This window comes from Stegostoma tigrinum, chromosome 22 (assembly GCF_030684315.1).
Source record: "Stegostoma tigrinum isolate sSteTig4 chromosome 22, sSteTig4.hap1, whole genome shotgun sequence".
Lineage (NCBI taxonomy): Eukaryota > Metazoa > Chordata > Chondrichthyes > Orectolobiformes > Stegostomatidae > Stegostoma > Stegostoma tigrinum.
In genome coordinates, this window is record NC_081375.1 from 51736582 (window position 1) to 51858477 (window position 121896).

The 121896-nt window shown below is 47.1% G+C and overlaps 2 protein-coding genes across 6 annotated transcripts in view; one reads left to right on the plus strand and one right to left on the minus strand.

Moving 5' to 3' along the window:
- Positions 1–23566, minus strand: part of tmem94 (transmembrane protein 94) — a 127900-nt gene extending 104334 nt beyond the window's left edge. For 4 of the 5 annotated variants that reach the window (XM_048554903.2, XM_059653825.1, XM_048554902.2 and 1 more), the window contains exon 1: positions 23389–23566. In XM_048554903.2, the coding sequence (XP_048410860.2) occupies positions 23389–23415 (27 nt within the window). In that variant the 5' untranslated portion in view covers positions 23416–23566. Of the gene's footprint in view, positions 1–6019; positions 7029–23388 lie in introns of all 5 variants that reach the window. The other variant, XM_048554901.2, reaches the window with a different exon arrangement.
- A 32171-nt stretch (positions 23567–55737) lies between these two features.
- LOC125463724 (transient receptor potential cation channel subfamily V member 6-like) lies at positions 55738–112858 on the plus strand. Its single transcript, XM_048555345.2, has 15 exons — positions 55738–56221; positions 61518–61615; positions 62338–62460; positions 66699–66839; positions 70661–70759; positions 72933–73099; positions 76608–76757; positions 76850–77062; positions 79164–79250; positions 83617–83693; positions 89254–89419; positions 93998–94064; positions 98178–98446; positions 109970–110076; positions 112091–112858. Exons 1-15 carry the CDS (start codon positions 56091–56093, stop codon positions 112320–112322), a joined length of 2127 nt encoding a protein of 708 aa, XP_048411302.1. The 5' UTR covers positions 55738–56090; the 3' UTR covers positions 112323–112858.
- Positions 112859–121896: the final 9038 nt, after the last annotated feature.

The window sequence follows — 121896 nt, forward strand, 5'->3', positions numbered from 1 at the left end:
AGTATACTCAGGAGCTGACAAGAGAGCAGGATATGCTATGCTTAGTATTTTGTAATAGTTTAGGATTAATGATCTCCTTGAAAAGGTGCCCCCTACTTAGCACCAACCATCATAGGATTGAATTTTACACTGTTTGAAGAGGGGTAGTCAGAGACTCTTAAAAATGTAAATATGGGCAATTATGAGGGCATAAAAACAGATCTGTTGTGAAGTGAATAGGCAAATTAGGTTAAAGCAATGCTTAATAGAGATGTAATGGCAAACATTTGAGGGGACATTTCAGAACACACAAAATACATACATTTCAACGAGTAAGAATGAACAAGACTCACCAGCGGCTAACGAGAAATGTTAAAGACAGTATCAAACTAAAATGTCTGAGCAGTTGCATGAAATTCTTAAGGGAGTTTGGAGAACAGGCAAAGGTCGTTGTACATATCGGTGCCAATGACATTGGGAGGAAAATGGATGAGGTCCTGAAGAGTGACTTTAGGGAGTTAGGCAGAAGGTTAAGATGCCAAACCTCAAGGTTAGCAATTTCTAGTCTATCTCTGGTGCCATGTGTTAGCTACAGTAGGAACAGGATCTGACAGTAGAATGCGGGGACAGAGATTCAGATTCTGGGATCATTGGGATCTCTTCTGGGGTAGAGGTGACCTGTACAAGAGGGACAGATTGCACCTAAATTGGAGGGGGCCAACACCTTAGCATGGAGATTTGCTAGAGCCACTTGGGAGGGTTTAAGCCAGTCTGGCAGAGAGATGGGGGGTGGGATTCAAAGCAGTGGGGAGATGAAAGAGACAGCTGTTGAGATAGTTTATGCATTGATTATCTAAAACTTTATTGATTTGGTGATGGCCCCATTGGAATAGAAGATCATAGAATCCCTACAGTGTGGAAACAGGCCCGTCGGCCCAACAGGTCCACACTGACCCTCACAGCATTCCACCCAGACCCACACCCCATAACCCACTTTTTGACTGTTCTGAAGACTTGCAACCCCCGAGTGCGCATCTCATCTATGCCCACCTATGCACATCCTGAACACTATGTCAATTTAGCACAGCCAATCCACCTAGCCTGCACATCTTTGGACTGTGGGAGGAAACCGGAGCACCCAGAGAAAACCTACACAGACACGGGGAGAATGTGCAAACTCCACACAGACAGTCGCCCGAGGGTGAAATCGAACCCGGGTCCCTGGCACTGTGAGGCAGCAGTGCTAACCAGTGAACCACCGAACCACCGTGCTGGGGGATGTAACTCCATTTTTCAAAAAGGGAGACAGAAAGCAGGAAACTACAAGTTGTTAGCTCAACATCTGTCACAGAAAAAAATCTTAGAAGCTTTTACAGAATTTAGTGGGGGAGTCATTTGGAAAATGCCAAGGTAATCCGGTAAAGTCAGCATGGTTTTGTGAACCAGATATCAGTTTGATTAATGTATCAGAGCTCTTTGAGGAGAACACAGACAATGTGGTTAAGAGATAACAGTGGATATATTGTACTTAGATCTCCAGAAGGCACTTGATAAAGTGCCACATCAATAGTTGGAGGAAAGTGAACACTTATGGTGTAAGACGAAGCGCAGTGGTATGTATACAAGATTGACTACCTAACAGGAAGCAGGCAGTAGGCACAAATTATTTTTCCCTCCAGTTGGCAAGACATAATAGGCATTGTGCCAGAGGGATCAATGCTAGGCCTTCAACTGCTTACGGTTTACACAGATTACTAGTAGTAGTATGGTTGTCAAATTTGCTGATAACACAAAGATAGGAAGGAAAACAACATAAAGGGGACATAAGGATGTTACAAAAAGTTATAGATGAGTAGGAATCAATTTGGCAAATAAGGTATGTGAGAACATGGGATACTGTCTATTTTTGCAAGGGGGTGCCAGCTCTCAGATGAAGAGATCTCGCATCCTCGTGAATAAATTGCAAAATGTTAGTGTGCAGGTACAGAAAATAATTAGGAAAACTAATGATGTTATCACTTATTACAATGGGAACTGAAAGCTAACGTAGGGAGGCTATGCTTCAGTTGATCACAGTACAAAGACCACATCTGATATACTATGGATATATTTGTCACCTTATTTAAGGAAGACTGTAAATGTATCACAGGCAATTTGGTTTTCTAAACCAATACCTGTAATGGCTGTTTTGTCTTGTCTCGAGAAAAGTTGCACAGGCTGGTCTTGATTCCACTGGAAAAGTAACAGGTGACTTGACTGGAACATACGAAACCTTGAAGGGTCTTGACAGGGTTGATGTAGAGAGGATGCTTCCTTTTGTGGGAGAATCTAGAACTAGGAGACCCTTTTTAAGAATCAGGGGTCATCCATTTAATGCAGAGGTAATGTGCACTCTCAGGGGTTGCAAGTCTTCAGAGCAGTCAAAAGGTGGAAAGCACTGTCCTGGAATGCTTTTGAGCCACCTATATTCTTGTTACGAAAGATTATCCGTTGTAGGCATGAATGTGGATTTGAGATGACAATCTGACCAGTCATGACCTTATTAAATGTCACAATAGATTCAGGGATCTGATTATCCTTTTCCTGTTACTAATTTGCACGTCTACATCATTAACTGACGGGAAGTGGGAATTTCGAACGTGACAACAGAGCGCCATTGGTATCAAAAATTCACAATCCATATTAATAACAAATGCATTGTACTCAGTCTGGTTACCCACGTTTACTGATAATTCAAAGTTATGTGGGAATGTAACTTTTGAGGAGCACGCAGCAAAGGAGCAAAGAGATTACTTAAGTGAGTGGGCAACAAGGTGGCAGATGAAGTAAAATTAGGATAAGCAAGAGATTATTCCTTTTCAATAGTTGGCAGGCAGAATATTTTTGAAAGACTTGAAACTTGCAAATGCTGATATTCAAGGCACTTGGGTATACTTGTACCAAGTACACAGAAAGGAAGCAATACAGCAAGTAATTAGGATAGCAAATGGCATATTCAGTTTATTGCAAGGAAACTGAAGCATAAGAACAATAGAGGTGTCCTGCAACCGTACAGAGCCTTGATGAGAACATATCCAGAATATCGTGCACAGTTTTGGTCTTCATTCTTAAAGTAGGATATAACTTGCACGAAGGGATACAGAGAAGGCTCGCTAGAATGGTCCCAAGCTAGGATGGACAGCTTATTATTGGAAGCTGACTAAATTGGGTATATACCTTCTAAAGTGTATAAGAACGAGCAGTGAGTTTATGAAATGTACAAAGATTCTTAGGGATGCAAAAGGCCGACATAAAGGTAATTTTACCTATCTGGTAAATCTAGAATATGGGGACACAATCTCCAGGGAAGGGATTGACCAGCCAGGTCTGAGACAGGAACAGATTTCTTCACTCAAAGGTTGTGAAACTTTGGGACTGTCTACTCCAATGGGCCTGCAGATGTGTCACTGCTGACTGAGAACACCTGCTGACACAGTCAAAACTCTCTCAATAAAATGTGCATGCACAGGAAGTGTGCCAGAACTGCAGCGATTCGTTTACTTATACTTAGTGTGGTTTTTAAACTGTTAAAAGGACAGCAATTTTTTTCACTGGTAGAACATTTCACAAAGTACACAATTCTATGCATGCAAAATGAGGATCTTTCACAGGATGTCAGAAGACACTGTCTAAAATGATATTTGTTTTAGATATCTTTTAAATATAGTCTATGTTATAATTTATCACTGGATCATTCATTTAATTTTAAAATGCATAGAAACCTCACATTCAGAACAAAGCACAACTAGTAACAGTGGATCATATGGCCTTGAGCCTGTTCTGCCATTTGATGTGATATGGATGATGGTTCGTCTCAATTCCACTTTTCAGCCTGCTCCCCATATCCCTAGATTCCAGAAGAGACCAAAAATCTGCAAGGCCAGCCTTAAATATGCTCATCATTTAGATGTAAATGAAAATTATAATTCAACTCATGTTTTTTGAAAATTTCTTTTTTTTTTAAAAAAGTAAGCACCATTCCTCAACTTTGCATATCATTTTCCGTACAATCCTGTGAGTGAGCGATTAAGAGGAATGCAATTGTGTAAAATATGAGTAAATTACTGCAAATGGTGGGATCTGTGCTGAAAAATGTCAGAGATCACAGTGGGTCAGGCAATCTATGGAGAGAAAGCAGGCTAATATTGAGTTTTTTGTTTTGAATAAATTATGAAGTCTTAGTCCCAAGTCTTTAGTCACCTTCTTATATCCTTTATCAATTCACAACTTTGAAGAACGAAGAATGTTAAACCCAATCCCCACACACCAGGTCTTGTCATCACCTCAGCTGTTGCCACACATCACCCATTGTTAGCTACTAGTAGTCCTCATTAGCAGCTATTCATTCCCCACGATGACCTTACCCAGTTATCAAAGTGTGGAGCTGGATGAACACAGCAGGCCAAGCAGCATTTTAGGAACACAAAAGCTGACGTTTCAGGCCTAGACCCTTTAGTGTTTTGCTTGACAAACTGTTTTTCTCTCTGAGCTCTATCTCCATCCATTTCTTACCCCTTCCCCCACCCATCTTCTGCTCAAATACCAACCTTTTCTTAGTACCATCAGTTCTAAATGATGGTCACTGGACCCAAAACGTTAATTCTGCCTTGTCTTCACAGATGCTCCTAGACCTGCTAGGTTTTTTCCAGGAATTTATTTTTGTTTCTGATTTCAAGTACCTGCAGTTCTTTCATGTTTATGTTAAAAAATCCTCTCACCACCCCATGGTTCAATTATGCTGGCACTACAATGTGTTTTGCTGCCATAAAAGGGAGCGAACGAAAATGGCGCATGATACAAAGGTCTAAGCAGAGCCCAGAAAGAGAACTGTATCAAGGATTCACTAAAAGTCACACAATTTAGGCACATTTAACACATGACACAGTCTAGATTTGTAAAAGTGCTTAAGATTGAACAGCTAATGGTGATAGCACAACTTCTTTCAAGTGCAAAATTAATAAATCTTGTGTATTTCACCTTTCACTAAAAGTAATGGATAGAACAGATTCCAAAAAAGCTGGTAAATACAGGTTCAAAATGTTTAAAATAATGCCACATCACACAACTGGGAAGATAGATGCTTTTTTCTGCTTGATATAAGGTCTTCTAAAACTGACAGGCTAGCATATTAACCAAGATACTTGAAAAAGCTCAAGAATAGAGACTTGTTCCTGGATTTTTTTCTTGCTCAGATGTCTAACATCTGCTTCATCTAAGCAAGCATGTTTTTCAAATCGTTAAAAACCAAATTTCTCAAACTAATCTTCGTACCCAGAAAAATTTTACTCGGACTGAAAAGCTTATACACATTAGCTTGTATTTTACAAAAGACGTGCAGGTATTTGGGCTACGAGTAAAGATTTAGTAATTGAGGCAACATTTGGGAGTTCTGAAGAGGATTTAAGTGTGAAGTCTCTTCTCAGATAATGTCAGGAATGTTGAGTTTCTCTAGCATTTTGGATTTGCATTTCAGATTTACAGAATCTTCAGAAGTTTGTTTTTATTAACATTTGGAACATGTTAAGTATAAGCAGGTTGCACGATCAAATGTCAGTCTGGTTACACTCAATTACACTCTCCCTTGCCTTCAAGGGCATGTGCCTTTATATAACACAATAATTAGTTATTCAAGGAAAGGATATTTCCCTACTTTGTTTCTTCTAAATATTTACTACAGTAACTTGATACAGAAAGGCTTGCAGGGGAATTGCATATGTCAGCATCTGTGTGCGCAGACAGCTTGTTACAGGACATGCTGCATTACTGATCATTACAGCTTTGCTTTCTAACAGATTAAACCCTGCCAGACTGATAGTTTGGCATAACTGATTCTTAGTCACGTATGCAGCAACTCATTTGAGATTAGAAGCTGCAGGGTGAATCAATTAAAATATCTCACTTCCGCAAATTCCTAGGGCTTTCTTTTAAATTTGAAAGCTGCAATGTGAATTAAAGGAAAATCCGCAGCCTCATTTACTAATGGATCAAAATTGGCTCTTACCCTGTTTAATGCCAATGCATGCTATACTCTCAATTTTTCCCATCTTCGTCCAATTCTTCCTAAAGTAAGGAGCAACAGGGGAGAGGCACAGAAGTTTAGGGAGCATCCAATTCCAGCGCTCATTCTTTTCGAACTAAAAAGCAACTCATTGAATCAGGATATCTAAACAAAAGTTGTTCAAATATTGCATATCTCTTTGCTATCAGTGTATCAGAGCCACAGCTCCAGCAGACTTGTGCATTTTTGCCCTCACTTTTAACGTTGTTGTTTCTATAGATATCCACTGATCATTTTATAACCACGCTTTTTGGCTGAGCTAAGTCCTGCAGCATTACAGATTGACATCTCTGGGTTTTCCTCAACTTTGCTGTCTTTCACCCCCCACCCCATAACATAACTGAAACCATGAGATAGGACCCAGAACTCAGACTTGAATCAAGGGAGATGCCAAACACTAACTAACACTGCTGCCTGAGCTGCAGTTTTTCATGCTCATTTTCACAGCTCAACTATTTCAAAACTTTAAGACTGGGATCATGTTTATAAGGCATGAAGTATTACATGCAAGGTCCAGAAATTTTTACCACTTTGCTGCAGACCTTTTTCTCAAGCGCAAAAATGACAGAATCCCCAAGGTGCAATCTTTAGAAAAAAAGCTTTCTACGGTCTCAATGAACATTTTTAGCTTGGATTGTGGGCGCAGTTGTTCATTAGTTTGATGAGCCGGCAGGTCTGTGGTTTCATTACCCTTCTAGGCAACATCATCAGTGTGATCTCTAATTGAAGTGTTGGTGTCCTGCTTCCTTCCAGATTTATAATGGTCCTCTGGTATGACGGTCTTGTCACTTCCAGTTCTGTTGTTTTAGCAGCAGTCTGTATGTAGGGTCTATTTGTGTGTTTGTAAGTAGATTCCCATGTTGAGCACCAGGCTTCCAGGAATTCCCTTGCATGTCTGGTGGTCGCTTGTCCAAGTATGGTCACTTTGTCCCAGCTGAACTGATAGCCCTCACTGTGAATATATCAAGACAAGTGAACATTGGTCATGAAAACAGTAGGAACTGATGCTGGAGAAGTTGAGATAACATGGTGGGAAGCTGGATGAACACAGCAGGCCAAGCAGCATCAGAGGAGCAGGAAAGCTTGATGTTTCAGGTCAGGACCCTTCTTCATTTTGTCAAGCTTTCCTGCTCCGCTCATCCAGCTCCACACTTTGTTATCTTGGAGTTAGTGTATCCTGGTTGCTGGCTTCCTCCCTGTTTGTCCAATATAATGTTTATTGTAATCGCTGCATGGTATTCTGCATATCACGATGGCCTTGTTTATTGTTGATAGGAGGTAAATAGTCTTTGATAATATTTGGTAGTGTTGTTGTAGGTTTGTGTGCAATCATGATCTTATGTAGTCTTAGGAGTCATTTCTGATATATTTTTGATCTAGGGCAGTGTTGTTAGTGTCTTCTGTTGTACCGTGACTGTGACTGTTGTTTGTTTTGTAGCTATCTGCAGACTGTAGGCTTTTGTGTGAGAACTGTCACAACTGACAACTGCAAACCACAATCAGGAGGTTGACCACTGTATGTTAAGGCTTCTCTTATAATGCAGCTTGGAGTTGAATTTTCTTTCCTCACTGTCCCAAAGTGTACTGCCAGTGTCCCTGTACTCCAAGGATTACAGCAGTGTGAGCAAACAGTCTACCACCACCTTCTCCAGGGCAACTGGGGAAAGGAAATAAAAGTTGGCTTAGCCAGTGACACCCACACCCTGTGAATGAATTTTAAAAAAGACAGTTGAGATGGCCTCTGTAGCACTGCAACATTCTCATGAAAAAGAATGCAGCAAAGCTCAATAATTCCCACAAAAAACACTCCCTAGCTCCTGTTTCAGAAGATCCATCCCACATTTAGGGCTCGTAGAATTACATGTTTTTATATTCAGTCCCTCTAATAACCTGTTGGGCAGGCAGTGAGGTTTGATGTCTGTGTCGCTTGTTATTTATTGCTACTTAGTTAAAGCTTCAAACAAAAACAAGTTACACCCAGATGCAATTGGATTCTGCAGGCTTTAAACTCACCACGTTATTCTAAAACAACATGCACTATATATTATTCCAATGTCTTCACTTTCTGATATCACATGACATCAGGTTATAGTCCAACAGATTTACTTGAAAACAAGCTTTTGGAGCCTCAGTCCTTCTTCAGGGGCTACTGAGAGAGGTCGTATCAGACAAAGAATTTATAAGTAAAAGATCAAAGGTTCACACCTTGATGAGGATGTACTAAACAACCTAAGATGCTTTTAATGCTTTAATCATTTAGAAAGTTTTAATTGATTAATATGCATGTATAAATCCCTGAATTCCTTTCAAGTCATAGTCCTGTGAGAACTAAAGGTTTGATCAGTGTTAAATAACCAATGACATTTTAGGTCATACAATTCATGTTAGGCATGAGACTGTTTAGAATCTGTTTGCGTTTTAGTTTGGAGTCAGACTGGTTTTATTTCTAAAGCAGGAGTTTATAAAATGTCATATTGACTGACTGTCTATAAATTGCTTGAAAGGAATTCAAGGATTCACAAAAACATTAATCAATTAAAACCGTCTAACTGATTAAATATTTAACAGCACCTTAGGTTTGTTTAGTTCATCCTCATCAATGATGTGAGCTTTGATTTTTTACTTATACATTGTGTTTGATACTACCTCTCTTGCTAGCACCTGGAGGACGACTGAGGCTCCGAAAGCTTGTGTTTTCAAATAACCCTGCTAGACTATAACCTGGCATCGTGTGATTTCTGACCTTGTCCATCCAGTCCAACATCGGCACCTCCACATCTTCACTTTCCAAGAACTAAATATAGAACCTGTTGTCGCAGCGTATCATTTCTATTTGTTGCAACTTGATACTTGTGCCCGAAGTCACTGTATTTCCACACAAGGTGGTGCAAAGTGATGTCCTTTTATTTCATTCCAGATTCAGCTGATAGCAGATTTTCCAATTTCTCGAATCTATATCACTGTATCTTTAGGATGCCTGCACCGTCAAAACTATTATTGAAGCCCTGGAGAAATCCCTAAATTGAGTATTGAACCAAAAAGCACTAAGCTGTTTTCCATAACAAGTATCAATTAAGCGTTTGCTCAACTGCTTTGTCCTCTCTCGATTCCTGGTACATCAGTAGTTGGAGATTATGATGGAAATATTAGAAGCAAAATGGGCTCCCTTTGTCCTGCGAGACTCAGCTTTTCTTTCTATGTTATAGTCTTTTGTGGAGTGGTTTACAAAATATGACAAAGAGTACAAAGATAAAAATCCAGATACTGTTTATAGCAATATTAGTCGCGAGAAAATGCCTCAAAATCCTCACTGCTATCACTTTTACTACATTGTCTTGCCATGCATAGTAAACACATCTCCAAATGCCACACCTAGGTCCACAGGCAAACCTGTCTTAAAATGCTACATGTTTAATAGCTGCAGCCCATTCCAATGGCAAAACTGCCTGACCAAATGATTAGCCCAAGGATCTCAGCATACTTCACAATTAGACTTCGAGATCTTAAAGGCATGGTATAACATTTCAGTCTTGACGGAACAGCTGACATCTGAACCTGCATGAGCTTAGTTAGGAGAGATCCATTTGTAACTTAAATCAAAAGTCAGCAAGCACACGGCAGTAATCTGATGACGGACTTACCATCTGCTTAAACTTCACATACAGTTTGTGTTTTGAATGCCAAAGCTTCTTATTGCCTGATAATCTACTTCCAGCTACTTAGTGCATAATACTCTTCAGGGTTATAATGCCTTAGCTTTGCAACATCCCTTCGCTGATTCAAATGAACACTGAATCAAGAAGAATTGGTGTTGTGGTAAAATCAGACAGGTGAGTCAGAGACTCAGGTTAATGCTTTGGGGATACTGGGTCTATCCCATCACGGCAGCTGGTGGAATATTCTACCAATAAAAATCAGGAATTGAAAGCCACCATTACTGAGACTAGCTGAGTTATAGTTTTTCTGACAGAACTTAATGGCCTCATTATTAAGATTAACAAGCCTTGTAGCTCATCACCTAACTTGCCTGTTCATCTCCCATTCAGTATAGGATTCCTGGCTTCTGATTTATTCTTGTGCCCACAATAATTATACAACTAACAAGTTCTGGCCAATGGTAAGCACCAGGATGTTGATAATGATGGGGGTGGGGGGGGTGCGTGGAATTCAGCGATGATAACACCAGTGAACGTCAAAGGGTGACGATTAGGTTGTTGTTCGTTGGATATGTTCAGTGCGTGGCATATGTGTGGTGTGAATGTTATTTGCTACTTGTCAATCCAAGCCTGGATATTGCTCAGGTCTTAAGTTAAAGTGTGGAGCTGGATGAACACAGCAGGCCAAGCAGCATCTTAGGAGCACAAAAGCTGACATTTCAGGCCTAAACCCTTCATCAGAAAAGCAGGAGGTGGAGAGAGTTCTGAAATAAATAGGGAGAGAGGGGGAGGCCAATCGAAGATGGATAGAGGAGAAGATAGGTTGAGAGGAGACAGACAAGGTAAAAGGGCAGGCTCAGAGCCAGTTAGAGGTGAGTGTAGGAGGGGAGGTAGGGAGCAGATAGGTCAGTCCGGAGGGGACGGACAGGTCAAGGGGGATCGATGAGGTTAGTAGGTAGGAACTGGGGGTGCGGCTTGAGGTGGGAAGAGGGGATAGGTGAGAGGAAGATCAGGTTAGGGAGGCGTGCATGAGCTGGGCTAGTTTTGGGATGCAGTAGTAGTGGGGGGGGAGATTTTGAAGCTTGTGAAATCCACATTGATACCATTGTGCTACAGGATTTCACAAGCTTCAAAATCTCTCCCCTCTACTACTGCATCCCAAAACCAACACAGCTCATCCCCGCCTTGCTAACCTGTTCTTCCTCTCACCTATCCCCTCCTCCCACCTCAAGCCGCACCCCCATTTCCTACCTACTAACACATCCTGCCCCCCCTTGACCTGTCCATCCTCCCCAGACTGACCTAACCCCCGCCTACCTCCCCACCTACACTCACCTCTACTGGCTCCATCCCCGCCTTTTTAACTTGTCTGTGTCCTCTCCATCTATCTTCTTTATCCATCTTCGACCCGCACCCCCCCCCCCCACCTATTTCAGAACCCTCTCCCCCTCCCCCATTTCTGAAGCAGCGTCTAGGCCCGAAACGTCAGCTTTTGTACACCTAAGATGCTGCTTGGCCTGCTGTGTTCATCCAGCTCCACACTTTGTTATCTCAGATTCTCCAGCATCTGCAGTTTCCATTATCTCTATTGCTCAGGTCTAATTGCATTTGGACATGGACTGTTTCAGTACCTGAGGAGCTGCAAGCTTGAACGTTACAAAATCAGTGACCATCTTTGCTTCTGAACTTGTGATGAAGTGAAGTCATTAATGAAGTAGCTAAAGATTGGTGGGCCTCGGGCACTATCGTAAGTGATAGGATAGGATACTCTTGAGTAGCCAGGAAGCCTGGGTTCAAGTTCCACCTGCTCGGGAAGTGTGTAATGACATCACTGGACAAGTTGATTGGGAAAATACCTACCCTGAGGAATTTGGGGACTCGTGGTGAAGTGAGTGTCCCAAATGAACCAGAACGTCTGGGTTGAAGTCTCACCTGTTCCAAAGGTGTATATTAACATGTCTGAACAGGTTGATCCAAAAATATTTATCTGAGGAACTCTACTACAGAACCACTAAACCCATCACTCTCTCCAGTGTCTTGACCAAGATTCAGTCTCCCAAAGATCACAGGGACAAAAAAAAATCTGGGCAATGCGATTGTTGCTTCTGGGAGCTTACTAAATGCAAATTAGCTGCTGTGCTTTCTACATCACAAAAGTCACTATCGAAATGTAGTATTCCATTTGCTATTAAAATGTTTTGGGATGGTTAAGAAAGGCAATTTATAAACAAATTTTTCCTTCATTTCCATGCTGCTTTGGTTCTCCGCTCCCCCAGTCAGATATTATAACTTAGCTGCTTCTTTAGGTGCAGCCTTCCACTCCCCTTTCGATTAAGTCAGTGTTACTCCACTATTTCAATTCTCAGCACCTCACACAAAGGCAAGGTTTTGATGGAAATACTGTAGATTACTATAGTAGTTTCACAATTTGATGTGTCAGAAACCATGAATTTTAATACTTAAAATCATTTTATCTAAAGTTCTACCAAGACAAGAATATTACCGCACGCAAAACATAAATTATGTCCCTGTATTTTCCAAGCATGGGTACCATTAAAGCTATAAAGGCGAACTGACATTTGAGTTCATTCAAAGGTTAATTCCCATGCTGGATTGAGATGAGATGCTAGTTGTTTGCAGAAAGGTTAAACATTATGCCACTAGCATTTTGTAGGAGATCAGTTTTACTTCTGTACAAACAGTCGCAATATCCCTTTTTATTTGCTGCAGTGACCAAAATAGTACACAGCATTTTAAATGTGGCTGCACCAATGATTGAAAAAGAGTTGTAGGTTAGCTCAGTTTTCAATTTAATGGTGATTTTTCAAAACATCCAAACACCTGATTTCCTTTACCATCAAGTATTTTTGAGATAGCTTCAATTTGTTTGATAGGATTCCCAGACTTCTTTCATTTTCATCAAGATACTGGGAGAATGTCACTAGATTTTTTTTTTAAAGAGTAGAGGAGATCTTTTGCATCCAGCTTCGTGACTGCTCCTGAGATGGTTGTTGTTGGGGGAATCAGGCTCCCAGCACCACGCAATAATGATTCAGCTGACAGAAACAGGGTCAGAAGTATTGCATGAGTGGAATAAAGCAAGATGAAATCCATAATGTGACCTTTTTGTGGTGCAGTGGTAATGTCCCTGCTCCTGGACCGAGAGACACAGGTTCAAGGCCCACCTGCTCCAGAGGTGTAAAATAAAATCTCTGAACAGGTTGATTAGAAAAACAGGCTAAATCTTAAAAAAAATGATGAGATCCCCACGATCTCCTGAATGTAGGTTTACTTATAGCCCTGACATTTACTTCCTACAAGTCCTATTGGGTGTGAAAAAGATACTGTACAGCATGAGGTAGTAACTGCACAAACAAAAATACAACTGCCAGAAAAACAGAAGGGCACAAATTTATAATTTCTCATTAATCACAGATTAATGTCTCATCCAAAAAGATTTTCATTTCATCCAACCTGTGCTAAACTTGATCAGACACTATGTGGACTTGGAACAAAAAATAGAGGATGAACAAAATGTTTAACCACTTCAGCACCTTCACCTGACCCAACGTCATCTAATAAGATCACCACAGGGATGTTACAAGTGAGAATCAACTGTCAGTTATTGCAACAGCCTTCCTGTTTCTAAAAATCTCAAATGGTGACAAGGGACCTTTTACATCCACTCAAATAAGGCAGGTGGGCCCTCAACTAATGCCTCTCTGAATAACACAGCTTTACTTCTAACCCTGGGCCCAGCTGGAATGCTGCGGGGCCACATGTTTTATAGTGTCTCTCTCGAAAATGAAACTTACCCTTCACCCTGACCAGAATGAGTTGTGCATTCTATTTTTCACACCAAAGGAAAACAAACAGAAAGGTAGTTTAACAGCATAGTGAGAGACCATTCAGCCCAATGGTATTATGCCAATGCAAATACTCCAAAAAAAAGCCTTTTGAATCCTCTTTCGCTTCACCCCATTATAGCACATACTTCAACTTTTCTCCCTCACGTAACTTAGACAGTTTCCCATGTTGCAGCCTCATGACTGGTGTTTATTTAACAGCAAAATGCCTGGGAAGTAGTACAAATGTAGTTTCTCAGGAGTGTATTTAGACAGTCTGTGACATCAAGCATCGAAGTTCAAGCTTCTCACAACCACTGTCCAAATTTAAAGAAGTCAGCCTTGTTGCAACCCTGGAGAATCCTTTAACATGCACAAAGTAGTTGGCAAATAACTGCTGTTTGATTTGAAAATCAGTCTTTTCGTTGCCGTCCTTTAGCTGATATGGGGAAGTAGGTTGAGTGAGCAATGTGTTGTGCAACATAACTACATGAGCTCAACTTGGCTATAACCACTACAAAGTTGAAATTGCAGTGAATGCAGCAATACTACAAACAGGCAGATCATGGCAACTGTGTACATAAAACATGCTCCTAGAAAAATAGTAGATGGTGGGAAATGGTGGGGTGGTCCAGGGTTGTGGGGAACAGCAAAAGTGATCAAGACATAACCTGAGTAAGGAGAGTATTTGTGAATTTATAATTTCACATTATTCTAGCTCATGCCATGCAGAACATCTTTTGCACACCAATAGGAATTATAGGGGAAAAAAAAGAGTTAGTACTACAAATAAACCTGCTTTCAGAAGATCCCAAAGATCCTATCTTGTTTTCCTCCACTCGTGCAATACATCTAGTCCTGATTTTGTCCCAGCTTAATCAATATGGACAGTGGTTCCATGCCAGGGAGCCTGGTTCCCGAACCACAAGTTGGAGACACCCCCCGCTTCAGGGGCATTGAGACACCTTGAAGCTGAAATTTTCTTGAATTCACCTTTCCTCAGAGAACAAGCACTTTGACTCCACATACACCTAGAGAAAGCTCACAGCTCAGTATCAGGAGCATACATCCAACACAATCCCTTTGTTGAAGTGTAGTGAACTATCCTCCTGGGGAACTAGCCAAGAATCAACACTTCAAAACTTACTTCTCAGTGATCCTGCTCACAACTTCGGTCCTCACTTCACTATAAGTTTCATCCCATTGCCCATCATGCCTCTTTTTATCCAGTTCTGTCCCAAGTATTTTCCAATTTCCAATCCAATTCTAGTCTCTGGTAGGTGTCCAGTCTGTTGTTCTTTCTCTCCATTATTCCCCTTACTCAAGTTCTGCCTTGATCGCTTTTTCTGTTCCCTACATCCCCAGACAGCCCAATTTTCCAACCAGGTCCAGGTTCTCTGCACCAATTCACCTCCTCCTCAAAACTTTCACCTCAATCCCCCTCCTCTGCCCCAACTTTTCTCCCATTCCCTCTCACTTCCTCCACATTTCCTCCCTCTCCTCAACATGCCCAGCTTACCGCCTCCCCTCTCATTCTAAGCCCCCATTCGTCCCTCACTTTCCCCCACCACCACACCCCTGACCACTTCTCCCTCATCACCAATCCTGCTCACCCCTTACCCCCACTCACCCCCGATGCCTCTAGGCCCACTCACTTCTCGCAAACCGCCTCCGACTCCTCCCCCAACTCACTTCTCGCAACCCTTCTCCGACTTCATGGCTTCCCCACTCGGCATGCACCCTCTAACATCTCAGCCACCCCTGCCTACTTCTTGGGCCCCCATTGACCACCTGCCTACGCCTTGACGCCCCACCCTTGACTTCCGGCATACACCATGCCCGCCCCCAAACCTTGATCTCCTGCCTATGCCCCGCCCCCAAACTTGACCACACACCTACGTCTCGGGTCCCCCGCCGCCCCGCAGCCACTTTTTGACTCACCTCCCCAGCAACTCCACGGCAAACACACTCCCACCTAAACCTGCTCCCCTCTCCCCACCACCACACCACTCCCCTCTTCCGCCCCCCCCGCCACACCGCTCCCCTCTTCCGCCCCCTCGCCACACCGCTCCCCTCTTCCGCCCACCCCCGCCACAGCGCTCCCCTCTTCCGCACCCCCCGCCACACCGCTCCCTTCTTCCGCCGCACCTCTCCCGCCCCCCGCCACACCGCTCCCCTCTCCCGCCCCCCGCCACACCGCTCCCATCTCCCGCCCCCCGCCACACCGCTCCCCTCTTCCGCCGCCCCGCTCCCGCCCCCCCGCCACACCGCGCCCCGCTCCCGCCCCCCGCCACACCGCGCCCCGCTCCCGCCCCCCGCCACACCGCGCACCTCTCCCGCCCCCCGCCACACCGCTCCCCTCGCCCGCCCCCCCGCCACACCGCTCCCCTCGCCCGCCCCCCCGCCACACCGCTCCCCTCGCCCGCCCCCCCGCCACACCGCCCCCCTCGCCCGCCCCCCCGCCACACCGCCCCCCTCGCCCGCCCCCCCCGCCACACCGCTCCCCTCTTCCGCCCCCCCGCCACACCGCTCCCCTCTTCCGCCCCCCCCGCCACACCGCTCCCCTCTTCCGCCCCCCCGCCACACCGCTCCCCTCTTACGCCCCCCCCGCCACACCGCTCCCCTCTTCCGCCCCCCCCGCCACACCGCTCCCCTCTTCCGCCCCCCCGCCACACCGCTCCCCTCTTCCGCCGCACCTCTCCCGCCCCCCGCCACACAGCGCACCTCTCCCGCCCCACCGCTCCCCTCGCCCGCCCCCCGCCACACAGCTCCCCTCGCCACACCGCTCCCCTCGCCCGCCCCCGCCACACAGCTCCCCTCGCCACACCGCTCCCCTCGCCCGCCCCCCGCCACACAGCTCCCCTCGCCACACCGCTCCCCTCGCCCGCCCCCCGCCACACAGCTCCCCTCGCCACACCGCTCCCCTCGCCCGCCCCCCGCCACACAGCTCCCCTCGCCCGCCCCCCGCCTCACCGCTCCCCTCGCCCGCCCCCCGCCTCACCGCTCCCCTCGCCCGCCCCCCCCGCCACACCGCTCCCCTCGCCCGCCCCCCCGCCACACCGCTCCCCTCGCCCGCCCCCCCGCCACACCGCTCCCCTCGCCCGCCCCCCCGCCACACCGCTCCCCTCGCCCGCCCCCCCGCCACACCGCTCCCCTCTTCCGCCGCACCTCTCCCGCCCCCCGCCACACAGCGCACCTCTCCCGCCCCACCGCTCCCCTCGCCCGCCCCCCGCCACACAGCTCCCCTCGCCACACCGCTCCCCTCGCCCGCCCCCCGCCACACAGCTCCCCTCGCCCGCCCCCCGCCTCACCGCTCCCCTCGCCCGCCCCCCCGCCACATCGCTCCCCTCGCCCGCCCCCCCGCCACACCGCTCCCCTCGCCCGCCCCCCCGCCACACCGCTCCCCTCGCCCGCCCCCCCCGCCACACCGCTCCCCTCGCCCGCCCCCCCCGCCACACCGCTCCCCTCGCCCGCCCCCCCCGCCACACCGCTCCCCTCGCCCGCCCCCCCGCCACACCGCTCCCCCGCCACACCGCTCCCCTCGCCCGCCCCCCCGCCACACCGCTCCCCTCGCCCGCCCCCCCGCCACACCGCTCCCCTCGCCCGCCCCCCCGCCACACCGCTCCCCTCGCCCGCCCCCCCCGCCACACCGCTCCCCTCGCCCGCCCCCCCGCCACACCGCTCCCCTCGCCCGCCCCCCCGCCACACCGCTCCCCTCTTCCGTCCCCCCGCCACACCGCTCCCCTCTTCCGCCCCCCCCGCCACACCGCTCCCCTCTGCCGCCCCCCCGCCACACCGCTCCCCTCTCCCGCCCCCCGCCACACCGCTCCCCTCTTCCGCCGCCCCACTCCAGCCCCCTGCCACACCGCTCCCCTCTTCCGCCGCCCCACTCCCGCCCCCCGCCACACCGCTCCCCTCTCCCGCCCCCCGCCACACCGCTCCCCTCTCCCGCCCCCCGCCACACCGCTCCCCTCTCCCGCCCCCCGCCACACCGCTCCCCTCTCCCGCCCCCCGCCACACCGCTCCCCTCTCCCGCCCCCCGCCACACCGCTCCCCTCTTCCGCCGCCCCACTCCCGCCCCCCGCCACACCGCTCCCCTCTGCCGCCGCCCCACTCCCGCCCCCCGCCACACCGCGCACCTCTCCCGCCCCCCGCCACACCGCGCATCTCTCCCGCCCCCCGCCACACCGCGCATCTCTCCCGCCCCCCGCCACACCGCGCATCTCTCCCGCCCCCCGCCACACCGCTCCCCTCGCCCGCCCCCCCCGCCACACCGCTCCCCTCGCCCGCCCCCCCCGCCACACCGCTCCCCTCGCCCGCCCCCCGCCACACCGCTCCCCTCGCCCGCCCCCCGCCACACCGCTCCCCTCTTCCGCCCCCCCGCCACACCGCTCCCCTCTTCCGTCCCCCCGCCACACCGCTCCCCTCTTCCGCCCCCCCCGCCACACCGCTCCCCTCTGCCGCCCCCCCGCCACACCGCTCCCCTCTCCCGCCCCCCGCCACACCGCTCCCCTCTTCCGCCGCCCCACTCCAGCCCCCCGCCACACCGCTCCCCTCTTCCGCCGCCCCACTCCCGCCCCCCGCCACACCGCTCCCCTCTTCCGCCGCCCCACTCCCGCCCCCCGCCACACCGCTCCCCTCTCCCGCCCCCCGCCACACCGCTCCCCTCTTCCGCCCCCCGCCACACCGCTCCCCTCTTCCGCCGCCCCACTCCCGCCCCCCGCCACACCGCTCCCCTCTTCCGCCGCCCCACTCCCGCCCCCCGCCACACCGCGCACCTCTCACGCCCCCCGCCACACCGCGCATCTCTCCCGCCCCCCGCCACACCGCGCATCTCTCCCGCCCCCCGCCACACCGCTCCCCTCGCCCGCCCCCCCCCGCCACACCGCTCCCCTCTTCCGCCCCCCCCGCCACACCGCTCCCCTCTTGCGCCCCCCCGCCACACCGCTCCCCTCTTCCGCCCCCCCGCCACACCGCTCCCCTCTTCCGCCCCCCCCGCCACACCGCTCCCCTCTTCCGCCCCCCCGCCACACCGCTCCCTTCTTCCGCCGCCCCTCTCCCGCCCCCCGCCACACCGCGCACCTCTCCCGCCCCCCGCCACACCGCGCACCTCTCCCGCCCCCCGCCACACCGCGCACCTCTCCCGCCCCACCGCTCCCCTCGCCCGCCCCCCGCCACACCGCTCCCCTCGCCCGCCCCCCCCGCCACACCGCTCCCCTCGTCCGCCCCCCCCGCCACACCGCTCCCCTCGCCCGCCTCCCCCGCCACACCGCTCCCCTCGCCCGCCCCCCCCGCCACACCGCTCCCCTCGCCCGCCCCCCCCGCCACACCGCTCCCCTCGCCCGCCCCCCCCGCCACACCGCTCCCCTCTTCCGCCGCCCCTCTCCCGCCCCCCGCCACACCGCTCCCCTCTCCCGCCCCCCGCCACACCGCTCCCCTCTCCCGCCCCCCGCCACACCGCTCCCCTCTCCCGCCCCCCGCCACACCGCTCCCCTCTCCCGCCCCCCGCCACACCGCTCCCCTCTTCCACCGCCCCACCTCTCCCGCCCCCCGCCACACCGCTCCCCTCGCCCGCCCCCCCCGCCACACCGCTCCCCTCTTACGCCCCCCGCCACACCGCTCCCCTCTTCCGCCGCCCCTCTCCCGCCCCCCGCCACACCGCGCACCTCTCCCGCCCCCCGCCACACCGCGCACCTCTCCCGCCCCACCGCTCCCCTCGCCCGCCCCCCGCCACACCGCTCCCCTCGCCCGTCCCCCGCCACACCGCTCCCCTCGCCCGCCCCCCGCCCCCCTCGCCCGCCCCCCGCCACACCGCTCCCCTCGCCCGCCCCCCGCCACACCGCTCCCCTCGCCCGCCCCCCGCCCCCCCGCTCCCCTCGCCCGCCCCCCCGCTCCCCTTTTCCGCCACACCGCTCCCCTCTTCCGCCCCCCCCGCCAAACCGCTCCCCTCTTCCGCCCCCCCCGCCACACCGCTCCCCTCTTCCGCCCCCCCGCCACACCGCTCCCCTCTTCCGCACCCCCCGCCACACCGCTCCCCTCTTCCGCCCCCCCGCCACACCGCTCCCCTCTTCCGCCCCCCCGCCACACCGCTCCCCTCTTCCGCCCCCCCGCCACACCGCTCCCCTCTTCCGCCCCCCCGCCTCTCCCGCCCCCCGCCACACTGCGCACCTCTCCCGCCCCCCGCCACACCGCTCCCCTCTCCCGCCCCCCGCCACACCGCTCCCCTCTTCCGCCGCCCCTCTCCCGCCCCCCGCCACACCGCGCACCTCTCCCGCCCCCCGCCACACCGCTCCCCTCGCCCGCCCCCCGCCACACCGCTCCCCTCGCCCGCCCCCCCCGCCACACCGCTCCCCTCTTCCGCCCCCCCCGCCACACCGCGCCCCTCTTCCGCCCCCCCCCCGCCACACCGCTCCCCTCTTCCGCCCCCCCCCGCCACACCGCTCCCCTCTTCCGCCCCCCCCCCGCCACACCGCTCCCCTCTTCCGCCCCCCCCGCCACACCGCTCCCCTCTTCCGCACCCCCCGCCACACCGCTCCCCTCTTCCGCCCCCCCCGCCACACCGCTCCCCTCGCCCGCCCCCCCCGCCACACCGCTCCCCTCTTCCGCCCCCCCGCCACACCGCTCCCCTCTTCCGCCCCCCCGCCACACCGCTCACCTCATCCGCCCCCCCCCCGCCACACCGCTCCCCTCTTCCGCCCCCCCGCCACACCGCTCCCCACTTCCGCCCCCCCGCCACACCGCTCCCCTCTTCCGCCCCCCCCGCCACACCGCTCCCCTCTTCCGCCCCCCCCGCCACACCGCTCCCCTCTTCCGCCCCCCCCGCCACACCGCTCCCCTCTTCCGCCCCCCCCGCCACACCGCTCCCCTCTTCCGCCCCCCCCGCCACACCGCTCCCCTCTTCCGCCCCCCGCCACACCGCTCCCCTCTTCCGCCCCCCCCCGCCACACCGCTCCCCTCTTCCGCCCCCCCCCGCCACACCGCTCCCCTCTTCCGCCCCCCCGCCACACCGCTCCCCTCTTCCGCCCCCCCCGCCACACCGCTCCCCGCCACACCGCTCCCCTCTTCCGCCCCCCCCGCCACACCGCTCCCCGCCACACCGCTCCCCTCTTCCGCCCCCCCCGCCACACCGCTCCCCTCTTCCGCCCCCCCCGCCACACCGCTCACCTCTTCCGCCCCCCCCGCCACACCGCTCCCCTCTTCCGCCCCCCCGCCACACCGCTCCCCTCGCCCGCCCCCCCGCCACACCGCTCCCCTCGCCCGCCCCCCCGCCACACCGCTCCCCTCTTCCGCCCCCCCGCCACACCGCTCCCCTCTTCCGCCCCCCCGCCACACCGCTCCCCTCTTCCGCCCCCCCGCCACACCGCTCCCCTCGCCCGCCCCCCGCCACACCGCTCCCCTCGCCCGCCCCCCGCCACACCGCTCCCCTCGCCCGCACCCCGCCACACCGCTCCCCTCGCCCGCACCCCGCCACACCGCTCCCCTCGCCCGCCCCCCGCTCCCCTCGCCCGCCCCCCTGCCATACCGCTCGCCTCGCGCGCCCCCCCCAACCACTCCGCTCCCCTCGCGCGCCCCCCCAAACCACACCGCTCCCCTCTTCCCCCCCACCCAACCACACCGCTCCTCTCTTCTCCCCCCCCACCACAGCGCTCCCCTCGCGCCCCCAGACCCCGCTACTCGCCCCCCCTCGCCTGCTCCCCTCACGCCCTCCACGCTCCTCCCCCCCTCGCCTGCTCCCCTCACGCCCTCCACCCCTCGCCTGCTCCCTTCACGCCCTCCACGCTCCTCCCCCCCTCGCCTGCTCCCTTCACGCCGTCCACGCTCCTCCCCCCCTCGCCTGCTCCCCTCATGCCCTCCACGCTCCTCCCCCCCCTCGCCTGCTCTCCTCACGCCCTCCACGCTCCTGCCCGCCTCGTCTGCTCCCCTCACGCCCTCCAGGCTCCTCCCCCCTCACGCCCTCCCCACCCGCCTTCTTCCCCCCCACGCCCGCCTACTCCTCCCCTCCCCCCCGCCAAATCCCCCCCACCAACTACCCCCCCCACCCGCCTACTAACCCCCCCACCCGCCTACCCACCCTCCCCCCCCCCCACCCACCTACCCACCCCCCCCCCCACCCACCTACGTACCGCCTCTTCCCCACGCCAACCTACTACTCTCCCTCCCCACCCCCACACCCACTTACTCCCCACACCCCCTCTCCCCCTACCCGCCTTCTCCCCCCCCCACCCCCCTCCCCCCCGACCCGCCTACTCCTCTCCCCCCCCCCACACACCCCCACTAGCCTATTCCTCTCCCCCCCCCACACACCCCCACTAGCCTATTCCTCTCCCCCCCCACCCCGCCTACTCCCCTCCCCCCCCACCCACCTCCTCCTCTCCCTCCCTACCCCTCCCCACCCCCCCCACTCCCCTCCCTCCCTACCCCTCCCCACCCCTCTCCCTCCCCACCCCTCTCCCTCCCCACCCCCCCACTCCTCTCCCTCCCCACCCCCCCACTCCTCTCCCTCCCCACCCCCCCACTCCTCTCCCTCCCCACCCCTCTCCCTCCCCACCCCCCCACTCCTCTCCCTCCCCACCCCCCCACTCCTCTCCCTCCCCACCCCCCCACTCCTCTCCCTCCCCACCCCTCTCCCTCCCCACCCCTCTCCCTCCCCACCCCTCTCCCTCCCCACTCCTCTCCCTCCCCACTCCTCTCCCTCCCCACTCCTCTCCCTCCCCACTCCCTCCCCACCCCCCCACCCCTCTCCCTCCTCTCCCTCGCCACCCCTCTCCCTCCCCACCCCCCCACCCCTCTCCCTCCTCTCCCTCGCCACCCCTCTCCCTCCCCACCCCCCACCCCTCTCCCTCCTCTCCCTCGCCACCCCTCTCCCTCCCCACCCCCCCACCCCTCTCCCTCCCCACCCCCCCACTCCCTCCCCACCCCCCCACCCCTCTCCCTCCCCACCCCCCCACTCCCTCCCCACCCCCCCACTCCTCTCCCTCCCCACCCCCCCACTCCCTCCCCACCCCCCCACTCCTCTCCCTCGCCACCCCTCTCCCTCCCCACCCCCCCACTCCTCTCCCTCGCCACCCCTCTCCCTCCCCACCCCCCCACTCCTCTCCCTCGCCACCCCTCTCCCTCCCCACCCCCCCACTCCTCTCCCTCGCCACCCCTCTCCCTCCCCACCCCCCCACTCCTCTCCCTCGCCACCCCTCTCCCTCCCCACCCCCCCACTCCTCTCCCTCGCCACCCCTCTCCCTCCCCACCCCCCCACTCCTCTCCCTCGCCACCCCTCTCCCTCCCCACCCCCCCACTCCTCTCCCTCCCCACCCCCCCACTCCTCTCCCTCCCCACTCCTCTCCCTCGCCACCCCTCTCCCTCCCCACCCCCCCACCCCTCTCCCTCCCCACCCCCCCACTCCTCTCCCTCCCCACCCCCCCACCCCTCTCCCTCCCCACCCCCCCACCCCTCTCCCTCCCCACCCCCCCACCCCTCTCCCTCCCCACCCCCCCACTCCTCTCCCTCCCCACCCCCCCACTCCTCTCCCTCCCCACCCCCCCACTCCTCTCCCTCCCTGCACCCACCCCCCACTCCTCTCCCTCCCTGCACCCACCCCACCCCTCTCCCTCCCTGCACCCCCCACCCCTCTCCCTCCCTGCACCCCCCATCCCTCTCCCTCCCTGCACCCACCCCCCACCCCTCTCCCTCCCTGCACCCACCCCCCACCCCTCTCCCTCCCTGCACCCACCCCCCACCCAAACCCCTTCCCTGTGCCCAGGGCCTGGTCGCACTGTACGTTACAAAGCAGCGACAACAGCCTTTGTTGCTTACTGACCTGGCCTTTGAGATCCTGCATCCTCATGGGAGTGTAGGAGGGGTGTGAGGAGAGGCAGCGGGGTGAGGTGGGGCTGCCGCGCCAGGGCCGGACTGTCCCCGGGTCCCAGGCCGTTCTGGGGGTAAAGGCAGCCACTCAGCCAGGAGCGGAGAAGCGCAACACGCACGCGCACTGACCGCCAGGCAGCACGCATGTGCAGTGGCATTTTTCCTCCCTGGGCGCGATGCTTGGACCGGGCCTGCGCATAACCGGACCCGGCCGGGTACCGGTACGCATGCGTATTACCAGTGTCTAGGAGGAAAATGGGCAAGTCGCTTTGGTTGTTCTACAGCAGAGTTCAGAATGGGAAGCTTGTGGCATTGATTACTGCAGCAAGCTGTAAAGGCCAAAACACTGAATGTTTTCAAGAAGGAGTTATAAATAGTTCTTAGGGTTAAAAGAATCCAATGGTGTGGTGATAAAATGGGAACAGCGTCCTGAGTTGAAAGGTAAACCATTCATCATATTGAATGGTGGACAAGGCTCAAAGGGCTGAATGGCCTGTTCCTACTCGCTATGTTTCTATGTACCAGTGCGTTATATCCTCTTGGCTACATGTGTAGGCAGTCCTAGAGCTTACCTTGGAGCAGCTGAGCACTAGTACAGAGAGCAGACTGGGGGCTTGAAGCAGAGCGAGGACTGGGGTCTGGCGCCAGCGGACACAGCACATGCGGAGGCCCTGTGCTGAGTGCAACAAAAAGTAAAAGAACCTGCGGATGCTGTTAATCAGGCACCTCTCCGTCTCCATTTCTGGTAACCGCCTCAACACTGATGTCTATTTCAAACCCACCGACTCCCACAGCTACCTGGACTATACCTCCTCTCACCCACCCTCCTGCAAGAATGTGATCTCCTCCTCCCAATTCATTCACCTCCGTCGCATCTTGTCCCAAGATGGGGTGTTCCACTCCCGGACATCAGAGATGTCCTCCTATTTTAAGGACCGCAATATGCCCCCTCCAGTGATCGAAAATGCCCTCAAATGCTTCTCTTGCATTTCCCGCACTTCTTCCCTCATGCCCCCAACAAAAATAAGACAGAATCCCTCTGATCCTCACGTACTACCCCACTAGCCGCCGCATCCAGTTATCATCCTCCACTACTTCCGCTACCTACAATATAACCCTATGACCAAAGATATATTTACACCTGCCCCTACACCTCTATCCAAGGCCCAAAACCAACTTTGCATATCCGACAAGGGTTCACCTGTATGTTCTTCAACCTGGTCTACGGTATACATTACTCCCGATGTGGCTTCTTCCACATCAGTGAGACCAAGCGCAGACTCGGTGACCGATTCACGGAGCATCTGTGCTCGGTACACAATAATCAACAACGCCTTCCGATCGCTAACCATTTTAACACCCCCTCCCACTCCCATCCTAGGCCTCCCCCAGTGCTATAATGACACCACCCAGAAACTGGAGGAGCAACATCTCATATTCCACCTCAGGAACTGACAACCTGAACGTGGATTTTACCAGTTTTAAAATCTCCCCACCACCCCCACCCCGGCCTCATCCCATATCCAGCGCTCCGTCTCATCCCCACCTCCTTGACCTAACACAACGTGTCCATCTTCTCTCCCACCTATCTGCCCCACACTTCCCACTGACCAAGCCCCACTACCGCCAACTGCATCCACCTATCAGCCTCCCAGCTACCTTCCCCCAGCCCCACCTCTCCTCCCTTTATTTATTTCCTAGCTCCCTTCCCACTCCCAATCATAGATTGATTGATTGATCCTACAGTGCGGAAACAGGCCATTTGGCCCAACAAGTCCACACCAACTCTTGGAACATCCCACCCAGTCCCATCCCTCTATAACCCACCTAATCTACACATCCCTGAACACTTGGGGCAATTTAGCATGGCCAATCCAACCAGCCTGCACAGCTTTGGACTGTGGGAGGAAACCAGAGCACCCGGAGGAAACCCACGCAGACACGGGGAGAATGTGCAAACACCACACAGACAGTCGCCCAGAAGGTGGAATCAAACGCGGGTCCCTGGTACTGTGAGGCTGCAGCGCTAACCACTGAACCACAAGGCCACCCAAATGATCGACTTTCCTGCTCCTCAGATGCTGTCTAGCCTGCTGTGTTCCTCCAGCTCCACATTATGTTGACTTTGACTCCAGCATCTGCAGTTCTTGTTATCACAGGAGAAGCCCTTTAGCCCATTAAGTCTGTTGCCAAAGCTACACTAAATCTAGGCCTTTAAAAGATGCCAATTGACACCAGTCTTTTAGTGCATATTGCTTGGTGGCGAGTTGTTCTGGGATAGATGGACGATATGATGGAGATGGAATTTGGCCAGATGGATACAATAGCTGTGAGGGAGTGGTTATTGAGACTAGTACGGTGAGAAATCTCTCTAGGCCATGCAGTGAAAAATTCTCCAAAAAACTCAACACAGCTCACACTCAGATAACAAAGTGTGGAGCTGGATGAACACAGCAGGCCAAGCAGCATTTTAGGAGCAGAAAACCTGATGATTCGGGCCTGGACCCTTCATCATGTTTTTCTGATTGATGATCTAGGCCTGAAACGTCAGTTTTTCTGCTCATAAGATGCTGTTTGGCCTGTTGTGTTCATCCAGCTCTATACTTTGTTATCTTGGATTCTCCAGCATCTGCAGTTCCCATTTTCTCTGAGACAACTCACACTCAGCCAGATTGAGCCTTATGTTTCAGTGAATGACAACCGCATTAACTACTTTTATGTTTTAAAAACGGTGTCAGATTTCATTTGGGAGACTGACTGATTAACTTGGGCCTTCAGTTGGAATCATAACAGGTGGTTTCAAGTTTTGTGACCTTACCTGACCACACTTGACCTCCAAGGCCACTAGATATCCTAATGGTCAGTTTTCTCCAACATAACACCCCAGTCCAGGTCGTCCATTTGGCTATTAGGGTCATAAAGATGTACAGCATGGAAACAGACCCTTTGGTCCAACTTGTCCATGCCAATCAGATTTCTTAAATAAATCTAGTCCCACTTGCATGCATTTGCCCATATCCCTCTCCACCCTTTCCATTCATGTCCCCATTCAGATGCCTTTTAAATGTTGTAATTGTACCAGCTTCCACCACACCCTCTGGCAACTCATTCTATAACAGTCAGCTGTACAGATTCACTGCTGGGTCAAACAGCAGTGCAGGTTTATTTCTCCATTTCATTCACTTCACATGTGATAACTGTCTTTGTCCTCCTTTCTAAAGCACTGTTGTTTTGATCTTTTCTCGCCACCCCCAGCACCTGCCACAGTTCCAAAACAATGCAACAGCTTATAACACAGTGATTACTGCTCCTAGGATTCGAGGAAATCAGTTCCAACACTGAAAATATCTCAAAAAAGGAGCAGATCTTACAACCACAATTTTTCCCGTCCTCAATCTTGGATTACCGAGAATCCTTCCTTTTCCCACAAGAGAGGTCATTGCATTTGCAAGGCTGTTCAATGTAGAGAGTCATCCATGAGACACTTAATAAGGAGATATAACAAAATCTAAAACTCAATCTGTGTAGCAACACAAATATATAATGGTGAGACATAAAAGCTAAATGGGTCAACTTTGATAAACTGTCTTCTCTTGTCCTTGACATTTTTCTTGACCTTGAATTTCTAATGTTCTTGCCAAGCATCTTGGTTTAAATCAGCTGTCAGGTTGCCACTCATCTCTGTGTCATTTACTCTAGCAAGAAGTTCTATTTACAGCAGAACAGTTGTTTGTGGGGATAGGAGTGATCTTCCCAAGGGAAGAATATGTCTGCTCATTTCTTCACACTGTACTGTCCTACACTGTCATCCTCACTTTCTTCCAAAAGTACCCCATTTTCAATTGTAATTATGTATGGAGCAATCCAACTAGAGGAAAAGGATACACGGTATTTTCCCATTGACTTCCTTGTGTGCTTACTGGATACACAAGCCCTCTTCATGGAGGATGGTCTACATGTCAATAGTTGTTATCCCTCAATGCTCTCAGCCTTCTGCCATCACCACTGGAAATTCCCTGGTTACACCAATTGCCATGCTTCGTGACACCAAACCTTGGATCTATCCCGAAACCTTTGGGAAACTTACAAGAGTGGAACATGTTCCTTGTATCAAATGCCCTTGCTAAGTAATTGAGCTGAAACTTTAGGTCCTTTTACCACATTTTGTACTTCTACCCAATGGCATGCTGAGCGCACAACCTGAAACTACACAGAGGGCTTGTTAGCAGCACCTTTTCCTATAAACATCACATTGCAGATAACACTGCTGGCGTCACTTATGGGAGTTGGATGAGTTTTATCTCTCCACTCAGCAAATGCATCCATCTGGTGGCAGGACAAAATTAACAACTGCAAGAAAAAATACACCAAAAATACACCAGTCAAGTCTAGCAGATGGCAATGCAACAATCATGTCCAAAATGTGGTCAGTAAAGTGAGCTGAAGTAGGAGAAACAGAAACAATGGACAGGAAAAGTTTGTTGAGGATATTCAAGGGTACAACCATAAGCTCTGTATTATGAGCTTTAGTGTAAAAGAACAGCTGTCTGAAGAACATGCTCAGTGTTTTTCTATTATATACTGAAACTCTATAGGGCTCAATGTGTAGTTCAAATCCCTTCATTGGAAAAACTTAAGGCAGAAATCTCAGATATTTGCTCTTTGTTGGTTGAAGAAGAGAAGGCAACAAGAGTGGCATCATATTTCAGTCAATCTCACATTGCCTGACTTCCAATTCCTTATGTCATGAGATACATTGTTTTGTGGGGACAAGAATAATGTTCCATAAACTGAGAGACTTGGTTATCATTGAATATTCTGTGTAGGCAACATTGTGCATGCACACAATCTTCCCACAAAGATCTATGGTCAACTAATTTACTTCAATAATATTGTTTAAGGGATAAATTCCCCAGGATGGTAGGGCACAGTTGTAGCAACTAAGCATTCCTTAAATAATTCTGTGCTCAAATCTCTACCCTGGGACTTCAACCCACAATCTTCTGCCACAGATTCTTAAAATAAAAGCTGTATTTATCCTGAAGTCAAGCACACAATGTCTAGACAAAAGAAGAACCCACATATCATCTGGGGTGGCACAGTGGCTCAGTGGTTAGCACTACTACCTCATAGCATTAGGGACCAGGCTTCAATTCCACCCTCAGGCAACTATCTGCACAGCGTTTGCACATTCTCCATGTGTCTGTGCGGATTTCCATCAGTTTCCTCCCACAGTTCAAAGATGTGCAGGTTAGGTGGATTGGCCATGCTAAAAAAATTGCCCATTGTGTCTGGGATATGTAAATTAGATGGATTAGCCATGGTAAATGTAGGATTACAGGGAAAGGGTAGGGGGATGGGCCCGGATGGGATGCTCTTCAGAGGGATGCTCTTCAGTGAGGCCTGTTCCACACTGTAGGGCTTCTATGATTTGCCAACATTGTTTCTGAATAGCATATAGATTGTTACTGTTGGCTTATCCTCATGCAAACTGAATCTTTTCTTCATAGTTCCTAATCACTGATTGGATGCCTATAGTGTTGCTATATGATTCGATATGGATTTTGTTTTAGTCCATGAGTCAATGCTTCATTTTGTTTTTCAGTCATCTTAAACAGTGCATTTGATCCTCAGGTCCATTCCTCCTCTTTGATTGACCTTCCTGTTTACTCCGTATTTCTGTGTCACATCCTGGCCAAAAAGCTAAGCTGAGTATATGTCACCAGGGATCTAAAAAAGTATGCCTGAAGATAAACACGGTGAGGAAGATGAAAGCTCAGGAACTGCCCTGTTTGATCTATACCAATGGGAAAGCTGAACAGGAATGGATGACCAGGATCCGTTGTTGAAAAGGAATAACAGTGGGTGAAAGGAGCTTATTAAACTGCTCAAGAAATGTAAATTTACATGCTTTGTTATTATCTTCATTGTATGAGACGATGAAAGGAGCCACACAAGCAATGCATAAAATTTAGCAATTCCTGAGTGCTCATCGAATCCCTACAGTGTGGAAGCAGGCTTTTCAGCCCATTGAGTACACACCAACTCTCTGAAGCACCCCCCCCCCAATCATAATCCTGCATTTCCCATGACCAATCCACCCAACCTTAGATTGTGGGAAGAAACTCACTCAAACCCGAGAAGAACATGCAAACGCCACACAGACAGTCACCCGAGGATGGAATTGAATCCGGGTCCCTGGTGCTGTGAGGCAGCAGTGCTAACCGCTGAGTCACTGTGCTGCTGAAATGATGTGTGGCCAAATTTCATCCAAACTCCATCTGCAAGTTCACTAATGACAACACCATTGTAGGCCAGATGTCAAACAATAACGAGACAGAATGTAAGGAACAGATAGAGTGCTCAGTGGCATTGAGTAAAGATAACAATTAAAGGGCACATTCCTGTATGCCTCAATGGAGCTGAGGTGGAAATGTTTGGGAGCGTCAAGTTCCTAGGAGTGACGATAACCAACAATCTGTCCTGAACGTCCCATGTAGATGCGACGGTTAGGAAAACACAACAACGGCTCTTCTTCCTCAGGAGGCTAAGGAAATTCAGCATGGCCGTAAGGACTCTCACCAACTTTTACAGATGCACCATAGAAAGCATTCTATCTGGATGCATCACAGCCTGGTACGGCAACTGCTCTGCCAAGAACTGTAGGAAACTACAGAAAGTTGTCAACACAACCCAGACCATCACCCAAGACAACCTTTCCATTTATTGACTCTATCTAAACATCTTGCTGCCACAGAAAGGCAACCAACATCATCAAAGACCCCTCCCACCCCAGTTATAATCTCTTACAATCTCTTGTGAGAAGTCAGGCAGAAGAACAAAAGTTTAAGCACACCTACTAATAGGTTCAAGAAAGGCTTCTTCCCCACTTCTATCAGATTTCTGAATGGATGCCTCAAATTTCAAATGTAATGTTGATCTTGCTTTTTAAACACTTTCTCCACAACCGTAACTTGTATTCCTCGCTCTGTCCAACCACCCTATGACTTTTGTTTAGAAGTGCTCTTTGATGGTTTAAATATTTCCACAGCGTCTTTTATATCCACATATAGAAGAGCAAATAGACTTAATCTCCCATCTGAAGGGACGAACAGCAATGAAACACAAAAGCCACCAAAGGCATAATTTGAAATTTCAATTGTCCATAAGTCCTCTCCAAGCTGATCTGGCTACCATCTTTTCAGTGCAATGCAGCTTCAGAGAGCCTTCCTGAAAACATAACGATCATGCCTATTTTTGTGAAGACCTTTACTGGGCATCTCTCTTTAATGTTCAGCTTGAACAGCATGTTGTCTGAACAAGTCCCACACAGAAGAACTTACTTATAAACTTCATGGCACCACCATGCCAGTAAATAGTAAAAAATGAAAGGGTCTTGCTGTGCCCTAATTGCATTTGAGCACCAACAAAAGAATCGGTTATATGTTTAGTGTCAAATGGCTTTAATAATCTGCAAACAAATTCTTAGTCACAAGCCTCCCAGCATGGAGTGAACATCTGAGTCGTTTTTACAACAGTTAATCAAACAGCAGAGTTTAATCATAGTGTGTGCATTTACTGCAATGACATGCAAAGAAAGAGGTGTATTTAGATGGCTGTTTTCACAACCCCATGGTATCTCAATTCAGTTTGCAGCCAAAAGAGTACTTTTAAAATGTTGTAATTGTTCTAATGAAGGAAACATGGTGGCCAATTTGTGCACAGTAAGCTCCCACAAACTGCCATGATAATGAGCATTAGCCGATAACTGGTTTTAATTACTGGTTGATATCAAGCGCTATCAAGCTCAGCAATAATCTGCTTGCTGACACCCAGTCTGGTTTCTGTCAGGGCCACTTAGTGTCTGACCTCATTTACAGCCTTGGATCAAACATCGACAAAACAGCTGAATTCCAGAGCTGAGGTGAGAGAAACTGCCCTTAACATCAAGGCTGCATTCAACTATGTGTGGCATCAAGGAGTTCTACCATAGTACAGTGTGAGGTCAGTCATCTCAGCTCCAGGGCATCTCTGCAGGAGTTCCTCAGGGTAGTGCCCTAGGCCCAACCATCTTCAGCTGCTTCATCAATGACCTTCCCTCCGTCATAAGGTCTGAAGTGGGGACATTCACCAATGATTGTAAAATATTCAGAACTATTTGCGACTGCTCAGATACTGAAACAGTCCATGTTTAACTGTAGCAAGTCCAGGGCATATTCCTGACTTGGCTAAAAAGCACAAGTAGCATTTGCACCACATAGATGTCAGGCAATCACTATCTCAAATCAGAGACAATCTAACCATCACCCTCTTGACATTCAAGGGTGTTATCATCACTGAATCCCCCACTATCAACATCCTAGGTGTTAGCACTGATCAGAAACTGCTCATACAAATATAGTGGCAAATGAGCAGGTTGGAGGGCAGGAATACTGCGGCGAGTAACTCACCTCCTGACCCCCCCCAAAGCCTGTCCACCATCTACAAGGCAGAAGTCAGGAGTGTGATGGAATACTCCCCACTTGCCTGGATGAGTGCAGCTCCAACAACACTCAAGAAGCTTCACACCATCCAGGACAAAACAGAAAACTTGATTGGCACCACATCCACAAGCATCCACTCCCTCCACCACTGACCCTCAGCAGCAGCAGTGAGTGCTATCCACAAAATGCACTGCAGAAATTCACCAAAGATCCTCAGACACCACCTTCTAAGCCCACAACCATTTCCATCTAGAAGGACAAGGGCAACAGATATATGCACCTGCAAGTTCCCCTCCAAGCCACGGACCATCCTGACTTAGAAACATGTCATTGTTTCTTCAAAGTTGCAAAAGTAAAATCCGGGAATTTACCCCCTAATGGTATTGTGGCTGTACCTATAGCACATAGGCTGCAGCAGTTCAAGAAAACAGCTCACCACCACCTTCTCAAGGGCAAGCAGGGAAAGGAAAGAAATGCTGCCCTTAATGTAATTAGTAGTCTGCTTTAAATTGTTCCGAAGACTATAAACTTCAGCCCCTCCCCCAACACCCAGCCTTATTTAACAGCTACAAAGAAATGACCTATTGCACAATGTAACCTTTCTATAATGTCATTTAATGTCAAGCTGCCTAAATATGTTCTGATCCCGGCACTCTGATGCCTTCATTGGTTAACGTTGCAACTGTCAGTAATCCCTGTGACTTCCCGATGTGTAACTCTGGGTTTTGACAGAGTGTGACTGGAATTCATTGTGAATCAGCATTCACAGGTCCTGAATAGCTCCTGAGTTCGGCAGCCAGTAACCTAACAATCTAAAACAAAATCCTTTCTGGCTCAGTCAACAAGTTCAATAGTTGAATGCAACTTTGTTGAATGTCTTTTCATTTTACTTTATTTTCATTTTACTTTACGAATTTAACGGTTTTTGACAACTAAGTAAACAGAACTGTTTATTTAGTTGTCGTGCATCACACCATACCATCTTAATAGTGTTATACATTCATGATAGAGCATGCAGAAATATTGAAAAAAAAATGAGATGACAATTATCCTAGTTGTTTAATCAGTTGGAAGTTTTGCACTTGATGTATCTGGTATTTGGTTTTGTGAGTCCTACGAAAAGCTTTGAGTTTTCCCAAGAATGTCAAATGACCCTTCAGTGTCACTGGGTCAAAATCCTGGAACTCTCCTGGAACAGTGGGTGTACCTAAAGCACAGGGACTGCAGCAGTTTCAGAAGGCAGCTTACCACGGCCTTCTCAGGTATGGACAATAAATGCTGACTAAGCTGGCAAAGCCCCCATCCCATGAATGTATTAAAAAAAATTAGCATTAATGGCAACTTTATATACCATTGGCTCCCAGAGCTGTTATTAACAAAGATTGATTTTGGAACAGGTTTTAAAAGCTATTGCTTCAGATAATGTAGTCCACAACAGAACTGAGGAATTATCAAGTGATTTGAGAGCAAATTTATTCTGGATTACCTAGTTTTGGAGATTTGGCAAATATTTACATCTTCTGATTCTGCAATTGTTATCTTTATGTAATGCTTGACTGAAAAGTTTTACACAATGGATATTGTGACCTGCCATCCATCCTTCAGCCTTGTCCACACATTTAACAGAATAAAAGCTGCCAGGTTTTTAGTTGTTTTATGAAGAACAGACTGGAGATCTCATTCCTTTTAAAGCAATGGAAGGGCCATGCCCTGGACTTTCAAACAAAAACAGAATACCATGGATGCTGGAAATCCAAAACAAAATAGAGAATGCTTGAGAAACTCAGTAGGTCTGGCAGCATCTGTGGAGAGAGAAACAGAGCTCAAGAATGGCTCCCCTTCAGAAATGAAGAATTGAATGTTATTAATCCTGCTGAGTTTCTCTTACATTCTTTATGCTTGTCATATTCTGACTAAATGGTAAGGCTTAATCATTAACATCAACATGGGTCAGTACAGTGGCTCAGTGTTTACCTCACAGTACCAGGGACCTGGGTTTGATCCTACCTTCAGGCAACTCTCTGTGTTGAATTTGCATGTTCTCCCTGTGTCTGTGTGTGTTTCCTCCTGAAGTCCAAGGATGGATTGGCCATGCTAAATTGCCTCTCCTGTCCAGAAATGTACAGGCTAGGTGGGCTAGCCACAGGAAATATTGCGGGGGGCAGAGGGTGGTGGCAGGGGCAGGATTCTCCATGAAGGGTTGGTGTGGGCCTGATGGACCAACTGGCCTGCTTTATATGGTGGACGACTAATGTGTGCTTCCCAACTGTTCATTCCTGAGAGAAAGAAGGGAGCAGTTACACCTCTGTGTTTTCAGTCCAATTTCTTTCTCACATTTGGTCTTTTAGATCACTTGGCAGGTATCTCTCCTCATCTCTGTGTTTGGCAAACTCTGATGCAACTCGCCGTGTTCTCAGGGGCCGAAAAGAAAATCCGACAGACGCAGTCTAAATATCAGCTGTGGCTCGCGGAGTCGGAAGGGCCTAGATTTGAGCCCTGCAGAAGAGACTTTGGCACAAAGTCTAGGCCAGGTCTTCCCAAAGTGCGGTCATTGACTGAAATGTTAAGGGGGAGAAATGTTGAGTCAGCAACGTCTGCTTCGAAGCTCTGGCCAAAGTTCTCAATGAGAGGGGCATGACCATTTTTAAGCCTCAAAGTGGGCTCACTGAGTGCAATGCTTTGGATGCACCAGTCGAGGCTGAGCTTCCCAGTGAAGTACCAAAGGAATGTGGTATTGTTAGAGGTGCTGTCTTTCTGATGAAGGGTAAACTGGGGTTCAGGTGGATGCAAATGATCCTATCACTTTATAGAAGAAGAACAAGGAGTTCATCCACATGTCCTACTCAACAGGTACCATTCAGACAACAACTAACAAAAACACATTAACTAGCCATGATATCCTTGCTTTCCATAAGCTATTATAGGTTGTGAGGGACGTAGGGTTGATGTGAGATTGCAGAAAGACACTAGATTATTACACCAGCCATGTATCCTTTTGCAATTCTTTAGCGATATCTTTGAGACAAGTGATTTGTTTGAGTAGCAGGAACTACGCCAGCAAAAGGATGGAGGAAATACCGCAAAGGTACAAGCAGTGACTGCATTACCTATGTTTGGAGGTTGAGGGTGGGCATCAGGGTGATGGAGGCGGAGGATGGGGATTAGGAGGAGATGGAGGCGGAGGCTGGGCATCGGGGTGAAGATGGAGGTGGAGGTTAGGGATGAGGGGCAGACGGAGATGGGAGGTTGGGATGAGGGGGAGATGGAGGTGGAGGCTGGGCATTGGGGTGATGAAGGTGGAGGCTGGGCATCAGGGTGATGGAGGTGGAGTGTGGGACAAGGGGGAGATGGAAGTGGAGGTAAGTGATGGGGTGGAGATGGAGGTGGAATGTGGGACGAGGGGAAGGTGGAGGTGGAGGCTGGGGTTTGGGGGAAATGGAGGTGCAATTTGAGGATGTGGGGAGGTGAGGGTGGAGGTTGGGGTTAAGGTGGAGATGGAGTTGGAGGTTGGGGACGCGGGAAGAGATGGAGGTGGAGGCAGGGGATGAGGGGAAGTGTGAGTGCAGCTTGGGAATGAGGGGGAATTGGAGTTTGGAGATGGAGGGAACATGGAGATGGAGGCTGCGGATGAAGGTGAGATGGGGGTAGATGATGAGGGGGAGATGGAGGTAGAGGTTGGTGAAGAAGTGATGATGGAGGTGGCATTTGCGGATAATGTGAGACTGAGGTGGAGTTTGAGGATGTGGGGATGTAGGGGTGGAGGCTGGGGATGAGGGGGAGATGGCAGTACAGCTGGCGATTAGGAAGAGATGGAGGTTGGTTTATGGAGGAGTTGGGGGTTTGGGTTGAAGGGGAAGTGGAGGAGAATGTTGCCGATAGGGTGAGATGGAGATCGGGGATGGGGAAGATGGAAGTTGGGGATGAGGGGCAGATGGAGGTTGAGGTTGGAGATGTGTGGAAGATGGAGGTGGGAGGTTGTGAATGAAGGGGTGATTGAGTTGGATATTGAGGGGGAGACGGAGGTGGGAGAAAGATCATGTGATAGAAATGGAGGTTGAGGTTGGGGATGAGGGGGAAGTGGAGGTGGAGGTTAGGGATGTGGGAGAGATGCAGGTTGGGGATGACGGGGGAGGTGGATGTGGAGGTTAGGAGGTTGGGGATGAGGGGGAAGTACAGGTGGAGGTTAGGGATGAGGGAGAGATACAGGTTGGGGATGTGCGGGAAGTGGAGGTGGAGGTTAGGGATGAGGGAGAGATACAGGTTGGGGATGTGCGGGAGGTGGAGGTGGAGGTTAGGGATGAGGGAGAGATACAGGTTGGGGATGAAGGAGAGGTGGAGGTGGAGGTTAGGGATGAGGGAGAGATGGAGGTTGAGCATGAGGTGAAGGTGGAGATGGGTGTTGAAGCCACAGGTGAAATATGGGAGGAAGATTCCTGTACTGGACCTGAAACGTTAACCCTGTTTTTCCAACCGGAGATATTACCAGACCTGCTGAGGGTCCCCATCATTGTCTTGTTTTATTTGGGATTTTCAGCCTCCACAATGTTTTGCATTTATTATTGTCAAATAATATTCTGGGGGGTTCATCAGATTAAAGATCTTTACACTATGAGGGTTTGAAGTTTAACAATTATTAGCGTTTGTACATTGTGGATGTTACAAGCTTCTCTCACCTAATTAATGCACATGCCACACTGCGGCTCCTATTTGATGGCTTACAACCAGACCGCAACTTTCCCCCCGCAGTGGTCGAGAACACCCTTGACTGCGTCTCCTGCATTTCCCGCAACACATCCCTCATACCCACCCCCGCCACAACCGCCCCAAGGGGATCCCCCTTGTTCTCACATACCACCCCACCAACCTCCGGATACAACGCATCATCCTCCGACACTTCCGCCATCTACAATCCATCCCCACCCTTGTCTGCCTTCCGGAGAGACCACTCTCTCCGCGACTCCCTTGTCCGCTCCACACTCCCCTCCAACCCCACCACACCCGGCACCTTCCCCTGCAACCGAAGGAAATGCTACACTTGCCCCCACACCTCCTCCCTCACCCCCATCCCAGGCCCCAAGATGACCTTCCATATTAAGCAGATGTTCACCTGCACATCTACCAATGTGGTATACTGTATCTATTGTACCCGGTGTGGCTTCCTCTACATTGGGGAAACCAAGCGGAGGCTTAGGGACCGCTTTGCAGAACACCTCCGCTCGGTTCGCAATAAACAACTGCACCTCCCAGTCGCGAACCATTTTAACTCCCCCTCCCATTCCTAAGACAACATATCCATCATGGGCCTCCTGCAGTGCCACAATGATGCCACTCGAAGGTTGCAGGAACAGCAACTCATATTCCGCTTGGGAACCCTGCAGCCCAATGGTATCAATGTGGACTTCACAAGCTTCAAAATCTCCCCTTCCCCACTGCATCCCAAAACCAGCCCAGCCTGTCTCCGCCTCCCTAACCTGTTCTTCCTCTCACCTATCCCTTCCTCCTACCCCAAGCCGCACCTCCATTTCCTACCTACTAACCTCATCCCACCTCCTTGACCTGTCCGTCTTCCCTGGACTGACCTATCCCCTCCCTACCTCCCCACCTATACTCTCCTCTCCACCTATCTTCTTTTCTCCATCTTCGGTCCGCCTCCCCCTCTCTCCCTATTTATTCCAGAACCCTCACCCCATCCACCTCTCCGATGAAGGGTCTAGGTCCGAAACGTCAGCTTTTGTGCTCCTGAGATGCTGCTTGGTCTGCTGTGTCCATCCAGCCCCATACTTTGTTACTTGCTGCTCCCTGCTCTTCATGGCTGCAGCCAAACAGATTCCATACCTTGATTTGAGAATTATTTTCTGAATAACAGTTTTTAAAAATTACAGCATCACTTTAATCCACAAAGTGCAACAGAGGGAGTAAGGATTCCCCTGACAAACGTTTCCCAGCAATGAGATCGCCGAGGAGAAAACTTATGGATTGTAGACCCAATGCAAGGCTTAAGACTCATGCCAGAGGCTGCTGCATTAACTATATTTCAGATAAGAACTTAAACAGCATCATTTTCTCACGCTGGTGAAAATAAAAAAAAAATTTGGTGTCATGGTTCACGGGTTAAACTGCCACCAGTTGTCTATCTCTAGTGAGGTGCAGCCCCATAGTTCAGCAGGATTCTGGTGCCTTTACCTTACATCTTCCGCTACTCAACAACCTGTTGTCAACCATAAATATTATCTGCCGGAGTTTCCACTGGGTTATGTAAGGTGACGTCAGGAACACTTCATCCACAAGATTGGTTAAAGAGCTGGGTTTAAGGGGCGAGTCAAAGGATGTAAGTGGGCTAAAGAGGTTGGGAAATTTAGGGAGGCAGTTTCAGAACTTAAGAGGCTCAGGAGCTGAGGGTATGACCACCATTGATGAAAGGATTAAAACCATGGATGAGCGAGAGGCCAGAATTGGAAGAATGCAGAGTTTGTGGAAGAGTTCTGGTCAATCAGCTTTATAGTTAGTTACAACAGAACGCGCATAGCCTTCATATTTCAAAGGCGTTAAGGGTGAAAGTTAGCAACACAACCATCAGGGAGCAGTTCATTTTGGTCCCTAGAGTTCTCAGCAAATTGTTAGGCACCCAGTTTTGGGATTTTTGTGATTTCCCATTTTCTGCATAGTTTTAATTCTTGGAAAATTTATTTTGTCAAAATACTGCAATTCCTCAAGGATGTTAAAGAGGTATCCTTCCAGACTAAGAATTCTGGTGAATATTTCGTATATCATCTGAATGAAAATGGGTTGGGGCCAGGACTGGGGGAGGTGTGAAATCACCTCTGTCCTTGGGGCAGGTAACAATATTCTGTAATCACTCACTGTGAGGTATGTGTCTACAAAATAACTACACTGAGCTACAAGATCACACGATGAAAAAAGAGATAAATGGGTAGCTTGCTGCAACTTCATTCACCTCATTCTGTAAACAATCACAGGACATGGAAATCACAAGAACTAACAAACAATGGCTGTGTGTTTGACAGCAAAGTCAAAGCACATATTGCAATGCTTCAGAAATAGTAGGAACTGCAGTTGCTGGAGAATCTGAGCTGCAGAGCTGGATGAAGACAGCAGGCCAAACAGCATCAGAGGAGCAGGAAAGCTGAGGTTTCGGGTCTAGACCCTCCGTCAGAAAACAAAATGCTTCAGCTGGTTTGACATATTTGGCAAAGATTTTAATGTCTCCACATAATGAGCCAAATTCCTAATGGATACTGGCAAGACTTGGCGATGGTGAGTTGGCAGCCCATTTTCCACTCTGCCCAATTCTCTTTACCTATGGGCATTGAACAGGGTGGCACTAGCTGTTGCTCACCTTAATTACTAGAGATTCAGATTCTCCTGAAAGTAGCTGTGAAATATGAAAGTAGTATAGCTCCCTTAGAGACAAATAACTTTTAAAGAGAGGCAGAAATTTACCAGCATCCAATCAGAAGAATCCCACAGCAAAATTACACACCACAAGTAAGAACTTTACTCTAACAAATAAATTAAATTGCCATGGGCTAAACATTTCTTTATTGGTCAGTGTGTTGTGTATAGGAGTTGGGAGATCATGTTGCAGCTGTATAGGACATTGGCTTGGCCTCTTTTGGAATACTGTATGCAACTCTAGTCTCCCAGCTGTAGGAAGAATGTTGTGAAACTTGAAAGGGGTCTGAAAAGATTTGCGAGGATGTTGCCAGGGTTGGAGCTATTAGGGAGAGGCTGAATAGGCTTGGGCTATTTTCCTTGGAATGTCAGAGGCTGAGGGGTCACCAAATATTAGTTCATAAAATCATGAGAGGCTTGGATAGGTTGAATAGTCAAGGTCCTTTCCCCCAGGGTAGGGGAGTCCAAAACCAGAGAGCATAGGTTTAACGTGACAGGGGAAAGATTTAAAACGGACCCCTAAGAAGCAAATTTATCACACAGAAGCTGGTGCGTCTGCACAGTGTGTGGTATGTACGTGGATTGAGCTGTCAGAGGAAGTGCTGGGGGTGGGTACAACTACAACATTTAAAATACATTCGGGCAGGTACATGGATAGGAAAGGATTAGAGGGATATGGGCCAAACTCAGGAAAATGGGGCTTGTCAGTTCAGGAAACCTGGTTGGCATGGACGAGATGGGCTGAAGGGCCTGTTTCCGTGCTGTATGACTCTATGACTCTATAATCTGGGGTATGGCAACTAAGTCACATAGGACTGTCTCTGGGCAGAGTAAAATATGACTTCGCCATATCCCGATCCTCGGACATTCTGTTATACTATAAGTTAAGGGTAACATGGCTGTCTGACAGAGTCTCACATTCATTACAGAAAGCATTAACTTACCCTCATAACTGAGAGAATGGCAGCTCTTACCAGGAAACATGGTCCCCGAGAAGCCAAACGAGCAGTAAATACCTCCCACAAGGCATCTAGAAATAGATAGTATCAGTCTGGTGTGTGTCCTCAGGAACAGGTGCTGCCTGGGTAATAAACTCAGGAGACTTCCAGTGCCCACACTAAGGCAAGTGAACGCTAACCCAAGCAGGGAAAGAGAAAAGCAAGAACTTTCATTTATATAGCACCTCTCACAACTTCAGGACGTTCCTAGTCCTTTGTGATCAAAGAGATACTTCTGAAGTCCAGTCAGTCATGTAGTGTAGCAAATATGGCAGCCAACTGAGGCACAGCAAGATTTGTTTTGATGTTGGATCAGAACATTAATCAGGACAACAGCGAGGGCTTCCATGTACTTTTTCTGGAGTCTTCTACAACCACCTGGTAGACAAAGCCTTGATTTGACATCTCAACTGAAAGTTAGCACCTCCAATCGTGCAGCATTCCCTCAGTAATTCACTGAAATGTCTGCCTCGATGAGGTGCACAAACTTCTAGAGCAGATTGGAACCCACAACACCCTCACTTAAAGGCACCAGGTTCATCAAGTCGGGGCCTATTGCAAAGATCAATCCCTGTTGTAAGGTCTGAGGTGCACCATGAGACTACTTCAGGACAGTCTAACATGGTAGATGTCAGCCACCTATATCCTGGCTTGATTTTCTCACTGGAAAGTCTATCAAGAGACAGGATTGTACCCAACTTCAGGGATCCATGCTAATGCAGGATAATCAATTCAAACCTTGTCCCAAATCTTCCAATTCTGGTTGATTTCCCTATTTCTGACTCAAATCAGACTAAAAGTCACCCGCTTACCTTCCTGCAATTTTCCAGGCCTAGTCTCCAGTGAAGGATCTATCCCAAATCCAGCTGCATAGGGGTAGCATCAGAGAGCCATGCCAAATTATTGTGGCATTATCTGTCACCATCTGGTAAGTTACAAATTCAAAGGTTGGAAAGCCCCTTTGAGAAGCTGTAGAGAGAAGGGAAGGTCATGAGGTAGATGGGTGAGAGTGTAAGGTGGCAAGCAGGTGGGTGAGCGAAGGGGCACAGTTGCAACTTGACTGGACTAATAATCTAGAGACTCAGACCAATTCTCTGGGCTATTTAGTTCAAATCTCACATTGGCAGCTGGTCTAATTTCAATTCACTTCTTAACATTTAGAATTGTAAGTCATCCTTTCAGTAATGATGACCATGAAACTCACCAAAGAAATTCACCAAAGATCCTCAGATAGCACCTTCCAAACCCACAACAACTTCCAACCAGAAGGACAGGAGAAGCACCTGCAAATTCCCCTCCAAGATGCTACTATCCCAATTTGGAAACATATCACCGTTCCTTTAGCGTCACCGGGTCAAAATACTGAACTAAGGCTATTGTGGGTCAACCATGGACTGCAGCAGTTCGAGAAATCAACTCACCCCCACCTTCTCAAGGGCAACTATGTTTGGGGAATAAATGCTGGCCCAGCCAGCGACACCCACGTCCCATAAACAAATTTAAATAAACTCCCAATGATTGCATCTGGTTCAGCAAAGTCTTTTAGGGAAGATGTTCTGCTGGTCTGACCCAGTCTGCTCTGCATGTTTATACCAGACCCACAGCAATGTGGCTGACTCTTAACTCCCACTGAAAGAGTGGAATAAGTTTGAGGGTAATTAGGGATGGGCAATAACATTGACCTTGGTAGTGAGATCCTCACCTCTTTAAAGAGGAAAAAGGGTATCCTGAATTATTGACAAGGCATATAAGGGAGGCAACTTTTTTTACACAGAGAGTAGTTTATGTATGGAATGAACTTCCAGAGGAAATGGTGGATGCAGATACAGTCACAATGTATAACAGACATTGGATACATTCATGAATAGGAAATGTCTTGGAGGGATATGGGCCCAGTGCAGGCAGGTGGGACTAGCTCAGTTTGGGAACATGGTTGGACTAAAGGATCTGTTTCCGTGCTGTGCGACTCTATAACTTACATCCCTCGCTGCCAATGTTCTCTATGAGCCACGTGACTGTACAGCAGCTGCAAATTCCCACTCAGCCTCCACCACCCTCCTCTGTATGAGTTACATGCTGGCTTAAATATCTCGTGGACAGACGTCAGAAGTGCACACGAAAATTAAAGTGTACTTTGCTTGTAAACCTTTCCGTGCAAACTCCAGCGCACCATTCTCTCCATTGCTGTGCCTCTCTAACTTGATGTGTTTAAGCCTCTCCTTATTCCACTGCTGGTAAATGTACCTCTGGCTCCCTCTGCCCCAGGCTCTAGAATTCCCTTCCAGATCTCTTTATACTTCCACCTCACTCTTTTCCTTAAAACCAATTAAACCGCACTTCGTTGTCAAAAGTCACTCCATTTTTTAGAGTGTCTATTCCACTGGGTACTTTAGGATGCTATTCTCTACATTTAATGATGTTTTAGATTTTTGTCATTGAAATCGGGAATGAGCTGCCTGAAACAGTGAGAAATGCAAATTTCATAGTCATGCCCAGAAAAATAAGCAGTATAGATATTAGAAAAGGAAATGTTTGGGGTGCTATGGGGAGAGTTGGGCCATGACGCTATTTCTTTGCTCTTTCAAATAGCCAATACAACACAATGGGCTGAACAGCCCACTCCTTTGCTCTGTAATTCCATGAATAATGTGAATGGGGGAATTTGTATACTATGGTGCCAAACAAATGGGCCTAGTCACAGTGGCTAGTACCCAAACTATTTTCAGATCCATTTACCACTTGTATTGATCCATTGAACTGGACTTTGATGGGTTCACCATTCAGACAGGGCACTGATGCCCAATAACTCCACATTGCGGCTGATTGCCAACATTCAAGTGTCAGGGGAGTTGGCGGAGGATGTACGGGGTTGGACAATGGTGAGGAGGTGGGAGCTGGCTGTTTAAGAAATATTATCCGTAGCTTTTTGCTGCTTCTGAACAAACCAAAACTAAAATAGAACACTGCAATGTTACAATCAAGGTCTTGATTCAGCATCTTCTCACCTTAGACAGTAACCTGGAGGTAATATCACTGGCCTAGTAACCCTCAACTGGGATATGGGTTAAAGTTTCACTGTGGCAGATAATAAAACTTGGATTTATTGAAAATTAGGTATTATAAATGAAGCTAATCTAATAGTGATGATGTAACTGCTGTTAATTGTTGTTAAATAACCCATCTAGTTCACCAATACTGTTTGGGAAGGAAATCTACCATCCTTACCTGATGTCTAGACCCACAGCAATGTGGTTGATTCTTAACTGATTTGATTTGATTTATTATTGTCACATGTACCGGAGTACAGTGAAAAGTTTTGTTTTGCATGCAGCACAGGCAGATAACACCATACAAAGATCATAGAGTAATTGAAAGAGTCAGGAATATGATAAATGCAAAGAAGGTACAAAACGAGCAAGATTAACATTCGGTTTGAAATTTGAGAGATCTATTCAGAATTCTAATAACAGTGGGGAAGAAGCTGTTCTTGAACCTGTTGGTGTGGGTGTTTAAGCTTCTGTATCTTCTGCCTGATGGTAGAGGTTGGAAGAGATTATAACTGGGGTGGGAGGGGTCTTTGTGTTGCCTGGCCTTTCTAAGGCAGTGAGAAGTGTAGATGAAGTCCACAGATGGGAGAGTGGCTTGCATGATGGACTGGGCTGTGCTCACAACTCTGTAGTTTCTTACAATCTTAGGCAGAGCAGTTGCAGCACCAAGCCACGATGCATCCAGATGGACTGCTTTCTATGGTGCTTCTGTAAAAGTTAGTGAGAGTCACTATGGACATGTTAAATTTCCTTAGCCTTCTGAGGAAGAAGAGGCTTTGTTGTGCTTCCTTGACTGTCACATCAAGTTAGGTGGACCAGGACAAATTGTTGATGATTATCACTCCAGGAAACTGACACACTCGACCAATTTCACCTCAGCTGTATTGATGTAGGTCAGGACGTGACCTCCTCACTTCTTCCTGAAGTCTACGAACTGCTATGTGAGTAAGAAATGCTGTCCTAGTGAGTAACAGAGATAATGGGAACTGCAGATGCTGGGGATTCCGAAATAACAAAGTGTAGAGCTGGCTGAACACAGCAGGCCAAGCATATCCATTTCAAGCCCATCGACTCCCACAGCTACCTAGAATACACCTCTTCCCACCCACCTTCCAGCAAAAATGCCATCCCCTATTCCCAATTCCTTCGCTTCCGCCACACCTGCTCCCAAGATGAGGCATTCCACTCCAATAAATCTCAGATGTCCTCGTTTTTCAAGGACCGCAAGAACAGCAGAGAACACCCTTGACCGTGTCTCCCGCATTTCCCACAACTCATCCCTCACACCCCGTCCCCGCAATAACCACCAAAAGAGGATCTCCCTCATCCTCATATACCACCCCACAACCTCTGGATCCAACGTATTATCCTCCGACACTTTCGCCATCTACAATCCGACCCCATCACTAAAGACATTTTTGCATCCCCACCCTTGTCTGCTTTCCAGAGGGACCACTCTCTCCGTGACTCCCTTGTCCGCTCCACACTCCCCTCTCACCCCACCACACCCGGCACCTTCCTCTGCAACCGCAGGAAGTGCTACACCTGCCCCCACACCTCCTCCCTCACCCCCATCCCAGGCCCCAAGTAGACTTTCCACATCACACAGATGTTCACCTGCACATCTGCCAATGTGGTATACTGCATCCACTGTACCCGGTGTGGCTTCCTCTACATTGGTGAAACCAAGTGGAGGCTTGGGGACCACTTTGCAGAACACCTACGCTTGGTTCGAACTTAAACAACTGCACCTCCCAGTCGCGAACCATTTCCACTCCCCCTCCCATTCCTCAGACGACATGTCCATCATGGGCCTCCTGCAGTGCCACAACGATGCCACTCGAAGGTTGCAGGAACAGCAACTCATATTCCGCCTGGGAACCCTGCAGCCCAACGGTATCAATGTGGATTTCACAAGCTTCAAAATCTCCCCTTCCCCCACCGCATCCCAAAACGAGCCCAGCTCGTCTCCGCCTCCCTAACCTGTCCTTCCTCCCACCTATCCCCCCTCCCACCTTAAGCCGCACCTCCATTTCCTACCTACTGACCTCATCCCGCCCCCCTAGACCTGTCCGTCCTCCCCGGACTGACCTATCCCCTCCCTACCTCCCAACCTACACTCACCTTTACCGGCTCCATCCCTGCTCCTTTAACTTGTCTGTCTCCACTTCTCCTCTATCCATTTACGATCCACCACCCCCTCTCTCCCTATTTATTTCAGAACCCACTCCCCCTCCCCTTTTTCTGATGAAGGGTCTAGGCCCGAAACGTCAGCTTTTGTGCTCCTGAGATGCTGCTTGGTCTGCTGTGCTCATCCAGCTCCCCACTTTGATATCTCTTGTCCTAGCTACTAACACCCACATTCCATTAATGAATAAAAACACCCAGACATAGCTTCCCATTTAAAGGCCCCATGTGAGGTGTTGGTGCCTGCTAGAATTTTCTTGTTGCCTTACCTTGGGGCAGCACGGTGGCTCAGTGGTTAGCACTGCAGCCTCACAGCACCTGGACCCGGGTTCGATTCCAGCCTCGGGTAACTGTCTGTGCGTTGTTTGCATATGTCTGCGTGGGTTTCCTCCAGGTGCTCCAGTTTCCTCCCAGAGTCCAACAATGTGCAGGCTAGGTGGATCAGCCATGCTAAATTGTCTGCAGTGTTCAGGGGTGTGTGGGCTATAGGGGGATGGGTCTGGGTGTGATGCTCCAAGAGGCAGTGTGGGCTGGTTGGGCGGAAGGACCTGTTTCCACACTGTAGGCAATCATATCTAATCTAACCATTTTCCACTGCATTTGAGCCCCTTTCAGCTGAAAATGCAAGTGAGTGCAGTGCACTGCATTCACTATCCAGCAGGGGGAAGTGTTGTACTATACCCAACAGGAATACTCCTGAGATGCTGCTTGGCCTGCCGTGTGCATCCAGCTTCACACTTTGTTATCAGGAACACCTACTTCACAGTTTGGGGAGCAGATTGGGAGTGTATAAGTTTTCAAATGACCAAATTGAATTTAAAACATTTCCTGGTGCTTCATGCTACCTTAGAAATTGCTAGGTAAATCTTCAGCTTGATGTAGTCACATGACTGAGCAGTTATTCTGTTTCTCTTTGAGGGACATTAGGACAAGTCTGAATTGATTTGCCCAAAGGAGATGGAGCCTTCAGTTAGCTCACTGGGGATGCAGGAGGATAGACTGAATCCATTATCCAGGGAATGATACTGGTGCCAGGTGGGCCTAATTTAGTTTGGGATTGTGGTTGGCATGGACCAGATGGATCAAAGGGTCTGTTTCCATGCTGTATGACTCAATGACTGAACTGTGATCCTTGCCACCACACATTCATTTCGCTGAATCTGTGTAATCCTGTTGGAAAAGCTGTTCCCAGGGCAGAATCTCAGAATCCTTACAGTGAAGATGGAGGCCACTCAGCCCATCAAGAAGTGGAAGATTGTGCCCAATATATGACCAATGGAACCTCTTGCAGTAATGGATAAATGAAGGGAGCTGGGTAGTCCTCCTGGACCAGCTGGAGCAGTTGAATGGGCCGTTGCTGGGAAAGAAGGAGTGTGTTTGTTGGAAAGAGGGCTCATGTGTGAAGGGACAGCAGTCAAACAAAGGAATCCCTCAGTCCAATGAAACCCGCAGCATCAATCTGTGCACAGCAATCATTGTTCAACCGGCATTTTGGTGAACAGCACCCTCAAAAAGCAGTAAAAAGCCTCAAAAACCAGAAGTTTCCTGAAATAACGCAAACTCTGCAATGTCCGTATGGGTCAGGTGTGGGGTGCAAGTGAGAAGGGTCTGTGCTGGTGAGTTTAATTTAAGTCAAAGCTGAATTATTGTTCCAGTGATTCATGCTGTAAATAAAGTATAACCATGATGTGTATACCCCCTGCATTACATTTCCATTACTTAGAGTGTGTTTGTACATTTCTTGTCCCATAGGTGCCAGTTAATAAAAAGGTTTGCTGCATATACTGTAAACAGTTCATTGTTTATCTTCAATACCCCTTCCCATTTGTTATGACTTCATGGCAATGAGTAATGAGTCTCTGCACCATTACCTTTGGGCCTTCCTTGTGTTCACTTCCCATATTACTTTCAGCAGAGTGAGTGGGAGCTTGGGTGGAGTTGGATAATGATGCAGAATGACTTCTGTGTCGAGAATCTCGGGCTTACTTACAGCATGGGGATGCCTATGCTTGCCGTGGAAAATGGCACAGGAAGACCTGTTGGGATGCAGAAACTGAAGCAACAAGATACACCGATCATCTGCCCCCTGGAAGCCTGACTGGCCTCGATTCCAGAGCACAAAAGCTGACGGTTCGGGCCTAGACCCTTCATCCATCCCGAAACGTCAGCTTTTGTGCTCCTGAGATGCTGCTTGGCCTGCTGTGTTCATCCAGCTCCACACCTTGTTATCTTGGATTCTCCAGCATCTGCAGCTCCCACTACCTCTGGCCTCGATTCTAGTGTGGGTGGCCACCTCAGAGACTGGATCAAAACAAAAACAGGAACTGCTGGAGAAACACTGCTGGTCTGGCAACATCTGTGGAGGGAGAAAGGCAGAGCTAATATTTCAAGTCCAGTGACATTTCTTCAGAGACCGGATCTCTTGCAAGGGACAAGAAGTGAAAAGGCCTTTATCAACAAATAGAGTCAGAGCCATACAGCATGGAAACAGATCCTTTGGTCCAGTGAGGCCAGGCCAGACATAATCCCAGACTAAAAACCAAAAAGAACTGCGGATGCTGTAAATCGGGAACAAAAACAGAAGTTGCTGGAAAAGCTCAGCAGGTCTGGCAGCATCTGTGAGGAAAAATTCAGAGTTAAGATTTCAGGTCCGGTGGCCCTTCCTCAGAACTGATAGTGGCTGGGAAAAAGTTAGATTATATGCAGAAAACAGGGAGGTGGGTGGGGTAGCGAGAAAACAATAGGATACAGTCCAAGGAGAGAGAAAGACAGTTGGACAGACAAAGGAGTTGCTAACGATCAGGCTGGGAGGGTGAGGAGTTGTTAATGGGGACTGTTAGTGACGAACAACAGGGGGTGTGGAATGGCAGGCTTTGTGGTAACAAGGTAACAAAGTGTGAATCTGGATGAACACAGCAGGCCAAGCAGCATCTCAGGAGCACAAAAGCTGACGTTTCGGGCCTAGCCCCTTCATCCATCCTGAAACGTCAGCTTTTCTGCTCCTGAGATGCTGCTTGGCCTGCTGTGTTCATCCAGCTTCACACTTTGTTGTCTTGGATTCTCCAGCATCTGCAGTTCCCACTATCTCTGTGTGGTAACAAGACCTGGTGTATCAGGGTAGGGGGCTTGGGCATGGGAGAGTTCAGCCCCTAAATTTATTGAACTCAGTATTGAGTCTGGAGTGCTATAGGATCCCCAAGCGGAAAATGAGATGCTATTTGGGCCGTAGGAGAGATGGTGATAGGGGGATGCAGGTAGGGGGTTATTGTGATTGGTCCATGGGAAGGGTGGAGCGGATAGGTGAGGTGAAAGATGGACAGGTTAGGTTAGGTCAGGAGAGGGAGGGCTGCACCGACGCAGTCAATACCGCAGGGGAAGGGGGGAAAGATGGCGCCACTGCTGGACAGTCATGCTTTGGAACGATGCGGGGTGTCCATGGCCACCACGTTGGTTTGTAGGAAGTGGGAGGAATTGAAGGAGAAGTTGTTGAGAGTGAGGCCCAGTTCAGGAAAGTGAATGAGTGTGTCGGTGGAGGGGGACTGGTTGGGTCTAGGGCAGATGAAGAACCCTTTTTGTGGGGGATACAGGTGTACAGGGAGTGAACGTCCATGTTGAAGATGAGGTGCTGGGGCCTGAGGACTTGAGAGTCTTAGGAAAGGCAGAGGGCATGGGTTGTGTCCCGAATGTAAGTAGGGAGTTTATGGACCAAAGGGGAAAGAATGGAGTTGAGACAGGAGGAGATGAGCTTGATGGTGCAGCAGGAAGCAGAGACAATGGGTGGGTTTATGGGTTTTGGGTAAGAGGTAGAAATGGGCAGTGCAGGGTTGGGAAACTATCAGGCTGCAAGCTATGGATGGGATATCTTCTGATGTGTTGAGGTTATTGATGGTCTGGGTAATGATGGTTTGGTGCTTGGAGGAGGGGATGGTGGGGTGAGGTGTTGGAGAGTTGGCATCTGGCCTCAGCGATGTAGAGGTCAGTGCGCCATCCTACCACTGCACACCGACCTTTGTCGGCGGGTTTAACGGTGAAGTTGAAGTCAGAGCGAAGGGAGCAGAGGGGGAGATGTTGGAGGAGGTGCACAGTCCGAGGGGGAGAGTTTGGAGTAAGAGAGAGGAGTGGAGAGATTCAAGTGATTGAAATCATGACAACAGTTTGAGATGAAAAGGTTGCGAGAGGGTAGAAGGGCAGGAGGGAGTTTCCAGGAGTTTTCTGGAGATAGGACAAGGGGTTGTTAGGGGTTGGGTTGCGTTGAATTCCCATTTAAAGAACTAGGTGCAGAGGCAGGGACAAAGAGTTCAACATGAAGGTGTTTGCTGAATTTGTTTACGTATGGGCGTAGGGGAATGAAGGTGAGCCCTTTTCTGCAGACTGACAGTTGAGCTACAGTGAGCGGGGGGACGTCCTGGGGGAAGGTCAATACCCAGCAGGGTGTGGGGCTGGGGCTGGATGTAGAGACGGGGCCAGGAGTGGGGGCGTGCACTGGAGCAGTCATATGGGAGGAAGCAGAAGGAACATGGTTGTCACTGATGTCGACAGTCACGTGGTCAACTCTTTTGTCTGTCCTTGATAACACAGTGTGGAGCTGGAGGAACACAGCAGGCCAGGCAGCATCAGAGAGGCAGGAAGGCTAGACCCTTGTTCAGAAATGGGGGAAGGGTAGGGGGCTGGGAAAGGTATATGGGATGGTGATAGGTGAGTGCAGGTAGGGAGTGGTGGGGATTGGACTGTGAGGTGGGAGGGGCAGATAGGTGTAAGAGAAGATGGATAGGTCAAGGAGGTGGGTGAGAGGGAGGGTTGGTCGTGGGATGAGGCAGGTGTGGGGGAAAATTTTGGAACTGGTAAAGTTCACATTGAGACCATTGGGTTGTAGGCTCCTGAAGCGGAATATGAGGTGCTGCTCCTCCAGTTTGCGGGTGGTGAGATTGTGACACAGGAGGAGGCCCAGGATGAAGATGCCGTCCAGGGAGTGGGAGGGGGAGGTTGAAATGGTTTGCAACTGGAAGCTGTTGATGTTTGTTGCGAACAGAATGCAAATGTTCCACAAAGCAGTGTATGAGCCTCTACTTGGGTTCACCGATGTAGAGGAGGCCACATCGGGAGCAGCGGATGCGATAGATCACATTAACAGATGTTCGGGTGAACCCTGGTCTAATGTGGAAAGTTTGTTTGGTGCCTTGGATGGAGGGGAAGGGGTGGGTGTGGGGGCAGGTGTAGCACTTCCTGCGGTTGCAGGGAAAGGCGGGGTTAGTAGGGAGTGTGGAGCGGATGAGGGAGTCGCAGAGAGTGCGGTTCCTACAAAAGGCAGACAGGGGTGGGGAGGGAAATATATCTTTCGTTGTGGGCTCAGATTGTCTGTCCAACTGTTCTTCTCCCTCCTTTGGCTCTATCCTCACCTATTGTTTACTCCCTAACCTCTCCTCCCACCCTATCTTCTGTATGTGAACCAACATTTTCCAAGGTGCCATGAGTTCTGAGGAAGGGTCACTGGATCTGGAACATTAACTCTGATTTCTTTTCACAGATGCGGCCAGGCCTGCTGAGCTTTCCCAGCAACTCCTGTTTTTGTTCATAATCCCAAACTAAACTAGTCCCACCTGCCTGCTGCTGGCCCGTAACCCTCCAAACTTTTCCAATTCATGTACTTACCCAAATGTCTTTTAAACATTGTAACTGTACCCACATCCACCACTTCCTCAGGAAGTTCATTCCACACATGAGCCGCCCTCTGTGGAAAAAAAGTGCCCCTAAAGTCTCTTTTGAATCTCTCTCCTCTCACCATAAAAATGCTCAACCTGTTCTTGAAATCCCCCATCCTAGGGAGAAAAAGACCGTATTTGTGCCGCTCCTTTTAGAAACTTCTATAAGGTCACCTCTCACCTTCCTATGCTGCAGTGAAACAATTTGGATATCACCCAAATCCAGATCAATGATGTATGAACAGAACACTGCCATTAATATGGGCTTGAACATTTTAGGTGCGGCTGAACCTGCTAATCATACCATCAGTTAGCACAAGTTGCCGGGGCAGCAGGTTTGAAGCAAGTGTGTAACACGGCCTCGGTAATAAAACCATCGAACCATCACCTCCCCACATTGTTTATCTAGTAGTAAACGGCACAGTCATTCCCTACACTTGTTGCAAACAGTTGTTTGTTTAATCTTCATTTCCCTTTATGTTTGTTATGATCTGCATCCTTGCTCCATGATCTCTGATCCTCCTAATAATTCAGTGATATGTTACATGTATGAGATCAGAAAGCTCACTGCAACAGATGGGAAAAAGCTGATGTTGGATTACATCGGGCTATCAAACGCTGTCATCGATTTAAGTGTCTCTGAAAAGAGGAGAATACTATGTTTTGTTTGTTGACTCATTTTCTCTGAAGCGTAGCAGAAGAGATTACAAGTGCATGGCACTCGATAAGGGAATAGGCCTGACCTCACACCTGAATCTCATTGTGCCCGAGTCTCCTGTAGTTTCTCACCTTCCTGCAGGTCACGTTATCTGGTTCAATCTGACATTGTTTGGGAGGTCCCTTCATTCAGCATCCTTCCTTCAACAGGTCATAGCTATGTCCTTCCGACACAGTTCCTCCATCCAAACCTCAATCTCTGTCAACAGGCACATCCTTCTCCCTCTCATAGAATCCGTACATGAGGGGGCAGCCCACTGAGGCCACACTGACCCATCCAAAGAGTATCCCACCCAGACCCACCTCCCGACCCTACCCCTGCATTACCCATGGCTAATGCACATCCCTGGACACTCCACCTAGCCAGCACATCTTTGGCCTGTGGGGGGAAACCAGAGCACCTGGAGGAAACCCACACAGAGACAGGCAGAATGTGCACACACCACCCCCCCCCACACTCACACTTGTGTGCATACATGCGCACACACACATACACACACACACACACTCGCGCATGCACAACACACACACTTGCACATGCACACACACACTTGCACATGTACACCCACACACTCACGCATGCACAAACACACACTCGCACATGCACGCACACACACATTTGCGCACATGCGTGCACACACACACACTTGCGCATGCACACACTCACTCGCACGCTCATGCGCGCACACACACAAACACACTTGCATGTGCGCACACACATGCTACCTAAACCTACACACACACACAGTCGCGCATGCGCACACATGCTCACACATACACAGATATGCACACATGCACACTCGTGCACACACACACGCACGTTTGCGCACACACAATAAACACACACACATGCATGCTCGTATGCACACACGCACGCATGCTAGTGCACACACATACTCTCTCATACACACGCATACACTCACACACATACATACGCACACACAAACACATAGACACACACAGACACGCATACGCACACACACACATACGCGCGTGCACACAGACACACACACTCTCACACACACATACACACATACATGCACTCATGCGCACACACACACTCACACACAGGCAGACACACATACGCGCACACATACACACATGCACACACAGACACAGACACACATGCATACACAGACACAGACACACACGCACACACAGACACACACATACGCACACACACACACATACACACAGACACAGACACACACATACGCACACACACAGACACGCACATACACACACATACGCACACACACACAGACACACATACACACGCGCGCGTGCACACACACACACACACAGACACACATGCGCGCGCACACATACACAGGCACACACATACACGCACGCACATATGCACGCACATATGCACACACACACACACACACACGCACACAGACACACACATACACATACACAGACACACACATATGCTTGCGCGCACACACACACAGACACACACATACACATACACACACACGCACACGTGCACACAGACACACACATACGCTAGCGCACACACACACGCTAGCGCACACACACACAACACATACACACACTCACACACAGACACACATGCGCGCGCACACACACACACAGACATGCACATACACACACGCACATATGTGCACACACATATGCACACACACAGACTCATACGCACGCACACACATACGCACACACATACCCACACACCACACACACACAGACACAGACGCACACACACATACACGCACACATGCACGCAGACACACTCACACACACAAACACAGACACACACATACGCTAGCACACACACACAGACACACATGCGCGCACACACAGACACACACACACGCACACACACACAGACACACATGCGCGTGCGCACACACAGACACACACATACACACACGCACATATGCGCACACACTCACACACACACACACACACACACACCTCTTCCCCCACTTCGTCAACCACATAAACACTGACTATGCACAATATGAAAAGCTCTTTACGACCTTAAACAAATGACCACGAACATTGAGCTGATGCAAGAGCATTTATGGAGTGAGTGTGCCAGTGTTAATCCCCCTTTTAACCTGGGACATGTGGGAATTTTGAATGAGTTAAGATTGGGCCCATGAATAATTCGACGTGAGCGTCTTCTATCATTAGCAGATTGGAGAGTTCCTGACTGTCAGTCAAACAATAATTTATTTCAAACTGCCTCCAAAATTCTTGCATTCATAAAACAACAAAATCCGAAGCCACTGAAGAAAAGGCAAATTTGGTTTTGCAATTTCTTTTGTGTTTGTTCACAGCTTCATGTGGAAGGTTCATTATCGTGGAGCATCCTGGAATGTTGGAATGCTATCAGGGCTCACTTCCCACCTTTATTTCCTTTCAAACTGCTCACTTCTCCTTCATCTCTGCAAACATTTGGGAACTGCCTAACTCCCCATCGATTTGAACGGTGCCTTCCCATGCTTGAATATACAGTTCCAGAACATTCTTTGATGTCAGTTGAACACAGGAGTTTGATAGTTTGTGTTGAAGTTTAAGGTGCAGAGGTCTCTTAGTTCCAGCTTTAGGTCAGGTGGTGCGATGCTGAGCGACGTGGACGGAAAGATCCCATTTTTAATTCCCAGATTGCGCTGGAATCAAGCTGCCCCTATCCTGACTGAAGTCAAGTTCTGTTTCTTCCGCCATCTCCATGTTCTACTTTGGATCCCACCCTTGGGCACTGTCTGTGTGGAGTTTGCACATTCTCCCATTGTACGCGTGGGTTTTCTCCGGGTTCTCCAGTTTCCTCCCAAAGCCCAAAGATGTGCGGGTTAGGGGTGGATTGGCCATGCTAAGTAGACCCATAACATCTTGGGATGCAAGGGCTAGGTGGGTCAGCCATGGGAAATGCAGAGATACAGGGATAGGATGGAGGTGTTGGTCTGGGTGGGATGCTCTCAGGGTCAGTGTGGACTCAGTGGGCCAAATGGCCTGCTGCCACGCTGTAGGGATTCGATGATCCTCATGAAGCATCACTGGATCAATTTTAATATTGTCATTCTTGTTTTCAGTTCCTTCCATGGTCTCACCCCTCTCTAACTCTGCAGTTCTTCCCAGCCCCTCAGCCCTGTGGAATATCTGTGCTCCTCTAATTCTGGCATCATATATTGTCCAATTTTAATTATTACACCATTTGATAGCCATGTATTTAGCTACTGAAGCCTTAAGATCTGCATTTCCCTCTCTCTGCCTCTCTTTCCTCCTCCAAGGCACTTTTTTAAACATACTGCTTCAATCAAACTTTCTCAACTGACCTAATATCTCATGTACCTGTGGAGATCGCCCTTAAATGCAGTAGGCATGTCAATAACCCAGTGCAGTAATAAATTCAACATTCCCACAGATCTTGCAACATTGCTCACATGAATGGAACAATCTGTCAGTGCTGACTGTTTGTTTATTTGTTGTCAGGAGTCCACTATCTGCGATTTCCCCCAGCACATTCTCTGAGATCCACACGTTACCTTTGTTCCCCTGCCAATCAACCACCTTGCAATGGATCAGTTCACCAAAAATAGTTGGAGAAAAAAGACTCCCCTAGTTGCTGCGACAACACCCTCAGCAGGAGTGACAACCTCAAGTCAGCCACCGTGACACCAATGATCTTTAGAGCCTCCTTAAAGGGGCCATGCTGACAAAAATTTGCTCTTTACAAATAAGTTTACAAGTGGTGTGCCCACGCCTTGAGTTCAGCGTGTGCACCAGCAATTTCCCCCACCCATCCCTGAGGGCCATGTTCCCTTTAGAAGTGGGGAACATAGAGTGAGAGGTTAAGGGTCACTTTTGTTGGATATGCTCACTGCAGGAAGAAGCAGCTGGGACAGGCAGGAAAGGGTTAAACCAGGAAGTGAATTCAGTCCAAATCACAACCTGAATGCATGTGGATGGGCTCTGAGCAGGAGCAGGCTCACAGCAAATTCTCACCAACTTCAAAGGATGTGAGGTGTCTTTAAGGGGCTCTTACAGACTTTGGGAAGAGGTGGGACTGTTCTTTGCTCTGGCAGCTGACAGCCAACCTTCCTGGGCACAGAAAGAAAGAGCTGGAGGCAATGAGCGAAGGATGATGGGATTTCTATTGGGAAGTGGTCGATGGTCTGTCTCTGCCTTAGTCAATGGATTGTCAGTGAAACTCCAGCCCAGAATTGCCCAGCAGGAAAGAATCGATGAACTTCATGTTTTGCAGCACAAGAGGTGAGGCAGAGTTGCTGTTTTCTGTACAAATTTCCTCCTCAGTTCAGGAAGTTAGAGTTGGGAGACATTTCTGTGTTACAAAATGAAATGAATGTCATCCATTTGGCATATCTGGCTATACCTGGACAATATCTACCGGGAGAGGGGCTTGTTTGGACACTGAGTGAGTAAAAATAGACTGCTAATGTTAAATGATCCCACAGGACTTGGTGTCTGGGCTCACCAGAGATGTGTCTGTTTGGTCGTAGTGGTGGAGTCTGAATCTGCTCACTGCAGATCTGCATTCCCAACAGGAATCCTTAGGTGGTGCATATCTCCTTTCTTAAACCAAGAGACCCAGGCTGAAAGATGCCCTGAAGTTGTGATGGGTGTTACATAAATGCCAACTAAATGAGAGTTTGGAACCTAGCCAGGTAACCCTGTCCCGTTCTCTATCAGTTACCGATGAGGTCCTTCCACTGAATAACATTAAAATCAATGAAGAAGAACATGAGACAAGGTGTGTAACAGGCAAGTGTGGCCTCACAGCACCAGGGACCCGGGTTCGATTCCACCCTCGGGCGACAGTCTGTGTGGGTGTCCTCCGGGTGCTCCGGTTTCCTCCCACAGTCCAAAGACGTGCAGGTTAGGGTGGATTAGCCATGCTAAATTGCCCCATAGTGTCCATGGATCTGTGGGTTAGGTGGGTAAGCCACAGGAAATGCAGGGTTACAGGGACAGGGTAAGTGGGAGGAGGTCTGGGTGGGATGATCTTTGGAGGGTCGGTGTAGACTCAATGGGCCAAATGGCCTGTTTCAACACTGTAGGGAATGTATGAAGTGTTACAGAGTGTATGTCAGGGACAGTGTGCAGTGGGTGAGTATATAGCAGACAAGTGTGTAACAATGTGGGGGAGATATGTGTCAACTGGTGAGTAATGGGTGAATGTGTAATAGATGAAAATGCAACAAATATTTGAAAGAGTGAGTGTGTAACTAGCAGTTGGATGATTGTGTAACTGCCAAGTGTGGAGCAGGTGTGTAACAGACAATATATGTTGTGGATATGTGTATACCATGTGTGAGTACATAGTAGGAGAGTCTGTAAAAAGACAGGTATATGATAAAAGTGTATGCTGTGGGTATGTAATGGATGAGGCTGATAATAGCCAGGCTGTAATGAGGCGGTGTGGCAACGTGAGTTTGTAATGGATGAGTGAGTAACACACAGCCATATAACAGGCAGATCTGTAAAGGATGGCTGTGTAACTTGTAGGAGGTTGCTTTGCATTGACTGATGAATGTTTTGAAACACAGAAGTGCTAAGTCAGGCAATGTGTTCATTTTGATGTTTGTCGGGTTCAGAGTTCACACTTGTTTCCTTGGCAGAAGGTTCACTTCAAGTTCCAGTCCAGAGTTTGAGCACATCATCCAAGTTGATGCTACGTCTGTTTAGTACTGAGAGAATGCTGCACTATTGGATATCTTCTTTCTTTTATTTCAGAAATATACTTTATTCATAAGGAATCTTTATATGGATGCACAGTTGTTTGAGCAGTTCGACTCTGTACACAGTCTTTACATGTGTCGAACAAACAAATGCAAGACATTTCCGCCATATACAAGACTGCATTTACATATATTTCAGGCACTGGGAGGGTCTAATAACTGAATGGACCTCCATTGTACGTTGGTGGAAAGATGGTGGTCTTCCCTCTCTGCACCTTGGCAGCAGCTGCCCCAAGCTTTAGTGAGTCCCTCAGAGAGTAGTCCTGCACCTCAATTCTGTAAAATTGCAGTTGGTTTTAAAACTGCCAGTGTTAACTTGCGTAGTGTGAAATCTACTACACGATGTATCCCCACATTGCCTTACTTGGCCAATGTCACAGCGGCCCTCCTGTTTCTGCAGGAGTATGGGATACTGCACCTCAGCCGCTATGGGAGATAATCAAGCTTGTGGACCTGTGGGCCTTCGGTTTGGTCCTGGGGTGGAATGATAGCCGTTCTTCCAGCCTGGATATTCTGCTGCAGGGAGGCAGCTTCACCATCTCCAAGGTTAAGGAGGTGCAGAGCGGGCACCTCCTCATTACAGACGTTACGTACAGAAACATTCTCCTGAGACTAATTACAGTGTCCGCCTGGTGGTGCAGAGTGAGCAGCTCCCACTGCTGCTGGTGACATCCAGGCCGGTCATTCTGACCGGAGACTTCATCTGCATCATCGATGCAGATGGACCATCCAGAGGGACTGACAGCGAACTGGACACCACGTCCAGAACCCTGATGGAAACAGTTAAAGTCCCCACGCTCCATGGCATCATCAGCATCTCCGCAGACACAGTGCAGCAAAGATACACCTGGCCATGGCCAAACGGGTCTCTCCGCTCAAAGATAGACCTCCTGTTGGTGTCCCGTATGTTCTCCATCAAATCCACCAATGTCAAGCCTGTGTTCTTCTCTGACCACTGCCTCCTGCTGGCCGACTGCCACATGCAGGATGACCAGCAGACCAGCAAGGCACTTGGAAGATGACAGTGAAACTGTTGACCCCTGAAAACAGTGAGGAGCTCAAAAGGGATTAGACAGGTTGGAGAACCATCAAGCCCCTCTTTGACCTTCCATCAGACTCGTGGGAAACAGTCAAAGGGAAACATCAAGAGGTTCTTTATGCTTAAGTGTGTACAGAAGGCGAGAGAGAGATGGGGAAAAATGTCCAAACTCCATAAAAGCATGCAGAGCCTGTCGCAAATAATCTGCCAAATAATATGTTAAACTGAAGTCATGTCTACCTGCTCAAGGGATCTTGCCATGCACTGGTTAACTGCCACATTTCCTACATGATACCACATACTAAATTTCAGAATGACTGACTGGCTGTGAAGCACTAGGGTGCATTCTGAGCTGGGCAAAAGTGCTTCTTCACAACTTAACTACTCTTAGTGTCTCACATAATTCATAACTGTTTCACTGTGACCCTAGTGACAAAAAATGCAAAGGAGAGATTGGAGTGAATACTGACACTGAGAGAAATTAATCTCATTAGCTTTTAATTGCAGTATAGAGCAAATCTGATACTTTTTTTGTCTGTCCATGGGTCATATAGGTGAGTGTGAGAGTGTATGTGTGTGTATGTAGGATGGGGATTATCTGCACATGTGTGTGTGTGTGTGTGTGTGTGTGTGTGTGTGTGTGTGTGTGTGTGTGCGCATATGGGTGTCTGAATGTGGATGTGCGTGCAGATGGGGTGTGGCGTGTGTGTATTTTTGTCTGGGGTTTTGAATACGCAGGGGGAGCTGAGGCTGTGTGTGTAGGTGGGAGTACATGCAAATGTGGGTGGCTGTAGTGCATGTGGGGTGATGGGGGCTGATTGTGTGAGGGTCTGTGTGTCTGTGTGAGTGAGTGTGTTGGGGAGGGAGCAGGGGGATGGGTGGGAACAGAAGCAGTCTCAGGCAGAACATTTTGACAGTGTTACAATGCATTTTCCACAGTTCACTCTTCCTTAGTGACATTTTAAACAACACATATTGACCATGCATCAATTTATTTACCTGTTTCTGCCTATCTGTCTGTCTGCAGTAATCTACACAGATCACAATCTATCTAGTCTATCGATTTACAGTCTCTCATTCTGCGCATCTTACTCTGTCCTTGTGCATCTTTTTTACTATCGGTTTCTATCTCTCTTTTAGTGTTTGTGCCTGCCTTTAGATGTAACTAATCAGATCTCTGACCCTGCGCATGCTTCTCTATTGTATCTCTATCTGTCCACATCTATAAATATTATGTATCTTTTTTTCTATCAATGTTTCCACTTCATATCTATCCCTGGCTCTCCTTATTTGTATCTGTCCCTCTATCTGTTAATATTTATTGTCATCTGTTTATGTTGCCACTTCTCCAGCCTGACAAATTCTGTGTTTGGAATGTGTCCCCTTGACGGCCCAATTCTTATTGATTTACTCATTTTAATGGGCATCTGTCAGTAACACTTATCCAGAGTCACTATCATGACATCAGGGCGTGAGGAAGATACTTGGATCTTTTTCACTGATGATGTTAGCCGCCAGACCACGGTTTCGGCTTGATCAGTAATAGGTGAACATTTTATTTAGTTTGGGATGTCACCATGTTATCATGCTTGCATAAAATGAGATGGGGTTAGTTCACATTTCTGTGTGCTGTGGCATTCTCAGCTGTGATTGGCTGTGCTAATTCCATCCTCAGGACTGAAGCTGTTAGATGCAGCTGCCAAGGAAAGGGAGGGGATTCTGTGGGAATGAAGGGAATAGTTTTATTGCAGCCAATTGTTGGCGTCTAGGCCTCTCCTAGAATTGTGGGGCAGCAGAATCATATAAGATCTGAACAGGGGGGATGGGGGGAGGATGATTCCTCTTACAGGAGAATCGTGTTACTAAAATCACGAGTCACCCATTTAGAACTGATAAGGTAAAACATTTTCCCTCAGTGGGTGACACGGTGGCTCAGTGGTTAACTCTGCTGCCGCACAGGGCCAGGTGCCCAGGCTCAATTCCAACCTCGGGCAACTGTCTGCGTTGAGTTTGGACATTTTACCCCTGTGAGTTTCCTCCGGCTGCTCCAGTTTCCTCCCAAACTCCAAAGATGTGCAGTTTAGGGTGGATTGGCTGTGCTAGATTACCCCATGGTGTCCAGGGGTGTGCCAAGGGAAATGTGGTGTTACCGCGATAGGGTGGGGGTGTGGTGAGACTGGGTTGGATGCTGTTCAGAGGGTCAGTATGGGCTTGATTTGCTAAATGGCCTGCTTCCACACCATGGGGATTCTATGATAATCTTTGGAACACTTTTGGTAAAATGTGATGGAGGCAGATTCTCGAATATTTTTAAGGTAAGTGGGTAAGTTCTTGTTAAGTAAAGGGGTCGATGGTTATCAGGGGCAGGTGAGAATGTGGATTTAAGATTATACACAGATCAGCCATTATCTCATTGAGGATTCAGGGGCTGAATGGCCTACTCATGCTCATGGTTTGTATATAGATCGAAAAGTAAGTATCAAAATGAATTGAATAAATGACTTAAGGAAATGTTAGCAGAACTACAGGGTTAGAGCAGGAATATGGGACCCTGATTGGATCACTCCGAGCCAACATGGGCTCAATGAGCTGATTGTCCTCCTGTCAGAATGATCCTGTGATTCTCTGGGAAGATTGTTCACCAGGGCCAGCGCAAAGTAACAAGTGTGGAGAACAACACTTCCCTGCAAATGCATTTGCCTTGACCAGGTCAGTTTGATAGTGAACGTGTCCTCAGTTTGAATCCATCTGTGTGATTTCTATCCATCAGGATCTTGGAAGTACCTCTGTTCACAGCAGCAAGAGCGAATGATGTTGGTGCCATCAAGAAACTCCTGGAGTGTCACTCCGTTGACCCTTTTGAAAAAGGTGAGAACGCACATTTAATTTTGAGGAAGGGAACGTATGCTTTCATTTTAATTAAAACGCAGCACAGGAAGGGGTCACTATGTCAGACTGGTCAATGCTGGTGTTGATGCTGCTGTTCACCCTGTTTCTCCTGTCCTCCTTCGTTGACCTCGAAAGCAACACTCCCTTGTCTAATCTCCCCCATAAGCAATTAGTCTTGAGGACTATCATAATACTTGTTAAGCCTCATTAATTCCAGTCTCACACTCATTGCATGCCTTTGGTGAGTGACTGCTTAATCATACTCGATCTCAGGGTTGTGAGTGACGCACTGTTGGTAATAAATGAGATAGATACCGTGTGAGGTAGAATTGCTGGGTCAGGTTGAATATACTCTAAAGAGGTTTCTTCATATGACCTGCCAACCATTAGTCTCTTGCCCCCCAGCGGCTTGTTTCCTGAAAAGTACTTGGATAGAGAAGGATTGAAGAGTTGACAGGCATTGGGTTGAGATGATGTATTGATTAAATACTACCCGAGATTTTAATTTTGACAAATAAAAGTGTTTAAGAAATTTAAAAAGACATAATCGTTTTAATGCATAAGTTCTCACTTGCAGCAGTGACCAAAGATTGATCTTTAATTCCCCTGGACTCCAGGAAATCCCTTGAGTGTTGGCAACAGTAGCTGAAAGCAAACCTCAGCTCCTTATGGTAATTGTGGCTGCTTTTATTTCCTGGTAGGAGTGATGGGTGAGACAGCATTGCACATAGCAGCTCTGTACGGAAATCATGAAGTTGTGACTATGCTCCTTGAAAAAGTGCCAGACCTCATCAATGTGCCTGCCTCCTCGGACCTGTACGAAGGTAGACTCTGATGATTCATTCATGAACTTTTGCCCTTGTTAACCCAAAGTGGGATCTGGCTAAGTTTTGTATTAGAATGGGTTGGGCTAAACAAGGAGTGAGGGGTTAAGTGTTGCATTAGGATGGATGGGATACTCCAGGAGGTTAGCAAGGTTCGATCACATGGAATACACGGGAAGCTAGCCAATTGGATACAAAATTGGCTTGAAAGGTGGGAGACGTAGGGTAGTGCTGGAGCTTTGTTTTTCAGGCTGGAGGCTTGTGACCAGCAGAGTGCTGCATGGATTGATGCTTGGTCCACTGCTTTTTGTCAGTTATGTCAATGATTTGGATGTCAATATAGGAGGTATGGTTAGTATGTTTGCAAATGACAGCAAAATTAGACCCAGCACCAATCCTTGTGGCATACCACTGGTCACAGGCCTCCAGTTTGAAAAGCAATCCACCACCCTCTTGTCTTCTACCTTCAAACCAGTTCAGTATCTAAATGACTAGTTGTCCCTGTATTCTGTGCGATCTAGCCTTGCTAATCTGTTGTAGCTGTTCAGGTTGGTGAGGCCACTTTTGCAATACTACGTCCAGCTCTGATCTTATGCTGTAGGAAAGATGTTGATATTGAAAGGATTCAGAAAAGATTTACAAGAATGTTGCCAGGGTTTGGAAGGTATGAGTTATAGGGAGAGGCTGAATAGGCTGGGGCTATTTTCCCTGGAGCATCGGAGGCTGAGGGATGATCTTTATAGAGGTTTATAAGATCATGAGGGGCATGGATAGGGTTAATAGCCAAGGTCTTTTTCCTCTGGTAGGGCAGTCCAAAACTAGAGGGCACAGGTTTAAGGTGAGTGGGGAAGGATTTAAAAGAGGCCTGAAGAGCAACTTTTTCACCCACAGGGTGGTGCGTGTGTGGAACTTTCTGCCAGAGGAGGTGGGGGAGGCTGGTAGAACTACAACATTTAAAAGACACCTGGATATGTATATGAACTGAGGTATATGGGCCAAGTGCTGGCAAATAGGAACAGATCAGTTTAGGATATCTGGTCAGGACAGATGAGCTGGACCAAAGGACCTGTTTCTGTTATGTAAGATGTTATGTAAGGACTGAGGGGTTGGTGCTCATTGTGGTGAGGTGCCATGTAACAGCTTAAATATGGAAACGGAGTGGTCAGTGACAAAAGGGGAATGGGTAGTGCCACTGACAAAGTGGGATTTAAGGATTGCTTCCCTCCTTTTAAACCTGATACGATGAGGCATTATTTGATTTGATTCGTTCTACTTTTCACTCTTCTCCCTTACTGAGATAGACCCAAAGGTGCTCCCCAAATCCTGGCCTCTCAAATGCGAAGTTTTCAAAACAACTCGGAGCAATAACCTTATAAGATGAAATCAAAGAGAGATTTTGTTAACAAAACATTGGAAACATTGGGGAATTGTTTTGCAACTCCATTTACACATAAACAATGTAGAGAGAAAGAGAATTGGAAGAAAATAAATTACAACTTCTGAATTTCTTTAGAAATCAAAGATATTGGTGTTAGATTACCTGACTTACAGTCCAGTGAGTCGCTGTCCATTTGGGAGACTCAGATCAGCTGATGTTATAGTAGTTCCTTACCTGGGAGGTAGGATGCAGGTGATTAGCAGCTGAAGCTCCAGCAATACTTCTTGTACTCAGAGAACTGGTCCAGTTTGACAGCAAAGTCCTGAGGTGTTTTCTGGAGATGAGATTCTTGAGAGCAAGAGAAAGATGGAGAACAGGCAGTCTAGCGACTAAGACCTGGAGTTGCTCTTCTCATGATGATGTGTGGAGTTTGCACATTCTCCCCATGTCTGCGTGGGTTTTCCCCGGGTGCTCCAGGTTCCTCTCACAGTCCAAATATGTGCAGGTTAAGTGGTTTGGCCAGTCTATGTTGCTCATAGTGTCCAGGGATGCACAGGTAAAATAGATAGGTCATGGGAAACATAGGGTTATAAGGATAGGGCAAGGTTTTGGGCATAGGGTCTGGGCCTGGGGTGCTCTTTGAAAGATCAGTACAGACTCGATGGGCCAAATGGCCTCTTTTTGCATTGTAAGGATTCTCTGATTCTATGAGCTGCACATTTAAACAGTTCAACAAGCTCCATTTTCAGAGCTGTGACAAAAGCAGCCCTTTCAGGTGCTGAAGGATTATCTCAGGAGGTGAATTGGAAGGTTGTTAAATTGACAACAGTGTAGATTTATATGCCCCAATAGAGTTTCCATTGTGAGCTGTTGAGCTCACTGCAGAAATATTAGCGACCGTTTTAATTTAATGGGTTTTGAAGTTTTCTTTTGCCTCAAACAGCTTGTCTCTAAGTCCTTGCTGTCAGCTTTAGCTGGAATGCTGATATAATGCAGGGGGTTCAGAGGCTTCCAGTCAAATGCTCACACAATCAGTGTCAGCCATTTTATGAGTCAAGATTGTTCATTTTTAAAACAAACACGACTTAACCATGAAAACATCCAAGAGGATACTGATTTCTTTGGGATTTATCTTCATCCCCTCTGGCCATGACTGTAGTGAGTAAGGAATGCGGCCTACACAGTGAGGGTCAGAGACAAAGAGGCAGGACCCTTTAAGGCATAGGTCCAGAGTGGATTGAGAACAGTTGACCGTCATTGGATTGTTGTATTTAAGAGCTGAGCTCAGGCTATTGTGGCACAGTGCTAATGCCCCTACCACTGGACGAGGAGGCCAGGTTCAAGTCCCACCTTCTACAGAAGTGTGCAATTAAAATCTCTGAATAGCTTGGTTGGAAAACATCTACAAGCTGATGGCCACTTCAGCCAGGCCCAGGTAGAGGTCCACAAGGAGGTCACTGAGTTCGAAGAGGTGGGCACTGCAGGGAGTGGAATGCCTTATTTTCCCCCTGACTCCATTTGAATTTAGACCCCTCCATCTCTGCCTACCTTTTGCTAGTGTCACACGGCCCCTAGTGGGCAGTGCCTGTAGTCAGTCTGTCCAGTTGATTACTCTGGTGATTGGTGGTGGATTTTTGGAACAGAAAGAGCTGAGTTCTTGGCAGTGGACGAAGGAGGGAGTTGTCACGTTTGCTTGCCTTTCCTCCACAGCTACATTCATGCTCAAGTTCCCTTAGAGGAAGAGCATACGCTGTGTACTAACAACCTCAAAACCTTCAGAGAGAGGTGGGTGTTGGAGTGACTGGACTGCGTTATCTCGCTGTCCGACACCATTTTGGTTTAACCTCTCCTTTGTATTCCCCACCTTTTTTGTATTTGTTATTATTGCAATGGTAGGCAGTGCTTGTTACTTGTTTAGTTGTTCAATTGGGTTTGATTTGGCGGTAGGAATGAAAAACAGAACTGAGTTCTTCACTTGGCATGGGCAGTTCAGAGACCTCCTTGTGGACCTCCACCTGGGCCTGGCTGAAGTGGCCATCAACAGGTCCAGGCTGTTCTCGATGGCTTCAGAGAGAGGTGGGCACCACTGGGCCTAGACTGCATAGCTTGCCCACCCTAACACCATTTTGATTTAGATACTTCTCTTGTTTCCTTGCCCATTTTGTTACTACATTGCTGTGGCACTGGCCTGGTGAGCAGTGTGTATTATTCGTTAATTGATAAATAGTTGTTCAGATGAGTTGCTGGTGCGTTCTTTAAAATAATAAAAATGCTTAAAAACATGAAGAGCTGAGTATTTGTACAAAGGGAAAGATGAAAACTGGTGTTTACACTTGATTGTAATGTACATTTACAATAACGCCTTGGTAAATCTCTGTATCGATATACAAAACAGTAGTCAAGAATTTTTTTTGTTTCATTCATTCACGGGATGAGGGCATCACTGGCTGGGCAGCATTTATTGTCCATCCCTAATTGCCCAGAGGGTAGTTCAGAGTCAACCACATTGCTGTTGATCTGGAATCACATATAGGGCAGACCAGGTGAGGATGGCAGTTTCCTTCGCTAAAGGACATTAGTGAACCAGATGGGTTTTTCCCAACAATCGACAATAGATTCACGGTCATCATTGGAGTCTTAATTTCAGATATTTAATGGATTCAAATTCTACATCTGCCATGGGGGGATTTGAAACTATGCCCCCAGAACTTTATCTGGGTCCCTGGATTGACAGTCCAGCAATCATACCTCTGGGCCATCACCTCCCCATAAATGGGGCATGGGTAGCCGAGTTGAGGAATGGGGTTGGGGTTAGGATAAGGATCAATATGAACTGACTGCATATCATTTTGTTGGATAGGGAAAACAGCCCTGCACATTGCTGTGGCAAACGAAAATGTTCATCTGGTGAAAGAGCTGATAAACCGGGGAGCCGATGTGGCAACATCACGTGCACCTGGGATCTTCTTTAGAAGAAATGAAAATAACTTAATTTATTACGGTAAGCATTCACCATCATTTGCTTGTGAGTGCACGTGAGTTCACAATCTTCCTCGTTGAATACGACAGACTACTGTTCATCATTCCATTAGTCTTTCATGAGTAGCCATTTGAACGAGAGTAAGCTATTTGTGACAATGCTGTGGTTTTAAGAGGTTATTTTGTCCTTTTTATTTAAGGGGAGGTTCTAAGACAGAGGTAATGAGTTGTCTATCGGAAAACGCCAATAAACAGCTTGTGAGGCCTAGAGTTTTTTTAAAGTTGAAACAATAGAAGCAGCCCGGTTGGGTGTGGCTGGCTCTATTAGACCAGGATTTCTAGTTTGTTTTTCAAGTTTTTAGAGTAGATTTGTAGCTTGGGTTGTGAATGTTGTGGTCGGTTGACTCGGCAGCAAAAAGACATGAGCAATACTCACTCATCTCTATCCACATGGATAAGGAGAACCACCAATTCAACTGGGGCAACACCAGGATCCTGCGACCAGCAAAGCAGAGACAAGCATGGGAATTCCTAGAAGCCTGGTACTCCACGAAGAAATCCATCAACAAACACACAGAGATCGACCCCATATACACTCCACTGCAAAGGAAAGTCGGAAGTGAGGTAATCCAGCTCAACGGACTCCAGAGTTCAAATAACAGGCAAGAAAACGCAACGGTGCTTCATTGGAGGCTGCACTGATGATGTTACCCAATAGGCTAACGAAACGTCTCCGGAACGTCAATGAATCATCTTGGCGAGTCAACCAACCACAACAGTATTTTTTTAGTTCTTTATCTTTGAGATTTAGCATCAGTTGCTGTTGGATAGAATCCGGGTTTTCTCTCTGCTGCTGGGTTACCCTCTGAGATGAACTTATTTTTCTGAATTTGCTGTCTTTTTGCCAAGGGTGTGTTTATTGAATGTTATTATATCGGAACAGTTAATTAGTAACAGTTACGGTATCTGTTGTTCTGTTAAGTCTTCCGGTAGAGTTAAATTATTTAAGTTTACCTTTCTTTTGTTGTGTTTTAATAATAGTGTTTTAAATATATTGTATTATGCCTAACATCGAGTAGTTTGACCAATCAAATTGCATCTGGAATACAGCACGCTACATTTGCCTTTAAAATAAGAAAATATGACGATCAGGGCTACCTGCTTAAAATATTTTGAAAGGTCTGGTCTGGTCCATAATGCATTTGATGTACTCCATTGTTCAGTGAACCAATCAACCATCAATCCTAATTCTCCCAAATTTTTCTGTTTCCCAATATTCTAAAGCTCTAAAGGTAACATTTATTTTTCAGGACTTTTATTTCAATTGAATTTTTAGAGTTATCCCTCTTGTCTGTGTTTCCCTTGTGAAAGGAAGAATCATCCCCTGTTGAATTTATTTTTTTCTTCACTTACTCTCAATGATTTAGCATGCATCGCAGTCCAAATACATAAATTATTTATCTACATTTCTGCTTCCATTCATATGCTTAAATCTCTGTAATATCCTTCAAAGCAGGAAAAGAGAGAGAGTATTGGGATTTCTCAAATAATTCTGAACAAACATTCTATTGACTAGGGTACAAGAGACATAAGGTGTGGAGGGGATGAACACAGCAGGCCAAGCAGCATTTTAGGAGCAGGAAGGCTGACGTTTCGGGCCTAGACCCTTCATCAGAAGAGATATAGTTTGTGACGTTAACCATTTTAGATCAAAGCTGTCCACATGGCACCAAAGCAGATCATTTTGCCTGACCGATGTTTGCTCATTCCTTTTGATAGCTTTTGGATTGCTATTGATCACCCCCTTCTCTCCATCAGATTTCTCCATAATATCTCACTTTCTATCCATTGCGTGCCACTTATTGAGTTTTTAGTTGATCTTGAGCCACATTTTCCTCTTCACAGGCCATCAGGTCCATTGTTGTACAGGAGAATCCCGTTCTACCTTGAGTCTAACCCAGTGATCACTTGACGACTTGTCCCTCTGTAATTTACCCTAAATGTCCATTAACCTTTTTAATGCATTTAAAATCCTGTCCATCCTCCTACTTCACTGGCAATTTTTAAACTTTTTAACCTGTGGCCTCTGCTTTCACCATTATAGCCAATTTATATAATTTCCTTTCTAACCTTCAATACTTTGCCAATGAGAAACATCCAACTTCCTTAGACTTTCCTCCTGACTAAAATTCCTTGTAATTAGGATCTTGCTATTGCTTCCCATGTTTGTCTTTCATCAGCTAACATTATGTCCAAACATTGGAAACTTTGCAATATGATGTAAGACAGTAACATATTTCAGTGATAATGCCCACAGATAGAAAGAAGCAAATGCTCCTGAGAGATATGTGATGCTTTAAAGCGCAAATGTGACATCTGGAGCTTAACTGATGCTTCCAGGGATATTAAACTCAGGTGGAATTGGAAGCTGTGGCAGTGTAATAGAGATAAGTTGCTGTTGGAGAAGTTTGGAAACAATTAATCATGATAGGAAATAAGTCTTTTAAATAGGCATTCAAAGGACATGGGGCTGGGTGCAGGAGTTTAATGTGGGCGAACAGGTTACATGAAGTGAGAGGCATGCCAGGTGGACCTGCAGTATCAATCCCTCAAAGTAAAGATCATTCAGCAGTTTGATTCATGAATTACTTCCACAAAGTTCTCAAATCAAGGACGTGGATTTAAAGTCGAGATAACAAGGTGAAGAGGTGGATAAACACGGTAGGCCAAGCAGCATCAGAGGAGCAGGAAGTCTGACGTTTCAGGTCTGGGCCCTTCTCCTGAGCTTTCCTGCTCCTCTGATGCTGCTTGGCCTGCTGTGTTCACCCAGCTCCACACCTTGTTATCTCAGATTCTCCAGCATCGGTGGCTCCTACTATCTCTGCGTGGGTTTGCATAAGAAGTAGATATTATGTGAGCAGGAAAAACCTGTGATTGGTTTGGATCTGAAACCCAATGCCTGGATGTATGATGGAAGCCTTCAGAGGGGCATTGAATGATTGTTTCTATTTGAGTAATGTTCAGATTTATGGGGAAAAAGCAGGAGAATGGCACTGAGTTGCAATGTTTATACGAAGAGCCAGTATAGACCCAAAGGGCTAAACTGCCTCCTTGTACATTGTACTAATTCTGTGGTGTCTCTGCAATACCCTGCTTGTATCTCAAAGGCAATATGCGGAGAGCCTGTCCTTTCTTTGAGGAGTACAGATTATAGCCAAGGATAACAGAAAGTTACCCTAACTCTCCCAAGCCTATTTTTTTCCTTTCACCCAGAGAGAGTGGAGATCCTGTGGAATTCCCAGGCGCATAAAGTACTTGAAGCCAAAGCATTGAATGTTTTTCAAAAAGGAGTTAGACATATAGAGTTCTTAGGGCTAAAGGGCTCAAAGTGTATGAGAGAAAGCAGGAACAGGGACCACGTTGGATGATCAGCCGCGATCTTATTGAATGGTGGAACAGATTCAAAGGGCCGAATGACCTTTTCCTGTTTTTGCTTTCTACGTTTCCTGACTTCTAGTTCGTTACAAATATATCTCAGCCTGTGAATGAAGAACTTCTCTCTTTTCAGCTATTATTACTAGATCAGCTATTCTGGATTAACTTTTTCCTTGTTGGTAACCAGAGAAATGACAAAGACCAGATGTACTTATGGTGTTTGAGATCATGTTAGGGTACTGGAAGGTTAGGAATGAATGGGCCAAATAATATTGTCTCATTCTCAATGACTGTTGGTACTGGTAAGTCTCAAGCTGAGTATTTTGGTCAGATACTTTCCTTGCTTCACATTGGATCAATTTGTTAGTCTCCGGTTCACTCTTTTGAGTTATTCTCCCTTTGTTTCAGGTGAGCATGTGTTGTCTTTTGCTGCGTGTGTTGGGAATAAAGAGATTGTTCAATTCCTGATTGAGAACGGTGCAGACATAAAGGCTCAGGATTACCTCGGTAAGAGTCGGAGCTCAATGAAGCACGATTAGCTTAGAAGTCAAAGTAGAGCATAACACTGTGCTGTCTAATCTCCCATCTGATTTACAAATATGAGGCATAGAAACATAGACAATGGAGTCGATAATTAAAACCTGACCCCTCCCAAACCTGTTCAACAATCCCATTAGATAATCACTGATCTCCACTGTACTCCAATTCCTGACGTATTTCATTACTCAGGTATAAACTGAGACTACATTGGTAATGCTCCTACCTCTGAGAGGGAAGATCATAGAGTCATAGAGTTGTACAGCATGGAACCAGATCCTTCGGTCCAGCTCGTCCATGCTGACCAGATATCCGAAATTAATCTTGTCCCATTTGCCAACATTTGGCCCATATCCCTCTAAACCCTTCCTATTCATGTACCCATCCAGATGCGTTTTAAATTCTGCCAATTCCTCATTCCATACATGCATCACCCTCTGTGTGAAAAAGTTGCCCCTCAGGTCCCTCTTAAATCTTTCCCCTCTCACCTTAAACCTATGCCCTCTAGTTTTGGACTCACCTACCCTAGGGAAAATACCTTGTCTATTCACCCCCTCCATGTCCCTCACGGCTTTATAAACCTCTATAAGGCCACCCCTCAGCCTCCAATGGTACGGGGGAGAAAATTCTGAATCTTTTCAGCCTTTCCCTATAGCCTGAATCCCCCAGGCCCAGAAACATCCTTGTAAATCTTTTCTGAACCCTTTCAAATTTGACAACACCTTTCCTGTAGCAGGGAGGCTAGAATTGAACGCGATATTCCAAAAGTGGCCTAACCAATGTCCTGTCCAACCACAACATGACCTCCCAACTCCTAAACTTAATGCATTGACCAGTAAGGCAAGTGTGCCAAATGGCTTTTTCACTATCCTATCTACCTGCAACTCCACCTTCAAGGAACTGTGAACCTGCACCCCAAGGTTTCTTAGTTTGACAGCACTCCCCAGGACCGTACCATTAAGTGTATAAGACCGGCTCTGATTTGCCTTTCCAAAACGGAACACCTCACATTTATCTGACTTAAACTCCATCTTCTAGTCCTATGCCCAATGGTTCACCTGATCAAGGTCCCATTGCACTCTGAGGTAATCTTTTTCACTGTTGGATACACCTCCAATTTTGGTGTCATCTACAAACGTACTAACCATACCTCCTATGTTCACATCCAAATAATTCATATAAGTGAAAAAAAGTAGCTGACCCAGCACCGATCCTATTGGCGCACCGCTGGTCACAGGCCTCCAGCCTGAAAACAATCCTCTACCACCACGCTCTGAATCCTATATTTGTGCCAATTCGGTATTCAAATGGCTAGATATTCCTGGATTCCATGTGATCCAACCTTGTTAACCAGTCTACTGTGCAGAACCTTGTCGAACACCTTGCTGATGCCTATATTGACAATGTCCACTGCTATGTTTTCATCAATTGTCTTTGCCACTTCTTCAGAAAAAATCAATCCAGTTGGTGAGATACGGTTTCCCACATACAAAGCTGTCTTTGCCTTTCCAAGTATATGTAAATCCTGTCCCTCAGAATCCCCTACAATAACTTGCCCACCAGTGACATCATGCTCACCCATCTATGGTTCCCTGGCTTTTCCTAAAATTTTTCCTAAATAATGGCACCACATTAGCCACCCTCCAGCCTTCCAGCACCTCACCTGTGGCTATTGATGATACAAATATCTCAGCAAGGGGCCCACAATCTCTTCCCTAGCTTCCCACAGAGTTCTGGGATACACCTGATCTGACCCTGGGAATAGGCTTGCATCCCATTCCAAACACTTGAGCCCAGTGATTAGGCTGAGACTCTCAGTGCTGTACTGAGAGTGCTACAGTTTTGGAGGTGCTGTCTTTTGGAAGAGGTGTAAACGTGGGACCCCATTGCTGTCTCTGGTGTTTCTGGTTGACACGTATTTCATAGATAAATATTACTGAAAACATCTGGCCGTTGCCACTGTGTTGCTTGTTGGAGCTTGCTATGCACAGTTTGGCTGGTATGTTGCTCGCACAACTGCAGTGACTACATTCCCAAGACGCTCCATTGGCTGGAAACCTCTTTGGGATGTTCTGAAATTGTGAAAGGTGCTACATAAATGCAAGCCTTTTTTGATTCCTTTCTTCTGATGGATGCATTTCAGGTAACACTGTTCTGCATCATCTGGCTCTGCATGCCCGGCATTACACAGCCCAGATGTATGATTTCATCCTGTCCCTCGATCCAGAGAATGGGAATCCAGTGGAGATGATCACCAACAACAATGGGCTGACTCCCTTCAAGCTGGCTGCCTTGGAAGGGAATGTCCAGGTGAGGGACTACTGAGCACTTTATCATCTAACATTGTTTTGGAAGGGGGAGGCATCATTAACTGGGACGGTCAGACTCATCAAGAGGAGCATGGTCTCTATAATGTTCCCTATACTGTCCAATATTGTCCAATAAGCTCCAATTCACTAATGCACAGTTATCTGAACACTGAACAGCACTCAGTTGTGCCTGCAGCTGCAGCAAACCCGAAATAACAAAGAGAAAATCCTGGAAACACATGTAAGTATAGAAATTAGGAGCAGGAGCAGCCCATATGGCCCTTCAAACCTGCTCTGCTGTTCAATATGATCATTCCACTCAGTGTGGCATCAAGGAGCCCGAGCTAAACTGGAATCAGTGGGTATCAGGGGTCAAATGCTCTGGTGGTTGGAGGCATACCCGAAAAATAGGAAGATGGTCATGGTTGCTAGAGGTCAATCACCTCAGCTCCAGGACATCTCTGCAGGAGTTCCTCCGGGTGGTGTCCCACGTCCAACTTCAGTTCAGGTCCTTCATCAATGACCTTCCCTCCATAATAAGATCAGAAGTGGGGATGTTTGCTGAACCATTCGTGACTCCTCAGAAGCAGTCCATGTTCAAATGCAACAAGATCTGACAATATCCAGACTTGGGCTGACAAGTAGCGAGTGACATTTGCGCCACACAAATGCCAGGCTATGACCTTCACCAATAAGAGACAATCTAACCATCGTCCCTTAACATTCAATGGTGTTACTATCACTGAATGCCCCGCTATCAACATCCTGGGGGTTACCATTGAACAGAAACTCAACTGGACTCGCCACATTAACACAGTGGCTACAAAGGCAGGCCAGAAGCTGGAAATAGTATGGCGAGTAACTCATCTCCTGACTCCTCATAGCCTGTCCACAATCTACAAGGCACAAGTCAGCAGTGTGATGGAATACTCCCCACTTGCCTGGATGGGTGCGGCTCCAACAACACTCAAGAAGACACCACCCAGGACAAAGCAGCCGCTTGATTGGCATCACATCTACAAACATTCCCTCCCTCCCCCACCGATGCTCAGTAGCAGCAGTATGTTCCATCTACAAGATGCACCGCAGAAATTCACCAAAGATCCTCAGACGCACCTTCCAAACCCACAACCACTTCCATCTAGAAGGACAAGGGCAGCAGATACATAGGAGCACCACCACCTCCAAGTTCCCCTCCAAGTCACTCAAAATCCTGACTTGCAAATATATCGCCGTTCCTTCACTGTCGCTGGGTTAAAATCCTGGAATTCCCTCCCTAAGAGCATTGTGGGTCAACCCGCAGCAGGAGGACTGCAGCAGTTCAAGAAGGCAGCTCACCACCACCTTCCCAAGGGCAACTAGTGATGGGCCAGAAATACTGGCCAGCTAGAGATGCCCATGTCCCACAAATGAATAGAAAAAAAAACCTCCTCACAATTCAACTTGGCCAGTTTCGTGTCAACAGTTGCGTTTGCTTCCCTCATCCAGTTACCCCACTGTTCGTCTCCTGTCTGTCAACCAATTCTTTACCCATACCACAATTGCCACATCCCACATGTGCTTTAGTTTAGCTCGCAATGTTTTTACTAGAGATTTTATCACAAGCGATCCAAATGTACCACATCCACTTGTTTGCCCTTATCTATTCTACTTGTTACACAGCGGCATGGAATCGTACAGCATGGAAACAGACCCTTTAGTACAACCAGTCCACATGTTCGAAAAATTCCAGTGGATTTGTTCAGCATGTTTTACCCTTCGTAAACCAATGTTGTCTTTGTCTAAGCCTGTTAAAGCTCTCCTCAAGTTCTGTTATTACATGTCTTATATTTGACTCTAGCATTTTCATCAGAGTAAATATTGCCTTTTTCTAGCTATCATCAGCTCTGAAGAAGAGCTACTGGACTTGAAACATTAGCCCTGCTTTCTCTCCACGCATGCTGTCAGACCTGCCGTGTTTTCTCAGCAATTCCTGATCTTGTTTCTGATCTCCAGCATCCGCAGTTCTTGGTTTTACTTTAAAGAAAAGGAAGAGCCGGAAAGGGAATGTGTGAAGCTGAGAAGGGTGAACATTGGAAACAAAGTTGATGAGATGTTCTAGTTGGTGTGAATAGAGGCTGCTTAGGAAAAACCAGTAAAACCAGAATGGTGCTCCAGTACGACCAGTACATTTATTTCTTGATATCACTGGGGTTATTGTTTACTGCATTTTCCCTCTTATCAGAAAGATATTGTATTATTAATTAATGATTGTAGCATGTTATATTATATTATTAAGCTAGAGAGGTTTGAGTAAAGATTTAGCAGGATGTAGCCGGGTGTGGAAGGCTTGAGTGATGAAGAAAGGCTGGGAATTTTTTCCCTGGGAGCATAGGAGGTTGAGGGTTGACCTTATAGAGGTTTATAAAATCAGCAGGGGTACAGATCAGGTGAATGGCAGGAATCTTTTCCCTCGGGGGGGTGATTTCAGATCAGGGAGCATATTTTTGAGGCAAGAGGAATAAGATTTAAAAAAGCCATGAGGGGCATTTTTTATTTACACAGAGAGTGGTTCACGTGTAGAATGAACTTCCTGAGGAAGTGGTGGATATGGGTACAGTTATAACATTTGAAAGACATTTATAATAAGTGCACGAATCAGAGATGTTTGAAGAGATATGGGCCAGGAGCGGGCAGATGGGACTAGTTTAGTTTGGGATTATGGTCGTCATGGACTGGTTGGACCGAAGGATCTGTTTCTGTGCTGTATGACTCTATGACTCTGGGTGGCCCGTTAAATCACTTTCTATTCTGGGTGCTAGGCTTTGCTTATCTGAGTCAGTAGGCTTCTTGTCATACCCTGCTCCTGAGACCTGAGCACAAATTCCAGCCTCCTACTGCAGTGCAGCACTGAGGGAATGCTGCCCTGTCAGAGATCTTGTCTTTCACATGGGACGATAAATCCCAAAATTATCTATCGTCTTAGGTGTATACATAACACATTGAATCTCATTTTCAAAGGAAACCTGAGAAATCCCTGATTAACCCATTAGCCAAGATCATGACAATAGATTATCTGGTAATCCATCATGTTGTTATATGTGGGGTCACACTGAAATAGCTGCTGTGTTTCCTACAATACAGCAATGACTACATTTCAACAAAGTTTATATGCCTACGAGGTACTCTGGAACAAAAAGTACATCCAGTGAACTAATAAAAAGCCCCGTGGAAGCTTTTATTTTTACTTTTCATGTGTAATCTACACTGTCATGGCTTGTAAGCTTCTCTCTTGATTTCCTAAACAGAATCACTGAATGAACCCTGTAATCTGTAAAATACTGGCCCATCTCCACATCACACTACTCATCCTTGATATTTCTGCCCCTCTACAGAAATGCTATGCATTGTCTGAGCAGCACATTGAATACAGGTCTCTGTGTGGTTCTTCCTGTCATCTATTTTCAAGCCTGACAGATAAAAAGAAAATGACAGCAGCTAACACATTGGATTTGTTTTGTATTTTGCAGCTGTTCCAACATTTAATGAGAAAGAGGAAACGCCAGATTGAATGGTTTTTCAAACCTATCTCTTCCACCTTCTACGACCTCTCTGGTATTGATTCTTGGGACGATGACCACTCTGTCCTTGACCTGGTTTTGTGCAGTAATGAAGTTGAGGTGAGCCGAGGAGTTCCAGACAGAAACATCCTCTGAAGGTGACTGAGTGAAGGTCAAACCCTGAATGTTTCCACATCGTTCTGTTTCTACAGGCCCTGAAAATCCTCAACCTCCCTCCGATCAAAGCCCTGATCCATTTCAAGTGGAACAGATATGGAAAGTATTATTTCCGAACCATTGCTGTCTTGTACTTCGTCTACATTATCATATTCACCTCCTGTTGCATCTTTCGACCTCTCATACCACGTCGTGACAATGTCACAGACCCTAGGGACACACAGATATTGGAAGAAGCGCCACTAAATGTTAGTACCGTAACCACGGACCAATGGTGAAGTGGTAACAGCTACTGTTTGGTGCATGGTAGGAGGCTGGAGAGGTGGTTGGGATATTTCTAGATTTGCAGACTCAAAGGATCACTCAAAGAATCAGAATTTAGGGTGTGTGTGATTTACATAGAATAAGCAGTTAAAGCCACCCACTGGTGGAGTAAAATCTGGAACTTACCCCTTAGCCAGTTTTGTTCATTTGTTTAAGAAGAGTAATAGGGATAATCTGGGAAATTGTAGGTTGGTGAGCCTTACATCAGTGGTAGGAAAATTATTATTGGAGAAGGTTCTTAGGGACACGATTTACTTCTTTTCGGAGAAGAATGGACTTATTAGGAATTGTGAGCATGGCTTTGTGCAGGGGAGGCCTTCCATCGCATACTTGATTGAGTTTCTTTGAGGAAATGATGAAGATGATTGATGAGGGTAGGGCATGGATATAATCTACATTGACTTTAGTAAAGCATTTGACAAGGTCCCTCAAGGTAGGCCAGTCTAGAAGATCAAATTGTACGGATCCACAATGAGCTTGCAAGTTGGATACAAGAATGGCTTGACCGTAGAAGACAGAGCATATTTGTGGAGGGGTATTTTTCTGACTGGAGGTCTGTTACCAGTGATGTTCCACGAGGATCAGTGCTGGGGCCCTCTTGTTTGCAATATATATAAATGATCTGGATGAAAAGGTTGGTGATCTGGTTAGTAAGTCTGCAGAGGGCAAGGAAATTAATGGAGTTGTGAATAGTGAGCAAGGATAGCAAAGGATATAGATCAGCTGGAAACTGGGTGGAAAAATGGCAGATAGGTTAGGATTAGGGTTAGTTTAATTCAGACAAGTGAGGTGATGTATTTGGGGAGGTCAAATACAAGAGTAAAGTGTATTGTAAATGGCTAGAACCTTAGGAACAATGATATATGGAGAGAGCTTGGGGTCCAAACCCATACTTCCCTGGAAGTGGCAATACAAGTGGATAAGGTGGTGAAGAAGGTTTACTGTATGCTTGCCTTCACCGATTGGGGCATTGAGTATAAAAGTTAGTGAAACATGTTGCAGTTGTAAAGAACTTTGGTCAGACCACCTTCGGAGCAACACTATCGGAGGTGTTGTGGAGGCTTTGGAGAGGGAGCAGAAGATGTTTGCCAGGATATTGCCTGGACTGGAGTGTCTTAGCTATAAGGAGAGGCAAATTTGGACAAACTTGGTTTGTTTTAGCCACAGGCTGATGAATGACCTGATGGGAGTGTAAAAAATTATGAGGGCCACAGATAGATTGGATAGTTGCAGTCTCTGTACCAGCATGGAAATATCAAATACTAGCAGACATAGGATTAAGATGAGGGGGGGATGTTTAAAGATGTGCAAGGGAAGATTTTTACACAAAGGCTAGTCGGTGCCTGGAATGCATTGCCGTGGGAGGTAGCGGAAGCATATATGATAGCAACGTTTAAGCAGCGTTAGACAGACTCATGAGCAGACAGGGACTAGAGGAATATGGACCATGTGCAGGCAGACGGGATTAGTTTAGAATAGGATCATGGTCAGTAGAGAGATGCTGAAGGGCCTGTTCCTCTGCTGTACTGTTCTATTTAAATGTATTAGTTCCCAATTGCCACTTTTCCTCTACTCTACTGTAATCTAACCTAACCTAGAAATCTAACTATAGGGGCAGTAGTCTACAGGCTGCGTGACCCTCTGTGATATAAATAAAATGTAAGCTGTGTTACAACCGATAGACGTAAAATCATGTATTTTGTTTATTTGTGATATTTTTAAGAAATTACTTGGATGTTTAGTGCAGAGTTTGTGGTTGGAGTGAAGCAACTTCCTAGGAGCATTGGTAAACATTTCTCAAACCTGGTTAAAATTTTGTTCGAAAAACTAAGAAGTGAGACTCTTCATAGTTTGGCGAGACGTGAAAACTTTAGCACTCACCTTTTTAATGATTTGTGCCTCTTAGTGAAATAGTAGAATAGAAGTTGCTTGCTCTACTAAAATCCTAACACTGACACTAACCTCATCCTTTGAACTATTGCCATGCCATTGGGTGTAACATTCACTCTCTGCTCCTTATTCTAGCTGTGCTACATATCAAATGAAGATTACATCCGCTTGGTGGGAGAGATCATTTCTGTTTTTGGAGCCATAGCCATCCTTCTGATAGAAGTAAGGAAGTTTGGTTTTGCTTTGCTGAGTGAGCCTGTGGAGTTTAATCTATCACTATGATTTTTTAAAAAATGAATATCCCAGAAAATGCCAGTGAAATTTTCATTTGCCCGATATGGAGCACCGAGGGCGGACAGCAGTGTAGTGATAATTGTGATGAGCTGAATAAATCAGAGGGCCAGGAAACAAGGGTTCAAATCCCAACACTGCAGCTGGTTGAATTTAAATTCAATAAAACCTGGAATTGAATACTTTTCTCAGGAGCCGTGACTGTGAAGGCCTCATTGATTCTCCATAAAAACCCATCTTTTGTGCGTCATCTTCCAAAAGATGTTTAATAATGTGCTCTACAATGGGCTGGATTTAATGAACGCAACTGGGATATATTCTATGGATGTGATAACTGATGGGAACCCCATGTTGCCTATTTTAGGGAAACTACATTGGAATAAGTGAGGAAGCCCAATGGAAATAAATGTCACAAAAACACTTGACGGGAACAAAGGCAGGCTTTCCCATGGGACCAGTGACCCTGGAGGTGAAAATCCCATCAGTGGCCAAAGGCAGGCTGTTGCCAGTACTGTATCCATTAGAAACCTCTGATCAAGGAGGGTCAACAGTAAGACAAGGAGTGGCAATAACCAACCCCTACCCACTTTCCCAATGCTGGGTTCCCTCACACAGTGTCTTTCAATAAAGAGCCACCCTTGGAGCCCAAAGGCCATGATGCCAGTTGGTTGGTGCTCCCTGCATGGTGGGACGCCTGCCCTCTACTTAGTAAACCCTGGTGGAGTTGGGATGAAGGCCACGAGGGGGTCATGATTTGGCTAGTCAAGGGCATCAATGGCCACACAGGATAAGGAAGACTGTCATGGGCCTTCTCAACACAGGCTTAATTAGCAAGTCCTGAGGAAGCATCACTGGACTTGAAACAATTTCTCCCCACAGATGCTGCCAGACCTGCTGAGCTGTTCCAGCAATTCCTACTTTAGTTCTTAATTCGCATGGGCCTGCCTCCCTCCTGCCCAAATCAATGCCCCCTGCCACCAAACCTATCGCGGGGGAGGGCACAAGATTCTTCCCCCAGTTGGTTCCAACTTCGCTGAGAATCCTATGGAATAAAATGGACAGCACATAATACCACGTTGGCAGAATGGCAGGAAGAGCAGGAGTAGGCCATAGTCCATAACTGTCTTATGTACTGGGACAACATAGAGTGGGACACTGATGGGGGGTGGGGGTGGTACTGTGCCTGCTGCTTGCCTTCATCCATGTTATTAACTTGGACATAAATGTACTGTGTACAGTTTTAAAATTTGCTGATGGTAGAAAACTTGGAAGTATTGTGAACTGCGGAGAGGATAGTGATAAACTTCAAGAGTGCTTGGAATAATGGAACGGATAGATGCATGCCAAATGAAACATAATGCGAACAGATACATTTTAGAAAAAAAGAACGAGGAGTGCTGATATTAAATTGAAGAGTCCAATTCTCAGAAGTATTACAGGAGCAGAGACCGAGAGTACATGTGAACAAATGGCTGAAGGTGACGCCACGATTTGATAAAGGCACGCTTTATAAATGGAGGCATAAAAACATTTTTTTTAATAAACTGATTTGATCTCAACTGCACAGTTCCATTCAGTTCTGCATTAGGAATGATGTGAAGATGCCAGAAAGATTTACTGCCATAGTTCCAGTGATGGGGGGCTTCAGCTACAAAGATAGACTGCAGAAGATGGGTTGTTATTCTTCAATTGTTTGAAATCATTACACACCTAGATCTTTCTCATTGGAAGTGCTAAGAACTGGAGGGATGCTTAAAGAGATTTAAATGAGGCGGTGAGGAAGAGATTTTTAAAGTAGTGAGTGTTTTGGATTTGGATTACAAGACTTGAGAATGGGGAGGAGGCAGATTTACTGGTGGCTTTCAGAAGGGAAAAGGCAAAGCATACTGTGGACTGATGGAGAAAGTGAAGTCGCATGGGGTCCTGGGTGTACTAACTAGATGGATAGAGAACTGGTTGGGCAACAGGAGACAGAGAGTTGTAGTGGAAGGGAGTTTCTCAAAACGGAGAACTGTGACCAATCGTGTTCCACAGGGATCCGTATTGGGACCACTGTTGTTTGTGATATACATAAATGATCTGGAGGAAGGCATAGATTGTCTGATTAGCAAGTTTGCATAGGAAAGATGTGGAGGCTTTGGAGAGGGTGCAGAGGAGGTTTACCAGGATGCTGCCTGGACTTGGAGGGCTTGTCTTACAAGGAGAGGTTGACTGAGCTCAGACTTTTCTCTCTGGAGAGAAGGAGGAAGAGAGGTGACCTGATCGAGGTGTACAAGGTAATGAGAGGCACGGATAGAGTCGATAGCCAGAGACTTTTCCCCAGGGCAGGATTGACTGCCCTGAAGGGTCATAGTTTTAAGGTTTTAGGAGGAAGGTATAGAGGGGACGTCAGAGGGAGGTTCTTCACCCAGAGAGTTGTGAGCGCATGGAATACTTTGCCAGTGGTAGTCATGGAAGCGGAGTCACTAGTGACATTTAAGCGACTGCTGGATATGCACATGGACAGCAGTGAATTGAGGGGAGTGTAGGTTAGGTTATTTTAGTTTTGGATTAGGATTATTCCACGGCACAACATCGTGGGCTGAAGGACCTGTACTGTGCTGTACTTTTCTATGTTCTTTGCTCTATGTTCTATGACGCTAAGATTGGTGGAGTAGCAGATAGTGAAGGGGACTGTTGGAGAATGCAACAAAATAAAGATAGATTGTAGAGTTGGGCGGAGAAATGGCAGATGGAGTTCAATCCAGGCAAATGCGAGGTGATGCATTTTGGAAGATCCAGTTCAAGAGCGAACTAGACAGTAAATGGAAAAGACCTGGGAAAAATTGATGCATAGAGAGATCTGGGTGTTCAGGTCCATTGTACCCTGAAGGTGACAACGCAGGTTGATAGATTGGTCAAGAAGGCATACGGCATGCTTTCATTCATCAGACGGGATATTGAGTATAAGAGTTGGCAGGGCGTGTTACAGTTGTATAGGACTTTGGTTCGACCACATTTGGAATACTGCATACAATTCTGGTCGCCACATTACCAAAAGGATGTGGATGCTTTGGAGAGGGTGCAGAGGAGATTCACCAGGATGCTGCCTGGTATGGAAGGTGCTAGCTATGAAGAGAGGTTGAGTAGATTAGGATTATTTACATTAGAAAGATGGAGGTTGAGGGGGTACCTGATTGAGCTCTACAAAATCGTGAGAGGTATAGACAGGGTGGGTAGCAAGAAGCTTTTTCTCAGAGTGGGACACTCAGTTACCAGGTCATGATTTCAAGGCGAGAGGGGAAAAGTTGAAGGGAGATATGCGTGGAAAGTTCTTTATGCAGAGGGTGATGGGTGCCTGGAACGCATTGCCAGTGGAGGTGGTAGAGACGGGCACAATAGCATCATTTAAGATATATCTGGTCAGATACATGAATGGGCGGGGAGCAGAGGGATGCAGATGCTTGGAAAGTAGGTGACTGGTTTAGTTAGAGGATCTGGATCAGGGCAGGCTTGGAGGGCTGATGGGGCTGTTCCTGTGCTGTAATTTTCTTTGTTCTTTGTTCATATGAAGGGAAAGGAATTGTAGGGCTACAGGGAGTGTGGGACTCGCTAAGTTGCTCTGGCAAAGCAAATGGTGTATAATGGCTTTCCTCTGTGTTGTAACTGCTGTATAATTCACACACTTAGGATGTCCCAAAGTGCTTCACAAACAGTGATAATGGTCAGATCTCCTGTTTTAAAGCTACTAGTTGAGGAATAAATATTGGTCAGCTAACTGGGAAGAACTTTTTATTTGTTCTTCTTCAAAATGTAGCCAGGTGATCATTTTATATCTTCCCAGAAGACAGAGCCTCGGTTTGATGTCGCATTTGAAAGACACCACCTCTGACTGTGCAGCATGACTTCAGTCGTGCACAGCCAGTTCTGTTATAACGCATGTGTTTTCAATGAGAATTGGCTTTAACATGATTGAAGAATTTAGATCGCTATTTGTAGAACGTGAACTTTCCCCACCCGTATTGGCTATAATGTGATTCTGGCCTCATTACAGCACAGTGTTCTTATAATGTGAGATTGAACGAGAACAGGACTATCTCATTATATCAGAACTGACTGCATTAACTTCCATCAAGGGGTGGCGTTTCTGAAGTGAGAGTTGAAGCCATGATATTCTGATCAACACATGAGGCACTGGGCTAAGGCTGAAGCTTCCCTAAGCCCTGTTTCCAGGGCTCCATCAGCACCGAAAGTGAAAATCTGCCCCTGCATTGTAAGAAATAGTTGTGATTTGCTCATCTCGGTTTTCTCTCCCTAGAGTGCCAACTTCTTACGATATGGAACAGCAGGATATTTCGGGAAGACCGTCCTTGGAGGCCCATTCCATGTTATATTGTAAGCAAAATGACGATGTGTTTTCTAGAACAGTCCAGTTAAACCTGGCATTAATTTGCAAATTATCACAGCTCCAGTTTTCTCTGTTTCATCACTTCTTCCAATCTCTGCCTTTCTTTTAATGATGATAGTATCTTGTTGTTTTCTATGGGAAGATGATGGTGTAGTGGTAATGTCATTGGCCTAATCATCCAGAGGGCCAGGTTAATGTTGTGGGAACATGTTCAGATACCACTGTGGCAGCTAGTGGAATTTAAACTCCACAAGTACAATCTGGAATAGTGACCATGAATGTATTCTTCATTGTTTTAAAAACCGTCTGGTTCACCATCTCCTTTAGGGAAGGCATCTGCCATATGGACATGGAGTAGGGTAGGCCATTCAGCCCGTCTACTACTGTGTAACGTCATGGCTGATCTGATTGTAACCTCAAATCTTTGTACCACCTTTCCCTGCTAAATGTTTCGGTCCCTTGCTTAACAAGAATCTATTTACACCTGCCTTAAAAACACTGCTTCCATCACCTGTTCAGGAAGAGAGTTCCAAAGACACACGACCCACTGAGAGAAAATAATCACCTCATCTCTGTTTTAAACAGACATCTACCGATTTTCAAACAGTGACCCCACCCATTCTAGCTTCTTAAAGAAGAGGAAGCATCTTCTCTTCAGCTACCTCAGGATCTAATATGTCTAAGTCAAAGTTTCATTGTCATCCTCATCCAGGGTGGCTTAAACATGATTCCAGACCACAGCAACATAGTTGAGGCCACTGCAGTGGCTCAGCAAACCATTGTATTGAAGGGAAATTTGGGATAGGCCTTGCCAGCAATATCTACGATTCCTGAAAGAATAAAAAACTGTACCCACGTGTGCATGTGCGTGTATATGTGTGTATGTGTGTGTGCATGCCTGTGCAAGTGTGTGTGCGTGCATGCATGTTTGTGTGTTCGTGCACATGTGTATGCGTGTGCACGCGTGCGCATGTGTGTGTGTTTGTGTGCATGTGCATTCATGTGTGTGTGTGCGTGCATGCCCACCTGCATGCACTGTATGTGGGCGCGCGCACATGTGTGTGTGTATGCATGTGCATGTGTGTGCACATGTGTGTATGGATGTGTGTGACCGCGCACGTGCATGTGTGTGTGTGTGTGCATGCACATGTGCGTGTGCATGCATGTGCTTGTGTGTGTTTGTTTGTGTGCGTGAGTGTGTGCATGTGTGTTTCCACACACGTGTGTGTCTGTGTGTTCTTGTACATGTGTGTGTGCATGTACGTGTGCATGTGTGTGTGTGTGCGTGCATGTGTGTTTGCATGCATGTGTGTGTGCACATGTATGTAGATGTGCATGTGTGTGTTTATGTGTGCATGTGCATGCGTGCGTGTGTGTGCAAGTGTGTGCATGTGCGTGTGTGTGTGTGAGAGAGAGAGAAAGACAATGCCTATTTTACGAGAAACTCTGTTGGATACTACTTCAGTAGCAACTTGCATACAGGAATTGGATTTATTTTTGAAAAATACTTTGGCTCTGGGTTAAAAGCCAAAGTATTGGAACTGATTACATTGCTCTTTCATAGACCCCGCAAGAGAGGCTGAGCGACCTTCTGTTCTGTAAAATTTCACAAACTGTTCTCTAATTTTTGATATCTGTGCCCTCTCCTCGTATTACCCCCGTATTAGTGGTAAGAGTTTGTAGCCAGCCCCAACATCTATAGAACTCCTCCCAGAATCTTTACCTCTTACTTTACTCCGATTTTAAAAGGTCATCATTTTGACAAAAGTTTCAGTTACCGAGTTTCTCCAATAAAGTTTAAGCTGCTTTCTCCCGCTGTGTGTTAAAATCCCATTATTGCAGGACAAAAGTTATTCAATTAAAAGTTTAGTGATGGCAATGAAACCATTGTCAATTGTTGTAAAACCCTATGATGGACATACAAAAGCCCTGCACGAAGGAAAAACTGCTGTCTTTCCTAGACCTGCCCACATTGACTCCAGACCCTCAGCAATGTTGTTGACTCCAAACTCATAAAATCCCTACAATGTGGAAGCAAGCCATTTGGCCCATCCTCAATGGGACCTGGGTTCGATTCCACCCTCGGGCTGGCTGTGTGGAGTTTGCACATTCTGCCCGTGTCTGTGTGGGCTTCCTCTGGGTGCTCCGGTTTCCTCCCACAGTCCAGAGATGTGCAGGCTAGGGTGGGTTAGGTGTTCAGGGATGTGTAAATTACGGGGATGGGTCTGGGCGGGATGCTGTTCGTGTCAGTGTGGACTTGTCGGGCTGAAAGGCCTGTTTCCACACTGCAGGGATTCTATGATTATAATATTTTCAGTTCTGCCATATGAAAATCTTCTGGGTGAGTTCAGTGTTAGGGAGCAAACTTTTGTAGTCAATATGATTCTCTTTTAGTGCATTTGTTCACTACACCTTTTGAGGCAGCATCCTAAATACTAACTTTTTAAATAGTCCACTTTTGTTGCTTTTTTTTTATCCTTTTTGCTTTTCAGACCATGGCCTAAAAGTTGATCTCTTCCCTCCCTTATTATGTTTCTTGCCAGTTGTTATTCTCTCTTTGATAACATTTTAACTATGACTTCCCACTCTCACTATCCTTCGCTGTTTCTCATTCACTTTGTATTTTTCATCTGTTTGGACATTTTTTTTCCCTCTCATCTTCCTATTATTAAATGTATTGCTTCTTTTCCCCACCTGTGCCTGTTCCCATTGCTCTGCTCCCGGCCCTGGGACTTTCTCTACTCATTTCTCTCTCCTTTTTCTTCTGTCTCAATCTGTTACATGCATGTAAGAGACAGAGAGAGAGGAGGAAAGAGACAGAGGGAAAGAAAAAGAGCAGGAGAATGGTATATCTCATTCTCCTGCTCTTTTTCTTTCCCTCTGTCTCTTTCCTCCTCTCTCTCTATCTCTTTCCTCCTCTCTCTCTCTGTCTCTTTCCTCCTCTCTCTTTGTCTCTTTTCTCCTCTCTCTTTGTCTCTTTCCTCCTCTCTGTCTCTTTTCTCTTCTCTCTCTGTCTCTTTCCACCTCTCTCTCTGTCTGTTTCCTCCACTCTCTCTGTCTGCTACCTTCTCTATCTCTTTCCTTCTCTGCCTCTTCCCTCCCCTCCTGCTGTCCTTTTCCTCCTCTGCTACTGTCTCATTCCTTCTGTCCTTCTGTCTCTTTCCTCCTCTCCCTCTGCCTCATTGTGGCCTTCACTGCTTTGGTGTCTGTCCATCGCACACACTGAAATTATTTTTCCACTCTGTTTCTCCCCTTGTCTGCCTTTCACTCTTTCTCCTCTCTCTCTCTCTCTCTACTCTGTGCCGATCTGCCTGTCCTTCTCTCCATCATATTTTCCACTTCCCTCACTCACGGTTTCAAGTTCCATCTTCTCTTTCTTTCTGTCATCTGTCCCTTCCTTTCACCACCCCCCCCCCTTTTCTCTCTCTTTTCACATCCCAGCTCTCAATCCAATTTTTCTTGTAGAAGTTTGAACGGATGGAAATCGTTCATCTCCTCGAGTTGCTTCTGTTGTTTCATTAGGCCTATTTACTCTCTATTTACCAAAGATACTAGGAACTGCCGAGGCTGGAGTCTGAGATAACAAGGTGTAGAGCTGGAGGAACACAGTAGGCCAAGCAGCAACAGAGGAGCAGGAAAGCTGACGTTTCAGGCCTAGACCCTTCAGAAATGGGGGAGCGGGAAGGGGGCTCTGAAATAAATAGAGAGAGGGAAAACAACGATAGAAGGTGAATAGTAGAGCAGATAGGTGGGAGAGAAGACGGACAGATCAAGGAGGCGGGGACAAGGGGGAGGCTTGTCTTGGGATGAGGTCGTGGATGGGGAGATTTTGAAGCTCATAAAGTCCAGTAAAGTAGACTTCACAAGTTTCAAAAGATCCCTGCCCACGACCACATCCCAGGATCAGACCAGCTCGTCCCCGCCTCCTTGACCTGTCTTCTCTCTGACTTACCCACCCCTCCCTCATCACTGACCAACCCCCACCCCCCACTTCCTACCCCCACTCACCTTTACTGCTTCCTTGACCTGTCCATCTTCTCTCCACCTTTTTGTTCCACCGCTATCACTGCTTCCCCCCCTCTCTATTTATTTCAGAGCCCCCATCCCTTGCCCCATTTCTGAAGAAGGTTCCAGACCCAAAACGTCAGCTTTCCTGCTCCTCTGATGCTGCCTGTCCTGCAGTGTTCATCCAGCTCCACACCTTGTTATCGATATTTACCAGCCTGCCTTTCAAAAGTCTATCAATCCATCTTTCTAGTGTTAAGACGTGAGAAATAATTTGAACAGTTTGCTTTCATCAACTGACAGACTGACATGGATCAGATCAGTGCCAATAATTCAGGATTCGATTCGTGTTCTAGAACATAGAACAGTACAGCACAGTACAGGCCCTTCAGCCCATGATGTGCGAAACTTTTACCCTAAACCTAAGGTCTATCTAACCTCCACCCCTACCTTATACTATCATCCATAGCCCATCTAATAGCTGCTTCAACACCCCACTGGGGCCAACTCCATTACCCTCTCCAGCAATGCATTCAACGCCCTGACTGCTCTCTGAGTAAAGAACCTACCTCTGATGTCTCCACTATATCTACCTCCACTCACTTTAAAACTATGTCCCCTTGTAATAGCTACCTCCACCCTAGGAAAAAGTCTCTGGCTGTCCACTCTATCTATACCATTTTGTACACCTCTATCAAGTCAAATTCTGGCTGTGTTGTATATCTGAGATCTGCTTCATTGCCCTCCAATGATGGAGGTGTGGTACTGTGGATCAAACCTGCCTTCAGGCAAAAAAACCAAAGAAGAAATTACTTGTAGTACTTGAATCGTTCTGCTTCTGCAGAATCCCGAGCTTTGCACTACTCACAAAATGCTTAGTTCTGTCTTCCTTCAATCCAATGTGGATACATTTCCACGCTTAACTCTGTCTGCCGCAGTTTTATTCACTCTTCGAGCCATAGAAATGTACAGCACAGAAACAGACCCTTCAGCCCATCTTGTCCACGCCACCCAGATATCCCAAACTAATCTCGCCCCATTTGCCAGAATTTGGCCCATATCCCTCTAAACCCTTCCTATTCTTGTATCCATCCAGATACCTTTTAAATGTTGTAATTGTACCAGCCTCCACCACTTTCTCTGGCAGGTCATTCCATGCACGCACCACCCTCTGAGTGAAGAAGTTGTTCATTAGGCCCCTTTTAATTCTTCCCCCTCTGACCTTAAACCAATGCCATCTAGTTTTGGACTCCCCTACCCTGGGGGAAAAAACCTTGTCTGTTTACTTTATCCAGGCCCCTCATGATTTTATAAAACTCTATAAGGTCACCTCTCAGCCTCTGATACTCCAGTGAAAATAGCCCCAGCCTATTCATTCTGTCCCTATAGCTCAAACTCTCCAACCCTGGCAACATCCTTGTAAATCCTTTCTGAACCCTTTACAGCTTAACAACATGTTCCTATAGCAGGGAGATCAGAACTGAACGCATTATCCCAATAGTGACCTAATCAATCACCACAACAATCCTCTTCCCTCGACAGAATCTGCTTTGCGTTCCTGGTTCTGCTGATCCTCCTCCTACGGCTGATGAGTGCGGGTGCTGAGGGGTTCTTTATGGCTCTTGCCATCGCCTTGGCCTGGTGCAATTCCATCTACTTCTTCCGGGGATTCCGGATACTTGGGCCATTTGCCATCCTTCTCCAGAAGGTAAACAAACTGAATCTCCACAGGGGACAAACAGTACATAGTTCTAGACTGAAATGTTCTTTTAATACTGAACAGGGAACGCATTAAAACAGGATGGAACAAGCCAGAACAGGGTGCTCCAAACATTCACTACAAGTCAGCATTCTGTGCAAAGTCAATGAAAGTTAACTGATTCACTGTTGACACGTTTGGCAATGGGCTGGATGGGTAAGAGATTCCATCTGATACCCTATTTTACCAGAAATAGGAATCCAGTGAGTTTGTACCCTTCTACCAAACAGCATCACTACTAGATAGAGGGTATCTTTCTCCGAATCTGTAGATCAGTAAAATGTATCTATTTCTTCTTTTTATGGCAGTTTTCTGCCTCTCCATTCAGCTCCCACTAATCCCCAAGCCCTCAGTTTCCCTGATCTAGACATTGGTGCAGACCAGTCTCCTTCCAAGTCACTGTACGCCCCTCAGAATCCAAAACACAACTCTTCTCTCCCTCTTCTTTCTGCCACCTCCGACCTCACGCCTGTGGCTGAAGTCCATGCTTCCTAACACTGCTGAAGTTGAGAACGGAAGCACGAGACAGCTATTTGTATGGTCACCTATGCAATAATGCCGTAGATTCGTACAGGAATGTACTGAGGTCCTCTTAGCCTATAAAACGAGAGGCAAAGGTAGGCCCTTCTGCCCACTGAGTCCGCCTGCCTGTCTATGAGATCATAGCTAACCTGACAATGCTCAGGTTTTACTTTCTTGCCTTTATTCCCTAACCCTTGATTCCCTTATCAATTGCAAATCTGTCTATTTCAGCCTTAAATATACTTAATGACCAAGATTCTATAGCCCTCGGTGGTAGAGAGTTCCACAGACTTGCTACCAACTGAGAGAAGAATTGTCCCCTCATCTTTGTCCTGACTGGACAACTGCTTAATCTGAGATAATACCCTGTGGCCCTAGACACTCCCGTAAGAAGGAGCAATGTCTCAGCATCAACATTGTTAGGCCTGCTAAGAGCCTTATAAGGTTGCCTCTCATTCTTCTAAACTTCAATGAGTACATGCTCAACGTCATAAAATCTCTCTTCATGAGACTGTCCCTCCACATCTGGTATCAGCCTAGTGAGCCTTCTCTGGACTGCCTCCAACACCAGTGTATCTATCCTCAGATAAGAGGCCCAAAACTGCTCACTGTATTCTGTGTATGGTCTGACCAGTGTCTTGTATAGCCTTAGCAGGACTTCCCTTTTTTTTAACTCCATTCCTTTTGAAGTAAAGGCCAACGTACATTTGCCTGTTGAACTTTGATGCTGGCTTTTTGTGATTTGCTCTGCAGAGGGTTGATGCAGACTTGATGGACCAAATGGCCTGTATCTGCACTGTAGGAATTCTGTGACTTTGTAGACCCTTGTGTCATTTTTACTACGTGCCTTCCCACCTGTTTTTGCATCATTTGCTAACTTGACGATAGTGCATTCAGTTTCCTCATCCAAATATATAGATAGCAAACAACAGTGACGCCAACCTAATCCCAGCAGCATTCCACTACTTACAGGTTGCCATCATAATAATTCCCCCTTTACCCGAGCTCTGTCATTAATTAGCCAATCCACAAACCATGAATATATACCACCCCTCTTATTAAGTAGTCTTATGTTGGACACCTTATCGAATGCCTTTTGAACAACCAAATATCTAATTTAGATTCATGGAGTTGTACAGTACTGAAACTGACCCTTCAGCCCAGTTCACCCATACCGACCAGATATCCTAAATAAATCTAGTCCCATTTGCCAGCATTTGGCCCATGTCCCTCTAAACCCTTCCTGTTCATGTACCCATCCAGGTGCCTTTTAAATGCTGTAATTGTACCAGGCTCCACCGTTTCCTCTGGAAGCTCGTTTCATACACGCACCACCCTCTGTGTGAAAAATTGCCCCTTAGATCCCTTTGAAATCTTTCCTCTCCCGCTATAAACCTTTGCCCGTCTAGTTTTGGGCTGCCTCACCTTGGGGAGAAGACTCTATTCATGCCCCTCATGATTTTATAAACCTCTATAAGGTCACCCCTCAGACTCCAATGGTCCAGGGAAAATAACCCCAGCCTATTCAGCCTCTCCCTATAACTCAAATCCTACAGTCTTGGTAACATCTTTGTAAATCTTTTCTGAACCCTCTCCAGTTTCACAATATCTTTCCTATAGCAGGGAGACCAGAATTGAACACAGTATTCCAAATATGGCTTAACCAATGTCTTGGACAGCTGCAGCATGACCTTCCAGCTCCTACACGCAATGCACTGACCAATAAGCACACCAAATGCCTTCTTCACTGCCCTGTCTACCTAACGTTTTCATGCACATGTTAGCGCGCATATGGGATGACATTTTCCCACAGAGGGTGGTGCGTGTATGGAATGAGCTGCCAGATGAAGTGGTGGAGGCTGGTACAGTTACAGCATTTAAAAGGCATCTGAATGTGTATATGAACAGGAAGGGTTTAGAGGGATAGAAGGCCTCTGGGATCAGATTAATTTAGGATACCTGGTCAGCATGGACGAGTTGGAGCGAACGGCCTGTTCCTGTGCTGTATATCTTTATGACGCCACCTCCAAGGATGTGCAGGTAATTCAGTCTGAGATGAGGGTTTCGGAGAGCTGCAGTTATTGATAGCTGATTGGCCACATTGTACTTGGCTTCGGTTGAGATAGTGAGTAGAATCCCTACAGTGTGGAAACAGGCCATTCAGCCCAACAAGTCCACAGCTTCCTCCAAAGAGAATCACACCCACAATCACCCTGCCCTATCCCCATAATCCTGCATTTCCCATGGCTAATGCACCTTCCCTGCACATCCCTGAACAGTATGGGTAATTTACCATGGCCAATCCCACCTACCCTGCACATGTCTGGACTGTAGGAGGAGACATGGAGACAATGTGTAAGCTCTACACAGACAGTCACACAGGGCTAGAATCAAGCCCGGGTCCCTGGCACTGTGAGACAGCAGTGCTAACCACTGAGTCACCGAGCAGCCCCTTTTTCATTCATTTAGCTCATAAACTGTGAGATTTTGCAAAATGAGGTGTTCAAACAACCCCTGCTTCTTCCATTTGGGATGGTTTAGTGATTACTCATATACGTTTAGAAAACAACATTTAAATGTGGCTGATCTGAAGTGAACCCGGCCCCACTCGAGCTGCCGTCTGTTTTCTCGCTCAAGCTGAAGAACCTGCCCTCTTTGCCACCCCCATCCCCGAGATATATAGTTTGAACATGTCCATGAGAAGCTGAATTGGGCTGTTCATCCCTCAAAGACAAAAAGCACTGTGGATGCCGGAAACCTGAAATGAAAACAGAAATTGCTTTGGAAATTCAGCCAATCTGGCAGCATCTGTGGAGAGAGAAACTGAGCTATTGTTTTGGGGTCCAGTGAGTCCTGCTGGGTTTCTTCACACATCCCCTCAAGCCTGTTTTCACCATTTGGCTTTCAAGTCCAGCTTTAATAACTGAATTCAGATTTTGCATTTGTCATAGTGGGATCTGAATTCCTGAAATGGGCATTATACTGTGTATCTTGAGTACTAGCCCATTACTACTACATCACTGCCTCCCCTCCAGCAATGGGGCATGAGTGGTGTGAAACTAAGCTAGGGGGGTGAGGGCTGTTTCATCTGCCAGCTGACCAGAGGCTACCTGTAGATTTCCAGCCCATAATATTAACGTTAGAGCCAAGCCATTCAAGAGTGGAGTTGGAAAGACATTGCGTTTCAAAGCGTAGTAAAAATCTGGGACTCTCTGCCAAAAAGTCCAGGGTTGAATTGGACCTTTCAAGATTGAAATCGCTTGATTTTAGTCAGGGAAAGGTGACAAGGATATGGAACAAAAGTGGGAAATTCGAGTTGAGATAGAGATCCACTTAGCTGGAATCATTTTGCCGGTGCTGGACTGCGGTGGACAAAGTCAGAAGTCACATGACATCAGGTTATAGTCCAACAGGTTTATTTGAAATCACCAGCTTTCGGAGCACTGTTCCGTCATCAGGTGAAGGAGCAGCATTCCGAAAGCTTGTGATTTCAAATAAACCTGCTGAATTATAGCCTGATGTCATGTGGCGTTTGATTGGAATCGTTTGGTAGTGTTGTTGGGGCAGAAGGGACTATTCCTGGTCTGGTGTTTCAATAGATTGTGAATTGAAAATGGTGGCAGTCAGCCAAATGCAGATGAATGTGGAAAACCGAAGACCTCAAATTATATCCTGCATAGCAAATGTGGATATATTTTATTTTGATGGTTTTTATAAAATGTTTTGATAAAATTTTTAAAATGTTGCAGTCAACTCGTGGCAGTTGGTGATAGTAATGGTTGATGCTTTCACATAACATTCTTTCATCTGCAGTTATCATGGAAATATCACCCCAAATCTTTGATATTGGTAATACGAAATTCATGGGCAGCTTGGTCCTAAATTTCCAATATGTCATGTCACTAGGCAACTGCTCCTTTTTAACAATGCAGACACATATACAATATACCACCACCTTTAGGAGAAGTGTTATGAATTTAAAGTGTTTTTAAATTTGCTTCTTAGATTATTTTGGAGAAATTTTTGACATTTGTGATACTGATGGTGATGGTGCTCATTGGATTTACAACAGGTAATTTTAAATGAATCTCATTTCTTTTCATCCAGTAGATGTTGACTTTGAATGTCTTTCCCAAAGTGATGTATTGACCCCAAATGCAATAAAATGTCATTAAATTAGGAAAGGGAGTGTTTTCTTTTGCCCAAATTGATTGAGAGATTTATCTAAATGAAATAATATAATCACAGAATATCACTTGGAAACTAGCCCCATCAAATCTGCTTAAGTATCATTCCCCAAAAGAAGCCTTGATCTAGATTTTAAGGCACAAACATTTTTAAAATGTTTTTAGCACTCACAAAGGGAAAATTTACATATCTAAAACTTGACCCCCAAATTGTCTAATGATTGCACAATATTCAGAATCTTTTGCAACTCTGACAAAACCCCTGGGATCCAAGATCAGACCATCTCTCACCCATGGGATTTTAGATCACACCTTTCCAACTTTCCGGAATCAAACTCTTTCCCCATTCTCGGGTAGACATCTATCATTGTTCTGCAGCCTTTTCTGGAGATCTGCTTGCCTGACAGAATGCCAATCAAATGTTATGAAGCAGGGGTTGCACCCCACCCCCCAGCCCCGAAAACTAACACCGAAACTCCCAAAGATGAGCACCTTGCCCTATAATCTGTAAAAGGAGTGTGAAAAGTGGTGTAACCTGCCTTTCAGCAACTTCTAGTGGTTTAATAAAATAAAACCCGTCACTCACTTTACAATCAACAATAACAATTTACTTATCTAACTCTAACAGTAAACAAACCAACTAAATTATTAACAAAATGAACAAATCCATTCTAACTACTAACTACTCCTGAATAAAACAAGAATTTAAGAGTTTGCTGTTCCAATAAACACAAGTCACACGTACAAAAAATGAATACAATTTAGTCTTGCAAATTTACAGCCAGGTTATGTGTCTTCTGGAATTTTCTGTGCCTTCTCCATCAATTCTCCAGTCAGGAATATTAACTAGTTGTGTCGTAGGTACTGTTGTTATTTAGATAGTGTTTTCACTAAGACATAGAGGAGTCTGTGAGAGCCAGTGATTCTCTGTTGAGAGCCCAGAGACATTTAGCTCTGGGGCTTTGTCCAACTGCCCCCCTCCTTTTTACTCTTGATTACATATCAATGTTATTTACAATAGGATTGGTCCTATGTTGCCAAAACCAGCAGATTTAAATTTCAGAGATAATGGGAACTGCAGATGCTGGAGATTCCAGGATAATAAAATGTGAGGCTGGATGAACACAGCAGGCCAAGCAGCATCTCAGGAGCACAAAAGCTGACGTTTCGGGCCTAGACCCTTCATCAGAGAGGGGGATGGGGGGAGGGAACTGGAATAAATAGGGAGAGAGGGGGAGGCGGACCGAAGATGGAGAGTAAAGAAGATAGGTGGAGAGGGTGTAGGTGGGGAGGTAGGGAGGGGATAGGTCAGTCCAGGGAAGACGGACAGGTCAAGGAGGTGGGATGAGGTTAGTAGGTAGCTGGGGGTGCGGCTTGGGGTGGGAGGAAGGGATGGGTGAGAGGAAGAACCGGTTAGGGAGGCAGAGACAGGTTGGACTGGTTTTGGGATGCAGTGGGTGGGGGGGAAGAGCTGGGCTGGTTGTGTGGTGCAGTGGGGGGAGGGGATGAACTGGGCTGGTTGAGGGATGCAGTGGGGGAAGGGGAGATTTTGAAACTGGTGAAGTCCACATTGATACCATATGGCTGCAGGGTTCCCAGGCGGAATATGAGTTGCTGTTCCTGCAACCTTCGGGTGGCATCATTGTGGCAGTGCAGGAGGCCCATGATGGACATGTCATCAAGAGAATGGGAGGGGGAGTGGAAATGGTTTGCGACTGGGAGGTGCAGTTGTTTGTTGCGAACTGAGATTTAAATTTATTGGTTTTTGGTATCTAAGGACTTGGCTCAAATTGATTGGCTAAATTCAAAAGTTGTCTTGGTTAAAAAAAGACTGCTGCTTGGCTTGCTAACAGCACGGCCTCTCAATACAAATGTTTCAATTCAGGCGCTGTATGGGCACTTGCAAACTTTCAAGCTGCTGCTCACAAACATCCATTTTAAATCTCTGAGGATAGGAAAAGCACAAGGTCTTTGAAAGGGACCACACAATGCTTACCCCACCAGCGTTTTACTAATGCCAAATTCTGACGTTCTGCCTCTCAATGCACATGTACTCTACCCAACTTCGGAACACCAGCTAGCATTTTCTGTGAGACCCATGTTAAATCGAGACATGTTATGGTATTAAAACTCCACCACCTAAAAAAAAGTCCAAAATTACAGGCTCCCTGTCTTTGATTCCACCCAATTTCACACACATAACCAGGCCCATACTCACTAATGCCTACTTAATCAGAATAATAATTTCTAATACTCCTCTCTTTCAAACAACTGCACATTTCATTGTAATAGGGTTTATAGATTCTGCTTCAAGAATACTTTGGAGGGAAAGAATTGACCACACCTACTGAGAAGACATTTGTCCAAACTCTAATTTTTTGCCTGTGTAGCTGGCCATTTTAAATGGTGCTTTTTCTTTCATGTAGAATTGCCTCATTTGAACTCATATCTGTCACCTTCTTTGTCATATCTGCTTAGTCTCTGCTCTCCTGCAGATTTTTGGCAATGCTGCTTGTGGTTTGGTGCAATTTGGAGTTATTTGAATTGATCTGTCAATTCCCACGTCTAGATGTTTGGGCACTGGTGTTCCATTAGACCAACAAGTTATTCTGCTCACTTCTCTCGCCAATTCCAAGAAAACTCCTTTTATGGAATATACTTATTGACTAATTACAACAAAGAAGGTGTTTGCGCTGGCCCTTCACAAGAGGAATTTATCCAGTCTCATTCTCCTGTAGGCTAGCAATTTCTTTTCCCTTCAGGTGCTCATCAAACTCCCTTCTGAAAACCACAGTGGAATCTGTCTGCATCACATTCTCAGGTGAATCCTAACCACTTGCTGTGTGGAAACACTTATTCCCTATCACACTTGTTGTTCTTTTGCTCTTCATCTTTAATGTGGTGCCCTCTGACTTTGCCTCTCCAGCCATTTCCATCGACTGTGTCCAGACCTCCAATGCATTGGCAGACTGCCATCAAATTTCCTGCAAACCTCTCACCTTTAAGATGAGCAGTCCTAGGTTCTCCAATCTATCCATTCAACTGAAATCTCTCACCATTGGCAGACTTTTCTGTCATCCGTTTTGATACTGAGAATTACACACAATATTCCTCTCGAGACCATAGAATTGTTCTCTAAAGGTCTGTCATAATTTCCTTACTTTTGTACTTATTTACTATTTATGCAGTCCAGGATTCTACATGCCCTTTTAACTGATTTCTCCATGTATTCTGCTGTCTTCAATCATTTCTAAACACAACCGCCAGCACCGCAGATCTCTTATTCCTGCTCCCCTTTTAAACGTTCCCCTCACTTTATGCCATTGACGTTCTGCCCAAAATGTACCACTTCATAATTCACTATGTTAGATTTAAACTGCTGTGTGTCCACCCACATCACCAACCTGTTTCTGCCCTCTTGAGCTCTGTCACTATCCTCCTCACAGTTCACAACTATGGGGAGGCAATGGTCTAGTGATATAATTGCGAGACAGTTAATGCTGGGACCTAGATAATGTTCTGGGGACCTGGGCTCGAATCCTGCCACGGCAGGTGGTGGAACTTGAATGCAATAAATATCTGGGATTAACAGTCTAATGATGACCGTGAATCCATTGCCAATTGTTGGGAAAAGCCTATCTGGTTCACTAATGTCCTGTAGGGAAGGAAACTGCCAAGCTTACCTGGTCTGACCTACATGTGACTCCAGACCCACAGCAAAGTGTTTGACTCTTAACTGCCCTCTGGGCAATTAGGGATGGGCAATAAATTCTCCTCATCCCATGAATAAATGAAGGAAATAAAAACACGTCTATGTTTTCCATCATTTGCAGGTATTGAAATTTGTCCAGGCTCCTTACTTTCTCGAACCCTCTACCCAAAAGGCGAAATTCCCCTTAATTCCATTTCTCTTTCTGACAAGTGTGCTTTGGCAATCCTGCACGCCCCATCCAAGAGGTTCAGAGTTTAATACTCACAATTATCACTTTTCATTCCAGCCCTTCATATGTCATTCCAAGAGCTTGACCCTTCTGAGTGGATTCGTTTTAATGACTATAAGAACCTGCTTTTTCTGATGTTCATGCTGTTTTTTGGACTGCTCGATATCCCGCTGAACTACGAGAAGTACACTCCCTTCATGGTCAAGATTCTATATGTGGCGTACATTATGATGACTTTTCAGCTGATGTCCATTCTCTTCATCTTCTTGATTGCCCAGACACTACGGCGGGTGATGAAGAATTGCGACGTACTCTGGCAAGCGCAGGTACTGAGTTCATAAGGGATTAATTTGTCTGTGCCTAAAATGTCGGGGAGAAGCGGGATTTTCTTAGTGTTTCCCTGTTATACCAATGTGTCCAATCCCAGCAGATAACAGCATTTGCAGAGCTGACAGAATTACCTGCATTTACATAGCACCTTTCACTATTTCAGGATGTCCCACAGTACTTAATAGTCAATGAAATGAGATTTTTTTTAAGTGTGGTCATGTGGCAGGAAATTGACACGCAGCGAACAGCGATGTAACAATTTTTTAAAAATAACATTTGTTCAATTAACTCCTGCCTTCACCTCAAAATAGTGCCAAGGAATCTTTTAAATCAACGCTGAAAGGTCAGGTGAAGTGTGCGTTGAATGCCAATTTCAAAGGATGACATCAACAGTCCTCTATTACTCTTTCCTTTGATTTTCTTTGGTGCCATTTTACTCCTGAAGGCATTCACTCACTCTCCTCAAGTAACCATCTGTGTTTTCTGAGCTCAGGAATCATGATAAACAAGAGCAACTTACAGAAGCTGATGTTGGGTACACCTTCAACTGAAGTGGCCTCAGCAGCGAAGGGTGTTGTGAAACAGCAGTAGGGATTACTATCCAGTCCATAAGACCATAAGAGATAGGAACAAGAGTAGGCCATTTGGTCCCACCAATCATCAGGCACACCATCATTCCTCACATCCACTTTCCTGCCCTTTCCCAGTAATCTTTGATTTCCCTGACTGATCAAGATTCTATCTATCTCTGCATTAAATATCCACAAGGACTCTGCCCCCACAGCCCTCTCCAAACCTACTAACGTCCTAAAAGACACAACTGATTGACTTATAATGTTCTGACATACCGTCATGGGGAAAAATCAACCCACGATGGTCGACATTAATGCACCAACAACAACAAACCCTGAAGAAAAACAAAGATAAATTATAAGAATGGCTTGTATCTTTGATGACTTACTTATCATCCTTGGTGCTTTGAACACCGGTTGGCACAGACAATCCAATCTATGAGCGAGCTACAGAGAGGAACAGGGTTGGCAGCAATAAAAGACTTCCTCTGGTGAAGATGTGTGCAGGGTTTAATCTGCACATCATTAACTATGTGTCCCATCTGCCAAACTGAAACAGGACATTCTGGATGCACTCTTCTTCAATGCTCTGGCTACTTGGAGAAGGAAGGGCAGGCTGATCGAAGCCACGTGTACAGCAGATTGTTGGACCAACCATAGACCCATTAGCTTAAAGCTCAACATGAGGACAGCTGCGCTGGGTTCAAGCTCCATTATTGCACAAAATGTCTCAAAGTGTCAATGACAAATTGAATCACTAAGATGGTTAGGTTAGTTTGCATTTACTATTATCTAAGACAGAAAAGAGATTCCCACCGGGTTTCATCAATAAATGCAAAACTTCTTATTATGAACAAACCTAGTCTTTAACAAGTAAAGAACTGGCAAACTACTACTGTGCAAACCTAGACTATATCATCTCTAAACCCAAAACGCACCTATACATTCATGCACAGGTGGGATGACTGGGATGTACAAATCTGCAAGTATGAGTAGAGATGAAGTCAAAAAAGAAAATTATGTCTGTCGAGTCCAAACTACAAATCTAGAGTGGGGTAACTTTCCCATAGTCCTTTCAGTTTCTGTTAATGATATCACCTTGCTGTCAGCTGCTGACTGATGGCAGAATCTCAGTTTGGGTGTCCACTCAGTTAGACCCCGGTCTTTCATTTAGTTAGCAGTTCAGCTTTCAGAATCTTTCAGAGTTTCCAGGAAAGCGAGAGAGACCCGTCCCTACTGTAGGCTTCTTTGAGGTCTCTTTCAAACTGTAGCATTCCTTGGTCTATGGCAAAACAAGAAGTAACAGCCCAAAGGTGTTGTTAAACAATCTGCAGCCCAATGCTACTTCCACTGGTCTGTCTAGAAAAAATAAACTATCCCATCTCTATATAAACAGCTTCATATTCCACAGGTCATTTGACCTTTTTGTAAATACAGCAAACGTTTTATTAACTGGCATCAATGGGATGAGGGATGTGCCAGTTGGTCCAATATTCAGATTCATCACGAGATACACATAACCAGAGCAAACCCTGACCAAGCGAAATTTGAGACATAAACATCCCTCAAAACATCTACATAAAAACATCCTAAAATCAATGTAATAGAAACATAATGCAGGGGGTCTAAACATCACTGTTACACTTTATTTATAGCACAAATACTCAGACTTCACGATAGATCACAGTATTGAGGTAAATAATTTTTGCTGGTTTATCAAGACTGCTAGTTGATGAGGTGTTGGTTTAGGGAAAGTATGCTGCATTGAGTAAAGCACAATACAATTCTACTTATGACTTTTGAGTTCCAAGAAGTCAAATGATAAGCTTTCCGCATTCCAGGTATAGTCCAAGATTTCCATTTATCCAGTTTCTCATTCCCATGAAAATCTGTATAACTCTAACATCGTCATTAATCGACCCAAGAGATATTCTCAGGAGGAAAATGTCAATGAAAGGCTAAACATCTCAAGATCAAAATAAACACCAAGGCGAAAGGGAAGGTGATGGTCTAGCAGCCTTATTGCTGGACTATTAATCCAGAAACTCAGCTCTTGTCCTGGGGACCCAGGTTCAAATCCAACAATGGTAGAATTTGAACTAAATTTTAAAAATTCTGGAAGTAAGAAGCTAATGATGACCATGAATCCATTATTAATTGTCAAGAAAGCCCATCTGGTTCACTAATGTCCTGCAGGGAAAGGGAATCTTCCATCCTTACCTGGTCTGACCTACGTGTGACTCCAGACCCACAGCAATGTGGTTGACTCTTAACTGCCCTCTGGGTGATTCAGGACAGGCAATAAATGTTGGTGTAACCAGCGACATCCTCATCCCATGAGAGAATTTTTAAAAATGTCCCAAAAGATGTGAATTACCAGTTAGATGGTCTTAAACAGTGTGGAATGTAGACCAATGGGACTAATATCAACAGCCAGTATCATGGTAGTATAGAAAGACCTGGAAAACAACAGAAATCTAAACAGGATCTTGAGAGGATGCGCATATGGAAAAAGCTGCAATTAAAGAGTTTTTGAAGAAAGTTCACAGGGCTGTAGTAATTTGGGGAAGTGATGAGTTGGACTCAATACACACAGCAAAATATGGAAGGTGACTAGATGACTCACAGAGATGTGATCCACTCTCCTGCTATAGGACATATGGAGTCCACCCATAAACCCCAGGACTGGTTTGATGACAACAGCAAGGAGATTCAGACTCTGAGGAGGCACACTATCTCTTTAGAGCTGGCCATCTGTTTTTTAATTAAAATGTAGCTGCTCTAAGATCAACTATTCAATGCTTAGAAAGCTGTCAGATCACTGGCTAAATAAAAAGGCAGAGGAAGAACATTCATAATGCAACAGGAACCATATCAGATGCTTCCATGATGTTTTGAAAACAATCCATGGTGTGCAGGCTTTGGAAAATTCTCTCCTCAGAACCACACTGATTACAGACAAGACCATAATCCCAGAGTGATGAGAAGAACCTTTTAACAATGTTCTGAATCTGCTGTCCACAATTAATGACAAGATAATTGCCCACTTTACCCAAATTGAAGTCAATTTGTGACTTGCTTCCATTCTCAGCAGAACTGAGATCATGAAAGTAATTGGTCTCCTGTGGAACAGCAAGGCACCCAGGTCAAGTGTAACACCAGGTAAAATAGACAAGAGAGCACAATACTCACTGAACTATTGCAGATAATGTAGAAACAGTCCCAAACAATACTATATCCCATCCAATGGATTCAAGCTTGCATCAGTGGTTCACGTACACCAAACAGAGAGAAATTGTCATGCTTTGGACAACTATCAAGAAATCTCCCTGCTGGAATTGTTGGGAGGATACTTGCAAGGTTCCAACTAAACCACCTAACATGGCACGTTGAACAAGAGCTCCCAGCAGAAGTCAGTGCGAGTCCAGGAAAGGTTATATACAGTTGGTATGATGATGCCTCCAGGAGAAAGGTCAAGAACAGAGCTACTTCTTGTACTATTTATCCATCAGATGGAAGTATTTGTCATGAGGGCCTATGGGAGATCATGGCAAAATATGTCTTCTAGACAAGTTAATTGCTATGGTATAACAATTCTAGGATGGCATTTTGCATCTATGCTGGATGCTGCAGAGTCTTCTGACACCATCTTAGTCATAAATATAATGAACAGTGCTGAGATTTGGTTGCTATTTCTATATTGATATATGGTTCTATCATTCATCAAAAGCTAGGACCTAACTGATATGTGAACAAAGCTGGGATTCCTGCAGTGACTAACTCACCTTCTGACTCCCCAAAGCCTGGCCACCATCTGCAAGGCACAAGTCAGGAGTGCCATGGGATACTCCCCACTTGCCTGGATGAGTGCAGCTCCAATAACACTCAAAAGTCTTGATTCCATCGTGGTGACAGCAGTTCGCTCACTTAGCCCCACATCCACCATCTTCCACATTGGCTCCCTCCATCACTGATGCTCAGTAGCAGCAGTGTGTACCAGGTACAAGATGAATCACGAAAATTCATCATGGTTCCTCCAACCGCACCTTCCAAACTAGTGACCTATCATCTGCAAAGACAAAGATACCAGATACATGGGATCATCACTGCCTTCATATTTCCCTCCAATTCCCTCACTATCTTGATATGAAAATTGATTTATTTTTCAGTGTTACTGAGTCAAAATCCTGGAACTCCCTCCCTAATAGCACTTTGGATGTACCTAAGTCCATGGGGTTGAAGAAGGGACCTCAGCTCCATATTTCAAGGGCTTTTAGGGATAGGCAATAAGTGCTGGCCCAGGTAGAGATGCCCACATCCCCTGAATGGAGCAATTAAAATCATTTAAACAATGGAGCACAGGCTCATAGCTCCCTGAAAGTGGAGTCACCGGTAGACAGGTGGTGAAGAAGGCATCTGGTACACTTGCCTTTATTGGCCAATGCATTGATTATAGGAGTTAGGAGGTCATTTTGTGGCTGTGCTGGACATTAGTTAGGCCACTTTTGGAATACCGCATGCAATTTTTGTCTCCCTGCTATAGGAAAGACGTTGTTAAACTTGAAAGGGTTTGGGTAAGATTTACAAGGATGTTGCCAGGGGAGGAGGATTTGAGCCATAGGGAGAGGCTGAATAGGCTGGAGCTATTTTCCCTGGGGCATCAGAGGCTGAGGGGTGAACTTATACAGGTTTATAAAATCATGATGGGCATGGATAGGCTGAAGACCCATGTTTTTATTTCCCCAGGGTAGGGAAGTCCAGAACTAAAGGGTGTAGGTTTAACATGAGAGGCGAAAGATTTCAAAGGGACCTAAGGGGCAACTTTTTCACACAGAGGGTGGTGCGTGTATGGAATGAACATCCAGAGGAAGTGCTGGAGTCTGGTTCAGTTACAATGCTTAAAAGGCATCTGGATGAGTACATGAATAGGAAGGGTTTAGAAGGATATGGGCCAAATGCTGGCAAATGGAATTAGACGAATTGAGGTTATCTGATCAGCATGGACCAGTTGAACTGAAGAGACTGTTTCCATATGGTATGGCTCTGTGACTCTATTAAATCCTATGTGCTACATTTCGCTGTAATACAGCAGTTGTGTGTCAAGCAACAATGGGCTGGATCTTCCAGAGAGTATAGCAGAGAGTGCACCTAGCACTGACTGAGATTTAAACTGGCCATTCACCAGTTGGCCTCTGCATCTTCTGCTCCAGCAGCAACATGAGACTGAACAGAGCCACACGGTTAATTGTTGGATGTAATTGCAGCTTAGCCACACTCCTTTATTTTGTCACAAACTAAAGGCATGTCCCTTAAGATCTGTCATCAGTTCATTGGCTTGCATTGTTTTCAATGGAGCTGTCAAAATCTCATCATGCTTCATCCCCAAATAGTGCTAACTACCAACTGTCTGAAAATGTTCACTCTCACCCACCTCCCACCCCACCAAAAAACTGACTGCATCTATCTCCAACTCTCACCCTGAGAGCACGACTCTCACCCTGTGAGCCCTCACTCCATTTATGCCATGAAAATGTTAGTCTCCCACCTCCTGGACACACTGTGCGCTCACGGACTGAGCTAATTGTTTCAGGATAGCTGTGGTTGGTTCGCTGGCTGAGCTGGTTTGTTGGTCTGCAAACATTTCATTACCCTGCTGGGCAACATCATCAGTGCAATCTCAACAAGACTCCTATGACTACTGGGCATCAGAGTAGCATACAAACCCACATCAACCCAACGTCAACTATGAACTTGAATCAAAGCCCCCTTACCCACTATGACAGAAGCAAAATAATACACAACAAATACACTGTGATGTTGCCCAGCAGGATAATAAAGCGTCTGCAAAACTAACGGACCAGCTCAGTGAGCCAACCAACCACAGCATCCACAACCAAAGCTACAAATTCACTCAAGAACCTTGTTTCAACATTGGCTGGATGGGAGCCAGGCATAATAGAGAGAGTGAGTTGGTAGGAAGGCTTCAGGGGTGGTTGAGCACAGTCTGAGGTGTGGAAGGGCTAACAGTGCTGAATTTTGGGGCATTTAGGGGTGGGGTGTGGTTTGAAACATTGCTGAAACCTTCTGGAGTGCTCTGATGCTGAGCAGTATTTGGTGTGGAGTCATATACTTGAGCAGGCTTCACAATTGTCATGGAAAGCTCTAAGTAAATCCATGTAAAACTAGGGTAAGTACCAGGCAAACTCTGTTGGATTCGCAGATGAGGGTAAATCTAACAGTTACACTTCCTGCTGTGAAATGCCCATCTTGGGACTGTCTTTGGATCCTGAGATGCATGAGCAACACAAGTTGAGTTGGAAGCCTCAGGGCACCAATGTAATGGTATACCAGCTACATGGAGAAATATAAAAATACACACAATGAAAACCCAGCACTTTTACTGTATTATATAATTCTTTCAAACTTACTGGGAACGAACCATGAGCTTCACAGGTTGAGAGCTACAAGTACCCAATCTGCAGTGGCAGTACACATGTCCAACATGCACTAGATGTCTTGTTCAAATTAGATTGATTTTATATTTTTCCTCTACATCAACCTGTTCAGAGATGTTATTACATACCCCTGAAGCAGGACGGACTTGAACCTAGCCTCCTGGCTCAGAGGTAGGGACATTCAGTCATGCAGCTACAACAACATACACTAGGGGCACTATGGTCGTAGTCTGCTGAACCCAAGTGTATGGTGCTGCGGACAGAGTTAGAGCCCTGTCACATGAGCGCCAGTCATCCCCACACGTTGTGGAATCACTGAAACACTTGGGGAGGACTAGACCCATGGTTTGCCTGTCTCGGTTTGACTGCTTTCATCGTCTGCCACCTCCTTTCGATCCCCTGGGTGGAGGTCGGGTGGATGCTGGGAGGAAACCTATGGCCCCTGCCTGAGTGAGAAGCTGCAGGGAGCTACCTGGAAATCTGGAGGCAGCTTTGACCTGCTCCTCTTCTCTCATTAGGCAGCTGCCTCCACAGTGAGTGGTAGGCCTTCAATGCCAAAGCTTTCAGAAAGCCCTTCGTAGCTGGGACCTGCCATTTGCACCATCGTCGGTCAGCCAGACCCACCCCTGGGCCAATTAAAGCCTTTCCAGTTAAATGTTGCGCTGCATCAGTGAAGTTCCCGGTGACACACAGTCAGGATCTGCCAGATTGCTAGCCCAGAATTCAAGATCCCAAATCTCAACACGATTCCTTTGTAGAACAAGGTAAGAGCTGATCTGGATCTTAACTCGATTACCTGCCTTGACTCCATATCCTTTATTATTTCCAAATTACAAAAAGCTGCCAGCTGTAGTTTGGAAATGACCATTGAATTAGCATGGGCAGCTGTCTGTGGGAGACAAGTCCTCACTCTGACTACCCTTTGCATTCAGATATATTTCTTTAAGTCTCTGCTGAATGGCCTGGCTCTGAGGTCAAGGATGTGCTAGCCATGGAAGATGTGCCATAACACTGCGAATCAAGTTGATTGTCAGCCTGCCAATCCTTGCAATACTCCTGAAAGCAGGCAGTAAGAGTGTGAGAGTCTCCTGGTCAGCCACACTGCCATAGTCAATGACGAGACACTCCTGTACATAAACATAAACATCGGCCAATCCTCATAAATGAGGCTGTGAGAAAAGGCAGAGACCTCATGTTTCATTCCAATTTTGTGTTATCAGTGTCTGCCCATTGTGTTCCCAGTTATTTATAATTGTAACAAACAGTTGAGCTTCTTGCAGAGCACCTGCAATCAAATCCTTCCAATATGACGATGTGCCATTACCTCTGCCCATTAAATCTACTCTTTTCTGAAAATAAACTTCACAGGGGCTAATCTTGCCCTGGAGGGGCACTGCAACAGAAACCAAATCAAATGGCTAATGGAAACTCAAAGATTTAGCACAGAGACTGAGCCACATTAAACCAAAATAACATTATCCAGGGTGACATTGCACCCTGGCCCCTCTGGTACCCACTAGTCTCTCAAGGTCTCTGCTGGTGAACACTCAAATGGACACCGAACACAGATGTAACCACAGAACAGAGACGGTCTGCGCTATAACCCTCTCTGCCCGTTATCTCTACTCTGCCTCTTATAGTCTAAAGAAGATCCTAAACAGATCAGAAATTTGAGTTCAGGTCCAACAGTTTTAGTGTTAGCTACCAGTCTCTTGGGAGAAAACGTACCCAAAGCCTGTTGAGAGTTATTATAAATTACATCCATAGGCATTCTCATAGCTGAGTAAGTTCCTCAATTAGTGTTTATTACACTTGGCTACCCTTTACCAATCTGTCTTAGCTCTTTCTAAACAACTCAGATTTCTCCAAGGTGTTCTTGTTCATTATAAATTTAAACAACTTCTGCAAATGTAAGTTAATCTGACCTTTCCTGTCTTTCTCTCGCTCTCTCTCTCTCTCTCTCTCGCTCTCTCTCACACACATGCCTTCCTTGAACAATGAAGACAGTTTTACAATTATCCAATCCAAGAGGGCCAATTCCTGACTCAAGAATTAAAAAAAAGTGACGGCCAAAGAACCTGCAAAATCCACGGCCACAACCTTTAAAAGACGGGCTAAAACTGCCAGGAGATAATGGGAACTGCAGATGCTGGAGATTCCAAGATAATAAAATGTGAGGCTGGATGAACACAGCAGGCCAAGCAGCATCTCAGGAGCACAAAAGCTGACGTTTCGGGCCTAGACCCTTCATCAGAGAGGGGGATGGGGGGAGGGAACTGGAATAAATAGGGAGAGAGGGGGAGGCGGACCGAAGATGGAGAGTAAAGAAGATAGGTGGAGAGAGTGTAGGTGGGGAGGTAGGGAGGGGATAGGTCAGTCCAGGGAAGACGGACAGGTCAAGGAGGTGGGATGAGGTTAGTAGGTAGCGGGGGGTGCGGCTTGGGGTGGGAGGAAGGGATGGGTGAGAGGAAGAACCGGTTAGGGAGGCAGAGACAGGTTGGACTGGTTTTGGGATGCAGTGGGTGGGGGGGAAGAGCTGGGCTGGTTGTGTGGTGCAGTGGGGGGAGGGGACGAACTGGGCTGGTTGAGGGATACAACGCATTATCCTCCGACACTTCCGCCATTTACAATCCGACCCCACCACCCAAGACATTTTTCCATCCCCTCCCCTGTCTGCTTTCCGGAGAGACCACTCTCTCCGTGACTCCCTTGTTCGCTCCACACTGCCCTCCAACCCCACCACACCCGGCACCTTCCCCTGCAACCGCAGGAAATGCTACACTTGTCCCCACACCTCCTCCCTCACCCCCATCCCAGGCCCCAAGATGACATTCCACATCAAGCAGAGGTTCACCTGCACATCTGCCAATGTGGTATACTGCATCCACTGTACCCGGTGTGGCTTCCTCTACATTGGGGAAACCAAGCGGAGGCTTGGGGACCGCTTTGCAGAACACCTCCGCTCAGTTCGCAAAAAACAACTGCACCTCCCAGTCGCAAACCATTTCCACTCCCCCTCCCATTCTCTTGATGACATGTCCATCATGGGCCTCCTGCACTGCCACAATGATGCCACCCGAAGGTTGCAGGAACAGCAACTCATATTCCGCCTGGGAACCCTGCAGCCATATGGTATCAATGTGGACTTCACCAGTTTCAAAATCTCCCCTTCCCCTACAGCATCCCTCAACCAGCCCAGTTCGTCCCGTCCCCCCACTGCACCACACAAACAGCCCAGCTCTTCCCCCCCACCCACTGCATCCCAAAACCAGTCCAACCTGTCTCTGCCTCCCTAACCGGTTCTTCCTCTCACCCATCCCTTCCTCCCACCCCAAGCCGCACCCCCCGCTACCTCCTAACCTCATCCCACCTCCTTGACCTGTCCGTCTTCCCTGGACTGACCTATCCCCTCCCTACCTCCCTACCTACACTCTCTCCACCTATCTTCTTTACTCTCCATCTTCGGTCCGCCTCCCCCTCTCTCCCTATTTATTCCAGTTCCCTCCCCCCATCCCCCTCTCTGATGAAGGGTCTAGGCCCGAAACGTCAGCTTTTGTGCTCCTGAGATGCTGCTTGGCCTGCTGTGTTCATCCAGCCTCACATTTTATTATCTAAAACTGCCAGGACCCGGGTTTTATTAATATTTTGTGGCATTTTTTTTTAATACAAGTTTACTACTGGGGCGATTGGATGCCTCCAGGAATGCAGTCAACCAGAGTTAGCATAATGTAATTACTCAACAAGTCTGCCATTTCCCAGAATTGTTACAGGCAGCAGGAAGCCATTCGGCCCATTATGATTGCTATCCAATCAGCATAATGACTTATTGCCATTTTCCTACCCTGCCTTACTTTCTTTTGTCATGTTACCCTCTCCTGTTTCTAAAGGCCCAGGCTTCTATCTTCTTTTATCCTAAACGACTGAAAAAATATTGAGTGTGAATCTTGATTTCCCTCACTAGATTCTTGTTGTATTCCGAGTGAACAACTTTCACTGCTGTCTGCTTTTTTCCTTCGCAATCCTTTAGATCTCTCCCCAGTGCCCTAGTGAGAACCAAACCTTTCTGACACTGAATGGGGGTGCTTCCAGGGATCCACAGCTGCCACAAGCTGTGTTTTTTCTTTTATTCATTCATGAAATGTGGGCATAAGTGTCAATCCCATTGCTGTAGGTCTGGAAGCACAGATCAGATAAGGATGGCAGTTTGCAGATGGATATTGCAACAATCAACCACAGTTACATATGAGATAACAAGGTGCAGATCTGGATGAACACAGCAGGCCAAGCAGCATCAGAGGATCAGGAAGCTGACGTTTTGGGTCTGGACCCCTCTTCGGAAATGTTATAAATGGTTACTATTAGACTATAAATTTCAGATTCTCTTATTGACAGCAAAGAGCTTGCAATTATATAGTGTTTTTCATAAACTCGACATGTCCCAAAGCATTGTTCAGCCAACCATGTCTTGGAGTTTATTTCTTCCTGGTTACAGATTACAGCATCGATGATTCATCTCGAGCGGTGGCTTCCGAAATATTTCTGGTCTCGTGCTGGTGTCTGTGGGCTGCAGCTTGGACTCGACAACAGTTGGTATATCTGGTGAGAGCTCTGAAATGATCCTTGTAGCGTGGCTCAGGCAGGAAAGGAGTTACACATCTTCCGCTGGACAGTTGGGAACTTAGACAAGAGCCGTTGATTAGGTTCAAATCATAATGGAGGGAAGAAACAAATCGAAATAAACAAATAACGCTGACTGTTACCTGTAATTTCTGAGAGATATGCTGTGCCACTTCCATCTGGGCTTTTACACAGTGGAGCATCTGTTCCTTTTGCTATCCCACATGCAGAAGGGACAATGGGACCTATCGTACATAAGCCTGCAGGTGGCAAAGATATCAGTTTGCTCAGGCAAATAATGTTTTGATAAGCAGTTGATGGTGAGGCCTTTCCAAAGTTTGTGCAATGTTGCTGAGCTTCACAATATTTATCAAGTATTCTCCCCCTTCTCTGGTATCTAAAGGAATCTTGCGATTGTCCGAGAGGCTCAAATGCTTTATAATAGACACCTTAGGAGTAAGTTGTAGGTTGGGTCCTAATGGAGGGCTTGTGAGATAGAGCACTATCTACAAATTGGAATCTAACCTTGAGATGACTGCCTTCATGCCTGGAACAGGCATACGGCATTTACTGGATGTAGTTGCCAACCAGCATCTTACCGACTGGCCATAAATTGTATGTGCAGAGTTAAACTATTGAGAGTTGCAAAAGAGAAATTATCCGCAGCCTCCAGTAAAGTAAGTCGAAATTGCGAATTAGTTCTATCTTCCATTTTGATTTTTTTATTCATTCACGGGATGAGGGCATCACTGGCTGGGCCAGCATTTATTGCCCATCCCAAATTGCCTAGGGGCCAGTTATGAGTCAACCACGTTGTGTGGATCTGGAGTCACATGTAGGCCAGACAGGGTAAAGACGGCAGTTTCCTTCCCTGAAGGATATTAGTGAATCCAATGGGTTTTTCCCAACAATTGGCAATGATTCACTGTCATCATTAGTCTCTTAATTGCAAACATTTAATGAATTCAATTACCACCATCTGCCGTGGCAAGATTTGAGCCCGGGTCCCCGGAACATTATCTGGGTCTCTGGATTAAGAGTGCAGCGGTAATATCACTAAACCAATGCCTCCCCATATTTGTAGGATTATATGGGAAAGGGCGTTGCGCTGGGAAACATCTATTAGCCCATTATAAATGCAAATAAGGGGATCAGTGCCTTTTTGAGGCCCTCATTAACTTTCTTGCCAGCTGCTAACATTAATTGCTTTCAGGAAAATGAAGCTTAATGGAGGACTGGTGATGGTGGTGGAGAAGGAGGTGGGGGTGGGGGAGGAGGTATCCTTAAAGGAGGTGACTGTTAACAGAGGACAAAATATTTCCTACTCCTTCCCCTCTACTGTTATATCTCTTTCTCACTTCTCCCTGCACTGCACTCAGGTCTCTAATTACTCCCTTTTACTGATCACCTATTGTGTCCTGCCACTTCCTCTCCCAGTAATAACTGGAAATGAACAGACTGGTCCCGCATGTTGAGGCATGTAGGATAAATCATTGAATCCCTACATTGCAGGTAGACACCATTTGGCCCATCAAGTCTGCACCAACCCTCCAAAGAGCATCCCACCCTGATCCCGTATTTCCCATGGCTGATCCACTTAGCCTCCACATCACTAGACACTATGGGCAATTTAGCATGGCCAATTCACCCAGCCTGCACATCTTTGGACTGTGGGAGGTAACTGGAGGAAACCACGCAGACATGGGGAGAACGTGCAAACTCCACACAGACAGCACTATTGTACAGAAGGGGTTCCACCCTGCACTGCATGGACCAACGTCGATGGGCCAAATGGCCTTACTTCCACTCCTACGTCTTATGGTCTTATATCAAGATAATCCCCAAAAGCAACTCATTAAGTAGTCTTCCTAACCACCTTACTACCTTCCTGACAAACACTCATCATCCATTTACCATTTGTCCTCACCTCAAAATGTTCGAGCTGCTACGTAAATACGATTTGTTACTTCTGCGGCCTCTCTATGTTGATCTGCAGGGTGGAAGATACAGTCGATAGTGATGCACAAAGCTGTAGCAGCCCCAAGTATGGAAAAGTGGAAGAACATCAGGAATCTCCGAAGAAGGCTGAGAAAGAGCAATCATCGCCCGTTGGCAATGAGACTGAGCCGAACTCCAGCGTGGAGCTGCACATCCTCCAATGCAGATCCAGGGCACAGTTTTCAGACGTGACTTCCAATGAGATTAAAGACGCTGACTGTTACCTGTAATTTCTGAGAGATATTCTGTGCCACTTCCATCTGGGCTTTTACACAGTGGAGTATCTGTTCCTTTTGCTATCCCACATGCAGGAGGGACAATGGGACCTATCGTACATAAGCCTGCAGGTGGCAAAGATATCGGTTTGCTCAGGCAAATAATGCTTTGATAAGCAGTTGATGGTGAGGCCTTTCCAAAGTTTGTGCAATGTTGCTGAGCTTCACAATATTTATCAAGTATCCTCCCCCTTCTGTGGTATTTAAAGGAGTCTTACGATTGTCCGAGAGGCTCAAATGCTTTATAATAGACACCTTAGGAGTAAGTTATAGGTTGGGTCCTAATGGAGGGCTTGTGAGATAGAGCATTATCCACAAATTGGAATCTAACCTTGACCTTCAAATGGTTTATAGGTTGGATAGCATATATCTGGGAGTGATTGAAAATTGTACAGAGTGTCTACAGATTTCCTCAGAATGGCGAAATTACTGACAGTCTTTGTATAAAAGGTATTCCTTTGGTCAGTGCCAAGATTGAAACTTTGATTGCTAATGAGACATTTAAAATATATATATTTATGTAAATTCAATAAATCTTTATTCTAATCTGTATCTTTGTTTATGACGGCCTCCAACAATTCTTAACGACGACCATTCAGCACCCAATGTCATGATAGCCCTCCAAAGCTCACACTCAGACAGACAGGTGCGCGTTAGCTTTAAGCCGTTGGTGAATGTCTGGAACCACATGTTCGAAAAGGTGTTCAAAATCATGCGAAGGGTGGACAGGGAGAAAATATTCCCGTTGGAGGATGGGTCAAGAATGAGAAGGCACGGTGTGAAAGACACAAGGAGAAACAGTTTCACACGGTGAGCGATTACAATCTGGAATGTGCTGGCAGAGTGTGCTGAAGGTACTTGAAGTCTTTCAAACAGATTGAGATCTGAAAGGGAAAGATTTATAAGTATACAAGGAAAAGGTAATGGTCTATAAAATCTCGAGAGGCACAGATAGGGAAATGGCAGCTTTCTCGCATGGTCGGGGAGTCTTAAACGAGAGCGGTTATGAAATAAAGGATTATCCAATAACTCCTCTATCCCTGGTTTAAGGCAAAAGGAAGGAGATACAAAAGGTTCTGGGGTAACTTTTTCAAACACAGAGTTGTGAGTGGAACAGGCTGTCAGAGGTAGTGGTGAAGGAGAGTATAATTTTGCTATTTAAGAAACAGTTGGGCAGGTACATGAATGGGATTGGTGTGGAGGGATAGGAACAGGCAAACGATACTAGACTAATTGTGAAAACTGGGCGGCATGGGCACTTTGGTCCATAGGACCTGTTTCCATGCTGTAGACCTCTATGTTCTGTAAGTGGGACAAGGTGTACCCAATTCAGAGAGAGCCAGCCTGAACACAAGATGCTGAATGGCCTCCGTTTGTGGCATAATCATCCTATGAATCTGTGTGGCTGAATGATAGATAGGGAATATTTCAGGGAGATATTGGATTGGGCGCACAGTTCAGGGATAATTCCTTTTACTGACACCCCATGTGGTGTACACTATTCAGCTTTTTGTGGTTCTGACCCGACCTGCCTGCCCTTCTCCATGCTTCTGATTCCCTTCCTTCTCAAAGACTTTTTAAAATGATCTTCCAAAACACCTCAGTTAACAAGTGCACCTTATACAGTGAGTGTAGTAGGTTATTTTTGAAAAAATGAAATGAATCAGTACTTCACTCCTCCCTGAAACATCTCTCTCATATCTTTGTCTCTACCCTTTGCATTTTTCTCACTGTGATTCCAGCTCCCAAAACACAATTTATGTGCCTTATTCTGAGACACAACCTGAGGCGTGAACCCTGCCTGCTGCTCCTGCCTATCGAGCCCACACAGCCCAGGTTCAAAATACAATGAAAGATTCTGTAAGGAGGCTCTACACCAATCACAGGATATTTCCGCCCTGGCCCCTCCTTGGCTAGCAGCTGATAGGCTCATTAATGAGTTTGCTTGGACTATCAGCAGCAAATGCAGGAGGGAAGTGGTTTGTGATTGGAGGGAGAATGCATCATACCGAGAGGAGTGAGTTCAGTACTGATTTTGCAGCCTGGCAGCATTCGGGGGTGTCTGGCCCCCATTGGCCCTTAGACACACTTTCTCTGCCATGGCTGTTCCCCATTGTCTGACCACACTGTCTACCTCTGTACAGCCCCCATCCCCAGAGCATGGTGCCCTTGCCCATGATGTTTTTGCCATTCCCTTCAGCAACCTTTGCCCCCTCTGACCTCAGCTCCCATCTCCCGCACTACTGTCCTTGACCATGCTCTCTCTTGGGTACATTGTCTTGCTGTCTTAGGTCGTCATATAGCTACAGTTCCTCCAAGAGCAGGTCAAGAGGCCAGGAATCTTGTTGTGAGTAACTCACCTCCTGACTCCCCAAGCCTGCCCATCATCTATGAGGCACAAGTCAGGAGTGTATTAGAATACTCCCCGCTCATCTGGATGGGTGCAGCTCCAACAACACTCAAGAAGTTTGACACCGTCCAGGACAAAGTAACCTAATTCATTGCCATTTACACCAATTTCTACATCCACTCCGTCCACCATCGATGCTCAGTAGCAGTAACGCTATCTGTGAGATACACTGTAGAAATTCACCAAGACTCATTAGATAGCACACTCCAAACCCATGAGACCACTTCTATCTAGGACAGCAGATACTTGGGAACATCCCAAACCCCACCCCCCAACACATCCCTCACCCCCCGCAAGCTTCCCTCCAAACCACTCACCAACCTGACTTAGAAATATGTTACCATTCCTTCACTGTTGCTGGGTCAGGAGCTTGTAATTCCCACCCTAAGGGCATTGTGGGTCTACCATAGCACAGGGACTGTTGCTGTTCAAGAAGGCAGTTTAAGGGGAGTTAGGGATGGTCAATAGATACTTGCCCAGCCAGTGACACTTACATCTCATGAGTGACTTTGAAAAAAAATTCTCCCTGCTACCTGCCCCGCTGCCCTTTACTATATCTCACTCCCCATTTACTCGCCTCCACCCCACTTGAGTTTCTCACTGTGCTTTCTTATATGAGTATGGGTGATTTTCACAGCATCTGTCTCACCTGTCTTTAGTGACTCTCACTCGCTCACGTTGGATGTGGCTGGGTGAAGCTAAGTGAGTGAGTCCCTTCCTGAGACAGTGAGATAGACACACACACACACACACACACACACACACACACACACACACACACACACACACACACTCAGAGGTTACTTGGTTTGGAGGTACACAACCTGAACACCACCACCTGCTTCCTCCATTACCAAAACACAAATTTCCCACACTGGGCTAGGAGGGGAGGAAAACCCAAGCTGAAAGGCACACCCACATCTCACCCCCAACCCCAACATTGAATAAAGTCCATCCAGTGCGGTCAATCATAGCCTGTATTTCTCTGCTCAGAGTGGCTCAAGGGGACTTTACAATTTTTTTATTTCCTCTTGTTCAAAAGTCCCTGGCCACTCCTGACAAAGGAAGGTTAGATTGTTAACATTGCTTGTTAATTCTTGAAAGCACGCTGCCATTGTTTTGTCAAGGCAATTTTGATAAATGTTTTCTGCCTGCCATCCTGTTTGAACTGACTGCAAGCTTGTGTGTGCTTTCCAACAGTTGTTGTTTGGTGGTCCTATGCCTAGGGGCATAGTGTAGGTGTCAAAGGGGAGAATGGCAATGGAACTTCTTGCAACAATCTTGGAGGTGCATTATAGATGATAACACAAATCTGGCTGCCCCACTTACTCCCAAAGCTTGGACCATGCCTTCCCAGCAGAGGAAGAGGAGAACTACATGAGGATAACAACTAAAGACCTCTTAACCCACCCATTACCACTATCAACAGCACCATCCATACACAAAAACAAGGCCCTCAAATAACCTCAGCATTAAGTTCTTGTTTTTCCTTGGCAGTTAATGTTGGTAGTGCTTTAGTGTCTGTTTTAAATGTAAAATAATTGGGCCCATCACGCAAATATTAAAGTAGAGACTACCATGGGAAAAGGAGTCTATAATACCATATATCTCGTATAAATTTACATCTACTGCTCTTTACTACTGTGTTAGTTATGGATTTTTGAACAATGGGTTATTTTCTAAAATCAATCAAATTTTAATTCAGAGCTTTTTCATAAATTGCTCCAACCTTTGAGCATTTGTTATTTGTTACAAAAAGTAATTATCTCTAAGTAATGGAAAATCTTTGATGATTTTCACTATTCATTATGTTGCTGTATGAAAAAAAAGTAACTAAATGTGAGATTTTGTAAGTTCGCAGCTAACACCAAAATTGTTGGTAGAAGGCGAAGATTACCTCAGTGTACGATGGGATATTGATCAGATGGGCCAATGGGCCAAGAAGTGGCAGATGGAGTTTAATTTAGATAAATGTGAGGTCTGCATTTTGGAAAGGCAAATCAGGGCAGGGCCTATACGCTTAATGGTAAGGTCCCTGGGAGTGTTACTGAACAAAGAGACCTTGCTGTGTAGATTCATCGTTCCTTGAAAGTGGAGCCACACGTAGATAGGATAGTGAAGAAGGTGTTTGGTACGCTTACCTTTATTGGTCAGTGCATTGAGTATAGGCGTTGGGAGGTCATATTACACTGTAAAGGATAATAAAATGTGAGGCTGGATGAACACAGCAGACCAAGCAGCATCTCAGGAGCACAAAAGCTGACGTTTTGGGCCTAGATCCTTCATCAGAGAGGGGGATGGGGAGAGGGAACTGGAATAAATAGGGAGAGAGGGGGAGGCGGACCGAAGATGGAGAGTAAAGAAGATAGGTGGAGAGAGTATAGGTGGGGAGGTAGGGAGGGGATAGGTCAGTCCAGGGAAGACGGACAGGTCAAGGAGGTGGGATGAGGTTAGTAGGTAGCTGGGGGTGCGGCTTGGGGTGGGAGGAAGGGATGGGTGAGAGGAAGAACCGGTTAGGGAGGCAGAGACAGGTTGGACTGGTTTTGGGATGCAGTGGGTGGGGGGGAAGAGCTGGGCTGGTTGTGTGGTGCAGTGGGGGGAGGGGACGAACTGGGCTGGTTTAGGGATGCAGTTGGGGAAGGGGAGATTTTGAAACTGGTGAAGTCCACATTGATACCATATGGCTGCATGGTTCCCAGGCGGAATATGAGTTGCTGCTCCCGCAACCTTCGGGTGGCATCATTGTGGCAGTGCAGGAGGCCCATGATGGACATGTCATCTAGAGAATGGGAGGGGGAGTGGAAATGGTTTGCGACTGGGAGGTGCGAACTGAGCGGAGGTGTTCTGCAAAGCGGTCCGCAAGCCTCCGCTTGGTTTCCCCAATGTAGAGGAAGCCGCACCGGGTACAGTGGATGCAGTATACCACATTGGCAGATGTGCAGGTGAACCTCTGCTTAATGTTGAATGTCATCTTGGGGCCTGGGATAGGGGTGAGGGAGGAGGTGTGGGGACAAGTGTAGCATTTCCTGCGGTTGCAGGGGAAGGTGCCGGGTGTGGTGGGGTTGGAGGGCAGTGTGGAGCGAACAAGGGAGTCACGGAGAGAGTGGTCCCTCCGGAAAGCAGACAGGGGAGGGGATGGAAAAATGTCTTGGGTGGTGGGGTCGGATTGTAAATGGCGGAAGTGTCGGAGGATGATGCGTTGTATCCGGAGGTTGGTAGGGTGGTGTGTGAGGACGAGGGGGATCCTCTTAGGGTGGTTGTGGCGGGGGCGGGGTGTGAGGGATGTGTTGCGGGAAATACGGGAGACGCGGTCAAGGGCGTTCTCGATCACTGTGGGGGGAAAGTTGCGGTCCTTAAAGAACTTGGACATCTGTGATGTGCGGGAGTGGAATGTCTTATCGTGGGAGCAGATGCGGCGGAGGCGGAGGAATTGGGAATAGGGGCTGGAATTTTTGCAGGAGGGTGGGTGGGAGGAGGTGTATTCTAGGTAGCTGTGGGAGTCGGTGGGCTTGAAATGGACATCAGTTACGAGCTGGTTGCCTGAGATGGAGACTGAGAGGTCCAGGAAGGTGAGGGATGTGCTGGAGATGGCCCAGGTGAACTGAAGGTTGGGGTGGAAGGTGTTGGTGAAGTGGATGAACTGTTCGAGCTCCTCTGGGGAGCAAGAGGCGGCGCCGATACAGTCATCAATGTACCGGAGGAAGAGGTGGGGTTTGGGGCCTTGTGTAGGTGCGGAAGAGGGACTGTTCCACGTAACTTACAATGAGGCAGGCATAGCTGGGGCCCATGCGGGTACCCATGGCCACCCCCTTAGTCTGTAGGAAGTGGGAGGAGTCAAAAGAGAAGTTGTTGAGTGTGAGGACGAGTTCAGCTAGGTGGATGAGAGTGTCGGTGGAGGGGGACTGGTCGGGCCTGCGGGACAGGAAGAAGCGGAGGGCCTTGAGGCCATCTCCATGCGGAATGCAGGTGTCCAGGGACTGGACGCCCATGGTGAATATGAGGTGTTGGGGGCCAGGGAATTGGAAGCCCTGGAGGAGGTGGAGGGCATGGGTGGTGTCACGGACGTAGGTGGGGAGTTCCTGGACCAAAGGGGAGAAAATGGAGCCCATATAGGTGGAGATGAGTTTGGGCCGAACTCCTGCAAAAATTCCAGCCCCTATTCCCAATTCCTCCGCCTCCGCCGCATCTGCTCCCACGATAAGACATTCCACTCCCGCACATCACAGATGTCCAAGTTCTTTAAGGACCGCAACTTTCCCCCCACAGTGATCGAGAACGCCCTTGACCGCGTCTCCCGTATTTCCCGCAACACATCCCTCACACCCCGCCCCCGCCACAGCTGCCCTAAAAGGATCCCCCTCGTCCTCACACACCACCCTACCAACCTCCGGATACGACGCATCATCGTCCGACACTTCCGCCATTTACAATCCGAACCCACCACCCAAGACATTTTTCCATCCCCTCCCCTGTCTGCTTTCCGGAGAGGCCACTCTCTCCGTGACTCCCTTGTTCGCTCCACACTGCTCTCCAACCCCACCACACCCGGCACCTTCCCCTGCAACCGCAGGAAATGCTACACTTGTCCCCACACCTCCTCCCTCACCCCTGTCCCAGGCCCCAAGATGACATTCCACATTAAGCAGAGGTTCACCTGCACATCTGCCAATGTGGTATACTGCATCCACTGTACCCGGTGCGGCTTCCTCTACATTGGGGAAACCAAACGGAGGCTTGGGGACCGCTTTGCAGAACACCTCCGCTCAGTTCGCAACAAACAACTGCACCTCCCAGTCGCAAACCATTTCCACTCCCCCTCCCATTCTCTAGATGACATGTCCATCATGGGCCTCCTGCACTGCCACAATGATGCCACCCGAAGGTTGCAGGAACAGCAACTCATATTCCGCCTGGGAACCCTGCAGCCATATGGTATCAATGTGGAGAGATAATGGGAACTGCAGATGCTGGAGATTCCAAGATAATAAAATGTGAGGCTGGATGAACACAGCAGGCCAAGCAGCATCTCAGGAGCACAAAAGCTGACGTTTCGGGCCTAGACCCTTCATCAGAGAGGTGATGAAGGGTCTAGGCCCGAAACGTCAGCTTTTGTGCTCCTGAGATGCTGCTTGGCCTGCTGTGTTCATCCAGCCTCACATTTTATTATCTTGGTATCAATGTGGACTTCACCAGCTTCAAAATCTCCCCTTCCCCCACTGCATCCCTAAACCAGCCTAGTTCGTCCCCTCCCCCCACTGCACCACACAACCAGCCCAGCTCTTCCCCCCCACCCACTGCATCCCAAAACCAGTCCAACCTGTCTCTGCCTCCCTAACCGGTTCTTCCTCTCACCCATCCCTTCCTCCCACCCCAAGCCGCACCCCCAGCTACCTACTAACCTCATCCCACCTCCTTGACCTGTCCGTCTTCCCTGGACTGACCTATCCCCTCCCTACCTCCCCACCTATACTCTCTCCACCTATCTTCTTTACTCTCCATCTTCGGTCCGCCTCTCCCTCTCTCCCTATTTATTCCAGTTCCCTCTCTCCATCCCCCTCTCTGATGAAGGGTCTAGGCCCGAAACGTCAGCTTTTGTGCTCCTGAGATGCTGCTTGTCCTGCTGTGTTCATCCAGCCTCACATTTTATTATCTTGGAATTCTCCAGCATCTGCAGTTCCCATTATCTCTTACACTGTACAGGACGTGGGTTAGGCCACTATTGGAATACTGTGTGCAGCTCTGGTCTTCTTCCTATAGGAAGGATGTTGTGAAACTTGAAAGAGTTTGGAAAGGATTTACAAGGATGTTGCCAGGATTGGAGGGTTTGAGCTATAGGAGAGGCTGGATAGGCTGGGGCTATTTTGCCTGGAGTGTCGGTGGCTGAGGGGTAGCCTCACAAAGGTTTATAAAATCCTGAGGGGCCTGGGTAAGGTAAATAGACAAGGTCTCTTCCCTGGGGTGTGGTGTCCAAAACAAGAGGGTATAGGTTTGAGGTGAGAGGGTAAAGATTTAAAAGAGACCTTAGGGTCAATTTTTTTTCACACAGAGGGTGATGTGTGTATGGAATGAGGTGCCAGAGGAAGTGGTGGAGGCTGGCACAGTTACAACATTTAAAAGGCATTTGGATGGATATATGAATAGGAAGGGTTTAGAGGGCATTGGACAAACTGGCAGAAAGCTAGCCACCAGGATACATGAACATCAACTAGCCACAAAACGACATGACCCACTATCACTCGTATCCTTACATACAGATAAGGAAGGACACCACATTGATTGGGACAACGCATCCATCCTAGGACAAGCCAAACAGAGACACGCACGAGAATTCCTAGAAGCATGGCATTCCAACCGGAACTCCATCAACAAACACATTGATTTGGAGCCAATCTACCACCCCCTGAGAAAAAGAACAGGAAATGACATCACCAATGCAGGAAATGACATCACCAACCCAAGGAAACCTAACCAGATAAATAGAAAGCGGGACATAACTCCAGCGCTTTGTTGGAGGCTCACTGATGAAGTTACCTAGAATGGTGATGAAACGTCTGAAAACTAACCTTCCAGCTCAGCGAGCAAACTCACATCCAGTTCTGTTTCTGTGCTGTACATCTTGATGACTCTACATTGTGCAAATCCTTAAAAGAGTCTGAGGCATGGTTGGGATGGGTCTTCAGTTGTTTTGGGAAAATCCATTATTATAGAAAGAAAGCTATAACTAAAGTCTGAAGAAGCCACAAACTATGCTTAAACAAAGATATCTATATGTTTGGCTGTCAGAATATGGAATAGGTTGGCATCTTAGTGCACTAAGTAGTGAAACAGTTGACCAGTTGAATTATTAAAAAGAGTATATCTTGCTTGATTCAGTATGGAGCAGAGGGATGCAGTTCAGACTCAAATAAAAGAAATAAGTACTCAAATCATTTCCTGATTTAGAACCTACATTTGAAATAAAGAAGGCAAATTGAATTCCATTCTTTATACATATTTATCTTCTAATCAACATTCTCTGCACTGAGCCAAATATACTTATCTGAAGAGATTAACGATATAGAAAAAAAAACACTGCTGAATTTGTTTTTGAGGCACAGCACAGTGGCTCAGTGGTTAGCC

Excerpts from the sequence above, each read along its gene's own strand:
- LOC125463724 (XM_048555345.2), top strand. The coding sequence starts at position 56,091 with ATGATGGGATTTCTATTGGGAAGTGGTCGATGGTCTGTCTCTGCCTTA. Across the intron at positions 66,840-70,660 it reads AAATAACTTAATTTATTACG|GTGAGCATGTGTTGTCTTTT; the intron begins GTAAGCATTCAC and ends CCTTTGTTTCAG. Across the intron at positions 89,420-93,997 it reads TTGCCATCCTTCTCCAGAAG|ATTATTTTGGAGAAATTTTT; the intron begins GTAAACAAACTG and ends TTTGCTTCTTAG.